The sequence below is a fragment of the Acinonyx jubatus genome, chromosome A3, assembly GCF_027475565.1.
Source record: "Acinonyx jubatus isolate Ajub_Pintada_27869175 chromosome A3, VMU_Ajub_asm_v1.0, whole genome shotgun sequence".
Taxonomy (NCBI): Eukaryota; Metazoa; Chordata; class Mammalia; order Carnivora; family Felidae; genus Acinonyx; species Acinonyx jubatus.
This window is the reverse complement of record NC_069388.1, coordinates 104,722,081-104,866,259: the sequence shown is the minus strand read 5'-3', so window position 1 is coordinate 104,866,259 and position 144,179 is coordinate 104,722,081.

The following is a 144,179-nucleotide window of genomic DNA, read 5'->3' as shown; positions in this document are numbered from 1 at the left end:
ACTTAAACCTAATTGAAAAAGCTATATGTGTTTTATTCATCTTCTGTTCTTTAAAAAGGAAAGATGGTTAGAAACTATATCAAGAAAACATTTTTATCTTCACAAATACATCTGAAAAATATGAGGATTGAAAACTGGTTTACCATAAGTGGGGGAAAAAAAACAGATTTTCCTGTTTTCCACTGACACAATTACCTCAAATTACCACTGCATTGCAGTAAGTCTTTGTGGAGATCAGGGAGTATATTTAAACAGAACAAAGAAGCTTTAGTCCAGAGTTAAATATAGGATGTGCAGCACTTACAACGAGGCTGTGCAAATCACACCAGCACAAATGTTTAGTCCAAAGAGAAGAACAAAAAAATCTTTCAAAATCAGTTCTTTAAAGCTCAGTGCAGTTTTACACTTCAACTGGTTGTGCGGACATTAGATTTCCTATACCCTAAGAGCAGCACATGTAATGAGGGACTATCGGAAGAACCATTCCCTTTCCTTGAAACGTGGTTAGTATTCTAAGATCATGCTTCATTTTAGGACTCATGGACCTAAAATGACTGGGGTCAGACATTCCACTATTCAACTTATTAGAAAAACAAAACAATGTGGACACAGTGGCATGATGTTAAACTTCCCTAATATATTGAGCATATAACCTAGCTTGTTCCTAACCTGGATATCTGTTATTTTATATTTGCATACACTGTTATCTATATATATTCTATGGCTGCCCATGCTCATTAATTGGGAGTAAATATTAAAGATTTGGAAGTCAGATAGCTGAGATCTAGAGTCACTCTGAATTTAAGAAAGAAAACAGTTTCCTGATGACTTACTTGTACTTTTGGTCATGTTTTTTTTTTTTTCTCTTAGAAATGGGAATACAATTGATCTACCTCCTTCAGCTATTTAAAGAAATCAGACAGTAGAAAAGAATTTAAAGTATGTCATAAACTGTAAATACCATATATATCCATGGTAGTGTTGTTATTATTATTATTATTATTATTAATTATTTGTTCCAGAGAAGGTATGGTAAGACAGAACTAGAGAAAACTTCTTAGATGAACAGACAGAGGTCTCAGGGAATGAATAAGGTATTTGCTTGTGATTAGGTAGATAGCTCTGTGTGATGCCGTTACTATAACAAGAGAATTCCAGAAAGATCTAGCCTAAACTGGACTTGCCTTGACATTGCATGATACTGCCTTGTTTCTGTCACTGCACACCTACATATATTGTCTATCCTGAAACCTTCTCATTTTGTAGGCATTCAAGACCCTTAATCTGCAATTATTTGGCTCTCGGTGATATATGGCTGGGGAAAAGCCCAGAAACGATAAAGAAAATGAGAGGGCTGCTTTCGTAACATAGTCTCTTCACTGAGTGGAAATTTCCTAAGGCCACAGTTAAGGAATGTCTGAAATGCAGTATGCAGTTTGCAAAGCTCTAAGATCTGAGCCTGTTTAGAAGCCCAATCACAGATTATGACTCCTTCTCATCATTGTAATCCCGGCAGCCATTACTGGGAGTTGGCAGGCAAACAAAACCCATTTATCATTCCTGTCCTCGGCTGAAGGTGAAAGCTGCAACCTGAGCATGGCGTGCCTTCACAGGCAGTTATAACTTTTTTTTTTCATTAGAAGAGAAATACTGCCATCATCATCTCTAGATCTTATATATACTGTAAAATATTGAAGTTCAACCTCTGATCATTAACTTTGGGATGAGAACTTTTAACAGCCATCCACCATACACCACTGATTTGAGAATTCAAATGAAATAGATTGCACCTATCTATCGTTGTCTCTTTGGAATGTTTTTTGCTTAGTTCTTAATGCCTATCGACATGCATCAGATCTCTTCTCCTGGAAGCCACTGTGAAGTTTCCTTTTGCTGTTACATCATACCATTCTCAATGTCTTAGCAATCTTTGAAAATGGCTGACAAGGGTCACTGGGAGATGAGCCACATAAACTAGAGGCAATTCGGTTACAGAAACACAGCCACGTGCCGTTCAGTAGTCAAAGAAATTCAGGATGTGTTCTCGGGCAGTCAGTTACAGAATAGGTAATGTGCAAGCCATACTAGCAAAACTTTAGACTCAGAAGAGAAGGGCTCAAGTTCAGTTCTGCCAGTTACTAATCTCTGGGTTTTAGAGAAAGCCTTCAGCTTCTTTCCACTTTTAATTTAACAGCGAAATAACCATGTGGATACTCTACTGCACTATCAAGGATTGAGTGAGGAAATAACTGCAGGTGCTTTGTAAACCACAAAGCAGAATAATGGTATCGTGTAAGTTTGTGGTTCACTACCCAGACAAAAGTGGATGACATATAAGGACATTTAAGCACATAAAACAGACTGAAGTAAAAATAAGGAAGTGGCTGGCCTTCAGCCCCAGCAACATATATAGTACAGTCATTGCCTGAGTAAGTCAAATGTTTGTGATAAATCAATGTTTGTGATTTATATGATTTTGTCTTTGTTGTCATTTTCTCTTTGTTTATTAAAAATAGACATATATAATTTACATGTCACACAATCATTAATTTCAGTTTCAGTTCTGTGAGCTTTGACAACTGTATACACCTCTGTACCACGACCCAAACCAAGAGTTATAACTAACGTTCCCACTACTCCTGAATGTTTCTTTCTGTATTGTAGTCAAAGGCAATCCATGTTAGCAAAGGCAATCATTTCTTTTAAGTGTTTATTTATTTTGAGAAAGAGAGAGAGAGCACGAGCAGGCAAGGGGCAAAAAGAGCATCCCAAGCAGGTTCTGCACCATCAGCCCAGAGCCTCATGCAGGGCTCAATTCCAGGACCTGTGAGATCATAAACTGGGCAGAAACCAAGAGTTGGCGCCTGGCTGGCTCAGTCGGTTAAGCGTCCGACTGGTTCAGGTCATGAGCTCGCAGTTCACAGGTTCGAGCCCCACATTGGGTGCCTGAAGCCGGCTTCAGATTGTGTTTCCTTCTCCTTCTGCCCCCCCCCACCTCTCAAAAATAAATAAACATTTAAAAAAATTTTTTAAATACACTATAGTACTGGGGTGCGTGGGCGGTTCAGTCGGTAAGCTCCAATTTCCGTCCAGGTCATGATCTCGCAGTTTGTGAATTTGAGCCCCACATCAGCTCTGTGCCGACAGCTCAGAGCCTGGAGCCTGCTTCGGATTCTGTGTCTCCCCCTCTCTCTCTGCCCCTACCCCACTCACGTTCTGTCTCTCTCTCTCAACAACAAATAAAGTTAAGAAAAAAAAAAAAGAAAAACAAGAAAGAAACCAAGAGTCAGACACTCAACCGACTGAGCCGCCCAGCTGCCCCAAGGGGCAATCATTTCTATCACCATACATTTAGTTTGTTCCTGCATTTTGGGTTTTGTAGTATTCTTTTGCCTCTAGTCTCTTGTTCAGTAAAATGTTGGAGCCTCATCGGTGTTGGAGGATATCAGTAATTTGTATGTTCCCTATATTGCTTAGTATTCCACTGCACGAATATGTGAACATTTTTACCTTTTTTTTTTCTGTTGAAGGCTTTTTGTCTGTCTCTCTCTCTCCTTCTGTCTCAAATTAAAAAAAAAAAAAAAAGAAAATTTACAAGTTGTGCTCTAATATGTTTGTACAAATTGTATACTGTTACCGATACTGTATGATTTCTAGTCACTGTACATCCTAACCAACTGTGTCTGAGTTGGTAATTCATTCATCTTCCTTCACTTGGCATCGTCAGGGTTTTTATTTGTTTTTGTTTTCTAATTTCTTCCATGTTAGTTTCACGTATTAGTACTTCATTCTTTTTAATTGTCAAGTGGTATTTTATTATAACAAATAACTGAATTTATTTATCTACTTCTCTTGTTGATAGACAGTTGAGCTGTTTCCAGATTTTGACTGTTGTGGATAAAGCTGTTATAAGACACCAGCATACACATCTAATAGGCCAATATTTTGATTTCTCAATTTAAGAGGGGGATTTCAATGAATTGCTTAGATCAAGGATTAGCAAACTTGAGAGACAGAGAGAGAGGGAGACACAGAATCCGAAGCAGGCTCCAGGCTCTGAGCTGTCAGCACAGAGCCCGAAGTGGGGCTCGAACCCACGAACTGCGAGATCATGACCTGAGCCGAAGTCGGACGCTCAACCGACTGAGCCACCCAGGCGCCCCTACTTTGTCATTCTCTTAATGGTATCTTTTGATGAACAAGACATTTGTATTTATAGGAGGTCTTATTTGTTACTCCTCATTTGTGAAATGAGGTCTTATCAGAAAAATCTTTGCCTATTCCAAGGCAGCAAAAATACTCTGCTTAATTTTTTAAGTATTTTTAAAATAATTTTTTACAAGTACATTCCATCTCATATTAATTGTTGTGTCTGGAATGGGATAAGAAGCAAAATTTATTTTCCTTCCATGTGGATATCCAGATGTTAAGGCACTCCACCCCCCCCCCCCCTTTTAACTGATTTGGAACCTTGTTCAAAAATCAAATGGTCATATATGTTTGAGTTTACTTCTGGATTGTATACTCCACCCATCTATTTGTCTATCCTCACACAAACACCATACTGTCTTTACCACTGCAGCTTTATATGATATTGAAATCAGTTAGTATAAATTCTCCAAATTTTTCCATCATTTTAAAATACTGTTTTAGTTTTTTAAGTTTTTGCATTTCAGTGCATATTTTAGAATAACAGTGCCAATATCTTTAAAAGAACACCTGGGGTTTCAACTGAGATTGTACTGAATCCATACATTGACTAGGGGATAACAGAAATCTTTTTTTTTAAGTTTATTTTTTATTTTTTGAGAGAGATAGAGACAGACAGACAGGGAGGGTCAGAGAGAGAAGGGGACAAAGGATCTGAAGCAGACTCCATGCTGACAGAAGAGAGCCCAATGTGGGGCTCGAACCCAAGAACTGAACTGCAAGATAAATGACCTGAGCCAAAGTCAGATGCTTAACCGACTGAGTCACCCAGGCACCCAGGGATAATGGATATCTTAACAACACTGAGTCAGTCACAATAATCTATGGACAATCCACAAGCCATATATTTAGGTCTATTTTAATTTATCTTGGCATTTTTCTATTTTTTTTATATTTCTATTTTCTATTGATCTTATAGATATTTTGCATATATTTCATATTTTATATCTAGGCACTTTAAGTTTTACATGTAAAATATTCAATTCCCATCATTTACTTCTCATGTACAGATATACAGTTTTATACATAACTATTTATCTCTAATTTATATACGTATAATTAGTTTTATTAGCCTGACCAGGCTTCTAATACTAACCTATGCTACAAACACAGACAAGTAAAGTAAGTAATATCACACAGTCAAGGTTTCTCTCTCTTTCTTTCTTTCTTTCTTTCTTTCTTTCTTTCTTTCTTTCTTTCTTTCTTTCTTTCTTTCTTCTCTCTCTCTCTCTCTCTCTGTCTCTCTCTTTCAAGCTCCTTTTGGGTCCCAAATGGACCAAGAAGAAAAGACAGATAGCTAAGGTGTCCACATATCCTGCTGGAAAACTCCAGCGATGAAATGATTATGCAGCAAGGGTTGTTGGTGAGACTTCCAAATCATCATCAAATACAAGTAATTGCCAGACAGACTTCAAGAGTCTATAATAGCGGTTGAGACTAATGTTGGTTGAGTCATACCTCTTGACCCAAATTAAAAATAACCAGGCTATGTTGTATCCTGGCCACATACACCAAAAACCTCACAACCACACAATGGACAGTGCCCATTGATCAAAGAAACAGAGGACATCCTTCATGAGCACCTAATCCCTGTTCCCTGCCTTACAGATAAATGAGCCAAACCCTGATTCCTTCTCTCTACACACTGTGACCCCATCTTAGGGAAAGAAGAAGAGGGAAGAGAGAATTCCCTGAGGCACTGAAAAATGGTAGCAAAGAAACAATATATAATTGAACTGAGGTTAGATCATTTATAGATTCCCTCCCCTTAAATTTATATATTCTCTGTACATAAGAGTTACAGTGTGAACTTTAAAAATCAATATGCATATATTTTATGAAATATAAAAATATATATGATCACATAAATGTTTGTATATATTTCATAATGTATATATCATATAGTTTCTGATATAACTAACACTTCTGAAGTGCTTAATATATGCTTTCTATAGTATAATACAGTAAGTATAACATGAAGGATATAACATATAACATAAGTGTTTTATATGTGTAACTTCATTGAATTACCTGTGAATTCTTATGGGCTAGAAACTCCTATGGACTTCTTTTAGAAATTAAAAAAACTGAAGTCAGGGTATCTGGATGGCTCAGTTGGTTGAGCATCTGACTCTTGGTTTCAGCTTAGGTCATGATCTCCCAGTTCATGAGTTCAAGTCCCATGTCAGGCTCTGAGCTGACAATGTGGAACCTCTCCCTCCCTCTGCCTCTCTCACTGCCACTTCCCTGATCATTCTCTCTCTCTCTCTCTCTCTCTCTCTCTCTCTCTCTCTCTCTCTCAAAACAAATAAATAAACTTTAAAAAAATGAAGTCAGAGGAAGTGGATAGGCAGGGTAGGATGTATCAGGCAAGGTCCTCGATACATACTCCTATCTACTCACAGAGTGAAGTAATTACCACCTCGCAAAGAAATCAGCTATAGAACAGTAAAAGTGTCTACATGTAAAAACTGTGATATTTGAAAAAAGGAGTAGGACTTATTCCAAATTCTAGCTCAGATACTTCCTAACTGAATGGTTTTTGTCAATTCATTTTACCTTCCTGATTTTTAATAAAATTAACCACCCATGCACATACTGAAAATTCAAGGAGATAATGTATACAAAAGTACATGGTGGGCAGTAATTTTTTTTCCTCAAATAGCCAATAAATCTGGGTAGAATATTAGCGATTAAATAGAAAATACAGTGTTCGACTCCTATTTGTACCATAGACTTCTTTAAAATATTCTAAATGTTTGTTAAATATGTTTCCTACTTCTCTGGTACCAATTCTGAAGTAAAAACTATATAAAGGCAGATCTTCATGGAAATTTCAAATGCATTTGTTGGCTAAGATTTAATAAGTCTATTTCTATTTCACACTTAATCTCTTTCAGTGAAAAACAATCTTTTCTGCTTCAAGATGAAGTGTTTTGAAAACGACTAAAAGAATATGTAACACATTATTACATGGGCTTCTATGTGTAATACATTGTTGATCCATGCACTTTGGGTACAATGTAACTGATTCGTGAAATGGAAATAATTGCTTACATTTCCCTCTCAGGATAAAGTCATACATAATAACTCTCACAATGAATGGAGACCCCTGACTATAGTAAAACATTGGCACAAGTCTCTGGAAAATTTATAAGCTCAACTTCTTGGGAGGTTGGTTTCTGCTTCAAATCTGCGTTTCCTTAAAACTATGGAACAGGGTAAGATCTCGCATTTCTCGTAGGGGCATTGTTTTCCACCCTTCAACATTTCTATAGCAATTGTCACTTTAGTTCTCCCAGCTCTGTCAGTAGTCTCCCATTCAAGCTAACTTACAAGATGTTAATGGTACCTGTAAAACAGTGATTTCCAAAAGCTCTTTATAAAGTGAATCAGGGCACCTGTGTGGCTCAGTCAGTTAAGTGCTGGACTCTTGATTTCGGCTCAGGTCACGGTCTCACGGTTCATGGGTTTGTACCCCGTGCTGGGCTCTGAGCCGACAGGGCGGAGCCTGCTTGGCATTCTCTTTCTCCCTCTCTTTCTGCCCCTCCCCCCTCTCCAAATAAAATAAACTTAAAAAAAAAAAATAAAGTGAATCAGATGGCATGGAAAGAATCAATGTACCTGAAACAGAAAAACAAAAACAAAAACAAAAAACAAACATTCATTTAAAATTTTAAAAGAGTGTAAAAGCTGGCAACCTCTCCCTAACTTCTCCACAGGGCTGACTCCCATCCTTTCATTTTGAATCTATTTTTCTTTCTTCTCTTCTGTTCAGAGTCTTCCTCCTTGGCGGATTGTCAATGATACTACCATTCATGTGATGGAACCCAGGGTACAAAAAATTAACAACAGTTAACCTCAAATTATCTTAGATGAAGGATGAAAGCTGTGTAGTGCCTTTCAGTAAAAAGCAAAACAACAAAAAATACTTCCACTCTCAAAAACCGTAGAGCTGAACTTCTCCTGAGAGTTCAAATGTGAAAGCTTTGTAATCAACCTCTCCTCACCCTTGTTGAGAAGATAAAACAGCAGTATTAATTATGGAATATATTGAGGTGATTATAATGACAATGTATACTCTCTTCTCTTCCCAGTTGGGAATCACCGAACGTACTCCCACCCTGGCCTCAAGAGACAGAAACACAGAAACTCCCCCCTCTTCTCCCAGAGGGTCCCAAAGGGATCTTAAGTTGAAGGTGGGGGATTCAGTGAGGCATCCTCATTGGATAGCCAAATCACGTGGTGTCCAAAGCCTGAAGACAGACCCAGAGTATTTCTTCCACTTGCACAAGATTGCACAACTTCCAGACAGAAAAGACTGACCTCAGGCAAGCCGGTGTCCCCTCCATTGTGACTGGATAACAGAAGACAAAGGCAGTTCTCACACTGCCCTAAGGCCTTTTGTCTCAGAAGAAGTGCTTCGACTGCTTCTCAGATCCAGCACCATTCTTTAGAAATTTCCATGGATCTAGCAGTTTTTCCATACATGCCTTCAGGCACTACCTGGGTGGTGGACCCACTGTGGAACCTCCCTCAGAGAATACAAGTCCCACCACGCCCTTCCTGTTTGTACGACCTTCTGGGTGTGTAGCTAGCTGTTAGTTCCCATAGCTAAAAGAATCCAGCTCTCCCCTTTCCCTCCAGACAATTCAGCTTCAATGGCTTCACGAGCACGGACACAAAAAGTTTTAGAACTTCCTATTAACCGTCAGTGGCTCCTTTACAACCCAGAAACATAAAAATGGTAGTTAATTCTCTTGAGGAGAGACAAATTTACTCCTTATGAATAAGACTTGACTACCTTACCAGAGGTGGGATGGAGAGTGCTTATTATCGGGCCAGGGGTGGGGGTTTGTCTATGACGGTGAAAAACAAGAGGCAATTTCATTTATCAACAGGTTATGTGGCTCCATCCAGTTAATGGGCTACCCCAATTTCTAACCAGATCTAAAATTTACTGAACACCGGTGGTGTTACAGGAATGATTAAAATTAATGTTAAAACACAACCATGAGCTGCGTACCTTGTTATAACCGAGGAGAGTGAGGCTTCGTGAGGTTACATGTCCAAGGTCACACACTTAATAAACAACATGGCCAGAATTCACACTTCAGTCGTCTAATTTGAGACCCTCCACTAGGGGCGCCTGGGTGGCGCAGTCGGTTAAGCGTCCGACTTCAGCCAGGCCACGATCGCGCGGTCCGTGAGTTCGAGCCCCGCGTCAGGCTCTGGACTGATGGCTCGGAGCCTGGAGCCTGTTTCCGATTCTGTGTCTCCCTCTCTCTCTGCCCCTCCCCCGTTCATGCTCTGTCTCTCTCTGTCCCAAAAATAAATAAACGTTGAAAAAAAAATTAAAAAAAAAAAAAAAAAAAAAAGACCCTCCACTAGCCCACTCCACCCCACTACTTCTAAATTGGTCCGGATTTCTGAAAGTTGACTATTTCATAACAGCAATCTCATGAGTCATCCCATCATTTGTGCCTCAACTGTTTGACATAAGCCTATGTACAAACATAATACATCAGATTTGCCAAAATTTACTTTTAAGAAGAAAGGAACCCAGGGTGCCTGGGTGGCTCAGTCAGTTAAGCATCAGGCTCTTGGTTTCGGCTCAGGTCATGATCTCACGGTTCCTGGGTTTGGGGCTGCAATGGGCTCTGCCCTGCCTGGGCTCTTCTCTGGTGTGCTAGAGCCTGCTTGGGATGCTCTCTCTCTTCCTCTCTCTGCCCCTCCCTCATTTATATGTGCACTCTCAAAATAAATAAATATAGGAAAACCTTGGATTGTGAGTAACTTGTTCTGAGAGTGTTCCACAAGACGAGCAAATGTTTCTAACAAATTTTAACTTGATAAATGAGTGATGTCTTGCAATACAAGTAGTACATGATGCCGAATGTCATGTGATTACAACTGAGCCAATGGTTCTCTCTCTCTCTCTCTCTCTCTCTCTCTCTGTCTCTCTTGCTGCAGGATTGTGGGTGATTGTCTCCAATGCTTGGGATGCTCAGTTTCAGGCATGGTGTTTGGCAGAAATCAGGGATTTTTCAGAACATTGGAAGATGCCCACAACTGACACCAGTGTATTTTTTGTCACTTCAAAGCACCTAAGGACAGTCCTTTGCTTTTCCATCCAAGAGTAAGCTCAGCAATGCCATGCTTCATTCTAGGTCAGGCCGCCTGCAGATATAGACCCTTTCCTCTGCTGCCTTATTGCCAGTTACATTAAATACAGTATATGACAAGAGTTTATTAATACTGTACTGTAGTCAACATTCATTAGTGATGAGTCCTCCTACACAATAACCCTCCTCTCTCTTATCTCCCCCACATCCGCTATGAATGTTTTCAAAGGTAAACACAGGTTAACTTGTCTATTTTTCTTTATATTTAGTATCTTCTGTATTATATTACAGTATTGAAATCATTTTTATATGAATATTTTTGGGTTGTAGAATGAATCATCTGAATTTCCATTATTTTTCATGGGGACATCCGCTTTGATATATAAGTACTTTGGATTACAAGTATGTTTCCAGAATAAATTATGCTTGTAAACCAAGGTTTTACTGTAAACTTAAAAAAAAAAAAAAAGAAAAAAAATCCTCCCTCCCCTTATGTGGCAGGCCTATCATTAAAAATCAAAAGAAAAAAATTTGCATGGCTGTGATTATTAATTCAATAGATTAATTTCCTTTTTCAAACGTGTGTTTCTGAGCTGGATAGGTATCATTAGCTCAGAAAGCCTCCTCTGCAAGCCTGTATCCTTGATTATCAATCCACATTTAACTTTAAAGCTATGGTTAAAAGAGGTCTGGAGTGCTCAGTCTCTGATTCATTTCAGAAGAACAGCTGGAGTCAAGAACTTGTGGCTATTTTTTTTTTCTTCCAGAATTACTTCTGTAATTATTGGTATATACTGTGGGCTGTGAAATATGTCTTTTTACTCAGAATTATAGGAGAATTTGCACAAGGTCACCATGAAAGTAATTTAGGGAGTAATTACTAACTTCATTTTCTTCCTTTGTCAGTATTCCTTAAGAAAATGTGTTCAGATAAAGTAACATGGTTGGTTTTACCAGAATCAGTCTGGTTTCTCAGCCATATTTTATGCTCAGATTTTATACATTTGAATTCTTTTAAATTTCACACATTGGCAAAAGGAGAAAAAGAAATATGGACTATTTAATTAGTGAAGTCTAGCTCCCTATCCTAGTATCCAGAGCCATTAAGATATTGTAACTACAAAATGTCCTATCTGGAATAAGACCATGTATTCAAATTTGAAAAGGATTGTCGTGAAAAAATATTTGGCTGTCTTGTTTCCACTGTAAATCTCTCACTGAATAGAACTAAACATTATTAAACTATGCTCCTCAAATTTACTTTTACACTTTGGAGTATGACCGATCCCCTCAAGCCTCAGTACTTCTCCTTCACTAAATAAAAGCATGAACAGATCAGAAACAGTGAGTATTTCTGCTCCAATATTATAAACACACTTCTGAAAAACCTCACTTTGGAAAAATCAGAGTTTATGGAGAAAACAGTATTCAGGAAGACTACTCAAAACCTATGGAACTTTGTAACCAGAATCTTAACAAAAATGATGATAATCTTAATAAAAAGTACTAGGGGCACGTGAGTGGCTCAGTCGGTTAAACGGCCGACTTCGGCTCAGGTCATGATCTCACGGTCCGTGAGTTCGAGCCCCGCATCGGGCTCTGTGCTGACAGCTCAGAGCCTGGAGCCTGTTTCGGATTCTGTGTCTCCCTCTCTCTGACCCTCCCCCATTCATGCTCTGTCTCTCTCTGTCTCAAAAATAAATAAACGTTAAAAAAAATTAAAAAATAAAATTAAATAAAAAGTACTAGCACAGTTATTTTTTTTAAGTTTTTTTTTTTTTTAATTTAATTTGAGAGAGAGAGAGAGAGAAAGAGAGACAGAGAGCAGGGGAAGGGCAGAGAGAGAAGGAGAGAATCCTAAGCCGGCTCCGCACTGTCAATGCAGAGCCTCATGTGGGGCTTGAACCCACAAACTGTGAGATCATGACCTGAGCTGAAACCAAGATTAGGTTCCTTAACCAACTGAGCCACCCAGATGTCCAAGTACTGGCACAGTTATATGCAATTTTTTATATCTCAATTCATACTTTTCTTTAAGATAACACAAAGTAAAATAAGCAAACAAACAATAAAAAACCAACTGTGACTTGCATATCATATCAGTCCTCAGACACATAAAACTAACATGTAAGGGAAAAATAAATGGAAACTAAGGTAACTGATTTGGAATATTTAATAATGTAATAATCATCCAATGAGACTGTTTTGAGTCTAGGGTTCTGATTCCATTAAAAGTGAAACTGGAAATTAATTAGGGAACTGTGAAAAACCTGTTTCACATTAAGAGAAAGTAAGAACAATCTGAGGGGATTTTATAATCTAACAAGTTTGTATAAATGATGGCAAATACAATCTTGAACATGCATCAATTTCCCCCACACAATTCAAAAATACGTGTGTAATTGTGTATAATATTAATGCCATATTAGATACTTCCTACTCTCCCAAATCCTACAACTTAGTTTTTAGAAAATCTCAAATAATTTTAAATAATCACTTGAATACAAGTTTTAGAGTTATATACAAGATTAAAATGATCAGGTAAGTGGATTTTTGTTTCTGTGAAGATAGTGACTAAGGAGGAAAATCAAGAGTACCTAAAGATAATTGCGTGGCCATCTTTCTGTTGCCGAGAAAGACCAGAGAAAGCTTTTTCTTGGACTGTGTGAAGCCACATATAAATCCTAGCACTGAATATAGTGCTCTGTGACCTGCTGGTGCATACTAAATGCTTGTTCTATTGCATGAATTTAGTAGCCTGCAAATAAGCTACCGATTCATGCCTTTAATAGCATTGCCTCTTGATATTCAAGGTAGGTTGTATGCGTTTACGAATTTAAAATCAACAGTTGGATAACAAATTATATATTAAAAAAACTGTAGAATTATAGAGTTAAAACAGACCAAAGTCTTAGTTGTTTTGAATCACATGCTAACTCTCATTTCGTTTTACTTGAAATCTTTGTATGGAGTCACGTGCTAATAGATTCCCATTCTTCTCCAGCCAGTTAGTTACCCCTAGTTATAACCCTTGACAGGCGATTGGCCCAGTAAATTTATTCTGCATTCTACAATACACATCTACGTAATCACACACAGTGGTGATAGAAGAAACGAGTCCTACTATTTGACCAAAGAAACTAGAAGAATATAGAGTCTAAACCTTGTTCAATTGCTTATTATCTTTAAAAAGTAGTTTTTCTATTGATAGCAATCATTTATATCTATATCACATAAAACAAATGCATTCCTACTATTCATGGTGTTGGAAACCATAAATCCTAGACCATTTAACCAAAAAAAAAAAACCAAAAAAACAAGTTTGAAACACTTCACTCTACTTTCCTGGAACTAATCACAGGATAATACTGAGCTTATAAAGGTTGGCTATGGATGTACCTGGCACATTCTAGAACTATCTCCAATACAGAAGTTAGTGATTTACCACCATTGCAATCAACTGTTTAACAGGAGCACCATGTGCAAAGAAATTGGCTATTTTAACAACAATAAAATTTTTCTAAGTTCCCTTCATTAAAAAAAAAGTTTTCATCCTGAAATGGGAAAAAGTGAGGCAAGCATATCCAAAGCACAGTACTAGTAAATAACTGAGTAAAGACACCCGAGTAATACAGAACTTAGTCAAATGCCCAAAGTACACAGCATTGGTTTCAGTTTCAAATGATCTTGAATGCGATTTTTCAAGTGAAAAATTTTAAATCATAGCATTGTTCTCTAACAAGCAACATTTTAATTCAAAAAAAGTTTACAGGAGAGGAAGATTTTATCGATTTTATTTCTTAAACTAGAGAACAGAAGGAGTCATGCTACTTAAATTTGCACCTTTTCTAATGCTACAGATAATACGTTTTTTTATTCCCGTCAGAAAATTTTGTCAACAATTTTAGGACATGTCTTCTTTTACATAGCTTTGCTGAATGCTGTGTACAAAGGAGCCAATACAGCTAACAGTAATAAAATGACATTTTTATTTTTATTTTATTTTAGTTTAGTTTAGTTTAGTTTAGTTTATTTATTTTGAGAGAGCAAGCACATGAGCAGGGGAGGGCCAGAGAGAGAGGGAGAGGATCTCAAGCAGGCTCTGCATTGTCAGTGCAGAATCCAACGTGGGGTGCAATTCAAGGAACCATGAGATCATGACCTGAGCCGAAATCAAGAGTCAGACACTTAACCAACTGAGCCCCCCCGCCCCAGGCACACCATACAATGACATTTTAAAGTAGAAAACTCAAAAGTTTCAAAATTCAGATTTAAAGAACTTTTATATAAGTATTTCCGAACCTTTATCCAACCTAAGTTTCTGAGCATACTGCTCCCCTTAATTGGTAATGTACTTCAAAACAGTATCTTTGAGGGACCAAAAGAGATTAAACAAGATCTATATGTTTAAATGTAAGGTGAGTGCTATGTGGGTTTCTTACTCTTAAAATAACATTGCTTATTATTTTAGTCAATACGTTAACAATATTTGCAGAGCAGTTTAAACATTTCAGGGCACATGTACAAATCTTGGATGTGAGCCCTGGAAATAACGTTATCTCTAATTAAATGGGGAAAATTAGAATGAATTGTAATGACTTTTCTTAACTACCTCTGCAAATTAGAAGGTCCTGAATTCAAGATCTCCTACGTCTCAATATTTATGCTTTTCCTTGTGCTTTTCATAACCAAAAATATTTTTGAGGTCTCTCAGCCCCAAACACCACTTTGTTTTAAGAAAAGTTTCTGTTGTATAATTAGGTCAAAAAAGCTAATGAAGCTCCCTTGTGAGATTTTCCACTCAGACAATGAATTATAGAAATGCTCTCTGGAGCTGTGGATGGACCAAAAAGCGATGGCTATATTCAAGACAGCACTTTAATCTTCATTGTTAGAAAACATGGGCAGAGTGATCCCCGTTCAGAGATTATCGTGTTATCCAGTGACTAGATTGTTTTCCACTTTAATTGACAGGTCTTAAAAGAGCTTTTTAAAGAATGCCCACATTGCTAGTGACATTATATAAATATAGAAAAATTTACACTGTCTAAACAGCCAAGTAAAGATGGATAAATGAGGAGCTGGCCTGTGGATCTTAATAATAATATTTTGGTAGGAAAGACAGGTGGTTTTCAAATAAATGGCTAAAAACTGCTCCTTTAGGTGTGAACTACTACCAGAGTTCCTTAAGGACATTCTCTTGCAATCTGTTCTGCATCACATACCTAGAACAATGTAGTGCCACATGGGTTGGTTGAGTACCTCCCTTCTTTCTCAAAAGTAAACAAGGGAGAGATAGCAAAGGAAAGGGAAAGTATATGGGTTTATGTTTAAGGTAAACATTCCCCAAACTGACCATTTATTTGCTACCTGATCTTGTGGAAGTTATTTAATTAATTTTCCTTGCCTTACCTGAAATTTCCTGAATATGTCTCATGTTCTACCACCTCAATCTTTTGCTGGTACATTTGTCTTTCTGAAATCCCCCCTCCTTTATTTCTGTTTACTCAAAACCACCCAGTCTTCAAGACTCAATTCAAATATCTCCTCCCCTGGAGCAACTGAAATAAAAGATATTTCTTCCTATTCTGGTCTTTAATACTTTCAAACTTGTTCTTGTTATACAGTCTTTAAATCATACTATTTAAGCTATATATACTTTTTTCTAGTAAAGTATCATAAACGCAGCAGGAACTCAGCAATGCTCTGACGGCTACAAAATGTTCATAGCATCAATGACTGTATAGTTAGAAATATTAGTAGCTGATTAACCAAAAGACCAACTGATGGCATATTGAAATGTAAAACCAAAAGAAAATCCCATATGGAGATGTAAAGCCCTTTCACAGTCAATATTTTTATAACCTTGAACAAGGACATCAATAGAATGCTCTTTAAATCTACCAGTAACATCACATGAAAAATAATATGTAACACACTGGAAGACAAAATCAGTACTCTACTCAATGGCTAGACTTTCAGACTCATATGCAAATCCAATTAGACTCTTTTTTAAAGAATGTTTCCCACACAACCACTCAGCTATTTAACATAAGTTCCACGTATTCTATTGCCTCTATAATCAATTCTTAGAACACTGACAAATTCTTACCAAAAAAAAAAAAAAAAAAGCTATATAGAAGGAAGAAGCCAAGAAAAGTTATTCTTTACAACCTTTTTCTCCTTCAGATTAACACCCTCTATCTTTTATCTTCAGAATAATTATATGACTCTTCATCATTTCCACCAAAAGTAAGGCTGCAAGACTATTACCTCCTTTCTTCTCATCTTTTTCTCTTTGGCATGCTCTCTCTCGCTCTCTCTCTCTCTCTCTCTCTCTCAACTGGTACAGCAGGCCAGAAGAGAAGTTAACTGATTTAGGACAGGAAGGGACTCTCCCCCACTACCTTAAATCATAACACTTAGATGGCAATACTCTGATTTCCCATGAGGCTTCCCTGCAGTCACATTTTTGTTTTTTTAAATAACATTCATCACGAGAACAAATACTAGAGGCTGGGCTATCTAGTACTAAAAAGTTCTCCAACTAGACTTTTCTGTTTTCTTGGAATTGACTTCTGTCCATTTGCCTTTTCTTATTTTCCTACTCTCAAACACAATGTAACAGATCTTTTAAAATTATAACCAAGCTAAAAAACATTAACATAACATTCAATGATGTATCTCTGATTTATACAAAAATAGTTACATAATAAAACATTTTGTTTTATAAACATAATTTATTCCATGCTAGCTTCCAAAGAACAGTAATTCGAGAAGGCAAACAAAACATAAACAAAAATAACAAAATAAGTAAAGGGAATGTGTAAATTAAACTACAGTAAGAGAACCTTAAAGTCATATGGAATTGATCCTTTTTATTTTATATAAAATACTCAAATTATTGAATACAAGTATTAAAAAACCCATAACCTTTAACCCATGATACAAGCACAACTCCTGCTAATATTTTGCTAATTCCTTATAGTTCTTTTCTAAGTATCTTTTTTAGTCCTAATTATGTTGTATATATAATGACACATTTTTTTCACTTCGCACAACCATATGAATTTTAAAAACAAAATCCTACAATGAACTCAAAATAACCGTTACTGCACTGAAGTGTTCTGCTTAGTTATGAGTTTGCCATAAGAAAAAAAAAGCACAAAACAAAAACAAAAAATAAGCAATCGGGCAGTCTCGAATTTTATCCTTGTCTGATAAAAGATATCTTATGGTGTCAATAGGGGCAGTAGAGTTTTCCTAGTGCTAATTTTTAATGGAAAGTCACATGGTGTCTTACAGGAGACCAAATAAGAGCATACAATGAGGAGTCTTGCTGATTCTGTGTTGTCATTTCTCATGACATCAAAGAAAAGAAAGAACTGTATAGCTTACCCTTACCACGGTCCCATTGTTGACTAGACTAAGTCACCTTCCTTTTGGGATAAACTACAACTGTTGCAGTAGCTTTTTCACTTGAAGGGAGATCAGATGTGGCCCAACTGACCATGAGTCTCCTGACAGACTGTCACTGCCATAGGGAAAACACCAGTGCCACTCTTCACCTTACACAACTGCACACAGGACCACCTATAAATATAGCAAATCTAAGAAGCCAATCAAGTCGCAGAAATCTAATAATGCTGTCTATTTGGAGGAGCCTTTCTATGGCCCTGTATTCTTTCTTGGCAGGGCTTTCAGAAGTGACTAAACAGAGACAGAACAATAGGCAAAGATGGCCGTCAGTGAGACTCTCTGTCTTCAAGCAAGACCATTGTCTTTCACGATTTAAGTCCTCCAGGACTAATCATATCTAATATTAGGTACTTATTCTTGTAACAATATTAATGAGTTATTATTGTCCCTATTTCTCAGGTAGGAAACTGCAGCCCAAACAAGTTAATTGAATGGTCAAACATATGGCTATTAAAATAGAATCAAGGTTCAATCTCAAAACTGTTTAATTCCATCTCATTTCTTTGTATAGCTTCAACAGATGCTTTTCTTCCAACCTTCTATTAGCTGTTCAACCCTCTCCTTTCCTTCAGTGCTTTCATTGTGACATCGAATTTTTATCTCTACATTTCCTATCAAAGAGCTCCTTGAACTCCTTGGAGTTTGCCTTCTGACCATCATCATGCCAATACTCCTCTTTTGTAGGTTAGTAGGTGAATTCAGTGGCTTTCTCATAAACCTGAATTCTTCCCAGTCTCTTTCATAAATGCAATGTTGAACACCCAATCTTCAAATTTTGCATTACCTGTATTAAAAAGACATTGCTATTTCTTTACTCCTTTCCAGAACTACAATTAGTTTTTTTTTTAATTCCCTTTCTTAGATTTTGCTAGAGTGTATTATTGGTTAAGTAATTATCTAAAGTAGAACCAGATTCACGTCTCCACTATATATTGCCTGTGATCTTGTCCAAATGTCCTAATATCTCCGTGTCTCAGCCACATCACTTATAAAAGGTGGTTTATAGAGATAAGGGAAAAGTTGCTTATAAAGCACACAGTGCACAATGGACACTCAAGACATGCAGACTCACAAACATAAAGGTAGCACAGAAAAGCATTTCAAATGAATTAACTGTTGTTTACAATAGTTATGTTGTATGTGCCGTATCACCACAGAAGGTCCCTAAAAGGAGGGCATCTTGCTAAAGAATAGTTCCTCTTGGTGCACAGCACCATGAAATTGCAAAATAGATATTAAAATTACAAAAACAATATTAAAAAGGCACTTCAAACAAAAGATAAACCCACTTATTCTGTTATTTAATTCTTGTTGATTATCCTGATAAATTAAGAAATAATAATAAGCAATATATTTTGGTGCCAAAGAACTATAACCCAGAAATAGGGAATCACATATGAAATAGAATATCTAATCCAAAATTCCTAAATTAAGTCAAAGTATGTGAGCATTAGAGAAAATTCAAGTATGAGGCTTGTCTCTGGAAACCATATCAGGAATGTTCCCTTGACTGATGATTATAGTAAGCAGAATGATTATTCCTTCTATCCCCCAAAATGTCCATGTCCTAATCCCTGGAACCTCTGAATATATTATATTACATGTCAAGGAGGAATTATGTTTACAGATGGAAGTAAAGTTGCCAATTAGCTGACTTTGACATGGGGGGGTTACCATGGGTAGATCTAGATTACCTGGGTAGATCCTTTGTAATCACAAGGGTCCTCGTAAGTGAAAGAGGGAGGGGAAAAAAGTGAGGGTTAGACTCAAAGATATGACAAGATGCTGGCTGTGTAGACGGAAGAAGGGGCTTTGAGCCAAGGAACGCATGCCCTTCTACAGTTTGGAAAAGGCAAGGAAACAGACTCTTCTCTACAGCCTGTTGAGAGGAACACAGCTTTGTACACACCTGATTTTAGTCTTTGGATTTCTAATCTCCAGAACTGTAAGAGGATACATCTGTATTGGTTACATCATTAAGTTTGTAGTGATTTTTTTTAATGACAGAAATAATAATGTAACTATTACATAAAACTATTTTAAACTATTACTTAAAGTTTCCCTGTAGCAACTCTTTCTGGGTAAAAGAAATAAACAGAAAAGGTTAGCAGTTGAATTTTCTCCAGGGAAGAATGGTGGTCCTTGAGAGTGCCACCCCTAAAAAAGTATTTTAAATGTTAGGTTTTTCAAAGAACTAGAATCAGGTTTGAGTGGGTATGTTCCTGAGAAATAACTGTCTTTAAGAAAGAACCACCAAACACACACACATACACACATACTCAGTCACACACAATTCTAAACAGGTCCTGATGATCATGGAATGTTTTAGATAATAATTCCTTCTGAGTCTGACATGAGCAGGTAATTCAGGCTTCTTTGACTTTGTTCCTGACGGTCAATCCATATGCCAGAGAGAGAAAATCTTACAAAACAAAGCTACTTCCTAAAAGAATACATCACACTAGCTTACCTTATAATTTTGACAATGTCTGTGCTTTTATGATGCTATGCCCATAGATAAAAACAAAAAATAGTAAATTGATTATACACAGTGATAGCAGTTAGAATATTTCTTAAAAAACAGGTTACTACACTTGCTAACTTAAATAGGTCATACCTTTAACCCTGGCTTCTCTACAGCTTAGTTCATTTGGAAATAAAGGACAATATAAACATTCCATGAAGTGGAATCTAGTTGCATACTCGTCATAAGCAGGAGATATATATGAGACTAAGTCACTTGATTTGAATGTCTCTAATGAAATAAATTAGAGTCTTAGCCAGGTCTTAATTAGACCACTCCTTAACTGAAGGTTGTGACAAACAACTATTCAAGTGGTGCTTCCTTAGCCAGACAGCAAGTTGCTATGATTTAAGAATTATTTTCATTTTGTGGTTCCAGGAAGCTACATCACTTTACTCCTATGGGATTCAAAGTTTAAGTGAGAAAAGTATGATTTATACATCCAAACATCCATCTTTGGGAACAGTCTCCAAAATCAAATGTTATTCTTTTTGTAGTTAGAGCTGCTATAAACAATTAACTAGAAGGCCACATGAGAACGTTAGAAAAGGAAATGTGTGCGCCATCTGAACATCTGGGGTTGTTTTTTCTCCTGGCTTGAGGAAAGCTCCATGTTAAAACCTCAAGCAGTATTTTACTATCATTCTTCATCCAGCCTCAATTAAATAGGACGTGGTTTTATACCTTTGGTGGTTTTGAGGTTTTGGCATGGCTTACACATTTGGGGTTGGATCTTTTTCTAATTTTACATCTGTTTTCAATAGAGACATTGAAAACTAGAGGAAATGTACTAACTTTACTGCTTTACTGAGTGTTGTTGATTTTTTTTACTTTCCTAGCACTTGCTTTAGGTGACCTGTTCTAGATTAATCCAAAATCACTCTTTTGATACACTGAGTTTCCTGTCAAAACAGATATAATTTGCCTGTGCATTAGTAGTCTCTTTACTGATGCAAAAATACATTTGAATCTTCAGCTACAGATGAGTAACTTTGGTCATGACAACCATAAAAGAAATAGAATGACAGATTTTAGTAGGTCTTTCAAAAATGGTAATGAGAGCTACATCTACAACGTATACAGTATCAAACTAGCAAGTTCTGATCTCTCACCTCCCCCCGCCTCATCTGTAGTATTGTAAGACTTTTGTTGTTGTTGTTGTTGTTGTTTGGAAAAATCACTAGTCACAGTCACAACTGGTCATAAGTCACCAATTTCAAGACATTTAGATTATTTTTTAAACCTTAAGATATAATATCCCGTACTGGGATTTAAGTAAAGCCCAAAGAATAGAGACAGCAACGATGGTGATAGTAACTGAATAAAGTGATATAATTTTTTATTAAAATTTCAAAGCCCTTTTATGCCTGGTACTTACTTTGTCATCTGTGAAGCAGGCTGTGTAGGATTATTAAACATTTTGGAAAACAAGAAAAATGAAGTCCAAGGAAATTAAATGTCTTGTGTGAGATGACACTTTCATGAAGTGGAAAATCCAGGTTTCTTGGATTTAGCCCTGCAGTCTTTACTGTCAGCAATTTTCTTTACTAGTTTCTCTTGTGACTAGAAGAATGATCTGGACACCTTTCTACCAAACCTTTCTGGAAAATACATTAATGAATTTGTAAGGAATTTCTGAACATAGTGTTATTCAGGGACCCAGTTAGCGTGTGGTATTTTGTGGTTCCTGTCATCTAAAGAGCAAAACTATCCTTGGCAAAAGGACCTAATATTATGCACTCATCATTATAAAAACTCATCTTGAATTTGGTCCTACTAGTCTGTGCATGCATAATCTGAAAAAACATGACACAAGTATTGTGGAGGTACAATGGGGACAATTGTTTAGGGGTAAGACGTATCCCAAGGATTTAGTGCATCCAAGTTTCCCAGAACTTTTTTATTTCTTCAAGACAAGAACTACTAACTACGACTAATTATTCACTCACTTTATAAATAGCAATGGACTATGGAATAACTAAAAAAAAATGCTAGCAAAAAGCTCTGCAATTACAGATTTTAGTAAAATGCCAACGTATAATTCTTTATTTTTCAGAGCACTGCTACAACTAAGGAGGGTAATAAAAATACCATAGTGCTTTACATATTTTTGTTCATTGAATGTCTAGCCAAAACTGAGATTAATCTAATACATGTGTTCCATAAGAATCTCTCAGGTGAAATTAGTTGTGTCCAACTAGTCTTTATTTGAACAATTAAAACATCAGTGTTAACGTAACACAATGTAAAGGGGAAGTTGTGGTTGATGTACCATGAAGGTAGATACCACATTCCAATGAGAGGGGAAAGGATGTAATTCCAGAAGTGTCTTTCAACCAGTTATGACTTTTAAACCTTCATCCCTATTAAGGAGATGAAAGGGCTTGAGGTGGTTAGAGGTGGTGCTATTTTGGCAGAAAGATAATTGGTAGATTGCCTATCACAACATCTATTGAAAAGGGCCAGAGGAGGGCTTCTCCCTCACCTCAAGCATAAGAAAAGGAATTTAAAACTGGGAGCCACCGGAGCATCCTATATGGTTCCATTTTAATTTGTGAGACAGAAGGAACTGGTGTTTCACACACAACAAAGAAATCTAAAGGTACACTGAGTGACTAACCAATTGCTTTGATGGTGGAGAAAAGGAACACGTTTCATTGTGTAACAATTGGCCTGAATTCACAAATTTTTCAGGATTTCGTGGTAGTGAAAGCATGTATGCATGGAGAGAGAGGGAGGGAGCGAAAGGAAAGAAAAGGCACGCACACAGCCACATTGGGTATTTTTTAACATATCCAAGCTCTCGGTAAAAAGAAGTTGAACATGATGACAGTTGCCTAGGATATGTGAAAGAAGTCACAAGGGAAAAGTTAGACTAGAGAGGAGTTCACCACTGCTTAGGGAACCCCAGTTGAGTGGATAAAGTGATGGGAAGTTTTCTAGAAAGGCTGAGCTTAAACTTCTGTCAAGTTTAGAGCAGTAGATCTCCAAGTGACACCAATCATTAGAAACTTTCTTGCTACCATTTCCTCTTTTCCCTCCCACTCCTCCAATCACAATGGGGGCCCAACACTATAATTAGACAGAGAACAAGGAATAGAGGTATTCTGCAGAAATGGGAGGGGAATACATACTCCTTTCTCCATCTTCTCATTTATAATAAGCAAGTTGGAGAAGTTTTAACTTAAAAGCAAGAGGGAAACAATCACTATTATTCAGACCTGAACAGTAGATTAATAAATTGAAACTATGCTATGTGAATTGAAGAGATTGGAGGATAGTTTTTACTACCTAACATTAACCAGAAAAGCTGTTTAGACCTGCCTTATAAGTCAATCAGGGAGCAGGGGAAAGCGTAGGCCCTCAGAGTAAATGTAAAGGGACTGTAGGAGGCAAATTGTTATCTGATAATATTCCATTTAGTCCTATGTGTTCAATATTATGTAGACTGTTGTAAAACCAGTAACAATAATCACTAAGAATATAGGAAAGTTCCTTGAATGGTTCACAATGTAATTCATGATTTTTTATTTTCCTTCTAACTAAAGTTCCAATGCATGTTTTTAGATTCAGAACATTTCTTTTGATATCTATTATCTCCTTCTGTTCTCAAGTTTCCATTGTGTTTCTAAAAATATTCTAATGTAAAGCAAGAGCCTCTTTTTCCTACCCAGCTGAGAACATTTTGCACCAGGTTACAGAAAAATAGTATTCTAAACAGTTTTTAAACTACAGCACTAAATATCGGCATTTCCCTCTTTGTATGAAAGAGCAGGTAGTGATAGAACAAGCCATGGGAAATAAGTATTAGAATGGTAGCTGGCTAGTTTAGACATGTTCCTCTCTACTTGTGTGTTCAAGTTAATGATGCAAGCCCAACAGTATTATGCGGTAATGGCATTCTCCCTATTGTTTTTCAGAAGCGCACTCATTACACCACAGCCTTCTTACGCTCCTTTAATAATCAGCTATATAGTTAGTAGCAATATAAAAGCACTCCCATATTTTATAGTAACCAAAAATCCCTGCTATCTATAATTACAGTCAGGACTTGGACCACGGGGGAAAGACTAATTTTCTTAATGTTTTCATGCATGGAAAAACAATCAAGTTTTCCTTTTTATTTGTAATTGCATTGACTGGCCCTAGCTGGGTTTACTTTTCCGTATTATAAGCAAAGCCAGGCTATCGAGGTGTTAAAGTCTTTAAACATCTAGCTGTTATCTTATTTTCTATAGTCCTAACGGCAGTGATAGGAATCTTTCCAAGTCACATTTATCTTTCGCTCTTACTCCCTCAAGGGTTAGACTGACTCTATTCATTGACCTTAAATCGTGATTAAGTTTTGGCTGGAAACTAATAAAGCTGAAAACCGGAAAATGGAATAGTCCATTATTGGTGGAATTTTGCCTTAAGAAGCAGTGGGTGAAGCAATAATAAATGTTCTTTTATTAAAGACTGTGCTAAGCTAAAAAGGGTCTGATTCTGTCAAGTTACTAACAGATTCAGGGTAGTTGAGTACACAGTGCTCACAGAGTGAAAAAGAGAATGGAAAGAATGAAGGAGGTGAGGTCTCAAAAATTTTACTTTCAGTCCTTGTTCATTTTATTGATGGATACACAGCTATTCTAAACTTGGCCCTGATGTCAACTTTGTGTCATATCTAATGTGTGATAATGCTGAATTTTCACTCTTTTACACTATAACCACAAATAGAAGAAGATACTGTATTCTGTTATGTAATAAAATAATTTCTTTTTCATAGACCTTAGTTATTGCATAAGAAATTTTTGAGGGAACTCTTTTCATTAGTAATATTCATTTTCTTATGTTTTATGTTCATATTATATCGATTTTTCCATCTTGTTCTATAAAATATTAACTCTGGTTCAAATCTCCCCTGTAATTGCAGTTTATTATTTCTTCTCATAGATCCGTTATTTTTTGCTTTCTACATTTTGTGGTCATGTTTTGTGTATATATAAATTTTAAATGACTCTAACTTCCTGGTACATATTTATCATTTGGAATTCCGCTACTTACTGCTAATATTTTTTTCTTCACTGAAGCCTAGTTCATCTGATGTTAACATAGCTGAAAAATCTTTCTTTTGGATATAGTTCATAAAGTGTTTCTTTTCTCTCAACTTACTTCTTTTAGTTTTGTATCAATATATGTGCCTTTTGTAAATAACTCATAGTTATATTTTAAAACTTTAAATGCAGTGTGAGGGGCGCCTGGGTGGCTCAGTCAGTTGAGCATCCAACTTTGGCTCAGGTCATGATCTCAGGCTTGTGGGTTCAAGCCTCGCATAGGGCTCGGTGCTGACAGCTCAGAGCCTGGAGCCTGCTTCAGATTCTGTGTCCCGCTTCCTCTCTGCCCCTCTCCTGCTCTTGCTCTCTCTCCTTCTCAAATAAATATTTAAAAAATTTTTGAAAATAAATAACAATAAATGCCGTGTAAAAATATTTGTATTTCAAATGGTACATTTAGAACAATCACATTTTATATAATTATCAGAATATTTGGGCTTATATAGGTTTGTAACTGCCAGTTTATTTTATGCTATTTAGCCTCCCTCTCCTGTCATTTTTACCCAACTTTTTTGATTTGTCTTAGATTGTGTGTATATTTTTATCATTGCATTTTCTCTTCAATAATTGACTTCTATTAGCAACTTCTATGTATGAGGAAACTAAGTCATAGAAAAGGTCAGCCAATAGGAAAGGTCACTCAAGATTTGAAACCCTGTTTAGTGCCTTCAGGGATCATGCTTTTTCTATTATGCCACTGATCCAGAGGTCAAGATGAGATCATCATTAATCCCACCATGTCTGACCCAATGTTAAATCCATAAAACTAGTATCTTTAAACTGAATCCCTTTACTTAAATTCTCTCTCTTTTGGTTTCTATATTGTGATTTGAAACTCCAGGCTCCTAATTCAGCATTAGGAGAGTAAGGCAAGGAAACATAAGTCTAAGGATAGATTATATATAGTCAACTCTACGAATTCCAGATCATCCTTGCAGATCCACATTTTCAAGAGATACATTTAGAAAGCCATAGTAATGCATTAAACTATCTTTCAAACTGTGTACAACCTTGAAGACAACATAAAGATTAAGTATCACTAATTCTCAATGAATTTATGTTTTGCTCTGTGCATGAAACCAAGCAGATGAGGAATCAGAAAGCTGTTTGCATGTTGCCATGTATCTTTCAATTAAGATATTTTAAAAGACAATTTCAAGGGTTCTTTCAATTTCCCAGTTTTATTAAGCATTCCCAATTGAGTTGCTTAGTTTGGATGTATTTGTTTATGGTGATAAGAGGGGGATTAGAAGTTAGCAAAGCAGTATTAAAGAAGATGGTCATGTAGAATTTTATTTGGTTGCCATAAAAAATTGATAATGAAAATACTTTACTTTCATGAAGTGCATATTTTATAATACTTCTGAATTAAAACAGATCACCCAATTATAATGCAATATCAGAATGATGTGGCTGAATTACTGTTCTAATATTTATAGCTCATATTTCACTGGCATTTTCATTTTCATTTGGCAAGGCTAATTTTTCTTAACTTTTGAAGTTATTATTTATGAAGAGCAATACAATTTGCTTTAGAGACTTTTGTTTCCCGTACAAAATTGTAAACAGAGCACTGAGGGAAACTCTTCAGAATCAAAGACTGACATTTTCACAATAACTTGCACATAAAGTCAAATATAGTTTAGACAATCTAAAAAGCGTGTATGTGTGTATGTGTTTGTGTATATCTGTATGTGCGTGTGTGTGTGTGTGTGTGTGTGTGGCTGGTACTGTTACTGTTGTTTTCCTCAATGGGGAAGCCTTAAATTGAAGTAGATTCAATCTTAGGATGGTCTTGATTGCTTTTTATTTGTTTGTGTTTGTTTTCTTCTTACATTAGTAAATTCAGTAGACTTAACACAGACTAAATAAAAGTATTGAAAGGAAAGCCTTCCAAAGCAAACTCATTCAAATAATTCCCTTTGTGCAAAACATTTGCAACATGACAAAACTTTTTAGCTCTTTGGATTCCTTCCTGGCAGTTGTGTATATTATAAACTCAGATCGGTTTGGATTTTTTACTCACGAAGTACCAACATTATTCCATTGGTTCAATTTCATCAGAACACATTTTTCTGGTAGAGTTGGCTTTGTGCTTCTTATTTTAAAATCTGGGAGTAACTCCAATGCTATTAAATGAGGTCTCAGGAAGATGAAAGAGGGAGAAGGGACATGGCAGGGCCTACAAACAACTAATAAAAGCGACTCTCATATCTTGTATATCAAAGTGAGAAATAATTTATTATTTAAGGTGTTTCTACTCTTCAAAAAAAATTTTGACATACCATTTTTGGTGTTGCTAAAAATTAATTTTCAAAGTATGAAAGAATATTAACCTTATCACTTTATAATCTCATATAATTTTTAGCCAAATACAATATTAGGCATACCGATCACCCATTCTTTCTGTCAGACCAAGTTCTTTTTGCCATTTATTTCTTTTTTGAAAGCAAGTCTTCCTTCAAATTAGAGAAGGTACACTGCAAAGAATAGTCAAACTTCAAAAGTTAAAGGTTTGTATTTCTTTTTTTTTTTAACGTTTATTTATTATTGAGAGACAGAGCATGAGCAGGGGAGGAGCAGAGAGAGGAGCAGACATAGAATCTGAAGCGGGCTGCAGACTCTGAGCTGTCAGCACAAAGCTCGACGCGGGGCTGCAACTTACAAACCGTGAGATCATGACCTGAGCTGAAGTTGGACGCTTAACTGAGTGAGCCACCCAGGTGCCCCAAGGTTTGTTTTTCTATTCTTGGTCAACATGTAGCAGTGCTGACAGTACTGACTCCATGTTTGGCCCTCCACCTTGTTAATGTTTGCTCAGTGACCTCTCTTGGGGCTATGGGTTCTGGGCTCCTCAGAGATTAATATAAATGTCTTAGGGAAAAAAGGAGAGAAGAAGAAGAAGAAGAAGAAGAAGAAGAAGAAGAAGAAGAAGAAGAAGAAGGAGGAGGAGGAGGAGGAGGAGGAGGAGGAGGAGGAGGAGGAGGGGGAGGGAGGGAGGGGGAGGGGGGAGGGGGAGGAGAAATGCCTGCCAGGACCAGGATGGGGGGAAGCATGAAGCATGTTTTGGACTTCCATGAATCCATTAGAGATAACATAGTCTTTCCTCTTTCTGACGCACAGGTGGTGTCACAAGATCTAACTGAAGGGTAGGTGTCAATTAGGTGCATGCAGGCTCTTTGAGGTATGTGACAACCCCTTGATCTCACAACAGCGCTCTCCTGCATGCCCCTTCATTCTATAAAATCTGTGGACTAAGGTCCAGATTTTGCGGAGAATAACTATGCAGCTGCCGTGATTCATCCTTCACCCCATCCACTCTGGCAGTAAGTTACCCTGAATAAAACTCTGTGTAAACTGTTATGGAGTGCCTGCTTTGTTCTCCGGTCTCAAAGTGTCACCTCAGTTTGGGGGATACTTTACTGTGTCTCTTCCGCCTTCTAGCACAACAACAGTGCCTAGAAGCCTGCGTGTAATCTAGTAGGCGATCTACGATTCAGAAATATTCACTTAACTGAATTTAAAGAACACAGGTCATCTGCATGGCTCAGTCAGTTAAGCACCAATATCACTCAGGTTATGATTTCATGGTTCCTTGGGGAGTTCTGACAGTGCAGATCCTGCTTCGGATCCTCTGTCGCCCCTCTCTGCCTCTCCCTTGCTTGTTCTCACTTCTCAAAAATAGATAAACATTAAAAAAAATTAAAACAAATAACTACAGATTCCAAGTTAATCTTTTTTTAATTATTTTTTTAACATTTATTTATTTTTGAGACAGAGCATGAACGGGGGACAGGCAGAGAGAGAGGGAGACACAGAATCCGAAGCAAGCTCCAGGCTCTGAGCCATCAGCCCAGAGCCCAACGTAGGGCTTGAACTCACAGACCGCGAGATCGTGACCTGAGTTGAAGTCGGACGCTTAACCGACTGAGCCATCCCAGCGCCCCCCAAGTTAATCTTTTTAAATGGGTTCAAACTGGTACTAATTTGTGACAGTATGAGTGGGTATATCTTAATTTTGACCTAAGATTTGGTATTTCTAGCCTAGACTGCTCAGGGTGGGTTATACAGCTCTCCTCTGGGATGCCAGGGTACTCTGGATGCCTTGCTTTCACAGCCTGCTTCACACTGCAATTCCATGGTCTACTCTCTATCTCAAAGATACAGACTATAACCTCCTTGGTTGTGGAGACTGTGTTCCATTACACTGTGTCCTTAGTACCTTTTACAGTTATTGCAACAAAGCAGACACTCAGTACTTGTTATATGAAAGCATTGTATGCTTTTAAGACAAATAGAGAAGTTAATGAGTTTCTGAGAAGGATGCTGACCCATTCAGTTGAGTCTTTGGACTTGCTACATCAATAAGCCTGTGCACAGGACAGTACTGCTCCAAACAATAAAGCTGAAGTCCTCTGAGATGCTGAGGTGTTGTAAGGACAATTATTCAAAATAATATGCTCAAAGGGAATATTTATTATAATATCTGGAACATAGTGGTGGTAAATGACAGGAACACAAGCATATGTGCAATATCTGCACAACATATGCACTTTTTTTATTAAAAAAATTGTTAATGTTTATTCATTTTTGAAAGACAGAGAGACAGAGCGTGAGCAGGGGTGGGGCAGAGAGAGAGGGGGACACAGAATCCGAAGCAGGCTCCAGGCTCTGAGCTGTCAGCACAGAGCCCAATGCGGGGCTCGAACTCACGAACTGCGAGATCATGATGAGAGCTGAAGTCGGATGCTTAACCGACTGAGCCACCCAGGTGCCCCTATGCTTTGTATATGTATGGAAATGAATCATAAAACTGGGTAGCTCCTTTCCATTATTCACCTACAAACTGGTTGTAATGATACTGGTATGTAATGACATAATTAAATGCAAGTAGAAATTATCGAAATAATACCGCTTTAAAATTTTACAAAAAAAGCACCTCACAAAGTACAAAATATATATTTTACGATTCAAAGAGCTAGTAATTCCTTAGAGGTATACCAACTACCTTAAACTTGCAGTTGATGCAAAAGGGAAAGTATGTCACACTCTGAAAGTGTTTATGATCTTAGAAGCTTTACCTAAAACCAATAAACAAGAGTTAAACATTAAACGGTGATTATAAACATTAAAGGCATCCTGAAAGAAAGGATATGAATGTGGTTTGGAGAATCCAGAAATGGGATCCACGTAGAAAACAGAGTTTGATTTCAGCAGAAAAGAAAGGCCGGGATTCAGATATTCCTAAATAAGTGAGATGGGATTCCTGACTGAGGAGAAGGGTTGAGCTCAGATACGGGTCTGAGGATAGGTATATAACATGCTAAAGACGAAGTTGTGGAAGTCTGAAATTTTAAATGGTAGTATGGAGCTAGCAGTGGGAGGGGGGGCAGAAGAGGGAAATTTTATGAAGCTTGTGTAGGATACCGAATCACAGAGATATTCTGAGATCTGGAAGAATCTGAGGAAACTAGTGTGCCTTACAACGGTTGTTCTGGAAATGGTCCGCAGGATATTCGTGCAGATGAGGACACTGTTTCAGTTATGAGATATTTGCTGCAGCCACCTTGTGTTTCAGTATCGAAGCCTAGGGCCAGGATGAAGGGACTAAAATCAAATTGGACTAAATCAAAGAATCAAATTGGACTAAGATTTTTAACTGAAAAAATAAAAACACTTACTATAAATATCCAAGCTGAAAACCACAGAGATAAGAAATGGGACTTCAATATTTTGGGCCGGAAAACTGATAAAATGGCTATTATTCTGGAGACAAAAATTTCTTGCAGTTTAGTTTCTTTTTACTTCAGCTTAAATAAAATGGATTATCTTTTATTATTTGCATGCTTCATTTCCAAATGCCATTTCCCAATCAGAAATCAGAAGCCTGGCTTCATTTTTCAAACAATTTAATATGACCCATATTCAAGACTTTTAATACATAATGTCCAGTTCCACATGGAATTTCCTTAAGGTAAACAACAACAAAATTACCATATTTAATAAGCCACTTGCATGGATAATCAGATTAATTATATACATTTTCTCAAAGTTTGAGTTCTACCTCAAATGATAAGGCCAGATAAGATTAACTTGATAAGCCTCTCGGAACACTGAAACAAAAAATAGCATATGGCTATTCATGAATATTGAGCTATTAATACCCAAACAAAGACAGTGTTAGAATGAAGTGTTCTTATTTCCTAGTTCTCAATTGTGCAAGGCTGAAAATCAACTCCAGTGAGGATGGGGCTTGCAGAAAGAAAAGGAAAGAACTGTGAGATACAAATTTGACATGAATTGCTTCAAAATTGATTTTAACATAGATATTAAACTACCAGTATTGGTAAGATAAAAATGGGTTATAAAGAATGTGGATCCTGGAATCAGATTGTCTGATTTTGAATTGTGGTCTTGTAACTCAGTAGGTCTGTGACCCTGGGCAACCCACATAGCTTTTCCAACCTGTTTTCCTTTGTATGAAATGAACATAATAATTTTACTTTCAAGATATACATGTCGTAGGTATAAAGGAATTTCCTCCATATAATGCCCTTGATACAAAAGGCCTAACACCTAGTACAGGCTTAATTTTGAAACATTTTTAAAAGAGGGAATTGCTGGATTGTCTGGTATTTCTATTTTTAATTTTTTGAAGAACCTCCATATTGTTTTCCACAGTACTTGAACCAAATTGCATTCCCACCATGAGGTGGGAGCGTGAGGGTTCCTTTTTCTCTACATCCTTACCAATGCTTGTTATTTCTCTTTGGTAACAGCCATTCTGACTAGTGTGACGTGATACTCATTGTGGTTTCGATTTGCATTTCCCTGATAATTAGTGACCTTGTGTATTTTTTTCATGTGTCTGTTGGATACCTGTATGCCTTCTTTGGAAAAATGTCTATTTAGGTCCCCTGCTCATTTTCTAATCAGACAATTCGGGGGGTCTTTGGTGTTGAGTTATTTAAATTCTTTATATATTTTGGGTATTACCCCTTATCAGATATATCAACTGCAAATATCTTCTCCCATTCAGTAGGTTGCTTTTTTGTTTTTTTGATTGGTTCTTTTGCGTGCAAAAGCTTTTTATTTTGGTGTAGTCCTAATACTTCAGTTTTTGCCTTTGTTTCCCTTGCCTGAAGAAACGTATCCATAAATATGTTGCTAAGTCTTTAATCCATTTTGAGTTTATTCTTGTGTAGGGTGTAAGACAGTGAACCAGTTACGAGTATCCACATGTTACGTGTTTACCACTTCCATTTTTCTTTATTTCTTTGTATAAATCCATATTTCCATCTGGCATCATTTCCTTCTTCCTAAAAGACTTCCTTTAAAATTTCCTGTACAGCAGGCCTACTGGTGGATAAATTCTTTTAGCATTTACATGTCTGAAAAAAAATTTACATTGCCTTTATTTTTAAAATATATTTTTGCTTGGTACAGATTCCAAGAGATTTTCCTTTTTATCTTTAAATATGTTGCTTCACTGTTATCGAAGTTGTACTGTTTTCAAAATAAGTCTGTTGTCATTGTTTTCTTTATTCCTCTGTATGTACTACATCTTTCTTCTCTTGTTGTTTGTAACATCTTCTGCTTACCATTAATTTAAGCCATTTGGTTATGATACGCTTTAGTGAAATTTTCTTCATGTTTCTTGTACTTAGTATGTACTAAATTTTCTTGATCTTTTGAATTTTCAGTTTTCATTAAATTTGGAACATTTTAGTCTTATTTCTTCAAATATTGTTTTCTGTATCCTTCAGGAAATTCACACACATATTTGGCCACTTTAAGTTGTCTCACAGCTTACTGGTGCTCTATTTATTATTAATCACTACTACTCTTTTTATTAGTCTTTGTGTTTCATTTGGCATAATTTCTTCTGCTATGTCTTCCAGTTTACTAGTCATTTTTTCTGCAGTGTCTAATTGTGTGTTAATCTATCCAGTGTCTTTTTCATATTAAACGCCAGTTTTCTTAATATTTACAAATCCAGTTTTAGTCTTTATCATATGTTGTATATGTCACCTTAATAGAGTCATACTTTTCTCTACATTCTTAAATATATCTAATACAGCTACAATAATATTTAATGTCCTTGCATATTATGTTATCATCTATTTCCTGTTTCTATTGATTTTTTTTTCAATATGGCTTGTATTTTCTTGCTTCTTTACATGCCTGATAATTTTTGTTTGGTTGTCAGGTATTGTTCATTTTATTTTGTTAGATGCTGGATACTTTTAATCCTTTTAAATATTTTTTATCTTTGTTCTGAAATGCACTGTTGATTTCTGTTGAAACTGTTTTATCCTTTGGAGATTTGCTGTTAGGCTTTATTAGGTAGACTCATAGCAACTTCTGATCTATGGATAATTTTTTGATCTGGTACTGAAGCATGACTATTCCTTGGGTTTTTCTAATCTGTTTTTTGGCAAATGCCACTGAAGTGAAGACCATATTGTACAGACTACTAAGTTTTGCTGGCACCCAGAAATGTTATGAATTACTGTAGTAATAGAAGCCAATGTGGCATATGGTACATGGCAAATTTTTAAATGTTACACATTTTAATTTTGGGCAAAAGTTCACTGCAGTGCCTGTTTCTTCATTCCTTTTTTTTTTTCCTTCTTCTTCTTGAAGACAGACCCTCTCTCAGTAGCTGAAGAAGGCCAATTGTAAGATGTCAATACAATGTTACGTCAATTGGCATCCTTTATAAAACATCTCAGTTTAGTTAACAGAGCTACCGTATACATAAGAGTTATAAAATAATAGGATACTGTGAATATGTTTGTTATACAAATACACATACCAAACACACATACACAGAAACGTACATGTCGATGCTTCAAGGTGTTGCATGTGTGTTCCTAGTGATAGAACACTAGCTCTTATGTCAGTTATCTCTGGATGCATTATAAAAATAACACAATTTAACGATTAAAGACAAAAAAAAGTTATCATTGCCTATGAGTCTATGGGTAAGCTGGATGGCTTATGGTTTATCTGATTTATGCCAGCTTGTCTGATATTTATGGTGAACAGGAGTCTCAGCTGGGGTTGGATGGCTTAGGATGGTCTCACTCACACATCTGTTGCTGGCAGACTGATTAATCTAGGGAGTCTCAGCTGTGATGGCTCATTTCTGGTCCATATGATCTCTTATCCTCCAATAGGCTGTCCTGAACTTCTTCACATTGTGGTCTTTGGATCCAAAAGAGCAGCAAGAAAGGACAAGCCCTAATTCTGAAGAATATTTCTGCCTCTGCTAGCATCACTTTTATCAATGTGCTATTATCAGAGCAAAACGCATGGCCAACGCTTGATTCAAGAGGTGAAGGAAGGGATTCCACTTCTTGAATGTGGAGGAGTTGCCAAATATTCTGACAATTTTGCAATCTACCACAGCTGTGAACTTTGAGAGACTACTCATTTTTTTTTATAGATCTATAATGTTAATCCTACTCTCCTTGCATATGAATATAGAGGTATCATGAAAATAACATTTTTGTTTGTTTCCATTTTGGAAAGGGATTATACTTTATTCATCTTTGTTGTTTTCGCACAAGGTCCAATGTTTGGGACTTGGTTGTTATTTTGGGTATTTGATGAATAAATAAATATGTAAACAAAATGAAGATATGCATGCACAGAAATAATATTTAACTATAATTAAATAACAACAGAGTATAATAAAAGATGCAACATATCTCAGATACTTGAGGTCAAATTTATAGCGTTTACATTACTTTCAAAAGTACCAAACAGGAGTGCCTGGGTGGCTCAGACAGTTAAGTGTCTGACTCTTGGTCATGGCTCAGTTCATGGAGTTGAGCCCTGCATCCAGTTCTGCACTGACAGTGTGGAGCCTCCTTGGGATCCTCTCTCTCCCTCTCTCTACCCACTTCCTGCCCTCTCTCTCTCTCTCTCTCAAAATAAATAAATGAACATTTTTTTTAAAGTATGAAATAAACTTATGATAGTCTATCTCAGGAGTCAGCAAGCATGTGGCAGGCTGCCTGTTTTTATAAAGGAGTTTTTATTGGACCTTAATGAACAGCCACATCCACTCTACTCTCCATACCTGCTTTTGTACTATAATGGCAGATTTGAGTAGTTGGTGCCAGAGACTGGTCAGCCAAGTAAAAAGAACGATTTAATATCTGACCTTTCAAGAAACTATTTGCTTACTATTGTAGTATTTGTATATTTGAAACCATTAATTGATATAGCATTTTCATTGTTATATTTAGTAGAATATCCTACTGAATATACATATTTATATATGAACCCTGAGGTCATGACCTGAGCCAAAGTCAGGCACCCAAATGACTGACCCACTCAGGTCCCCCATGAGTGGGGATTTCTAAAGAAATATAGAAGAAGTGATGAAAGTGAGAAGAAGATAGTACCTATAAAATTAGATCAAGACTTTCTTTCTCTCAATACAGAAGTATTACATTCCTAGAACTGTGATCAACTGTATTGACTCAAGTATTGAGTGTCCAATTCTCAGTGTTGGCAAAAGTCTTCCTATAGTCTTTCCTGAGTCTCCTGGCATTTCAAGTGAGGAGGGAAGGATGTCTGGGAGGACTTCTTGCTTATTCAATGAAATTAACAAATGTGTAAAGATTGATCTTCCCCAGAGTAATTTTTAGTAAGTCTTAGTAATTGAATCCCCTTCTTTAAGCAACCATGCCAGTTGAGGAAATGAAAACATAAATCTCCTCAAAACAGAATGAAAGAGAAAGAGAAGAGACACAGATTAAGTGGTTACAAAACCAGGAAAACAGGGATAAATGGAAAGATAATTTGAGTGTCAAATGGCCTTAAATAATCCATGCAACCTTGTACTATTCCTGTGTCGATTTTATAGCTACTTAGAAATAAGCATAGGATGGTTGAAAGCACATGAAGGTGAAATGATTATAAAGGTAAGATTTTGCCTTGAGCACAATCATTTCATTAAAAGAACCCCCCAAAATGAACTGATTTAATTGTATCTTTGGACAATAAATTATCATATAACATATACCACCCATGGCATACATAGCTGTTAATTGAAAATCATGGAGTTTTTATATGGATATATGTCAGGCAAATTTACTTTTCTATGCCTTGCTTAGTGTGATTTTTTTTTACAATACATATTCATGGGATAATGCAAGATAAAAGAATGAAAAGCTGCCATACTTTATAAATATAAGATGGTATATTATCTGTTTTATATCATTTTTAATATTATAATCCCACCAGTAAATAAAGTAATAGTGTCATTTATTTAATGTTTATTAGCTGTCATGCACAGTGTTAAATGTTCTAAGTGCATTAGTTTATTAAGTCACAAGACAACAATGATACTATTCCTGTTTTATAGTTAACTAATAAGAGTTTAGATAAATGACCCACAGTAGCTCACGCAGCTCTTAGAGGTCAGGAAATTAGCCCAGGTCTTTCTGAGTCCAAATCACCCTAGATACATATTTAACATCTTTGATTTAAAAGAATTTTGTTTTATTTTGTCCTAAAAATCACACCTGAGATATAAAAAGATGAGTTCTATAACACTAGGCATAAACATCATCTAACTTAGTTCCCAATTGTTCTTTTGTGTTTGTTTTGTGTTCCCTAACCAGTTGACTACCTCAGTATCTTTGATTCTTTGAGCTTCTTTGTTCCTGTGATCCCCCACAGATACTACCTAACCTCAGCACGTAGCATATAGCTTTGGGCATAAAATTTGTGTTCAACTAACATTTTTCTTTTCTTTTTAAATTTTTTTTAATGTTTATTTATTATTGAGAGACAGAGAGACACAGAGCATGTGCAGGCGAGGGGCAGAGCGAGAGGCAGACACAGAATCCGAGGCAGGCTCCAGGCTCCGAGCTGTCAGTACAGAGCCCGACGTGCGGTTCGAACTCACGAACCGTGAGATAGTGACCTGAGCCGAAGTCAGATGCCCAACCGACTGAGCCACACAGGCGCCCCTCAACTAGTACTTTTCAACTAATTAAAAAGAGCAGATATTGCTATACTGACTTCAAAGGCAGTAAACTGGCTTACCTATATCCATACTGTTATTAGTCAAAGTAGTATTAAAGTCCATCCATATCCTAACCTCTATTTCTCTTTCAGCTAGGCAAAGTTGTTTCCAAGATTTGAGATTTACTGTATTTCTTAACAGCATATCCCTCTACAGTTTTGTTTAGCAGAATATTTACTTTACATTTGGTGCCATTCCCTTCTTACTGCATTTTTGACTCATCCTCAGTGAGAATCATATTTATCTGGTAACAGATTTATATTCATATTATTTCCAGGTAAACGTTAATTATGACCTCATGCTGCTCTAAACTCATCTGTAATTTTCATCCCTTATCCCATTTATCTGTCATTGCTGGATTAATCTTGCCTATCACCCCTAGGGCCCTGCATCACTGATCCAACCATTCCTACCCTAATTCACCTCTTTCAATCTTAGTCATTCTTCCAGTGCTATAGTCAGTTTAGAGCATAAGATTTACTTAGTTTCCACCTTAACCCTAGCATCAGAAAGAAAGGAAGAAAGAAAGAAAGAAAGAAAGAAAGAAAGAAAGAAAGAAAGAAAGAAAGAGAGAGAAAGGAAGCCACTCGAATTTAGAAAATCAACTACTTCAAAGTCTTGTTAGATCCCTGTCATATCTGAAATTTGATTTCTCTGAGTTCTCCCATCCATTTTCTTTTCAAAACCAGCATATATTAAAGCTTGATCCTGTGATTTCTGTTGTTATTGGTTCTGTATTAACTGTTAGGAATTTCTACCTGCCAAATAGGTTGCTCAGTCAACACGAAGAGTGTGTCACATTTGAAGAATATTCTGCTACACTTTACAACCTAATGGGACTGAGCCGTTTCACCCTACTTCCTGGGCTTTGCTAGAGAATGATGTTTATTATGTTCTGATAACAAAAATTCCCACATATCCTGTTGCTAACAGCTGTTCTGTGAATGGAGCAGTGAGTAGGAGGAAATGGCAATTCTTGTAAAATCAAGCCCTTTTCCCAATCCAAGAACAAACTGCACTTGGTTTCATAGGCCTCATGAGAGCCAAAGGAAATACTGGAGTACTCTTTCTTTGCTTGAGCCGTAGAAATAAATTGAAATTTAAATAAATAGCATACCCTGAAAACCTTCTGTTTCTGACACAAGCCATTTAATTTATACAACAATTTGTCAAGATGGTAAGTTTGTTTCAGCTTTTTTTTTGTATACAAGTTAGCACCTGAAGTTAAGATCTACTAACAAGGTCAACAGCTGAATTTGAATTTTCTCTGAATCACTTACCTCAAAATAGTTAAACTTAAGGGGACTGCATTGATGGCTCAGTGTCAGGACAATGGAAAGAAGTTGTTATAACAGTGCTGGAGCTCTCTGCTCTGAAGCACAGTCTTTCTTAGTATATGTTATAATAAACAGTTCAGACGATATAAAAGCTGTACCAATCAAAGCTCCAGACGACATAAAGTTTCAGTTGTGTTAGGTAGATCTAGGTACCTTAGAAGGTTTAATTATGTTGCATACCTCTAAATTACACCTATCAGGTTGACAGAGTGATCCCATATCATCTGCCAGTTTAGCAAATGACATATTAGCACTGCTTGATTCTATATTTAAGTCATACTCATTAATGTCTTCTGTCAGTGTACCATTGAAAGCTTGCCTTAAAGTTATTTTGATTAGGAGTGTCTGGGGCAATTGGGGTTGATACATTTTATTACATTATATCATCAAGCATAAAATTTGGTTACCATATCGGGGAAACTGATAAACTGGAAAATAAAAGGTTAGAATTAACATTGTATATCTAATATCACAGGATGACTCCAACTACAAAATAGAGACTAACTTATTTTTGAGAACTTATTAGGTATTTTGTTTTATCTATATATTATTTAATATAAGGGAGTAAATTATCTGAGTTTTAGTGACACTATCTATGGCTGTGTGTTGGTTCATCCCCTTGAAGTAATTCCTCAGGATTCATGGAATTGAATTTTTCTGGAGTTCCAGCCCATGTTAATATTTTTCTCTTGCACAAATAAAGTTAGCCAAATCATAAAGAAATGATTCTTTCTCAAATCTCTAAAGTCTAGGTAAAAATAAAGGTACTTTTAGTAGACTAACAGCATTTATTAAATTGAATTAGGTATAATGAAATAATGAAATAATCCAGCAATGAATTTAACAATATCCATTAAAAATGTAAAGCAACTAGCATTTCAGAGGCTTACTAAGTGCCGTATAATATACCAGATGTTATGAATGTTACTTCTAATTCTCACAACCCCCTTCCTTCTAGTTTAAAATTATCATACTTATTTAGCTATATAGGGACTGAAAAACTAAAGAGGTGGATTGGCTTTACCAATTTATTAGCTGAGACATTCAAACCCCACGTTTCTGGCTCCAAGTCCCCCCTCCTTACCACTACAAATATTCATTGAGCACCTGCCAGATGCAAGATAGCTGTAGGTCCTACCAGGAATTATGCCCTCAGATGGGCAACACACACATCTGATATCAAAGATACCAAAACAAAACAAAGCAAAGCAAAACAAAACAAAACAAAACAAAACAAAACAAAACAAAACAAAACAAAAAATAGAAGGTTCAGTCATTGTCCTTGGAAGAACTCTTGGCAATGCATGTTTCTAAGACTTCTCTCCAGTGGTAATGAATACGGCAAAGGGTGGGTTTAGATTGACACTCTGTTGTTGCAAAAGTGTAGTCAAAATGTACGACTTTACAGACTGCCTTCCTGAGTTCCCAACTTTTGTGATTACTCACCAGGTGTGGTTAATTATCAATAAAATTTCCCAAAGAAAAGTCATAGGGGATGTAACTCAGTTTGAAAGGAAGAGAGTAATGATGAATACACGGATGTAATTGGACCCATAGTAAGTAATATCCTCCAGAAAAGTTGTTATTTTTATATTTATTTTTTATCTACTTACTCTCAATATCTAAGAAGAACCCATGGAGTTGATACTGCTGGTGGAGAAGTTGGCTTTTAGGATCTCCTCTTCCCATTGCAGAATGTGATCTGTTTTTGTTAGTTTTTTAATTTGGAATTTTGTATAAGAGTTCAGGTTTATGGACTGGGAGAATAAATATTATAATGTCCGAGCTACCCAAAGCAATCTACAGATTGAATGCAATCCCTATCAAAATATAAGCAGCATTTTTCATAGAACTAGAACAAAGAATACTAAAATTTATATGGAACCACAAAGGACCTTGAATAGCCAAAGAAATCTTGAAAAAGAAGAACAAAACTGGAGGTATCACAATCCCAGATTTCAAGATATACTACAAAGCTCTAGTAATCAAAATAGTATGTTGCTGGCACAAAAACAGACACATAGCTCAACAGAATACAATAGAAAACCCAGACATAAGCCCACAATTATATGGTCAACTAATCATCCACAAAGGAGGCAAGAATATGCATTGGGGGGAAGAAAACAATCTCTTCAACAAATGGTGGGAAAATTAGACAACTACATGCAAAAAGGTGAAACTGGATCACCTTCTTACTACACCATACACAAAAATAAATTTAAAATGGATTAAAGACTTAAATGTGAGACCTTAAACCATAATAACTCTAAAAGAGAGCACAGGTAGTGATTTCTCTGACATCAGCCATAGCAATATTTTTTTAGATATGTCTCCTGAGTCAAGGGAAGCAAATGCAAAGATAAAGTATTGGGTCTACATCAAAATAAAAAGCTTCTGCACAGCAAAGGAAACAATCAACAAAACTAAAAAACAACCTCCCAAATAGGAGAAGATATTTGTAAATGACATATCCTGTAAAGGGTTAGTATCCAAAATATATAAAGAACTGAAGAATTCAACACCCAAAAAACAAATAATCCAATTAAAAATAGGCAGAAGACATGAACAGACATTACTCCCCAAAAGACTTACAGATGGGCAATACACACATGAAAAGATGCTCAACATCACTCATCAGGGAAATACAAAACAAAACCACAATGAGATATCACCTCACACCTGTCAGAATGACTAAAATAAAAAACATAAGAAACAAGTGTTGGCAGGGATGTGAAGAAAAAGGAACTCTCGTGCACTTGAAAGGGTTGCAAATTGGTGCAACCACTGTTGAAAACACTATAGAAGTTCCTAAAAAAACTTAGAATTATCAGTAATTCCACTCTGGGTATTTACCCAAAGAATACAAAACACTAATTCAAAAAAATATATGCACCCCTATGTTTACTGCAGCATTATTTACAATAGCCAAATTATGAAAGCTGCCCAAGTGATCATCAATAGATGATAGGATAAAGAAGATGTGGTTATATTGATTGTCACTTGGGCAGCTTTCATAATTTGGCTATTGTAAATGCTGCAATAAACATAGGGGTGCATATATCTTTTATATCTTATATAAAATGTTACTCAGCCATTAAACAGGAATGAAAGCTTGTCATTTGCTACAACACGGATGGATCTAGAGGATATTATGCTAAGTGAAGTAAGTCAGAGAAAGATCATATGATTTTATTCAAAAGTGGAATTTTGATTTTATTCAAAAGCCGCCTGGGTGGCTCAGTCGGTTAAGCGTCCGACTTCAGCTCAGGTCACGATCTCACGGTCCGCGAGTTCGAGCCCCGCATCGGGCTCTGGGCTGATGGCTCACAGCCTGGAGCCTGCTTCCGATTCTGTGTCTCCCTCTCTCTCTGCCCCTCCCCCGTTCATGCTGTGTCTCTCTCTGTCTCAAAAATAAATAAACGTTAAAAAAAATTTTAAAAAAAGTGGAATTTAAGAAACAAAACAAGTGAACAAAGAAAAAGTCTAAATACAGACTCTTAACTCTAGAGTACAAACTGATGGTTACCAGAGGGTAGGTGGGTGGTGGGGATGGGTGAAATAGGTGAGGGGGATTAAGGGTACACTTATTGTGATAAGCACTGGATAATGTATAGAATTGTGGAATCACTATATTATACATCTGAAACTAATAGAACACTGTATGTTAATTAAAAACAATTTTAATAATGGAAAAGTTTACGTTGAAAAAAAATAATGTGAACTACTTCTAAAAATTTAAATTTAAATGATGACTTTCCTAGGACTTAAGTGTTCAGAAGCTTTTCCATTTGGTTTTTCAAAGTTTTCCTCAACTAAAATCACTAGAAATGGATGACAATGACTAGTTCATGGCTATTGATTTTCAAGGGTCTCCATGAATCAACAGAGGAATGTCTGACAATAATTCTCTGTCTCTCGGGGCTTCCATTGGCATCACTCTGAGCCACCTGTTGGGTGTGATCTGTCATCAGTATACATTGCTTTTTGTTGGATCCATTTGCAGAAGTCTGTTTCTTATAAATCTACTTAGAGACAGACACTCCTTCATACTGAAGCATATCAGATTTGAGAATTTTTCCAACACTCACAGGAAACTAACACAAATCTTATTCTGTTATCAAGGTACATGCATTGTTAATTGAATTTCTGTTCCAACAGTCCAGATTTCTTATTGATATAAATTAGAATAGAATCACACTAATCCAAAGCCTGCAACAACTCCAAAATGATTTTTATTCTTTAATAAATTAAACTTTTATAGGAAAGGGAAAAATCATTCTATTTTTCCCCTATCAATATCTTCACATAATGCATTTAAAATAATGCACTGCGGGGCACCTGGGTGGCTCAGTTGGTTGAGCGTCCGACCTCGGCTCAGGTCATAATCTCATGGTTTGTGAGTTTGAGCCCCGCATCGGGCTTTGTGCTGACAGCTCAGAGCCTGGAGCCTATTTTGGATTCTGTGTCTCCCTCTCTCTCTGCTCCTCCCCCACCCATGCTCTGTCTCTCTCTCTCTCCTTCAAAAATAAATAAAAACATAAAAAATTAAAATAAATAAATAAATGCACTGTATGTGTAGAAATGGAAGAGGGGTTTCTGAAGAATACTTTGATGATTAGCCTCCCCCCCTTTTTTTTGTTTACACATACATTAGCAAAATAATGTGAAGAAATTATTTTTCCCGTTATTTTGGATCTGGTTTTTACCATAGGATAAAAGATTTGAATAATTTCTAGAAAACTTGGGTCTGTAAAAGAGATACTGTCCAAAAGGGGGAAGAGAAAAATCACCAGTTCTATCAGATCAAAAAGGGAGTAGCAAGACTCATAAAGGAACTCACATCACCAGGCTCTCGAGGACTGGTCAATATAAGATAGAGCTACAGGCATGAGGGTCCCTTTGACCCTGGGCAGAGACTAGTAAATCTGTGGAGATCATCTTTGTACACCCCCTGGGGCAACACTGACTCACAGGTAGCAGAGGAACAGAACTTAGACTTGTGGAGTTTTACAAGAAGTTTTACAAAAGTTTGTTCTTGAATTGGGCTCAATGTTTTTGAAGCTATTTTATAGTGTTCTGACCTTTTAAGATAGCTTGGGCATCATCCGTACTTCTGGCAGATGACATGTGTCCTCTGGGTGGATTATGGTTCATCTTGATAAGAATATTTCGTTCTTTCTGGGTTTGTTGAAAGCTAATTCCTCAGGGCTCAAGAGTCTCTTCTTTATCTACCTAGTTTCACCCATCTGGCTCTCCACTAGTAGGTAATAAATGGGACCCTGTAGATCTTATAGATATGTCATGGTGAGAATTTTTTATTTAAACACTGCATTCTCAGACCAATAAAGATGACAGAAAAGCATCATAGTATTTTATTCTCTTGGCTCTTTTCTCAACCCCATGTGCCTTTTATCATCTGTATTATAGTTACTCTTTGCATGATGCTAAATAGAATGCATTCTTAAAGAGATAGCAGTTGGCACTAAAGAACATAGGGGATGCTTAATAATGCTTCTATTATTATTTATGGGTTTAAGTATCTATGTTTATGAATATTAGAATCAAAGATGTTAACTCTAGTTGCATTAAGAATAGTTAATTTTACTAGCACATATGAACAATAGAAGTATGGTTTTCAGAAGTGGACTTTTTAGTTTGATGTATGAGACGACTAACATTTAAAACTGATCTTAATCTTACTAAGAAGAAATGAGTGATACATAAGTGATATTATAATTTTTGCATTACCCATGGCTAACGTAATTAAATGTCATTCAAAAATGTATATGTGCTGCATATTGTATCCTGAAGTATGGAACAGTTCTCTATCTTCTTTGTGATGGTAGTTATATGAATCTATGCATTATAAAATTGCATGGAAATACACACACACATACACACACACGTGTATGTAAAACATACATGTAGAATCTAAATAAGCCTTGTAGGTTGTCAAAGTCATTTTCCAGGTGTCAATATTGTCCTGTAGTTATGCAAGTTGTTACCACTGGAAAAAATTGGGTGAAAAAAAAAAACACAGGACCTGCCTGTATATATTTTTTGCAACTTCTGATGAATCTATAATTATTTCAAAGGAAAAAGGAAGAAGATTTAAAAAAGAATAAAAAAAGGTTAAGAAAGTGAAAAAGTAAGCCAGAAACTGGGAAAAAAATATGTATAATACATATATCTAACAAAGGATTTGTATCTAGAATATATAAAGAACTCAATGATAAAAAGGTAGTCCTCTTTGTTAAAAAAAAAGTTGCTTAAAGTCTTGAAGAGATATCTTCAGGAGATATCTGAGGCAACAACTACCATATGAAAAGGTGATCAAAATTATTAGTCACTAGGGTTATTAAAAATAAAACCACAATAAGATAGTACTCCATACTCACCAATATGGCCAAAATTAAAAGACTGATCATGTCAAGTGTTGACAAAAACACAGAGTCACTTGAACTCTAATATATTACTCATGGGAATATAAAGTAATAAACAACTTTGGGAAACTGGGAATTTCCAATAAATTTAAACACACACTGCCAGATAACTTATGAATCCTAAACTTAGGTAAATATCTTACTAAAATTACATAAAGATATATGTCTATAAAATATTTGTGTAAGAATACCCAAAGCTGCTCTACCCTTAATAATAAAAAATAGGAAATAATCGAAATGTCATAAGCAAGAAAATAGATTAAAAAATTATGGTATAGTACAAAAACATAATACTAATCAGAAGTAAAAATAAACTACTTATATATGCAACAAAAATACTGTTGAGTCTCAAAAATACTGTTGAATAAAGAAGCCATAGGCAACAGAGTATACATTGTATGATTTCATTTGTGTAAGATTTAAGAATAGAAAAAATATTTATTTAAATTTTTAATGTTTATTTATCTTTGAGAGAGAGAGAGAGAGAGAGAGAGAGAGAATGAGTGGAGGAAGGGGCAGAGAGAGAGGGAAACACAATCCAAAGCAGGCTCCAGGCTCTGAGCTGTCAGCACAGAGCCCAATGCAGGACTCAAACCCACGAACCATAAGATCATGACCTGAGCCGAAGTTGGAAGCTTAACTGACTGAGCCACCCAGGCGCCCTGACAATGGAAAAACTATTATATAACAGTAGAAAAAAAATTTAAATGTATTATATCTGGTTGGGGTGGGTTCAGGATTAACTAGGAAGAGCCATAAAGGAACTTTCCAAGGTTATGAAAATGTTTTTTAAAAACTTCAGCATTGGGGCACCTGGGTGACTCAGTCAGTTGAACATCAGATTCTTGATCTCAGCTCAGGTCTTGATCTCAGGATCATGAGTTTGGGCCCTATATTGGGCTCTGTACTAGGTGTGGAGCCTACTTTAAAAAAAAAAAACAAAAAACAAAAAACAAATCAAACCAAAAAACCCAAAACTTCAGTATTAAGCAATATAATTAAAAGAAAAAAAACAAAAAAACAAACAAAAAAAACCCCTGAACAGCCTATCAGTAAAGACATTAAAAGGATAGTTATACAAGACAGAAATCATCTGGTAGTTATGTGAAAAGTACGTCTGCTCAGGAAATTACAAATCATTGTGGAGAAAAAAACAAAGAAGACCTAAATAAATGGAATTGTAAACCATGTACATGTTGGAAACTTCACTAGAGTAATATCAGTCCCCTCAAACTGATCTATATATGTAAACAAAGCCCAATCAGGATCCCAGAAGTTTTCCTTTTGTGGAGGTTAGCAATTTAATTCTGAGGATATGTAAATATAAACTTTCAAAGATAGACCAATGGAACAGAACAGACCTACACATAAATGATCACCCGATTAATGGCAATAGTGTTATACAATACAGTGGGGGAGAGGAGGGTTTTTAAATCAAAGGTGCTGACTTAATTAAATATTCACACCGGGGAAAAATCTGGATCATTACCACACGATCCAAGAAATTCTCCAGTGGACTATAGAGTTGGACAGATTGTAACAATTTTCCTTGCCTTTCTTCATACTTTCCCCATCTATCCTGTTTCCATCAGATTTCATTTTGTTCCTGAAACTTGGTTCTACATCTCAGCTACAATCCTATTCCTGGCTACACTTGACATTTTCTGTTTCTCTGTCTTTTTGCTGGTTATTGGCTCCATCTAAAGGACTTTAGCCTGGATTTCTGCTATTAGTGTTCTTTACCTCTGTATTTGACTTAAAGCTCACATTACTGGCCTTTCACAAGCAGCCTTTATTAACAATAGATACGTTAAAAAAAAAAAACAACAGCATGACTAAAAGCTATTTCTTTTGGTTACATCTAACCTCTCAAGGCAGACTGAAATTTAAAACCTAAACTAAACAGTTATTATACATAGTATGTAATAAATATAACATTATAATTTAGATGATATCCAGTAAATTAGTATAACAGCCATCGGAAAAAGGTGAAGAAAGGTATGCAGACATCTAACAATGTGGAGAAAATAGTTAATTTCTGTTGTCACAGGATTTTAAGATATAAAGAAATTGATAATACACGATAGAATAACATAAAACACTGGAATGTTTTCTTCTGTCATAAATGCTACAATTTTAAAAAGCTTAGAGCTGCTTGGAAGGCTTTCTGGTAAAGGTAGGACTTAAACTAATCTTCCAAGATTGAGTGGGATTTGGAAATGTGGCATTCAGGATAACAAAACTAAGAAAACAGCATGAGTAGAGCCTTTTGGGATCTGAGTTTATTTATGACACTTCCATGTCAGCTATAAATACATCCAATATTTCTAATATTTTATAAGTATCACTTTTATATTTCACCTTGAAATATAAAACTGTTTTCTGTTAGATTTAGAGAATTATGATGACCTATTAATGACCTTCTCTTCAAAGGCGCATGCCAGTGGGTCAAATGTACACTATTTGTTTTTCAGAAAGCCGATCTCATACTTCAGTGTCTGTTCTAGACTCCCCCACTTTCTTTTTCACGGGTCTTTCTGCACTCGAATTCTGTACAATACTTTCCCTCCTCTAGCTTATGTGTTCTTTGTTTTACGAGACAGAGGGAGAGAGAGAGGTAAAATGAAAGCTGGAAAGAAAATTCAAGTTCTTTCAAGATGGGATAACAGAAGCCACATTTACCATTCCACTGGAAACAATCAGAAAAAAAAAAGAACAAAATATGTGAAAGCTGGCTTGCAAGCATTGTACATCAGGTAACAAAGGTCATCAATGCTAAGAAATGGGAAGCAAACATATTAAACCCTATTATTGCCACAGGCTCATGCCTCAGTGCTTTAGGAATGATGGTCTGAGAGGAAGGCTGAAGTTCTCAAGTCTTTGCAGAGTCTTCAGCTGTCAAATCTTCAGGTCGCTCTCTTGTAAAGTGCTCTCGCTCTCCTCCCTGGCACTCTGTCCTGAGAACTTTAGTCGTCTTAATCACAAGTATCATTTACAAAATAGATAGCTGCACAAAACATGCAACGAAGTAAAAAAGGTAATTTTAAAAAGACATCAATTAATGTTCTCTTTCTTGATTTGATGCTGGTTACACAAATATGTTCTGTTAAAACTCACTCAGCTACACCCTTTTGATATGAATATTTTTTTTGTATATCAATAATTTTCTAATAAAAGGCTATTTAAAAATAGGCACTATTTACAATAATAAAAAGCAAGAACTAAAAAAAAGTGGGAACATTCTGACAAAAGGTATAGAAAACCAATATTTAAAAAATCTTACTAAAATTTAGTAAGAAAGACAAAAGGAAAGAGGTCCTGTGTTTATCAATGAAATTATAGTTGTAGAAATAGCAATACTCCCTAAATGCTATAGATTCAATGATACTGTAATAAAAATTTATTACCAGATTTTTCACTAAGTATGACACAGGATTTTCATTTCACACTTATATGGAAAGGTACATGGCCATAAAATCTCAAGATTTAGTGAAACCTTGGATCGCGAGTAACTTGTTCTGCATGTATTCTGCAATATGAGCAAACACTTCTAATAAATTTTAATTTGATAAATGAGCAATGTCTTGCAATACAAGTAGTACTTGATGCTGGATGTCACGTGATCACAACTGAGCCAATGGTTCTTCTCTTTCTCCCCACCCCCCAGCCTTTTGCTGAGGGATTATGGGTGATCATCTCCTATGCTGGGATGCTCAGTCTCAGGTCGTGGTGTTTGGCAGAAATCGGTGATTTTTCAGAACACTGGAAGGTGCCCACAACTGGTACTGGCGTATTTTTGTCATTTCAAAGCACCTATGGACAGGCCTTTGCTTTTCCATACAAGAGTGAGCTTAGGAAGGCTTTGCTTCATTCTAGGTCATTACATAGGTTCCTTGTTAAAGTTGCACTAAAAGAGAAAGACTCCATTGAGCCAATAGATAGCAATGACTCTGTTAGTGAAAGTCATCCTATGCAATAACCCTCCTCTCTCTTTTCTCCCTCACACAAGCCACAAAATTTTTCAAAGGTAAGTGCAGGTTAATTTGCTTATTTTTCTTTATATTTTGTATTTTATTCTTTGTTTTGTATTTATATTACAGTATTGTGATCATTTTTATATGAATATTTTGGGTTGTGAAACGAATCATCTGAGTTTCCATTATTTCCTATGGGGAAATTCACTTTGGTATACAAGTGCTTTGGATTACAAGCATGTTTCCGGAATGAATTATGCTTGCAAACCAAGGGTTTTGCTGTACTTTTTAAAAAATTTTTTTAACATTTATTGAGAGACAGAGAGAGACAGAGCACGACCAGGGGAGAGGCAGAGACAGAGGGAGACACAGAATCCAAAGCAGAGTCCAGGCTCTGAGCTGTCAGCACAGAGCCCAATGTGGGGCTCGAACTCATGAACTGCGAGATCATGACCTGAACCAAAGTTGGACACTCAACTGACTGAGCCCCTGCTGTACTTCTGAAAGGAAAAATAAATACAGGGAAGCAGATTACCATATCAGATATTAGCACTAATTATAAAGCCCTAGAAGTGAAGGCCATTTTGGCATTTGGATAGTAGACTGATCCATCAAAATAAATAGATAATGGAGAAGCATATCTACAAATTTATGGAAGTTTGATAAATGACAAGTGTATTGTTACAGATCATAGAGATAAGTTATCCTATAGAAGAAAAAGGAAGTTGGATTCTAGCATACACAATAATTAACCCCAAGTGAGCTAAGAACTTGCATACATAAAGCAAAAATTTTTAAAGGAAATATAAACATCCTTCATATGCCTGATAAACATAACTACAAAAATCCTCAACAAAATATTAGCAAACTGAGCTCAGGAACACATTAAAAGCATCAGACACCATGATCAGGTGGGATTTATTCCAGGGATGCAAAGATGATTCAATACCCACAATCATTCAATATGGTACACCACATTTACAAAATGAATGGTAAAAATCATTTGATCATCTCGATAGATGGAGAAAAAGCATTTGACAAAATTCAACATCCATTTATGATAAAACCTCTCAACAAAGTGGGTACAAAGGGAACATACCTCAACCTACTAAAGGCCGTATATGAGGCCGCACCTCAATGGTGAAAAGTTTAATACTTTTCCTCTAAGATCAGGAACAGGCAAGAGTGTCCACTCTTACCGCTTTTATTCAACACAGTATTGGAAGTCCTAGCCATAACAATCAGGTAAGAAAAAGAAATAAAAGGCATCTAAATCAGCAAAGAAGTAAAACTGTCACCATATGCAGATGACATAAAAGCACACATAAAAAACCCTGAAGACTACACACACACACACACACACACACACACACACACACACACTATTAGAACTAATAAATGAACTCAGTAAAGTTGCAGGATACAAAACTAATATACAGAAATTTGTTGTATTACTATACACTCATAAGCTATCAGAAACAGAAATTAAAAAAACAATCCCATTTACAATTGCATAAAAAAGGATAAGTTACCTGGGCATAAATTTAAGGAGGTGAAAGACTTCTACTATGAAAACTATAAGACACTAATGAAAGAAACTAAAGATGACACACATAAAGGGAAAGATACACCATGCTCATGAATTGAAAGAATATTGTTAAAATGCCCATACTACCCAAACCAGTATACAGACTCAAAGCAACCCCTATCAAAATTTCAATGGAATTTTTCACATAGCTAGAACAAACAACCCCAAAATTTGTATGCTATTGCAAAAGACCCCAAATAGCCAAAGCTATCTTGAGAAATAAGAACACAGCTGTAGGTATCACAATCCCAGATTTCAAACTCTACTACAAAGCAATTGCAATCAAAACAGTATGATAGCGGCACAAAAAGAGACACAAGGTCAACAGAACAGAAATACACCCAGGCTTACATGCTCAATTAATCTATGACAAAGGAGGGAACAATATGCAATGGGGAAAAGTCAGTCTCCTCAATAAATGGTTTTGGGAAAACTGAACAGCTGAAGAATGAAACTGAGTTACTTTCTTACACCATATACAAAAATAAACACAAAACAGATCAAAGACCTAAATGTAAGACTGGAAACCATAAAACTCCTAAAAAATGTAGATAGTAATCTCTTGATCATTGATCTTAGCAATAGTTTTTTGGATCTGTCTCCTCAGGTAAGGACAAAAAAAGCAAACAAGACAAAACAAAATTGGGACTACATTAAACAAAAAAAAATATACAGCAAACATCAGCCAAAAACAAAAAAACCCAAAAAACCAGTCTACTGAATGGGAGAAGGTATTTGCAGATTATACATATGATAAGGAGTTAATATCCAAAGTATATAAATAATTCATACAACTGAACACTAAAACCCCCAAAGAATCTGATTAAAAAATTAACAGAGGGGGTGCCTAGGGGGCTCAGTCAGTTGAGCATCTGACTTCAGCTCAGGTCATGATCTCATGGTTCATGGGTTCAAGCCCCTCACTGGGCTCTATGATGACAGCTCCTAGCCTGGAGCCTGCTTCAGATTCTGTGTCTCCCTCTCTCCTTGCCCCTCCCATTTGTGTGCACACACACTCTCTCTCAAAAATAAATAAACATTAAAAAAAAAAGAAAGAGGGCCTGAATAGACATTTTTCCAAAGACAAATAAATGGCCAACAGACATACGAAGAGATGTTCAATGTCACTAATCATCAGAGAATTGCAAATCAAAACCACAATAAGGGCGGTGTCACACCTATTAGGATGGCTATTACCAAAAAGACAAGAAATGATGAGGGTTAGAGAAGATGTGGAGAAAAGGCAATCCTCATGCACTGTTGGGGGTAATTTATTTGTTGCAGCCACTATGGAAAACAGTATGGAACTTCCTCAAAAAATTAAAAATAGCAATACCATAAAATCTAGTAATTAATTCCACTTCTGGGTATTTATCTGAAGAAAACAAAAGCACTAATTCAAAAAGATATATGCACCCCTATGTTTACTGCAGCATTATTTACAATAGCCAAGATATGGAAGCAACCTAAGTGTCCATTAATAGATGAATAAATAAAGAAGATGTGTGGGGCGCCTGGGTGGCTCAGTCGGTTGAGCATCCGACTTCGGCTTAGGTCATGATCTCACGGCTCGTGAGTTCAAGCCCCGCATCGGGCTGTGTGCTGACAGCTCAGAGCCTGGAGCCTGTTTCAGATTCTGTGTCTCGCTCTCTCTCTCTGACCCTCCCCCATTCATGCTCTGTCTCTCTCTGTCTCGAAAGTAAATAAACGTTAAAAAAATTATTAAAAAAAAAAGAAGATGTGTTATATATTATAATGGAGTATTACTCAGCCATAAAAAAGAATGGGATCTTGCCATTTGTGACAACATGGATGAATCTCTATGGTATTACACGAAGTGAAATAAGTCAGACAGAGAAAGATGAATACTGCAAAATTTCATATTCATGTAACATCTAAAAAACAAAACAAAGAAAAACAGACTCACAAGTACAGAACAAAATGGTGGTTGCCAGAAGGGAGGGGCATGACAGAATGGGTGAAATAGGTGAAAGGAATTAAGAGGTACAAACGTCCAGTTATAAAATAAATAAATCACAGGGTGTAAAGTACGGCATAGGGAAGATAGTAATAACTTTGTACGGTGACAGATGGTAACTAGACTTACTGTGGTGATCATTTTGTAATGTAAATACATGTTGAATCACTATGTTGTTACACCGAAACTAATATTGTATGCCAACTATACTTCAATATAATATCAACAATAACATAAATCTTTCTTACCATGTAGACAAGGGTTTATTAAGCAAGAAACAACCCATTAAATATCAGCAATTATGAAGTTAACAACCTTAAAATTAAAAAGTCCTAATCATCCAATTCCACCTTAAAGAGCGAGGACAAGTTATAAACTGTGAAAAAACATCTCAAAAAAACATACCCAAAATGTACAAAGAACTCCTAAAAATGAATGAAAAAGGAAAAAAATATATATATTAAATTGGTGAAAGACACAAACTAGCAGTTCTTGAAAGGCAAAATGCATGTGTCTAATAAATACACAAAAATAAATATCAAAATCATTACTATTTGGGAAATGTAAATCAGAAGTGATGTAATAATACTCGCATTTAGTTGGCCAATTTTAATGTCTAACCAAACCAAATTTAGAGAGTAGGAACTTTGCTATTAAATAATTGCATATTTTATGACAATACAAATTGCTAGAATCATCTTGAAAACAATATGCTTATATATTTTAAAACAAATATTTGTATACACAGAGAGCAATTCCATTCTTGCATATGCCCCCCAAATACCCTCACTTATGTACAGAAGGAGACAAAGTTCATAGCAATTCTTCCTAAAAGACCCAAGCTGAAACAAACAAAAAGAAACAGTGATCAACAGAAACATGGATAACTTATGGTAGATTCACAAAATGGAATATAATGCACAAATGAAAATGAATATTAGTACATTAGTACTGATGCTAAGTGAATAAAGAACATTACAGAAGAGTATCTAAAATATCACTGTTTACTAAATTCAAAAATAACCATATGGTATTTGTCTTTCTCTGACCAACCTAACTTCACTTAGCATAATACTCTCTAGCTCCATCCATGCAGATGCAAATGGCAAAAGCTCATTCTTTTTTATGGCTGGGTAATATTCCATTCTGTATGTTCACCACATCTTCTTTCTCCATTCAGTGGAGACTTGGGCTCTTTCCATAATTTGGCTACTGTAGATAATGCTGCTATAAAAACATCAGGGTGTGTGAATCCCTCTGAATTAGTATTTTGCATTGTTTGGGCAAATAGGGTACTTCTATTTTTAACTTTGAGAGGAACCTCCAAACTATTTTCCAGAGTGGCTATACCAGTTTGCAGGCCAACCAAGAGTGCAAGGCGCTTCCCCTTTCTCTATATCCTTGCCAACACTTGTTGTTTCCTGTGTTGCTGATTTTTGCCATTCTGAGAGGTCTGAGGTGATATCTCATTTTAGTTTTGATTTGCATTTCACTGCTGATGAGTGACGCTGAACATCTTTTCGTGTGTCTTTAGACCATCTGTGTATCTTCTTTGGTTAAATGTCTATTCATGCCTTCTGCCCAATTTTTATTGGATTATTCATTTTTGGGGTGTTGAGTTTTATAAATTCTCATATGTAGAATTTAAGAAACAAAACAAATGAGCAAAGGGAAAAAAAAGAGAGAAGGAGGCAAACCAAGAAACATTTTTTTAATGTTTTAATTTAATTTTGAGAGAGAGGGGGGGCACAAGTTGGGGAGGGGGAGACACAGAATCTGAAGCAGGCTCCAGGCTCTGAGCTGTCAGTGTAGATCCCACTATGGTGCTCAAACCCATGAACCAAGAGATCATGACCTGAGCCAAAGTTGGTCGCTAAACCAACGGAGTCACCCAGGCACCCCAAGAAACAGACTCTTAACTACAGAGAAGTGATGGTTGCCAGAGGGGAGGTTGGTGGGGGGATGGGTAAAATAGGGAATGGGAATTAAGGAGTGAGTGCACTTGTGATGAGCACCAGCTGGCATATGTAAGTGATGAATCACTAGATTCTACTCCTGAAGCTAATATTACACTGTATATGAACTAACTGGAATTTAAATAAAAACTAAAAACAAAAGAGTAACAACATATACGTTGATAATAAAGATATGTGATAAAACCATTAAAAAGAGCAAGTATATTAAAATGGAATTTAGTGGAAGAGAAGGTTTTAGGATCAGAGAGAAGTGGTTGTTAATTTTCTAGTTCCAGGGTTCAGTAATGTGGTCACAGTATGCATTATATCATTAGAATAAATAAAGCAAAAGACCCATGCATCCGATAATTATGGCAACACATCATAAATTACAGATTATATTAAAAATGGTTGTTGGCATCCAGGAATCAATATAAAGAAGAGGAAGAAAAGGAGGAGGATAAATAAGGAAGACTTGCAGAGGCTGTCAAAATGGAAATGAGGGAAATTAACATAAATAACATTTTTGTAAGTGAAATGTACATGAATTATTGAAGAACTAAATATATGGTATGAAGTAGAGGTCAAAATTAAATCTATTTTCTCATGTACATAGGAGTGTAAAATGGGTAATTCAGATGTAAAAAGGATAAGGACATTCAGAGGTCATTTTGCTCATATTGAGTTAGAGAGGTTTACTCTCTGTACAGGTGGTGATAATAAAAGACAATTTGGAAGTCAAGCCTGGAATTTCTAAGGAGAACACGGCTGGTGATTTAGATCTGGGAGTTTCCTACATATTAATTAATAGGTAAGATGACCTAAGGAGAGAAAGAATTCATTTTACTCGGTGTAAGAATTCCATTTCTAATAATCAGGGCTGTCAGATACTGACATGTATTGCCTTGAAAGGTACTGAGCATTCAGTTAGCTGATGTATTAATAGTCATCTGACATGTGTATTTTAAGAAACCCCTAGACTGAGTCAGATATTCATCACTATGTGAATCTTAGGGTTAAGGCTAAGATTTTATGGCTTATGATTTTTGCTGTTGGCATTTACTGCTTCATGTTCTGCCACATTCTGTTTATAAACCCACGTACAAATTTAATAATTTTACATAAATAAACATATGCAAACAAGCTTTTTACTTTAGAATAGTTTTAATTGACAGAAAAGGTACAAAGAGGGGTGCCTGGGTGGCTCAGTTGGTTGAGCAGCCAATTCTTGATTTCAGCTCAGCTCATGATCTCATAGTTCATGAGATTGAGCCCCACATCAGGCTCTGTGCTGACAGTGCAGAGCCTGCTTGGGGTTCACTCTCTTCCTTTCTCTCTGTCCCTCCCCTGCTCAAGCTTGCTCTCTCGCGCGTTCTCTCTCTCTCTCAAAATAAATAAATGGACATAAAAAAAGAAAAGTTACAAAGATAGTATAGAGTTCTCATACACTTTACATTGAACTTCCTCGATTATTCACATGTTTCTATGCTACATCTGTTACAACTATTTATTATAGAGGCCTATTCTTAATGCACAAAAAATTGCATAGCCAGTCTAGATTCACAGACAATTGTTTTGTCAATGAGAATTGAGGTGCTCCCATCTACATTGGTATGAGCCAATTATTTGTAGCTGAATTATACCAAATCCATTTTAACTGATTCTCTTAATCATATGAGAAATTCTCAGGGGAAATGTAGGCAATTAGGTTGATCATTAAGTCTGAAAATTATAGCTGCTTTTCAAAACAATCTTATGATTTTATCTTGAACTTTTGACTGCCAGCACTTTCCCATTTTAAGGGGAATAAATATGTATATCAGTGAAAGACAGAAGGTAGCAATTTGAGTTTTAGGAAAATGTCCCAGAAAAAAACAAAGAAAAATTTGGTTACGGTAAATATAGTTAACTCTAGTAAATATAGTTATATACAGTAAATATAAATATAGTTATATAGTTCACATAGCAAATACAGTAAATACATAAAAACATTTCTAAGTAATCAGATGAAATAGGAAAGCTCAACACTGCTTCTCTTAAAGTACTCTCATTACAGAACGTTTAATTATTATGTTGTGTTAGATTATTTTCTAGAGGGAAAGAGAACTTAGCAAATTTCATCCCATGTAAGTTTTCAAAATCTTGTCTGTTTTATATTAACAAATTTGCTACTTAAGTGCTTACTATTTAAATAGGGCAAAGGAGATAATATTGGGATTGAGCAGACAGAACCCATAAAAGAGAAAATAGGTACGATACTACCTCAAAGAGAATCTTAGAAAAGCACCAGACCATATTTTGGTGTCTGGTAAAAAACACCTAAGAAATACTTTTTATCTTTTCCGTATTGAATCCTGGATTTAAGAAACTCCAAAAACCCTCTTCTCTTTGTTAATGGATGAAAACACAGAAATTATGGTTTACGTGTATGCTTAGAGTTTAGGGAATAACAGAGATAAACCCAGAATAAAACTAAGAAAAAAAATCCACCAATCGTCTCCTAATATTATTATTATCTCAGCATATATGGATTTCTGGATTTATTCTGTTCCTCCTTTTTTTCATATTACAGGTTGGTATTAGTATGTGGGAAGTGTAAAAAGTATATTTCACATATATCGTATGTAACATAGTATATAGTCTTTGACCATTCACAGCAATGTGAGTATATATTATCCTTATATTGCTGCCTAGGTTCTGATGTAAATGTTAGAATAGGGATCCACCTGGAAGGTTGACCACTGGGTCCTTGGTTTCTCCCTCTTGTTTCGTAAGTGACAGTGCCACAAAGCAGATTCACTGTATCATCTTCAATGCAGAGAAGACACTTACACCTCAGTTGGCTTCAGCAAGACAGTTGAGCAAGATAGTTCAGCAATGGAGAATAACTGGCAATAATGTAAAGCATCACTATCTTAGTGCTATGTCAAGAGCCACCAACAGGCAACAGACTGGCTTGGGAAATCAGGAAGGTCAGTGAACTATCTATAATTAAACTGAAGCAACCTTCAAGTATTCTATTCTGGGCATGACTCTTTAACATACCCATACTTTCTGCTTAAGCCATCAAAAATTTGGCTGAATTTAGTTAGTGACCATTTTGCCAGAACTTCCTCCCACACACCATGCTTCTTCTCAGAAATAGTGTTTTTGTGGTATTTATACAAGGTTCTTCTCTAGCATAAATCACCCTATTCTGAATATGGTAAAACTATTTGAAGTGAAAGGAAGTATAGTTAATTCTCTCTTATGAGGAAAGGACTGAATTCTCTTCCCAATTACCTTTTCCTTGCAAAATCGCCCACTGCGCTAAATGCGTCCTGTTTCATGAATTATTGCATAAAATCAAACAGGCTTGGGACCCAAAAGCTCTTCTATGACAACAGATTTCTTTAAAGTTAGTTATAATTTCCCCATTCTTTCCAGGGGTGATATAAAATATCACCAACTTTAAATTTATCAAACATTTAAGTGACTGCTTTTTTGCCAGGCACTGTGGAGCTACAAAGTAAAAATAATAATAATAATAATAATAATAATAATAATAATAATACAAAAATTAAAAAAAAATAAATGAGAGAGAGAGAGGGAGGGAGAGAGAGAGAGATTTAGATCCTACTCTTAAGAACTCAGTGTTTAGTGTGTATTAGAGCTATGCATTGGAATTAGATTAGGTGTCATTTAAATATACTCTTTTAAACAAATAATTATTGAGTTTCTAGGAAAGCTCTACCTGCTGGGGGGTGCACTAAATATCCTCTGTCTCACGATCTTAAATTCTGAGAAAGAAAGATGAGGAATAGTATCACAAAGAAAAATAACAAATCAGGAAAAGGATATAGAATTTGCAATTTTATGAAGGGTGCCTGGGGAATGTTGTGCTGAGAAGATTGCATCTAAATAATATCCCGAAGAAGACGAAGGAGTAACTCAGTTGGGTGCCTTGGAACAAAGTGTTCCAGGAAAACAGAAGTGGAAAGACTCTAAGATGGGAGCATGGCTGTCATGTTGAAGACATGTCATGTCAAGACAGCAAGAAGAGGGGTGCCTGGGTGGCTCAGTCGGTTAAGCGGCCGACTTCGGCTCAGGTCATGATCTCACGGTCTGTGAGTTTGAGCCCCGCGTCGGGCTCTGTGCTGACAGCTCAGAGCCTGGAGCCTGTGTCAGATTCTGTGTCTCCCTCTCTCTGCCCCTCCCCCGTTCATGCTCTGTCTCTCTCTGTCTCAAAAATAAATAAACGTTAAAAAAAATTTAATAATAATAAAAAAAGACAGCAAGAAGAAACCTATCAGAGTGGAACAGGTAAGGCACAACAGGAAAAGATGAAGTCATAGAGAAAATAGGAGCTTTGCACCATTAAAATAGGATTTGTCAAATTGTTAGTTTGAAGTCCTCTCTTAGAGGGATACATCATATTACAGATGACTCTCAACATTTCCTCTTTTCCCTGTGTTCTCAAATAAGTGGACTGAGATGTGAGGGCTTAGGACCAGAAAAGGAACTGTGTTCACAGAGTACCTTCTGATTGGAATACAGCAGTCATTATCATCAACTTGGCGAAGGTTTTTATTGACTTAGTGGAATCGTTGTTTACAAATTATTTTTTATGATTCTCGTGCTCAAAGGAATTTTCAAACCAGTGGGGATAATTGGCTAGCTCTCATGTTTTCTCTGACTATGGAAAAAAACCAACATAATAAAAATTCATTGGGAGTAGGGGCACTCTAAGTTATTAGAACTCACAGTAATTAAAGTGAAAATGCACTGATTTCCTCCTTCTGCCCCTTCTATCCAAATTCACATAGTGTCTTGCCCCTAGAAAGCCCTTACTGATACCAATGTGAGTATATATACCTGTGTCTGTGCTTGTATTGCTGTCTAGATTCTAATGTAGATGTTAGAATAGGGATCCATATGGCAGGTTGGTTTCTCCCTCTTGTTGCATAAGTGACAGAGCCATAAAGTAGGTTCATTGCATCATATTCAATGCAGAGAAGTCACCCTCAACTCAAGTGGCTTCCACAACTCTAAACCATCTTTAGTCTTTGCCTTCTTTGAGGGTTAATGTGGAACAGAGAGAAAGGGCCTGACATTGTTCTAGGTTCTGGGATTTGGGGGTGGATAGCACTGAACACCTAGTCCAAAAACAACAAAATCTCTGCCTTGGGAATTTAACTTTCTAGTGGGTAAAAACAAATCCTAAAACAAACAAACAAACAAACAAACAACCCTATATTATTGATGACAATAAGGGAGTTTAGAAACAAGATAGAAAAAAGACCAGGACGGGGCAGTGAGGATTACAATCCTGAAAATATTACCTATTAGGCAAATCAGAGATTTGAACACAGATTTATCTGTATAATGAGATTAAAAATAATGCCTACATCATGCATTGTGATGAGAAATAAATGAGAAGATAATGTGTGAGGAAAAAATATTCATTGAATTTTATGTTCATAAAATTTAAGAAACATGGGGTGCCTGAGTGGCTCAGTTAGTTGAGAGTCCAACTCTTGATTTCAGTTCAAGTCATGATCCCAGGGTTGTGGGATTGAGCCCCCCTGTCTTTGGACTCCGCACTGAGTGTGGAGCCTGCTTACATTTCTCTCTTCCTCTCTCTCTCTCTCTTTGTCCCACTGCCCCTCTTCCTTGCTCATACATGGTCTCTCAAAATTTTTTTTCCATAAACACATTAGTTTGATTGAAACTTCTTACCAATAGCAGCAGCAGAGAGATCGTTATTTAAAAGTCAGTGATTCCAAACACCAGAAGTTTCTCTGTGGTTTCTATAAGGTCTAGTAAATTTCCAGTTAGGAAAGGAGTTGAAAACACACACACACACACACACAACTAAACAACCAGCAAGTTTCTTTTAAATAAAGTTGTATCTGAAGTGATTAACAATATCTTACCTATGGATGGCAGGCAAAATAATGGCCTCCCTCCCAAAGACGTCTATGTCCTTTTTGTGTGTGTGTGCATTTTTTATTCTTTTTTAATTTTTAAAAAAGTTTTAAATATAATTTATTGTCAAATTGGTTTCCATACAACACCCAGTGCTCATCCCAACAGACGCCCTCCTCAAATGCCCATCACCCACTTTCCCCTAAGATGTCTATGTCCTAATCACCAGAATCTGTGAACATGGCAAAAGGGAATTATGGTTAAAAATGTAATGGTGGTTGCTAATCAGATGGCCTTGAGATGGGGAAATTATCTTAGATTAACCAGATGGATCCAATATAATCACCAGTCCTAAAAAAGTGTGAACTTTCCCACCTGTGATCAGAGGGGGACTCACACTGGAAGAGAGGCATGTTGCCAGTTGATGGAAGAAGGGGGCCACCATCTAAGGAATGTATATGGTCTCTAGAAGCTGCAAAAAAAAAAAAAAGCAAGGAGAGGGATGTTCCCATGGGGCCCCCAGAGGAACCAGCTTTACCAACACCAGCCATGGCACTTACTGCCTACCGAACTGTAGGATAATAAAGTTGTGTTGTTTTTAACCACAAATCACCACAAAATTTGTCATGTAGAAAACATGATTTTGACTTTCCACAATTTCCTGCAACAAACCTCCTGATCATTGATATCTGTGTTAATACTATGTTTACATCTCTAGCTGGATGGAGGCAAGCTCGGAAATAAAAAATTTGGCAGCAAGAGTTTCCTTCTCTTTGCAAAAACGAAAACAAACAACAAAACAAAAAGAAAAACAGAGAATGAGAAGAAACCTATTAATTTTGAAAGAGATGGAAACATGAGCAAAATTATTCCTGAAACTTCTGTCCCAAACTAAGTCATAAAAAAAGATCCTTAATGGTATAAACTTCCAGTTATAAAATTAACAAGTTCTGGGGATCCAATGTGCAGCACGGTGATTGCAGCTAATAGTATTGTATTATTTACTTAAAACTTGTTAAGAGGTCTTACATGTTCTCACCACAAAAAAAGAAATGGTAATCATGTGACATGGTGAAAGGATTAGCTAAGGATGACAATCATTTGGCAATATGTAAGTGCATCAAATCAACATATTGTATACTTTAAACTTGCACAATGTTATATATCAGTCATATCTCAATAAAGCTGGGGAAAAGAAGGTATCCTTACTTATTTCCATGGTTCATAAATATTTTCTATCATTTAGCTTTTCTTATCAGTCAAGGAAGACATTTACATAGTATCTGAACATTTGAAAAGCATTTTCAGGTCAAAGGTCATTACTTCCTTTTAACTAAATGTTGATTTCTTTTTTATTTCTTTTTATTAAAAATTTGTTTTAATGTTTATTTATTTCTGAGAGAGAGAGAGAGAGACAGAGCGTGCGTGGGGTGGGGGCAGAGAGAGAGGGAGACACAGAATCCAAAGCAGGCTCCAGGCTCTGAGCCATCAGCACAGAGCCCGACACAGGGCTCGAACTCACAAACTGCGAGATCATGACCTGAGCCGAAGTCAGACACTTACTTAACCAAGTGAGCCACCCAGGCGCCCCAAATGTTGCTTTCTTTTTAGAGAGAAACTCATATTTCCAATTTTGTGATTTTCTTTCTCAGATAGGATTCTTCTATTAATTACTGTTTTTGCATCTTATAAAGCATCTCACTGTATGTGCTTCATCAAACATGCACAGTATATGTTATTTTCTTCTTCTTTTCTAATTTTTTTTTAACTCCAGCTCTTATATTAGGGCATTCTTTAAGGCTGGTCCTTGGCTTTTTATCTATCATTTATATACTCTCTTTGTGATTTTGTCCACTACTGATAAATATTAAATTTACACAGATAGTTTAACCACAATATTTTTCATGGTATTTTTCACATAATAATAATAATAATAATAATAATAATAAAGCACATTCCCAGTATCTCCTATGTGTCAAATACTGATAATAAAATTAAAAATGTCTTCTTGGATTTTCCAGTCACCAAAACCCATTAGATGATCCTTCCTTCTAAACCAGGTTTTCCTCCTAGTTTCTAATTTCTGTCAAAGGCAGGATTATCTTCCTAGAAATGTCTCAGAAGAAATATGGCATTATCTTGAAATCATCTTTTGCAAACTTCATTTTAAATCATTCACAATGTTTCTTTACTGTTACATAGTAATAGCTTCTTAATCACCATGTTGTCTTCCTAGCTTATAGCTGTCTTTTCAACTCTTCCATCAGCCATGTGACCGATCTCCAGATTAAACAGAACAGAATAATGAGCAGCATCTGTCTTCCCCATTATTTTGTCCAATGGATCTTTCTCTAGAATTCAGTCTTTTAAAAAAGTTCACCTGCAAACGCCGCATCTTCACAAAATGAAGACACGTTTTTTTTTTTCATTTTCTCGTTATAAAACCAATGTACGCTTACAGAATTTCCAAACAATACGTAAAGTAGGAAGCAAAAAGAAAGAGAACTTTGAATTAAAAAACAAACACCAGGGGCGCCTGGGTGGCTCAGTCGGTTAAGCGGCTGACTTCGGCTCAGGTCACGATCTCGCGGTCCATGGGTTCGAGCCCCGCGTCGAGCTCTGGGCTGACGGCTCGGAGCCTGGAGCCTGCTTCCGATTCTGTGTCTCCCTCTCTCTCTGCCCCTCCCCCGTTCATGCTCTGTCTCTCTCTGTCTCAAAAATAAATAAACGCTAAAAAAAAAAATTAAAAAAATAAAAAAAAATAAAAAGCAAACACCCTGTGGGAGAGACAAGAAGAACTCAACAACAATGGCCAGGTCCCTAAGGGCTCAGCCCCAACTGAAATAATGATTGGAGAGCTGGTATAAAGATGGAGAAACTACAAGGCGTAAAAGTGGGCACTGGCAACAGATGAGGGAAGACCTCAAAGGAACCCTTTTATTTCACAGTTGTCTTCAGAGTGTTTGTTCCCTGTGGGCTACTGAATAAAATGTGCCCTGGTCAGATGCCAGGCCACTTGTCTCTGCTCTTTGACCTTTACTCAGAAAAAGAAATGTCATCACAGAGACACATCAAAGATCTGTGATGGACCCGCACAATATGACTGTTTGTGATCACCACAAAGGAAACAGATTTAAAACATAAGTATCTCAGGGCACCTGGGTGGTTCAGTCGGTTAAACATGGGACTTTGGCTCAGGTCACGGTCTTATGGTTTGTGGGTTCAAGCCCCGTGTCGGGCTCTGGGTTGACAGTTCAGAGTCTGTAGCCTGCTTTGGATTCTGTGTCTCCCTCTCTGTCTGCCTCTTCCCCCACTAATACTCTCTCTCTCTCTCTCTCTGTCTCAGAAATAAACATTAAATTAAAAAAATAATAAAACATCAATATCTTTAAATATCTCTTACTGTGAGAAAACTTATTCCTACTCAGCATGGAGAAAATGTGAACCTTTTAAAAATTGTCTCAAAAATGTCCTTAATTTCCCACAGAGAATGAACAACAACAAAAAAGGTTTTAATCACCATCAAGAAAGACAAGACAAAAACGATTTCATCAACTAGAAAATGGAATGTTTGCCAGGCACTGTACCATGCAGAATTTAATTGGATTGAAATTCCATCCACATACCTTTTTAATAAATTACGTGATAATTCAGTTGTAGTAATGTAGACATTTGGTCATCATTTCCACTGATCACACAACAGATAAACATGAATTTTCTGTTTGAAGTAGTCCTTAATTTGAGATTATCCTACTTACTGATTTCTATTTCTTAGTGTAATGTGTATGTTGAAAGGACTGAAAACTCGAAAAATTTTAAAACAAAACCTTTAAAAATCACGATACTCTTTTTTTTCCCCCTCTTTCTTTGACAAGAATCTTTTTCAGACATTTTTTTTCTAACAAGACATAGATACACATACCATGCCTCAGGTTATAAAAGCTAAACATTTCAACCAAAGTTTGAAGTTTTTAATCCAGCCCTCGACTTTGCGGAGACCTGAGGCCAGGGGAAGAACTGAGATGGACACATGTGATGGGCACAGTGCTTTGGAATGAGATTTGGACGTGGAATCTAGAGACCTGGACCGTGCCCAAAATCCAATGTGTTCTTGGCTGTTAATTCACAAAAGTCATTTACAAGGGTTTAGCCTCACTTTCCCATCCCCTTAAGTGACTCTGATGAAATAGCCTATCTGACTGACCCAATAGGAAATGTCATTTGAATCAACAAGGACTAGTCTCTAGCAGCTAAGAGCAAAGAATGTAGTCAGGAAAAGGAATAAAGATCTTTGTAAGTGTCTAAGCGCTACGTCAGCGTGAGTTATCACGAGGATGCGGTAGCACTTTGCAGCACATTGACCAAGCAGGCTTGAGTTGATACCAGAGGAAAGGGACATAGCTACACTCAGACCTTCAAAATGCCACTGCTCTTCAAGCCCCCTGCTTTGTCACTGACCAAATATGAATATATACATCTCCTAGTACACTGTAATTTTTTTGTTTTCTGAAAGCCACGTGGCTACGAACGTGGAGAAGTTTATGGTTAGCCTGACACAGAGAAGGAGTGGGAGAGAAAGATCTTGTTCTCTCAGTTATAAGTAACACAAGGTGCTTTGTGGTCTGTCCCTTTCTTTTCCTTTCTAGTCTCTGTCTCATCCCTCGTTTTCCTTCCCTGTCCAGCCATACTGCACTTCACTTCCTCAAACACTCCAGACATCTTCTGCTGCTGGGCCTCATAATATGGTCTTCACTCTGTCTGGGGTGATCGCTCCACATTCTCATTTTCTCTGCTAATGTGACTCAAACTCATATCCAAGTTCGGGGATCGCTTCCCCTAGGAAGTCATACACTGGATGCTGAGTTATATGACTGCCATGTGCTACTGAGCATTTTCTGCTTTTATTATTACAGAACCTATAACATTTATTGTAATTACTGGAGGAAAGCTCTTTTTCTCCAATAGTATTTAAGCTCTTTGAAGGCAAAGTTTAAGTCTGTTAGGCCAGGGGTGCCACTGTATTTCTAGCCCTAGCATAGTTCTTGGCATATGGAAAATATTGAACACATAATTGCTGAATTTATGATTGAATGGGGAAGTAAATGACTGACTGTCTCTACATTTCTTTTTATGTGGTCTTCATAGCTCAGTACTACTATTCCAGAGGACTACAGAAACCCACTCCATGGTTAACATGGCCAGGTTCTGTGATTGCCTCTCTGCTTGCTGCCTTGTGAAGTGGGTCATGAAGCCATACTCTGTCTGCAACCCAGTTCTGCATGAGAAATTTAAGGGGGTAAAGTAGCTATAGCTAAACCACTAGACAACGTCATAAGCTAAGTAGGGTGAAGAAACAGATGGGTATAAGGAATATAAATGTATACTTCCATATGTCACAAGCTAGGAGAAAACATAGACGAAGTTTAGGCAACTGTTTATGGGCTGGCAGACTCAACAATTATCACAAGATATAAACAAAGGGGCATCATATCTTCAAGTAAAAGGTTTCTTTTTGCTTATTTTTATTGGTAGTTCAAAGCAAAACACTTTATCTGTTGGAACCACAGAAACTCATTGCCAATTCCTTTTACTAAGTTGCATCACCTAGAATCAGAGCCTGATGTGAGAATTCTCATGCAAGTAACTTAGTGAGAGCACTCAACGAAAACTTGTAAGGAATGGAGGAAATGAGATATGAGGAACCTGGGCAAAAATGAGGATTCACCTGAAGCCCGCAGTCAGTCTGACCCCAGGTGAGCTCTGGAGCACGAATAATAACACAATGTCCTGCATGGACAAGGAGTGACCTTTTGTATTCCAGTATAAGTCAGTCATCAGCTAAGATGACCCATTGTGGAGACAGAGTCAATTCCCAGGCCAAGTGGCAATTCTCAGGTGACAGGTGACTTTGAGCTGTTAGCAGCCAGTACTCAATAGGGGCCAGGACACTGTTGTACCAGCAAGGGAAGGGGAACTGAGCAAGGCATCAAGCATGCCTACACTTTTCAACCCCTAAAACAAAAGTGTTTCAGGGCTATGCCAACTATTCCAGAAAATGATTTAACCCTTCTCATATCAGTATAATAACTAAATAGGGTCCATTCTTTTGACTGTGCCATTTCTTACATCTGAAACTTCTGAAAATAGATCAAACTAATTTAATGTTGCTTGAAGAAAATGTGCACTTTTTTCTATCTCTAGATTCCCACTAAAATTAAGTTATATAAATGTCAGCTCTATAGAATTTTTCTTGAACTACTCCAAGAAGAATATGAGAGAAAAGGCTCAAACTACAGAAAGTGAGATTGAGTTTGGACATTTGGAAGACAAAGTGTATTACTGAACTCCAGGGCTTACTCACTCTGATAAGAACTGTTATGAAGTAGGGGCACCTGAGTGGCTCAGTCATTAAGCATCTGACTGGCTCAGGTCACGATCTCTTGGCTCATGGGTTTGAGTCCCACGTTGGGCTCTGTGCTGATAGCTCAGAGTCTGGACCCTGCTTCAGATTCTTTGTCTCCCTCTCTTTCTGCCCCTTCTGCTCTTGCTCTCTGTCTCTGTCTCTCTCTAATATAAATAAATCAACATTAAAAAAAAGAATTGTTATGAAGTTACATTTATTGGAGTTTTTTGAAAATAAGAAACATGTATAAAGATTATAAGCTTAATTACCTTTTAATTCCATTATCTATTTATGTCTCTTTGGATGAGAATGTTAAGGAATTAAATTTAAGCTTCACAGAAGGCTCTACGTGTATTTAACTCTCTTAAAGAAAGCATAACATAGTAGAACAAATACTGAATTGGATACCCATGTTATGGCTCTCTATTAAATTAATTGGTGTTAAAAATTTTTTTTTAATATTTATTTTTGAGAGACAGAACATGAGCAGAGGAGGGGCAGAGAGAAAGGGAGACACAGAATCCAAAGCAGATTCCAGGCTCCGAGCTGTCAGCACAGAGCCTGACACAGAGCTTGAACTCATGAACTATCAGATCATGACCCGAGCCCATAACCTGAGCCAAAGTCAGATGCGTAACCAACTGAGCCACTCAGGCTCCTAACTGGCCTTTTAACAGAAAGCCCCTGATTGGCCTTAACCTCTCTAAAATCAGTTTGCTTCTACTGTAAGGTGATGATGGTGAACGATGCAATCTTTCTGGTTCTTTCAATAGTCTATGCTTTTATTTATTTGCTAAAAATAAAATATTTGTAAAATGCATGCATTGGAGTCAGTTGCTTCTCATACAACACAGATTTGATTTTTTTCCCAGGTTACTAATGTATTAGACTATCAATATGTAGTGAATAACTCATCTTTTCCTCGCTCATTTGAAATGTCATGATAATTATATAATATATATTTATAATTGTATCAACTTCTGGCTTTTACTATTCACCAATGAATCCATTCATTTACTGAAGAACTATTTTTTTTTAATTTTTTAACGTTTTATTTATTTTTGAGACAGAGAGAGACAGAGCATGAACGGGTGAGGGGCAGAGAGAGAGGGAGACACAGAATTGGAAGCAGACTCCAGGCTCTGAGCCATCAGCCCAGAGCCCGATGCGGGGCTCAAACTGACAGACCGCAAGATCGTGACCTGAGCTGAAGTCGGACGCTTAACCGACTGAGCCACCCAGGCGCCCCTGAAGAACTATTTTTCAAGCACCTACTATGCATCAGTCACTGCACTAAGTACTGATGTAACCATCAGTGATTATAGCAGTATCACAGTGGTTTAACTGCTGTATGGCACATTTCAATGGAAAGACAAATTCTCCTTTATTTTAGCTCATTTTCAATATTTTTACTGGCTCATCTCATCTATTTGTTACTCCAAATCAAGAACCATTTTGTCAAGTTTCAAAATTCCATTTGAAATTCTATTTGGATTTCAAGTAGTGTTCTTAATTTCCTAAAAGATTCGAACAAATTACTCGTTCTCTTCCCTTCAAAGTAGGGACGACTTGTGGTCATTTTAGAATATATTGTCACTTTTTGCTTACATTGGGAAGGTGTATATCATATCTGGAGTCCTTTTTCCAATATTTTCAAAACTGTATGGTGTTTAACTATATAACGTTTGTATGAGATGGTAACAATTCTTGAGTTACAGTTTAAAATGAGCCTCATTCCTTGTAATTGGTTCATTTGTTTTCATTTCAAGATGACTGAGTAAGGTGTAGGTAATTATATATTTACTTGACCATCTTTCCTGGGAGTTCGTTTGCATTCTCAGACAGGTACTTATATCACAGGCTCTGGTAGTTTATCAAAACTCCATTTTCCCTTCTTCCTGGGCCCCATCTAGACTACCTTTCCCAGCCTCCCTTGCAAGTAACTGAGTCAGGCCAGTGGAATGTGAACAGAAATGATGTACGCAATTTTTAGGCTACAGCACTTTAGGAGTATTATCCACTTTCTACTCCTTTTTCCATTCTGCTGTCCCTAGGATGTAGGTTATGACAACACCCTAGGTAAGCTGGCCTATGAAAGGAACACCGAATCACCACAAGACCCACTTACCTACTCTTTCATGGGAAGAAAACAAACTTCTATAGTATGTGAGTCTTTATGTACCAGGCTAGTTTTCTTTTTAAATCACAGACCGGCCTGTCTTAACACCACTTTCTAATTCTCTTACCTAGGTTAATTCGTGGCACCGTGGTTTTTATTACAAATAAAGCTTATTTAAAAATTTGCAGATAGGGGCACCTGGGTGGCTCAGTCCATTAAGCACCTACTTCAGCCCAGGTCATGATCTCATGGTTTGTGAGTCTGAGCCCCGCATCGGGCTCTGTGCTGACAGCTCAGAGCCTGGAGCCTGCTTCGGATTCTGTGTCTCTTTCTCTGTCTGTCCCTCCCCTACTTGTGCTCTGTGTCTCAAAAATAAATGTAAAAAATTTTTTTCATAAAAAAAATATAAATCATCATTCAAAACTCCACAAACAGTGTTCTTTCTACAGTGAGAATTAGAATATGATGTAGTGTCTTAGATTGGGTTGCCTGGAATCAGATTCTGAGATAGGGAGTTGTGTACAGAGGGTTTATTGGGCAGTAACACCTGTAAGGAAGTGAGAAAAGCAGGGCTGGGTAGAGAGAGAAGCCAACTCACAATGTGGCACTAACCACCTACTCAGTCGAAGTCCGACAACGACTGCTGGAGCTCGGGGGTGGCCCTTTGGCGTTATCCCAAATTGAGTCACGGGAGCCAGGCCTTTCTATTTCTACATGAGCTGGTAGCCATGAGCAGCTGCCTGGAGAGGGTTATAACCTTGGGGGAAACAGTTTTGTGTGGCCTGGGACATGTCCCAGTGAGGGAGAAAGCTAAGATCTCTCAGTATCTGCTATTCCTAGCAGTTAGTGTATTGACACTTGAAAACAGGATGGGTGGGGAAAGGAGAAATCCAGGACAGCAGGCACTAGATCCCACAGGATCCAGTAGATGTAGCTATGTAGGTAGTAATTTATTGCAGGATTCTTTTTAAGAATCCAATTGGGTAATTTAATAAAAAGAAATGAAGGGCCCCAGGTTGGCTCAGTCAGAAGAGCATGCAACCCTTGCTCTTGGGGTCATCAGTTTGAGCCCCACACTGGGTATAGAGATTACTTAAAAGAATAATTAATTAGTACCTGAGTAAATAAAGCTTTCCTGCTAGAGGGGGTTTGATTACGTCAATGGTCTCCAATGTATGGTGTATGTACTGCAGGATATGAGCGATAGCCATGGGTCATTCTCAAAGAAAACATGAATGTGTGCACATAAGATACTTTTATACAGATATTACATAACTAATTGATAAAGACTACTAAAACAGCTAATATAGACAGGTAGTACATGCATATCATTTATAAATATCTGACCTACCCTAATACCTCATATTTCGTATAGACTCTAAGATGAAGCCAGTCATAACATTACCATTTTATGTAACATTAGTTAAGAAAAATACGCTGTTGGAAAAAATCCTAAGACACGTGCTTTTTAAAAAGAGTCCAGAATAGCACATAAATTGGTCACAATAAAAGCTTGTCACTTTGGAACTTCTTTAATCTATTCTAAGGTACTCATATCTTTTCAGCTGTCATCAGTTGCATTACCTGGTTTTGGTAAGAATTTTAAAAGATAATAACACAGCTTTATCTGCTTGGGAATATCTTGCTTCCTTAGGATATGTAATATATTTTGTTGCTCTGTAAGAAAATATGGAATTGAAGTCATTGCTTCACTTTATCGTATTTGTGCTATGCCACCATGCTTTCAGGCCTTGCTGATTGCACAGTGTCTTTTTATTTCAATGTCCAATTGCAGGATAATCATGTTGAAGACTTTTAAATGACAATTAACCTCAACATGCACAGAACCATCAAGGCACATAAGTTGAAAACATTAAACTATGAGTAGCTATCTCACTGTAATTGTGAAATGCAGTTTGATTTTGGAAATGTTAAAAAAGTGAAAAAAAAGCTCATTTTAGAATTGATGAAATATGTAGTGTATTATAGTTGTATATTAATTTTTTATTAACTAATGAATTTACACAATAAAATTTTTGTAGAACTGTGGCTTATATTGAGAGAGGGTTATTTTGAAAATGTTTAATAAATGGTTTTGTTAAATAACAAATATCTCCAATCATTTAAAGGATTTTTAAAATAAGAACCTGAATGTGATATAAAATAAGGCAGACTTAACTAATATGGATTCCTGAAGTTATTAAATACCATTTTCCAGAGAATTCCATATATCTTCTTGACTTTGAATAATTTTGACAGACTGCCTTCTTTATTGCTTGGTTTCATAAGCTTCTGTGTCCATTTAAGTTTATTAATTTATTTTTGAAGGAGAGAGAGCATGAGCATGAGTGGGGAAGGGGCAGAGAGGGAGAGAGAGAGAATCCCAAGCAGGCTTAGCACAGAGCCTGATGCAGGACTTGAACGCATGAGCCATGAGATCGTGACCTGAGCTGAAATCAAAAGTTGAACGCTTAACCAACTAAGCCACACAAGCACCCCTACCCATTTTTTAATAAAACTTTCAAGTCAAAACATATCCATTGTCTAGTTTCCTACTTTTAAAAAATTTGTTCTGTCCCTCACAGATTCTTGATAGCAAATCGTATATAAATAAAAAAATATTTTGCCCATTTTAAAATATCACTATTATAGAAGACTTAGAACCTAGTAGCCAAACTTCATTTGTGTCAATATTTCCCTTTACTTGAGTTATATTTTTTTCTTTTGTCACTGGCTTAATTTTAAAAATGAAGCACAAACACTGAAAGAAAAATGTACAAATAAGAGGAAATTCTTAGGTTTCAATATCTGTAAATTCATGAAACAAATAACATTTTTGGTTAAAAAAAATAGTAGCCTTGACCTGAAAAACAACTTTTGATTGTGCTTATTATTAAATATGTTACACCAAAGTATAAATAACTGTAACATAAGTTTCTTAGAGAAGATATAAATTATTCTTGAACTCAAAATTCATTAAAAGAAAATATTTTACATAACCATCAAACAGGGAAACTTTCTTCCTTCCAATGTTTAAATTGGTTCCAAAGCTTGTTAGGAACTCTTTCCCATCATACTCTCACCCTGACAATGAAATAAACAACATTGCTTTTCAGCTCGACTGGCACCTTCAAGCACTGGGCTCAGAAATTGTAATTAGAAACAATTTAAAAGACTGACTTCACAGTTTATTCATGGGAAGAAGCACATCTTGTTCCAATTCCATTCCTAAAAAAGCCTCCCACACTATTACTGAGAAATTTTTGAAGGTCATGATGAAAGTAAGCTCCTACCTCGTTTTGTGTGTGGTTCTATATGACCGACTCATCAACCATATTCCTAAACTATATCACCAGCCCCATTTCCCAGAGACAGGCTCATGTCAGCTTCTGAACTCCAGGGGAGATTTTGGACTCTATCTCTTTGAAAACCTCTGCCAATATTAAAGAGAAATAAATACAGACTCTTAACATGAGTACATGGTTTGGCAATCTAATCTTCCAGCTGCATAGCTATTAATCTCATCCAAACATACGTCACTTGCTATTCTGATGCTATCAATAATAATATAATGGTTTTAACCCTGGTGTGGAGTAAAAGCATACAAGAGTTAAACAGCAACTTCAAGAGAAATAGACTAGGTGGAGATGGACTGATTGTCTTTTAAAAATGAAAAAAAAATAATACCGAACAGAAAAGGCACAAACAGCCAGATTAAAATATGTATTACCACAATTCTAAAAATCAGTAAACAGAGGCAACTACTGCATATATAAAAACTGTATGGACTTGACTGCACAAAATGTTAATGTCCTAATTTTCCTTTATGTGTTTTTTTAGCTTTCCTGAGGCAGAATTGACAAATGAAATTGTAAAAAAGTATATGCCATGATAATTTGATATACATCATACATTGTGAAAGGATACTGACCACTGAGTTAATGAACACATCTATCAACTCATATACTTATCTTTTTTTTTCTTTTTGGTGAAAAAAATTTAATTTCTACTCTCTTAGCAAGTTTCAATGATACATTTCAGCATTATAAACTATACTCACTGTACTATACTTGTTTTAGTTATTTTTTAAGATCCCAGCTCTAAGTGATACCACGCAGTGTTTGTCTTTCTTTGTCTGGCTTATTTCACTTAGCACAATGCCCTCCAGGTTCATTTATGTTGTCACAAATGGTAGGATTGCCTTCATTTTTAAGGCCAAATAACATTCAATTATGTATATATATATACATACATTATATATATTTGTCCAATCATTTACTGACAGACAGTCATGTTGGTTTCAGACCTTGGCTATTGAGAATAATGATGCTGTGAACAATGAGAGCACAGAGACCTCTCTGAGATAGTAATTCAGTTTCTTTTGAATATACACCCAGAAGTGGGATTGCTGGATCATACAGTAGTTCTATTCTAATTTCTTGGGTAACTTTCCTATAATATTTCATAGTGACTATGCCAGTTTACCTTCCCACCAACAGTGTACAAGGGTTCCCTTTTCTCCATATCCTCAAAAGCACTCATCTCTTGCCTTTCTGCTAACAGACATCCTAAAGGTGGTAGGTGGTGACACATTGTGGTTTTAACTTGCATTTCCCTAATTAGTGATGCTGAGCATCTTTTCAGGTACCTGTTGGCCATTTGTATGTCTTCTTTAGTTGTGTGAGTTCCTCGTGTATTTTGGGTATCAACCCCTTATCAGATATACGGTTTGCAAATATTTTCTCCCATTCCATAAAACATCTGGACATTTTGTTGATGGTTTCCTTTGCTGTGAAGAAAGTTTTTAGCTTGATGTAGTTCCATTTGTTGATTTTTATTTTTGTTGCCTTTGCACTTGGTGTCAATCCAAATAATCATTGCCAAGACCAATATCACAGAACTTACCCCCTATGTTTTCTTCTATGAGTTTTATGGTTTCAGATCTTACATTCAAGTCTTTAATTTATTTTTAGTTGATAATATTTGTATATGGGGTAAAATAGGAGTCTAGTTTTGTTCTTTTACATGTGGATATCCAGTTTCCCAACATCATTTTTTGAAGAGGTTATCATTTCTCCATTGTATATCATCTTGGATCCTTGGTCAAAAATCAGTTGACAATATATGCATGGGTTTACATCTGGGCTCTTGATTCTCTTCCTTTGTGAATCTATGGCATGTTTTTGCTTTGTAATTACTATAATGCTTGGATAAAATATCTTATAATTACAGCAGTTTATTTCAGGATCTAAATATAGCTCTTTTAAGAGTCATCTTTTTTATATTCTTTTGGTTTCCTGGATCTAGATGTCTGTTTCTTTACCCAATTAGGAAGATTTTCAGCCATTATTTCTTTCATTAAGCTTTCTTCCTCTCTAGCTCTCTTCTCTCCTCTTGTGACCTTTACGGTGCATATATTGACCTGCTGATAGTGTCCCATAAGTCCCTTATGCTATCTACACTTTTTTTCATCATTTTTGTTTTTGCTTCTCTGACTGGATGAATGCCACTACCCTGGTCTTTGAGTTTGCTGATCTCATCTTCTTCTTGATCTAGTCTGCTGTTGAATGCTTGTATTGATTGTTTTAATCTGGTTATACTCTTTCACTCTGTAATTTCTTTTGGTGCTTTTAAAATATGTTATATCTCTTTGTTGAAATTCCTACTTTGTTTATGCATTGCTCTCCTGACCTTGGTGAGCATCTATATGACCATTATTTTGAACCCTCTATCAGATAAGATCTGTTTCATTAAGATCAGTTTCTGTAGATTTATCTTGTTCTTTTGTTGGGAACATGCTCATTCATTTTTTATTCTCTCTATAAAAGGAACAGCTGTTTCAGGGTCCGGATAAAGCTTTACCAGTAGTCCAGCCACCTTCTTTACTTCAGGCTGATGACTCATGTGCATACTAACCAACAAAACTCAATAGATTGATTGGAAATGAATTTCCCTTATAATAATTTCTTAAAAATGGAACAATTAAAAGCTTACAAATGGGAAGGCTTACAGGAGGCTCTCTATGGTTTATTCGTGGGTAAATATCTCAAGGAAAAAAGGTGTTAGTAGATCCATCCTATATAATCAGCTAAACTGATCCAAAAGATAGATACATTAAAAGAAACATTTCTTCCTTCAGTCCATGATGCTTCTTTCAGTCCAATATATCACAATACTACCTGCACAAATAGTATCTTTGTTATTGGAAAAGTTCATGTATTTAGTTACTCCCTCAAGTACTTTGAGTACAAGAAATAAAATCCATAGGCGGAAAGGCTGCAACACAACTATTCAACTTCAGCCTAATAACAAGTGCTATTTTTTTTTTTTTTTTGGCATTTGATTTGCCAACTGCTGCATTAGGTACCTTATATCATTAACTCACTTAATCACCATATATATTCTATTACTATTTTTGTTTTCCAGATGAGGAGACAAAGCCTCTGGTAGACAAAGTAATCTGTCTAGTGTCATACAGCCAGTAAATGGGATGTAATTTTAAACCCTTATTTTGTATGGTTCCAAAACTTGTGCTCTGTATTGTTACATTACACTTTTTGATCTCAAATTGTTCAGAAGGTAAGCATTGTGTGATAGGTCCATAGAAATAATAAGACCAGGAATTGCTAAGACTGGTTTTAAAATTTATAAGCAGCTAGGTTCAATGTGACACTTTGTGCGTGTCAGAATACGTCCACCTTTGTAGATATAAAGAAGAAATTATAGACCAGTTTACTAGCATTATATCCAACTACTTATGAGGACTTTCCAAATGTATTCAAATAGCTCCTAGTCTCTCAGCTGTCAAACAAATACAAATGGAATTATTATCAACTTTCTATAGCAATGTAAGTATCTTTGTGTGTGTTTATTACTTTATATTTGCTCCCACCGTGCATTCTGGTTCAATCTGCTGGCTGTCACTCTGAACCTCTTTCATGGAGTATTTCTCTAATCCTGGAAGCAAGTAAAGGAGGCTGAGACATAAGCAATATAATTATTTTTTTTCTATTTAATGTCTCTATATTAACCTCTAAACAGGTCAACATCTATCCTGGACAGAAAATGTTTCTGTGCCATTTTGTGCAGCTGTGAAAGTAGAATAGAAATTAATTTGACTACAGAATTAGCTCTGTTTCAAAAAGGCCCCTAAGCCCATGGGGCATGCCGTAATGTTGAAGCACATGAGGAGATTTTGAAGGCCTAATGGAGTTTCTTCTTACCTTTTAATTCTGTTTCTAGACATATCAGGAAACAATAGTGAAATACCTCTTCCATGTTGAGTTCAGGAAGTCCATAGGGTTGTATGATTGATATAATCAAATGTTAGGATTAAAATACAAATAGGGGCGCCTGGGTGGCTCAGTCGGTTAAGCGTCCAACTTCAGCTCAGGTCATGATCTCATGGTTTGTGGGTTCGAGCCCCGTGTCGGGTTCTGTACCCTCGGTTCAGAGCCTGAAGCCTGCTTCGGATTCTATGTCTCCCTCTCTCTCTGCCCCTCCCCCGTTCACGGTCTGTCTCTCTCTCTCTCAAAAAATGAATAAACGTTAAAAAAAAATTAAAAAAAATACAAATAGAGACGCTTAAATATGGAGAACAGAGGGTTACTGGAGGGGTTGTGGGAGAGGGGATGGGCTAAATGGGTAAGGGGCATTAATCCTGAAATCATTGTTGCACTATATGCTAATTAACTTGCATGTAAATTAAAAAAAAATAAACATGGTTAAAATTTTTAAAAATACTAAAAAAAAGGAAAATAATTAGATGTTTAAATAAAAAAAAATTAAGGAAAACTGCATTCTTCTATGTAAGATTTTGTTGAGGGAGTAAATGTTTCCAGAACAGGTCGATTCATCACAACTGATGTGTACCGTGGCATAAATGCATAAAGGGGAAAAAAAAAGATAATCAGAATTAAAATGCAATGGGATATACAATAGGCTCCAAACTAAGCAGCTATCATATATTTAATCCCATTTTCTTTCTTAAATCATCATGTAGATATGAGAAAATCATTTCACCTTAGTTTCTCCCTTATGGGAGAATACAAGTGCATGAGAAAAATGAGGGGAGGTATGACTCGTGGAAATAGTCACAAAGCGTTTGGACAGCTAAATAACTCTAATATGAAAAAAATCATGATAAATCTACATTTGGGTAGATTAGAAACCTTTTAAATAATTTGCTTCAGATGAGAACAAAAAGTAGGTTCAAATCAATACAAAGAAAAAACTGTCTTGGTAATGACGGTGACGTTAGAAAAGCCTCTATTCCCTGGTGGCCAAAGTGGTAAGAATTATAAAATGAAAATGCATGTATGCATGAAACTACAGCCACATCAAACCACTTGCATTTTTCTGATTACAAATGTTCCCTTTCCACTGAGGATCCTTTGTTGTTTTCTACTTCTTTAGCCTACGACTCTGGTATCATCTTCTCAGCCAAGTTTCACAGGATACCCTGAGGAGAGCTGGGATGTTCTCTTTAGTGTTTCTGGAACTCTCTCCGTGCCGTCTCTTGTAACTTATCCTACTCTAAACAGAAAACTTTTCATTTTGTTTCTCTCTTCCCTTCATCAGACTGAGAGTTCCTTGGGGTTCGAATTTTTGCTCTGATTATTTTCAGTCCCAGCACCTAGCACAAATCTTAATGCATGACAGGTAGTGATGAAAAAAGAGATGGAAAGAAGGAGAGAGGGGGGAGGGAAGGGAAGAGGAAATTAAATGGAAGAAATAAACATCTCAAAAATGTCTCTAAAGAGTGACAAAGAGTAACCTTAATCTCACATTTTTTTTTTAAATAGGACTGTAGTCCCTCTTTTAAAATAAAAGGAGAGAATTGTCTAATGGAAACCTCCTTCTTTAGGTTTTGCTTCAAGCAGAAAATGTAAAGCATACACAAAGGGAATATAGTGATTCTATTGTAAAATTATTGAGTCCTGTATGTAAAAATGCCCAATCTTCCAACAAGCATGTGGTAGATCAGCTTATCCCTTAAGAATAATACAGAAGATGTATGTAACACATGTGTTACATATTATGTAATACTTTTTGTAGCACTTTTCATTTAAAGTATCTAGATTAAATATCCAAGGCTAAGAAATAAAAATATAATGGAAAAATAATATATGCATACACAGACATTTGATATATCCACGCTCATATGAATGTACATATGGATTAGTATAGTATATATTTGAATGACAGGTTTGGTATTAAGCATGAGGTTTTAGTCTACGTGTGTATACAGGTATACACACATTTCTATGATATGATAATATAGATGGGGGAACACATATTTTTGTTGAAGCAAAAACTGTAAAATAATAGCACTATACTATCATCCTAGTTTTACATTTAAAGAACTTGAGACAATTCTTGTTTATCATAGAGTAGTAACCAATATCAAACAACTCTTCCCTGTTTTTGTAACTCAAAAACAGAGAAAATAATTACAATCAATTATTGCTTAAGAGGAAATAAAGCCCATCTCAAGCTAACTGTTGGAAAGAAGAAACAAAGTCATAAATGTGCTGCTTAATTATAGGTTTTGACACTTTTTGGCTGAACTTCAGTTTTCTGAGGACATCACTGAGATATCTGTGCCAAAAATTTGATTCTCCCTTTTGAGGGATCAAAATGGTGAACCAGATGCTTTTTTGTAATTACAAATTGTTCTCCAAAAGAGTTCCATTAACTTATTGTACCATAAAGCAGAAAATTTTGAAATAATATATATTTATGGCTGTAACTCTTAAGTTTACATTTTTGACCCATTTTGAGTTAATATTTATGTATGATGTAAACTTCACTCTTTTGCATCTGGATATCCATTTGTCCCAACACAAAAGATGATTCCTTCCCATTGAATGGTATTGGTACCTTTACTGAAGATCGGTTGATCTTAGAAAAGGAGCTTTTACTTTTTGTCTAAGTTAGATTATATATTGCTAACTACTTGTGTTATAGGAGAATAGTTTCAAGGAAAAATTCTAATAAACATTCTAAGTAACAACTGGTGACAGACTATTACCAACAGAAAATTCTGTCCCAAAAGTGTTTTAAAAAAAAAACACAGCTCTAACTATTTTATTTTGGTGACTTATTCTAGGAGAATTTACTTTGGTGACTTATTCTAGAAGTTAATTCTGTAAGAGCAGTAGACAATTAGGTATGGACAAAATGCAGACCTGTGCTCTTGACCAAAAGATTATATATATATATATATATATATATATATATGTTTTTTTCTTTAAAATTAAAAGTGAATGTGTCTGTAAACTAACAGTAATGTGGTCATATTCAAAATTTTGACCCTCAAGCAAGGGATGTCTTCCCTCAGAGTACATAAGCAACTCATGTGTAATTTTTACTGACAGTAAAATTACAACAGCGCAGATCTCTGTCAACAATGTCATGACTGCTTTAAATGTGAAGGTCATAACACAAAATACAAGGTGACAAATTAAATGAAACCATCTTGATAAATATGTTCCACCATACTTCACTAAAATCTGAACACTCACCAAACTGCTGCCATATTTAAATTAGAACCAATAAGCAAAATTTGAATCTGTTTCCTCAAAAGAATTCCTGGAACTATTCTTTATGAATTAATCAATTTAATTTGTGTGAATTTGCTTTTCTTTTTATATTCTAGATTCTCCAACTGCAGTTAACATCAAAGTGAAATGAAACTTCTATTCTCCTTAATCAGAGAACTAGGGAAGTAACCTTAACTACTCTCTGGAATAATGATGGGTGTGTGTGTGTGTGTGTGTGTGTGTGTGTGTGTGTGTGTGTTGTGTTTTAATTGTTATCACTATTGGCGAGTAATCAAGACTGGTTTAATAAGGAAAATAGAGAATTGTATTTGTTTGTATGTGTTTATATGCATGAGGCCATATACCAAGAAAAACTCAGTAACAGGTGATTAGGTTGGAAACTGCAGCTCCTAATGGAGATTCAAATATTTATTAAGAAAACAGAGGATTTTAAAACTAGTATATATTATTTAGGCGTAACATGGACACATTCGTTATCTTAAGTGCTTCTAATCAGCATTAATGAATGTTTTCACTGAACACCTACAGAAATAATACCTCTTACCGATTTGCTTGGATGAAGTAACTATTTCATTAGTCAAAAATTAATGCTCTCTCACTGGTATGTAGAATTGGTAGTTAATAACGTAAAAAAAGCAACACTGCCACCAAAATGCCTTTCCATATGGAATCTGGCAACTCAAATTGCTATCTAGATCCTGAGATACTTTGAAGAGAAAAATCACAGGTGTTTGCTTTTCTCAAGTTACTTTTTTCTATTTTATTCTGAGAGAGAACTTAGTGATACAATTCTTAGCAAGAACTGGGTAAGCGGAAGTCAAAACATCTACTCAATTGTTTAAAAGTCTGAAGTTCTTAAATATTCTGGCACTTTTAAGAGGAAAATGTCATTTCTTCTATCCCACGTTTGAAGTGATCCTTCACTTAACCTAACCCCTAAGCCTGTGGTTTCTGATGTGAATATCAACAATCTTAACACTGAATTTAAGCTTTGTGACTTGAACTTGCCTTCTTTTTTTAAAAAAAAAAAGTTTATTTATTTATTTTGAGTGAGTGAGAGAGAAAGAAAGAAAGGGAGAGAATGTGAGTGGGGGAGGGGCAGAGAGATTGGGAGACAAGAGGATCCGAAGCAGGCTCTGCCCTGACAGCAGAGACCCCGATGCAGGGCTGGAACTCACAAACAGTGAGATCATGACCCGAGTCAAAGTCAGGCACCCCTGAACTTGCCTTCTTAGTTTCATTCCAGATATTAGAGTTTAGGAACAAAGCAAGTTGGGGCGAGGTGACTAGGAGAGAGAAATTGGGTGATAGACTAGGCTGACCAATGTAGTCCCCGTTGTTCTTCCTTGCAGGCAGTGGCAGCCGTATGCTCAAGATGTGGACAATGAAATGTTAAAGAAAATTTCTGGGGGTGAGGGGTTTCTGGGAAAGCTTTATAAAAGGGATGAACTCAGCTGCAAGGAACTTTGGATTTTTCTCTTTGATCTCTGTCTACTCATTTTTAGTGGAGTAGGCATAATGCCTGTAGAAGCAGCAATCTTCTTGTGATCATGACAGCATATACTAAAAAAAAAAAAAAAAAAAAGTGGCTACACAGGAAATAAGAAACTAAGTCCTTGGGCATTTGCAATCATTTTGGAGTTCAACTCCAATCATCTTGTTACTTAATCTTGTTAATCTCTCAGTTTAAGCAACTAGAGTAGAGCTTTATGTTTCTAGAGCTAAATATAATTCTAAATTATACAAGAGATCAAGTGCCTGTCCCCAATATATTTAAAGAATTTATTACAAAGCTTTTCAGAGTAACTCCAACTTTCATCTCTTTTCCGGCACGAAGGTAAAAAATTGCTTTATTTCTTGGTCTTGCCCAGTTGAGACCCACAAAACTCTTCTTGTACTTACTACTCAGTAAAGGCCTCAATTTAGGGAATAAAACAACTGTGAGGAGGCAGTAGAAAGAAGCAAAGTAGAATATGGCAAAGTAGGAGTTCCCACAGCATCCAGCTTTGAAGATAGCAGGACTTAAATCTGGGAGAACTAGAGGGGGACAGGAAACTGAGTCCTTGCCCTTAAAGAGCCAGCACACTAAATGACTCAGCCCTAGACACAGTATGGGAGCAATATCTTGAAAACCATTTGGGATATACATGAAGGAGATATATTCACTAACCTTAAAATGTGTACTAAAGGGGCAGGGATGTGCAGGAGATTTCCCCAAGAACAAAAGTGCTGGCAGGTGCCATTTTTCTTACTCTCCCCCAGCCTAGGTAGCTGGGTGTTTGTTGGAGCCAATTTTAACAGCTTCCATCTACCTTGCTAGCACCATCTGACCCACCCCACACACATGCCCACCTCAGCAGACATCCCTCCACAGTGGCTCCTGCACCCCCCACACCTGGGGGGGTAGCCCCAGCCGGTGCCACTCCAAAGTGACTCCTGCCCTGGGGAGCGGGAAAGATAGCCCCGCATATCAGCACACGTGCAGTTGCTGTAGCCAGGCCTATTAGCTGGCCGTGCAGGTTGCAAGCCCTGTCCTTTGGTATGCCTGCATCTGTGGCAGAAGATAACTACAGACAGCTAGACTGAGTGCCAGCACCACCCACCAGTAAGCCCATGACAGCTGCAGCCAGGCCTCTCAATGGTGTGGGGAGCAAACTCTGCCCAGCGCGTTCACAGTAGGCAAGGCAGATCATTGTAGCTGGTTGGGCTGAAGGCCAGCCCCACCTACCAGTATGCCTACAGCAATTGCAGCTCAGCCACCACAGGAGGGTACACAGAACCCACACAGGGGACATTCTTGGAGCACCAGTTTTGGTGGTGGTGGGAATGGATGCACACTATAGGCACACAGGCCGCTACTTTCAAGACAGAAGACACAGCTGACCTACCTAATAATACATAGAAACAAACACAGAGTGAGACAAAATGAGGAGATAAGTATGCCTCAAATGAAAGCACAAGACAAAACCAAAGGAAAATAGCTAAATGAAATGGAGGTAAGTAACATGCCTGATACACAGTTAAAAGTAATGGTCATAAAGATGTTCACTGGACTAAAGAGTGGATTAACTCAGTGAGAACTTCAATAAAGAGACAAAAAGTATAAAAAAGAACCAGTCAGAGCTGAAGAATACAATCACTAAAATGAAAAGTACACTAGAGGGAATCAACAGCAGATTAGAGGATGCAGAAGAACAGATTAGTTATCTGGAAGACAGGGTAATGGAAAGCAACCAAGTGGAACAGCAAAAAAAAAAAAAAAAGAAGAATAAAAGAATGAGAATAGGTTAAGGGAACTCTATGACATCATCAAGCATGATAACATTCACATTATAGGAATTCCAGAAGGATAAAACAAAGACAAATACTTTATGATTTTATTTATGTGTAGTACTTAGAAAACAAACAAACAAACAAACAAACAAACAAAGCAAACAGACTCTTAAATGTAAAGAACAAAGTTGGGTTTTCATGGAAAGCTCTATCACTTCCATATTACATTATTTCTCCAGATATGGGGAGAAACATTTTTGGTCCACTCTTCTGAGATCCATGTTAATATGATAGTAAAATGAAGATGAAAAGGGATCTGTAACTTCAGGTTATGTTCCTTTCTCTCTCTCTTCATCCCACTCCCCACCTTTACTTTCAGTTCCACTATCTCTAGACTGTTTCTATTTTCTATCTCCTCTTTTTCCTCCCTACGCCAATTCTAAAATTATATCAAAGATCAATGTAGAATTTAGACCTGGCCTGATTGGCAATGCTGGAGGGTCTTTACCAAGAGCTTCTAAGTTAATGGGGAGAACAAAATATCAATAATGTGTGAAACAAGCACATAGGTGAGCTACAAACTAACATGACTTCTTATAGCATCACAATAATACCACAGCTTCCAATGTTAGCCATCCATTTGTAGCTTCCTGTCTGAATTTCTGAAGCCTAATTCTTCCAAGTTGTACAACTGATGGAAGGAAACAAACAGAATCATGATTTCGACCATAATTGAACATTACAATTGCCTGGGGGTGTGTCTTTAAAAAAATGATGCCTGAGCCCCCAGTCTATACCAATTTTTTTCTGGTTAAAAGCATTTTATTGATTATAATATCAATTTACAGCGACATTTCACAGAGATATGGTACAAATAAAGGAATGAATCAGTGTGCAAGAAAGATCCAAGAATGCTGTTAAATCATGGTACCAGTCCATAGTTTGGCTTAAAGCTTTTATAATAAGAGTTTTAATCTACTATGTTCACCTTTCCCATAGTCATACTGCTGACATTCAGAGCCAATTGGCTACAAGTTTGTAGAAACTACTGTAGGTGAAAAAAAATTAATCAGCTTTAAAAGCCTACTTATATGGGGATGCCTTTGGATAAGAATATGCAAGCGCATGTGTTCAGATGCTTCTTTGAAAACAAGAGAACAGAGCACAATTGTGTAAAAGACAGAAAAGGCTTCAAATACAGTATTTATTTAACTATACCAACTTTTATATGCTTTTTCAGATGGTTTCCATAAGCAGATAAGGTTGAGAACCACTGAGATAGAAAGAAGCTAGAAAGGCAGTTACTGGAATTCTTGGCATTGGGCTAAAGTTATAAGTACAGATAATTATGGCTTTCGGAGTGTTAGACCACGTACCTATTAAGTGTTTCCTGTCATGGTCTGCTTAAAAGTCATCCATTACTTCTAAGATGATAAAATTTCTAAGAATAATTTTCCAGTCTCTTTATTCTCCCATAGGGAATTTATGATGCAGCCATTCCACACTGTTTCTTGTCTTATCTGCCTTCCCCATACACTGTTAGCTCCTGGAGAGCATACCCAGTACCTTCTTATCTCTGTAGACCTGCTATACACCAATGCCAGGCACAACGCAGGAACTTAAAAATAAATCCAGAACTGTGTGGGTTTCTAGGATCATTTCAGTTAGTCAGTAAGCCAATCTGAAATGAGGCTTATATAATACATTTTTGTGGACAACTCTCAACTTAAAGACATGGATAGATAGATAAATAGATTTACTCATTCAACATTTATTATGAAACTTCCAAAAAGCAGGTATTGTGCTAAGACCTGAGGACACACTATAAAGAGGATATTAGCTGACTCTGGGAAACTCATATTTTAGTGCATGTCACTTATACATATTGGAAAGCATGCAAAGAGGTGTGAAAAACATGCTTTGTTCAGCATAAGAAATGTTAAATATAGACACTAGATTAACTGTTTCTTAATTATCATGCAGCATAATAATACAGATATTGTCAGACATATGTTAGATTAACTATGCTGTAAGTCCAATGTGATTAGAACACACACCTCTGCTAATATGTTTTTAGTGTTTTATTTCCCATATAGCATGGCTGTCTGCCAACAAATTGATTCAACTATTTATTCCTGGGACTCTTCCTTAATTCATACAGGGAATTTTACCCCTTACTTAAGAAAGGATATTTTAGAGAGGTTAAATAAATAAGAAAGATGAATTAAATGAAGTATCCCAGGGAGAAAGGTATGGAATTTGATGATGGTTACATAATGTGGTTATAAAAAACATGGATTTGGAAAAATTAGGCATACAGGACAGGAATTTTGCTCATGGACACTAAATGCCAATTATTTAAAGGGACACCATGTACTATTTTTAAAAAGGAATATTAGGGGCACCTGGGTGGCTCAGTCAGTTGAGCATCTGACTTCAACTCAGGTCATGATCTCGCAATTCATGGGTTCAAGCCCCACGTCGGGCTCTATGCTGATAGCTCAGAGCCTGGAGCCTGCTTCAGATTCTCTGTCTCCATCTCTGTCTCTGCCCCTATCCTACTCATTTCTGTCTCTCCCGCTCTGTCAAAAATAAACAATAAATAAAATTTTTAAAAAGGAATATTAAAGGAAAAATATTTTCCTCCCATCATGAATTATTCCTTTTTCCCTCTTTTTAGCCAGTATGCTATAATCAGAGCTTACAATGATGATGGTTCTGACTTAGTTATGGAAAAAGTGAAGGGGTAGCTAAAAGAAATATTGAAATAGTAAAGTAGATTTAACAAATGCAGCTAAATATCAGATTGTCTTTGGCAATAAAATAGTTTAAATTTTTTTTTCAACGTTTATTTATTTTTGGGACAGAGAGAGACAGAGCATGAACGGGGGAGGGGCAGAGAGAGAGGGGGACACAGAATCCGAAACAGGCTCCAGGCTCTGAGCCATCAGCCCAGAGCCTGACGCGGGGCTCGAACTCACGGACCGCGAGATCGTGACCTGGTTGAAGTCGGACGCTTAACCGACTGCGCCACCCAGGCGCCCCAAGCAATAAAATAGTTTATAGCTACCCAGAGTCATACTATGTGTAATAGTTTGATAAATGTGGACAGAATCATCTGAGGAAAAAAAATAAATAAAAATTCTCTAATATTCCATGACTAGAAATGTATCTCTTGGATAAAATACTGTGTGTTTTAGTTTTCAAAGTTGTGGCAATTTCCACAACTTTTTGGATTTGCATCTCACAGAATCAAAGCTCTGGATCAATGGAAGCGTGTAGGGGCAGAAGGGACCCCGGGCACCACAGCAGTAGAGGACAATCCAAAGACAAATGTGCTTCTCTGGGCAAAGATCAGATCTCTCCCTAAAGGGAAAGCTGACCTCCCACACTAAGACCTGCAGCTATATTAGCTGCTTGCTGCACGTTTACAGATCAAAATCATGAACCAAACACTCTAAAATGAACCAACCCAAGCTGCCACTCTGTGCCCTCCCAGGGCTGCTTTTGATTGAAATGAACTTCTTTAAAAAACAAACAAACAACAACAAAAACACTACATAACGTAAATGTCTTTGTCACTAGTGTTGACAGTACAGCTCTAAAATGTGGGCTTGCTCTGGGTCTGGCATCTTTCGAGACATATACAAAAGGATACAAGAGTGAACACGCGGGGTCCAGTTTCACTCTGAGCAATATAATTTACTCTGTGGGAATCATGAAAGCAAAATTAGAAAGAGATGAAGGTTTGGGATAGCCTGAGAGGCCTGCCTATCCTTCTGTTGATTAGTTTGCTTTGCATTTTCTGAAATACAACCTAGGGCCTTATAACCAACTTGCTATTGCTTCAGTTGAAATATGCTCTTGTCACTAGGAAATGTATTTCCAATTCCCAAACAGAATTTGCTGGACAGTAGGACAATTACATTCTGAAGCAACCTATACATTTGACATGTCACAAGTTAAAAGAGACATGTTTTTTTTTTCCCTCTTGTGTTAAAACAGAATTGAAGCAAAATATGACCAAAGGCTTATAGATAATAACGAGGAAGTACCTGGTCAAACTCTTGTTCTTCCCACAAAATCCATTTTAGGGAAAATAAATCAAAAATTACTTTCTTTCACAATAGAGATCTGTTGCTTTGTGGAATTGATTCCTAAGACAACAATGGAGCCCCAAATAGATTCTGTAATACACATGTAATGGATATAGATTTCCTGACCAAGGAGGTAGACTCAACAAACATCATCAAGTGACATGGGCTCAGGTTGTAGTTTGCTAGTCGCTAAGAAACCAGCTTCTAAGTGTGAAGTTTTTGGAGAAACTGGACAAACTTTTCAGTCAGCTGCTCAAGTTTTACATCGGCAGTTAATAAGTCATATTGATAGTATGTTCCTTTGATATGACCTGATAAGAACAGCGCTTTACTTCTGCGGTCTTCTTCCCCCAAACCCATAACCTCAGTCTAAAACTCAGGCAATTCCCAACTGAGGGATATTCTACAAAGTACCTGACCATACTCCTCAATTATCAAGGTCAGGAAAACAAGCAAAATCTGAAAAACTGTCACAGCCAGGAGGAGCCTCAGAGTTCATGAGGCTAAATGAAATGTAGTGTCCCAGATGGGTTTGGCTCCTTCAACAGCAAAGGGCACTGGGTAATAACTCAGGAAATCTGAATAATCATGGACTTTGGTTAATAATAACAACACATTAATATTGGTTAATTAATTGTGACCAATATATCTACCATATTAATGTCAGATGTTAATAATAGGGGAAAGTGGATACAGGGTATATGGGGAATTTCTATCTTTGCAAGTTTTCTACAAGTCTAAATCTATTCTAAAATCAAAGGTTTGTTAAATGTGAGTCTTTTAATTTTTTCCTATACTAATACTGTATTGGTTTGCAAAATTCATTTTACAGATGAGAAAATTGAGTCATAGAATTTAAATGGTTTTAGACATAGAACTGCATCTGTATAGAGAAGAATAAAAAGCTGGAATCAAGTTTGTTCATTTCCAAGGGCAAAATTCTTTTGACCATGTTTAATGGCCAAGCTTACAACAGTTTGGAAATAGACTTTGACTGGCAACTAACAACAGTTTGGCTCATTAACTCACTTCCTTCAAGTATTTGCTCAAACCTCACCTCCCCCAGTGAATCTATTCTGACCACTGTATTTAATATGGCATGAAACTCCCATTCCCCTTAACTTGTTCTGCTATCTTTTCCCATAAAGCTTTCCATCCTCTAACATATCATAAAATTTACTTATTACCATGCTTGTTGCTTATTATGTGTTTTCTCCCACTAGAATATAAGCCACAGAAGATGCCAGGTCTTTATCATATATAAAGATCACTAATTATATATATGTTATATGTATTGGTGTTATATATCACTAATTATATATATGTTATATATATATATAACATATATATAATGTATACAAAGATCACTATATTGTTATATATATAATGTATATAAAGATCACTATATTATTATATATAATTATTCACTAATATATAAAGATTCACTAATATAACCAGAGCACATAAAACAGTGCTTAGCACACCTAAGATTCTTAACAAATGTCTGTTGAATGACTGAATCACCAATCTTAGCCCAGTCAGAATTTCTGGGGAAATACCTTCTGCTCTTTGAGTAAGGACTTGGCATAATCTCAATTCACATGATTCATTCTACAGAGGTAGGAAATTACTTCATTTTTTCCAGCCTCTTCATTTGAACTTATCTGATTTAGATTTTAACATGTGCCCTGACCATCTTTCCCAGATCTCAGTCATTTTCTGTTTTTGACATTTCATTCCTCTGAGTCTTGCTCCTGAACTGGCAGAGCTAAAACTAACTACACAAAAAAGACAAGAAATAACAAGTGTTGGTAAGGGTGGGGAGAAAAAGGAACCCTTGTACACTGTTGGTGGGAATGTACATTGATATAGTCATTATGGAAAACAGTATGGAGGTTCCTCAAAAATTTAAAACTACAACTAGAAATCCTACTTCTGGGTATGTATCCAAAAGGAACTGAAATCACTATCCTGAATAGACATCTGCCCTGTCAAGTTCACTGCAACATTTATGAGAGCCAAAATATGGAAACAACTTAAATGTCTGTCAATGGATGAATGGATAAAGAAAATGTGGTCAGGATACAGAATGGGATATTATTCGGCCTTAAAAAAGCAGGAAAACCTGTCTTTTGCAACAATGTGAATGAACTTGGAAGACATTATTCCAAGTGAAAAACCAGACAGAGAAAGACAAATACTGTACGATCTCACTTATATGTGGAATCTAAAAAAGTAGAAATCACAAAAGCACAGAGTAGAATCGTGGTTGTCAAGGGCTAGGAAAGGAAGGAAATGAGATGTTAGTCAAAGGGTATGAACTTCCAATTATAAGATTATTAAGTTCTGGGGATCTAATGTATAGCATTATGATTATAGCTAAAAATTTACTATATACTTGAAATTTGCTAAGAAAGTAGATCTTAAGTATTCTTACCGCTCACACACACAGAAAGGTTAACTATGTAAGGTGACAGATATGTTATGAGCTTGATTGTGACAATCATTCCAAATGTATACATATATCAATCACCAAATTACATACCATAAATATATATAATTTTTAATTGTAAATTACACCTAAATAAAATAAAGCTTTAAAATAGAAATAAATCTAACATCAGTATCAGTAATAACTGGTGCTCAACTGTATTAGCTAAACTCTTGTTATTCTGAAATACACTTTTATAATATCAAATATCTTTAACTTTTCATATAGCCCGCAAATTAAGAAACCAGATCTCATTTTTTCTATATAGTCCTTAAATATCTGTCTGCAGGGATTGATATTAGCACAGTATTACTTGAGGAAGTCTAAAAGGATCTCCAGTCTTTTCTTTCATTCATATTGCATTGTCTTTATTCTGCTGTTGAAATTAAAGAACGTTTTCCAGCAACATGTCAGCCATTGTTATGCCCCTTTTTCCCTGATGCACACACATCAGAAAACCATAAATCAGTGTGGCCAAATATGTTGTAAAATGTGTATGTCTAAAGGGATTAGCCAATATTTATGCTATGTATTATCTATCTATTTCTGCAGTTGAAAAGAAGCAATTTGGGTTTAGAGGGAGGAAAGAACCGTGTCACCTCACATTGCTTGATCACAGAAACTTTATGGAGGCTGTTGCATTTACATACAACTTTAACAATACTTTAGGAACTAAATTTGCATCTGAGGTTTGTCTCCTGTGTAGTCCAGGGTAGTCAGCTCCCTGTGGGTGTGTGTATTATCAAAGCCCCTCCATTAACTGTGTAGAATCTAAAATTAGACTATTTTGAGTATAGGGCAAGGCTAAAATATAAGACTCCCCAGACTGCCCATGGAAACTAATGATGTATAAGATCTTTTTCAACTGTAATATTCATTTTCATGCATTTAGCAAGTGGTTATTGAGAAACTACTATACAAAAGATTGTGAAAAGCACTATGGGAGATACGCAGATAAAACAACGAGAACATTGCCTCCAGGTAGCATACATGGCAAATCTTCACAAATAAAGCAAGGTAGAAAGTCATGCACCACAAATAGGACCAAAAATGTACCATGTAAAGTATCTCAGGAGGGAGAGGAGGAAGTGAGGGACACCTACTGGAGGAGTTTGAATAAGACCCTGAAATATAGCATGAAATCAGGGAGACTGTGGTATGGAAAGACTAGAGAAGCATCCTCATGCCAGAGATACTTATTAGACATGAATGCTTGGGAGAAAGTGAAGCCATGTGAGTATATGTTTAACACAGCAAGGAAGCCTATGTAGATGAAGAGGAGAATGGGTATTGAGAGCTCCATGAAAAATATCACATTTAAAAGAACAATAAAGGAGTGGACCCAGTGACTAGGCCAAAATAGAAGGCAAATCAGAAAAGATTCATTTCCTGTGCATCAAAGGAGGAGAGAGTCCAAAGAATGAGATCAGCAGTGTTACATGCTCAAAAGGGGTCTATTTAGTGAGCAATGAAATGAGCCATTGGATGAATGATTTTTAGTTCACTGGGGATCTTACCAAGGTTGATTTCAAAATTAATGACAAATTTAAATTGAAATGAATCGAAAAACAGAAGCTAAAGAAGTGAAAAATAATTAGAGGCTTAGCTTAAGTAATGTGTCAGTGAAGGAAAAGAATAACAACAGATGGTGGTGGCTTGGGTGCAGGATAAGGTTACAACGAGCTTTTAAAGGATGAAGGCAGTTTGAACAACCTATAGACAAAAAGAATGGAATCACAGAGAAGTAAGAAGACACAAGATTAAAGAAAATGTCTGAATCAAGGGTTTGGGGAAACTGAGAGGGATGACTGATTACAGAGGTGGAGTTAGCAATTTGGGGAGGAGAAGCTACATGGTTTCCTCTGAAATAAGAATGTAATGTATGTACTTTTAGGGGAGGGGAGGGACAGGGTCCCTGCAGATTACAGAGTCCCATGCAGATTACATCCATTTTCTTTCTGAAGAAAAGGAGAAGTCTTTTTTCTTTTCAAACAAGGGATTTAAAGGAAGACAGAAGGGTATACAAATATGATAAAGTTTTGTACTAACCCCTGGGGAAAAGGCAGAGACAAAGCTACAGCATGTCTAAACTTCCTTTATGATCAACACTCAGAACCTCTCTTTGGGAAGAGTATTTCTCAGTATGATGTGCTATGAATTGGCTAGACTTAAAATGAAGGGTCATAGACAAGTTAGAAAACGATTGCACAGTACATACAAAATGCAATGAGTGTTTTATTTGGCAGTATTAGTTAGTAATAATAAGTTAAAAGGAGTAGGAATAAAACATGCAGTATTTGGTAATGATTTTCTTATGCAAAATTGTACACCTGATATTTCATTTATTTTCACTTGTCAATCTGAGAAGTTGATAGAAAAAATTTTGTATAACCCATCCTACAATAAAAAAACAAAATAACTTTCTAAGAAAATACGAAATCAATTGTAAACCAGAACTAGGACAAACTTGCCCTTACTGCTTATCCATAAATTCTATCATTAAACTACATTAAAGTCAATGTCTATCTTTTAAAAGTCATTTTCCCATCTCTGAAACAGAGGTTTTGATTTTATATGGCACTCATTTTGCAGTAACTAGAGGCAAAAAATTCAAAATTAGCCCTAGCCTGTTTCCCAAATTTAGACATTGTGACATTCGTCTGGATTTTTTAAAATATAAATTTGATCTTTGACATATATTCCTCTTTAGTAGAATACAAGCTGGGTTTTTTTTCTTTAAACACAAGCAAAAGTGGTAGAATAGTTACCATTTCAAACAGTTGAGGAAACACCAAAATCACCCCAGTCCAGCAGAAAAGCAGTGATCATCTATAACAAACAACCACACATCATAAGCCAACTACACTTAGCAAAAAATAGTTCAAATTTTACCTTTCCTCTTGGCCAATTCACACACAAAAAAAATCTCAGTAAAGTCTTCTGTGTCTTGTGAGATATAAGGAGCCAAAACAAATCAGGATTGCAAAAATAAACAGCCAAATTATTAATCCTTATCAACCTTACCAACAAATCATGCATCTACTTAATCTCCACATACCTGAACATATTTTGTCCCAAGCACATTATACTGAGCTCAGTGAGCTCTAGAATGGACATACTACCTGTTTTGCTTGTTTATAATATCACCAATTGTGGAGTTTGATAACCTCAGTGGTACTGTTTCCAGTCTGCCTGGTATTTCCGGGAATTTTCTGGAAGCAAACTCTGCCCTGAGAAGGGGTTGGCAAGGACCTAAGATTTCTTCTCCACAGATTTTCTACCTGGAGCTTATAAGGAAGCTCCCTTCCTCTTTCATCTGAAAATGTAAATTCAAAATACTAGGAACATGATCTCCACTTAAGAAACATATAAGACAGGGGCGCCTGGGTGCCTCAGTTGATTAAGCGGTTGACTACTGATTTCAGCTCAGGTCATGATCTCATGGTTTGTGGGTTTGAGCCCCACATCAGGCTCTGCACTAACAGCACTGGAGCTTACTTGGGATTCTCTCTTCCTCTCTCTTTGCCCCTCCTCCACTCTTTCTCTCAAAATAAAATTTAAAAAAATTAATTAAAAAAAGAAACACATAAGATAAAGCCCAAATAGGGAAGCAAATATTAAAGGACAGACACAGAGAATCTGACTGACACTCACTTCTTAGTTCCAGTTGTTTCCAAACCTAACTTCACCCATTATTTTCCCATAGCTTCATGGATCAGTCTTTCAGTGGATATCTAAGACCAAAAACTACCAAATAAACCTTCCCATTTGGACTCACTGATTAGGAATAGTAGTGGTAAATCTGCTGAAATTTGAGGGGAATTTACTATAACTCACCATTATATTGCATAGAGCTCAAGAGCACAATCTCCATAGGTGCGCAGACAATTTGAATCTGAACTCTATCTTCCATTATTTCTTTAGTTTGGCAAAAATTATTTAACATCTTTAGTCCCCACTTTCTCACTTGTAAGAGAGGGGTCATGATACCAGTACCTATCTTGTATGCTAATTAATGAGATAGTGATTTGGAATTCTTATTAGCATGTTTTACATATAATAAGTATTTAATAAAATGTAGCTATGATTTTCTATTATTATTTACATTGGTTGTCATTAGTGTTATTATTACCAAGTGAGAAGAAAACCAGTTATTTAGGAACTAACATTGACATTGCTGCAATAAAGATGGTGCAGCTTTGGGTTAGGAATTATAACAAAGAGGACCCTTCTTGCATCAGTCATGTTTTACAAAAAAGACATATGATTGAAAATTTTAGTCTCTCCTTATGTTAAATATTTTTAGATCTAAGTGTAAAGTAAAAAAGACAATAAATTTAGCCAGCTACACCTTTACATATCCCTTTTTAGTAACGTGCATAAAGTTTGCCCATTAAAAAAAATGAGTTGGCTGAATTCATTGTGAAAGTTCTTTATTTATATTTAATGTAAGTACTTTTTAAAGATATGTACGGGAAATATATCTTCCCACTCCACTCTGTGGTTTGTGTTTTTACTATCTTAATGGTGTCTTTTGATGAAGGGAAGTTCTTAATTTTACTGATTGCAATTCATTAGTCTTTTCCTTTAATGTTATTGCTTTTGAGTACTATCTACAAAATCTTACCTACCATAAATATAAGAAGAATTATAGTTGCTACTCTATAGAAGTTTTGTTTTTTTAATCTTTTTTCTACCATCCATCTGCAACTGATATTTTTTTCTGTGTGATGTACAAAATAGAGTTAAAAGTTCATCTTTTTTTTCTATATTGATCCCAGATTGATTTCCATTAGATTTCTTGGTTATTCTTGGTTCCTTCAATTTCCATATAAATTTTAGAGAGAGCTTTTTAATTTCCATAGGGGGAAGTGTTTCATGATTCTGAATAATATTGCAATGAATCTACTAGCAACTTGTGAGATTGTTGTTCTATAATATTTGTTTGTCCAATCCATGAACCTAGTATGTCTTCCATTTATTTAGGTCTTCTTTAATTAATCTCAATAGTGATGTAGTATTCAGTTAAATTTCGTGCATAACTTGGTTCAGTTTATTCCTTCATATTTGATTTTATTGATGTTGCTATAATATAGTACATTTGTTAAATTTACTTTTGTAAATTGTCTGTTGCTGGTATTTTTAAGGGCATTTAATTTTTTATTTTGACCTTATATATAGAAAACTTGTAAACTCATTTGTGAGTATAAATAATATATATGTAGATTCTTAGTGGGAAAAAAAGGCCTTTATTAATTTACCAGATAGTGAATCTAAAAGGCATCAGAGACTTCAGACACTTCAAATCCATTTTCTATTTCTCTTTTACTCTTTTTTCCTTGGAAATAGCAGCATCTCCAATCCAGAAACATAGTAGTCATCTATGACTAAAGGATCTATAGATTCCTTTTCTTCATATGACCCCAAATTATCCTTTCCATATCTTCCCCCACACTCTTGCTTTACTTAGTTTACATCGTGTCCTGCCAGGATACTTAAAAGAAGCATCAAAATAATTCCTCTTCTTCCATTGCATCCTTTCCATGAAACTCTTGTCATGTTTGTTGAAGAAACATCAAAATTCGGCTTTTATTTATACATTTTTTTGCATTGATCTGAATGCATATTCTTAGATGATAGTTTGTTTCCTGAATTAGAACACCATTTCCCATAAGACTTTGTTCAGAGGATATTGACTAATGCTCATATCCATATTTATGTTAATTAAAAAGCCTTATATAGCAAAGTATAAAATTTAGGCAGAGACATATGCAAAAGAGCCAATGCTTTTGATTAATTTGTACTTTTGTTCATAACCCTATTTGATGATCAGTTAAGGGTAGATTTCCTTTTAAAATTATGAAACTTTCATTATTTGGGTTTTTTTTTCTTTTGATGTAATTGGTCTTCATGACCCCTGCAGTGCAGAGAGAAGATACATGAAGTTATCAATAAACTTTAAACAATATTCCATTAACTCTGTTGTAGTTAGCAAGAAATACCTGGTCCACTGATTGAATAATGTAAAGATTTTGAATAAGCACATTGATTGAACTGCTTGAAGCCTTACACTGAACTCGTGTTTATCCTAGAGTGTAGAGGCCTGACATTTAATTCCAAAAGTCTCAGTGACCTTAGAGTGCTAAGCCAATAAACAGCTCAATCTGTTCCTTGCATTAACAGTAATATTACCAATATCTTTGGTATTTACAGGGAGAAGGAATGTTGAAAATATGTCTATATATTTTTAAATGGAGTGTTTCTCTTCAGTGAATACATTTCTAATTTGTACTGTCTGGAGTATCACCTGAGGCAATTTTATCTTCTATAGATCTGAAATATGTCCATTAATAACACTGCTGACTAATAACTAAATGAAAAATACTTTATGGTCCTCGGCACAATACATTAACGTGACTCAAATAAAGTAATCTTGATCGTCAGTGCTGTATTTGTGGAAATGTTTATGGCTTTTCTCTTTATGACCTTTGCTAGCATATTTGAGTAACAAAATTGACAAAGATTAAAACAATAATAATTTTTCCAATTGGTAGAATTTCTGGAATTGGCGGAAGCAAAATCAGCATATTAATGGAACATTAATTTTCATTGCTTCACTTCCTCTTAATTGATTAAAATTCCTGAGATGACACATTAAAAAACCCCCCATTCTATTCTAGCTGCAGGCATTTCTGCTAAATTAGTCCTACCTTACTCTTCCTCCAAGAACAATAAGTTCATCAGATCATAGCTAAAGGCACTGGAGAAAACCAGTGCTGCAAATAGAAAAATCTCATTCACCATTTCTTTGATCACAGTCTTTAAATTGAAAGCAGAAGTCTCCTATGCTTCTGTCAAATCAGTTGGAACTGGTTTGAAAGCCCAAATTGAAGTTCATATACTCAACAAATCAAAGGCTAAATGAACTGTCTGGAAGTCTAACAGAGTGTAATGAAGAGCAGTGTAATTTTTCATGTGAGTCAGTCAAGTTACCCCTGCATGGTATGCTACAACTGCTATAGTGCTTTATATTATCCTCCCACGCTTACTTGGTGACTATAAAGTGTTTTATGGCACTCTTAGTAATAGTAGAACTTCTAGAAATAGCAAATTCCTGGCTTGCATAAACATCTATGCTTATCAATATATCCCACAATATTTTCACAGTTAGAAACCACAATTATGCATCCATTAAAAATTTGAGGGAGTTCAATTTTCTTAGTGTGATAGCCCTATGAAGTTTTGTTTGTATTGTTATTTTGCTTACACCAAAAGTACTTCCTATCGCTCTTAAGAGTCATTAAGAGCTTCTATCCATCCAGTAAGCTAGCATTAGTTCAAATCTTATATATTCCTCTAACTACCTGGATTTAGAGATATCTATTTGTAAGACAAGGTAGGCTACTGTTCCACGTATTTTCCAAACAGAAGTTTGGAACAATTTCCATAACAACTCCTTTAGGAACAACAATAAATAGATAAGCAAGGAAAGTGCTCAAGACCCTATTGTCCTAATCATACTCCATAAGAATCCCCCTTGTTCATAGTTCTTTAGGGGCCACAAACTAGGCACAGTACTCCCGATGTGATCGGACCTGAGGAATAAAACAAAACTATTATCCTTTTGGTCTAACGCTTGCAAAGCAGCCTAGGTTGTTTTATTATATTATTTTATTAGCAGCTTAATAGAATTCTTCACTCATATACACCAAAATCTTCTTTTAGAAAGGAGTATTTTTAACTCAGGTTACCTTCTTCCACAGAGGTGATCTGTGATCACATCTTCAATGTCTAAATCTCTAGCAGAATTTCAGTTCACTGAGGCCTAGAGATTTAAATTAACTCAGCAGAGCTATCACTCACCTTCATTTTTCTCCTCAAACTCTACTTATGCTGCCCGCACACCTTCAGTCATATTACACCTAGCTCCGTCATCATTCTTATTTTACCTGTCTTGCAACTCATTGAAGAATGTCATAACAATTTTAGGGCACAAAGATTTCTTACAATTTAGAACTACTTCTGGATTATCTGTTCATTCCACTCCCTCCGCATTAATAATACCATTTATAATATCGTACATTAACTTTCTAGGTCTTTTATTTACTTTTTTAGTACCCAATGTGTCTTAAGCACAATCTATGATAAATGAAAACTGTTAAACACAGTGTGTATTGAAATACTATTATAGTATGAATCAGATAATTGAGCTCTGGTCCTTTGAAGATCAAGGAAGAGCCACATAACATCGCTAGGCCTCTGTTTCCTGACCTATAAACGGCTGAAATTTGACAACATGCACTTTAAAAATCGCTTCAAACTCTAAATGCTCTGACTAGTGTAATCGCCTATCAGCTCCATAAAGGAGGAGGTATATGTATCCCTGGGTGTTTAATATAGTCAAAAAGCATATATTCATTCATCCAATCAATGAAATTTCATGGTTGTATAAGCTACTTTTCAAGGAACTTGGGCTAAAGAAATAAATCCCTTTCTTCTTGTATTGTCTAGTGAGGGGAGAAAGATAAAGTGTATAATGTTAGAAGTTTATTAGCCGTAAATACAGCAGGGAAAGATGATCAGAAGTGTCAAGGTTTGATTTCCAATTTTCAATATAGTGGCCAGCGTAGGCCTCTCTGTGAAGGTCACATTTGAACAAAGATTGGAAAGATATAGGGGTGAGCCATACAAACACATGGAGAAAGAGTGTCCTTTGAAGCACGAACAGCCAGGGCAATTCCTGATGTCATAGTTGACTAAACAAGAGGGGACCAGAGATATTAGAGCTCTTCTCTGAAGGAGGCAGAAAAGTAGCAAGGAGCCAGTAGGTCATGTAGGGCCTTGTAGGTCATTGTGAAGAGGCTGACCTTGACTCTCTGTAAGATGAGAAGCCCTTGGACAGTTCTGAACTAAGAGGTGGCATGATCTGATTTATATTCAAAAGATAGCACTAGCTTCCAGGTTGAGATTAGACTGTCGAGGAACAAGGAGAGAAGCGAGACTACAATTTAGAGATGATGGTGGTTCTGACAAACAGAGAAAGTAGTGGGAAGGGCTGGCATTACGGATATATTTTGAAAGTATAGACAACAGGAGTTTTTAAATGAAAGAAAAATCAAAGATATTTTTGGCCTCACCAACTGTAAGGATGGAGTCACTATTAATTGAGATATAGTACAGCAAGTCTGTGGGGGATGACCAGGAATTTAGCTGGAATATATTTGGTTTGTGATGTCAATTAGGCATCAATAATTACTCAATAAATGTGTGTTGACTGATTATATTTAACATGTATAACATATATTCTTTTATTTATATCATATATAATTAAAAAATATGTTATATCGGGGCGCCTGGGTGGCTCAGTCGGTTAAGCGTCCGACTTCGGCTCAGGTCACGATCTCGCGGTCCGTGAGTTCGAGCCCCACGTCGGGCTCTGTGCTGACAGCTCAGAGCCTGGAGCCTGTTTCAGATTCTGTGTCTCCCTCTCTCTCTGACCCTCCCCCGTTCATGCTCTGTCTCTCTCTGTCTCAAAAATAAATAAACGTTGAAAAAAATTCTTAAAAAAAATACAAGTTATAAAGCTGGCTTTCAAACCCTTTCTTCATTCTAGATTTTTTCCCTCCCATTTTATACATATTGCCTTTCTTCGTGCAATGAGGACAGAGGAAAACAGATTAGAGGAATAGATAATTTGATATGTGCTGATTAAACATGTTATTACCCCAATATGCAAAGGGAAGGTAAATTTCCATTATATTCTTCATTTTATAGATCAGCTTCTATTTGAGATGAATATCCATTAGAATACACAGTCTGCATATATTTTTTATTTAGAAATACAATGGGTGAAAAAGTTGCTGTTAGTGAAAAATTTTGAGAACTTCTTTGGGTATTTGGAAACATTAGAATATCATACAAAGGTAAAAAGTACTGTTGCAGATAGTAAAAAACATTATTGGACCCTTATCATACTCCATATAAAAAAACAACTCAAAACAGATTAAAGACTTAAATATAAGACCTGAAACCATAAAACTACTAGAGGAAAACAGAAAAAAAGCATCATGACATTGGTCTTAGCAATGATTTTTTGGATATGATCCATAAAGCACAGGCAACAAAAGCAAAAATACACAAATTGGATTGCATCAAACTGAAAAAGATTCTGCATAGCAAGGAAACAATGAACAGAGTGAAAAGACAGCCTAGAAATAGTAGAAAATATTTGCAAACCAGAGACCTCCTAAGGCTTTAATATCAAAAATATAAAAGAAACCCAACTCAATGGCAAGAAAACACATGGCATGATTTAAAAACTAGGTAAAGGACATGAATGGACATTTCTCAAAAGAAGACATACCAATGGCCAATAGATATATGGAAACATGTTCAACATTACTAATCATCAGGGAAATGCAAATCAAAATCACAATGAGCTATCACATCACACCCGTTACGATGGCTGTTATCAAAAGACAAGTTATAACAAAAGTTGGCAAAGATACCGAGAAAAGGGAATCCTTGTTCACTGTTGGTGGGAATGCAAATTGGTACAGCCACTATAGAAAAGAGTTAATAATACAAAACAGTTAATAATACAACTACCATATGATCCAGTAATCTGACATCTGTGTATATAGCCAAAGGAAATTAAATCAGGATCTCAAAGAGATATCTGCACTTCTATGTTCCCTGCAGCATTATTCACAATAGCCAGGGTCTGGAACCAGCCCAAATATCTGTTGAATGAATGGATAAGGAAGATATGGTATGTATACATATATATGTATGTGTACACACACATATGTACACACACACACACACACACACACACATATATACACCAACTTAGCCACCCAGGTACTCCTAGTGATCCTCTTTTTTAAATCAGTTTATGTAAATTCTTCACTTAAGCCATCTAGAAGAGAAAGATCATTATATCGAGAAAAATGTTTAAACTTATTTTTATCTGCAAATCAAAGGTTCTTTTTAATGTGATCTTTAATCATTTTTGATCATTTTAATATCTTCTTTAAAAATGTTTCTCCATCACAAAGGCAGTAAAACTCATGGTTTTTAATGTTTATTTTATTTTTGAGAAACCAAGAGACAGAGCACCAGCAGGCGAGGGGCAGAGAGAGGGAGACACAGAATCCAAAGCAGGCTCCGGGCTCTGAGCTGTCAGCACAGAGCCTGACGCAAGGCTCCAACCCACAAACCAGGAGATCATAACCTGAGCTGAAGTTGGTCGCTTAACCGACTGAGCCACCCAGGCACCCCAGCAGTAAAAATAAAAAGAGAAATAGGTTTCCATTGTACCCATTATCACCATTAACAACCCAAAATTACATTATTGATGTTATCCTAGCCCAAGTATCTTTACCTAATTAGTAGGGATCAATACGGTTCAATTCATGAAGGGCCTTTAAGTTTGTGAAGTAAAGATTTCTTTGCACCTCTCCAGGTACTGTGTATATTCTTCTCCCTGTACCAAGGTGCCCACTCCAACTAGCTAGCCATTCAGAGATCCTTAAGAAGTGTCTCATTTAAGTTAGCAGTTCATTTATCAGGACTTCCTACCCTGGATTCCAGATCAAAATACACCTGATCAAAATATACTTGTCCTGTATTATTACAAATCCATTCAGCATATTAAAGGACTTTAATAGCATAGTGGGTTTTTCTTCTTAAGAAATACATATTTATGTCATCAGCATCACCTGGGAGACTGTTAGAAATGCACAATCTTAGGGGCAGAGAGATGGAGACAGAATCTGAAACAGGTTTCAGTCTCTGAGCTGTCAGCACAGAGCCCAATGTGGGGCTCGAACTCATGAACCGTGAGATCATGACTTGAGCCAAAGTTGGACGCTTAACCAACTGACCCACCCAGGTGCCCCTTTCTTTTCAAATTTTTATTTAAATTCTAGTTAGTTAGCATACAGTGCAATATTGGTTTCAGGCAGCATTATCAACAACAGCCAAACTATGGAAAAAACTCAAATGTCCACTGACCAATGGATAATCCATTCATCAGTTGGTGGGCTCCTTCCATAGTTTGGCTGTTTTTGATAATATATATGTATATACATGAATACAATGGAATATTACTCAGCAAACAAAAAGAATGATATCTTGCCATTTGCAATCAATCACAAGCATTAAAAGCCTTGGTCCTAAAACTGTGTTTTCAAATAATATGTCTACTGTATCTAAGTTTTATAATTTTTTTGGCATTGCTGTACTCTTTATTACCATTTTAACATATGAAGTCTCTGTCATAACATTTTTTCATTCAAGATATTGGCGTTTTGCATTTTCTTACTAGTTTCTCTCTCTTCTCTCCTTTTAACTTTGATCAGTTTTTCTAAGAGTTTACTGATCTTTTTGGGAACGAGCTTTTCATTTAAAAACTTTTCTCTGTGGGGCACCTGGGTGGTTCAGTCGGCTGAGCCGCCAACTTCAGCTCAGGTCACGATCTCGCAGTTCATGGGTTGGAGGCTGCGTTGGTCTCTGTGCTGACAGCTCAGAGCCTGGAGCCTGCTTTGGATTCTGTGTCTTCCTCTCTGTCTCTACCCCTCCCCTGCTCATGCTCTGTCTCTCTCCATCTCTCAAAAATAAATGAACATTAAAAAAATTGTTTTTTAAGTTTTCTCTGTTGTTTTTCATTTTCTATGCCATTGATTTCTCATCTTATATTTATTTTTTCCTTTTTCTAGCTAATTATTTTATTTTATTTTGAGAGAGAGAGAGAGAGGGAAAGTGTGAGTGAGGGGGGAAGGGGGCTGAGAGTGAGAATCCTAAGCAGGAACCATATTCAGCATGATGTGGGGCTCGATCTCACCACGCTGAGATCATGACCTGTGCCCAAATGAAGAGTTGGACGCTTAATTGAATGAGCCAGGAGCCCCACTAGCTAATTTTTAAAATCACTCTTCTTCTCCTATTTTACGGTATTAGATCATCAACATTCTACTGTTTTTTTTTGTTTTGTTTTGTTTTTACTAATTGAGGGATTTAAATCTGAAATTTCACTGTAACCATTTTAGCATAATCCAGTAAAGACTAATTTCCCCCTAGATTTCTTCTCTGAACAGGTCATTCCAGTTACTTGAGGGATACTTTTTCCTACCAATTCCTAAATTAAATATTTCTATGATCAGATAATATATTTTGTATTATTTTGATCCTCTGACATTGAGTTTTGTTTAACGACTCAGCATTTTCTCTATCTTGGTGAATGTTTCATATGCACTTGAAAATAATGATACTACTATTACCACTGGTTTCTATTTGACAGGGTACTGTTAAAATTTCCAAAGTTGCTTATGAATTTTTCTATTTTTCCTTTAAGTGTGTCAGTTTTGTTTTGTATTTTGAAATTCTGTTATTAGGTGCGTATGGATTTATCTTTGGTAATATTTCATTCCTGAAGTACAACATGCTTTGTCTGATATTAATTAACCCACACCCGCTTTCTTACGCTTAGCATTCTTAAGGTGTACCTTGAGCACTCTGTGTCCTTGTATTTAATACTCCTGGTAACGGCACATAGGCAGGCCTTGCTCTTTTATTCGGTATTATAATCAAGACCTTTTAACTGGAGTTATTTACTCCCTTTCTATTTATTGTAAGTATGGGTGTACTTTGATATTTGTATTGATATACTGATATACCAAATACTGATGCAATCTTTGTTCCTCAGTGTTTTATCTTATTTTTTGGATAAGTAATATTTTTTTTCTAGTATTTGATTTATACTGCCTGTGCTGAGTTTTGAGATATGCCTCTTTCTATTATTTTTTATTGTCCTACAGATTACAATATGTATCTTTATCACAGCCTACATTTAAACAATATAGAAAATGTACAAGATTATAATTCCAGTTAACATTTCCTAGCTCAAATTCAAACACAAACACAATTGCATTCTTCTTGTTATATTCTTCCAAATATCTACATTTCTGTTATACTCTTCTAAATATCTACAAATGCTGCCATATAATATCGGTACTTTTTTTGCTTTAAACAATTACCTTTTAGAGAAATGTAAAGTTATTTTTTAAAGTTTTACCATACATGTGTTTATGTGTGTAAAATCTGGCCATTTTACATTCAGCCTAGTGTCCTTCCAGAAATTTCATGCATATTAAAAGGTAAATTTGCATACTACCTTCATTGTTCTGTGCCTTTATACTTTTGATTTTATATATGATCAAAATTTTTCATTTAGATGTGTTACATTTTACAAGAGGTTCACGGTTTTCCGTTGTATGGATATGCAATAGCTGCCTGAAGCAGGTCCCAGGTGAATACTGCCTGATGCTAAAATAATCTGCTTATATATTTATGGACACGTAAATATTTCTATAGGATAAATATCTAAATGTAGAATTACATACTCAAAAAAATGTTTATTTTACTATCATAGATGTCTCTAATGTGCCCTCCAAAAAAGGATGTCCAATTTACAGTTCCATCTACAGTATGTAAGAATGCCTAATTCTAGGATTTCTTTTCTAATAGTTATGGCGGTATAATTTATATACAACAAAATTCACTTAAGTTAGAAGTACATTTTGATGAATTCACTAGTGTATAAAGTTGCATGGCTTTTGTCACAATCAAAATCTAGAACTGTTCACCACCCTCAAAAGTTCCCTCGCAATTAAATCCAGATCCCTTCTCCTGGTATCCAGGCAACCATTGCTCCGCTGTCACTATCAGTTTGCCTTTTCTAGAATTTCATATAAATAGAATCATACGTGGATAGTCTTTTGTTTTTAATTATTTCACATAGCAAAATGATTTTTAGTTACATCCATGCTGTTCTTTGTCATTGCTGGCTGGTACGTCATAGCGTGGTTATAATTTCTTTATTCATTCACCACTTGATGGACAATTTGGGCTGTTTCCAGATTTTGATTATTATGAATAACGTTGTTATGAAAATTTATGTATAAGTGTGTGTACTTATTTCCATTTCATTTTACTTTGTGTGTGGCCGTATACAAAAATGGGATTGCTGAGTCATATGATGTGTTATTTAGCTTTATAAGATACTGCTTTCAATTTCCCAAATTAGTTGTGCCATTTTGCAATCTTATCAACAATGTATGAGAGTTCCATTTGCTCCACATTTTTTCTGGTACTTGGTACTGTTAGCTCTTTTTTAAAATTTAAATACTGCGTTTAACCATTACAGTGGCTTTAATTGCCTGGCCTGTATGACTGATGATGTTGAACATCTTGTAGGTGTTTATGATAAGGTCATTTATACACTTTCTTTGTGAAATATCTGTTCTAATGTTTGGCCCACTTATTTGGTCATTTGTCTTCTTATAATTTTCAAGCTACTGACACATATGACGAAAGAGATATGAGAAAATGGAAGCAGAAAAGAAAGCAGGGCTTGTATCTGACTGTTAATACACAGACATAGGAGAGACTCATTAAAAGATTTCAAGCTTTCCTTTCAACAGTAGTTCTGAAACCTGACTATGTGTTAGAATCTTTCCCCAGGAAAGATGAGAAATCTACCAAAGCCTGCGTCTCACCAAAATCAAATTAAATCAGAATGGGTAGTAGTGAGTGAACCTCATATTTTTTAAATCTCCCCCAAATGATTCTATTATACAGTCGGAATTGACTATAACCTTTTTTATAAATTTTTGACAGTGGTAGAATTTCCAAAAGGATCAAAGCCAAGTCGGCTTTAGATTCAATTATGGATGTTTAACTGAACGTTAAGAAAATGTTAGATTTTGGTTAGAATACAGGATGGAATATGCTCCTCTTGAATAAGATTGGCAATTAGAGCAGATTGTTAAAAACAGTGATGAGTGAGAAGATAAAGAGTATTCAGATGTTTATTTCTTTAGTCTTAATCTGAATATATATCCTCTTTTAAATGTGGTGTGTGTTAAGTTAGTAAGCCTTGATATTTTAATAGAGAACATTATCTGTTTAAAAAAAAGTATAATCAAATGGAACATGTACCTATCTCTCTACCCACAAATATAAATTCAGTTGTTTGGATCATGAAACTCAAAATAAATTGATATTTTCATTATTGACTGATATTAAATAAGTGTATGCCTAATAATGGGAATTAAAGTGAGACTGATTTTAGCTCATTGTAAAATGGGAAAAACATCCTAAAGATATGCTCTTGCAACATCTCATATGATATCTAGTGTATCTCTTCCTAGAATTGTGCTTGTAGCATACAAAATAATCACGAATTACTTTGTCAAGTAAATACATGGACACTTTAGGAGGAAACAGAGTCCCACCACTATAGGTTATTTAAGCACAAATTAGACTCATCTGCTAGAGATACTGTTGAACAGATTCTTAAGGGAGTAGAAACGTGGTGAAGGTGAGTTTTAAAGTCCCCTTGACTTCTAAAATTTTTTGATTGTACACCTTCATTATATTGACATCTGAACTTTACAATACCTTGCTGATTTTCACCTGCTGTGGGAGAATGATGCGGTTTTAACAGAGTAGCTTTCTGACCCAATTCTTCTTTCATATTTGAAGAATTCTTATTAATTTTTTCTTAGGATAGGCAGAAGTGTGTGGGGACATGCAGGCTTTGAAAATTGAATTGGCGACACTTAATAGGAAGTAAAATTGGCTTCATTGCAAAAATTCAACAAAGAAAGGGGTAACCAAATGAGCGCGCTGTCCCAAACAAGCCTGAGACATTCTGAAAATGGCACATCTCATCCTCGTTTTGTTAAATCAGATCCTCCTTCCTCACCTCTGATGTTGCGTGAGTTGGAGTTGTTTATTCCTATTGCCTCAAGACTAACTTTATTAGCCTTCCATTATCCCAGTAAAAAGGAGTCCAGTCTAAACATGACATTACTCTGCTCACGTTTTATCATGCTGGCAGCTTGACTTATTATATTACCCTTTGTATGTATGGCATGTTCCACCCTTTACTGTAAAAATAAGACAACAACATTCCAGACAATTGTTATTAAATTTTACAACTACATATTTGTTTTCAAAGGATTGAAATGATAATGTTTATTTTTTGTTTATGAAAAAGTATCTATTTCCTTTCGTTCAGAACAAAAGAAAAATTTGTGGATCATAAACAAAATTTTCCCATTTTTCCTGTCCTACCATTCCCCTTCCTTCTTTTCATGGACCTTCCTACTCCCTCCCTCAAGTTACCTTTAAGCCATTATGTTCTAAGGTTACATTTTCTACTCATGATAAACTTGACAATACTTTGCCTTCAAGACCCTGATACATAGAATTTGCTTCATACCACAAGGTTTTGGTAGGAGTGTTTAGGTATATATTCAATATTTAACGAGTACTCACTGTAAGAAAGATACTGGGATAGATGGGAAAGATACAAAAATCATGCAGTCATTTGTTTACAGTTTTGAGGTAGAAAGAGAGAGAACACCAATTCTTGGTGAATAGTTACACAGAGTAAAGAGAAAGAGAACAGAGAACAGATTAAATACAATTCTGGCATTTAAGGAAACACATCCACTCTTCTCTCTGCGTCACACGAGATATCAAAACAAAGACTAAACAAAGACTAAACAACAAAAAGGTAATGTTTGAAAGTTTGGTTATTTTGCAAGAGCACCTAGTCTAGCTACGTTACGTCCCTACCTAGAAAAAAATATATTGACAGAGAGAGGTAACTCACTGAGTCTCTGCAAAGGCCAAAGACTTAGAACTAGAGGAATACAGTTACAATCCCCACACCAAGATTACGCAGTGGGCTACTCTAGTGGAAGCCTTGCTGGGGCTGCCTCTCCAACTCGAACCCTGGCACACTTTGCTGCCAGCTCTGATCATGGGATACTCTGACAGCCAGATATCTCTTCATCACACTTGTGTACCTTCCCTAGCCAACTCTGCCCAGCATCCTCTTGCTCACATCACCCTCTCCTTTATCAGACTCTCATGTGCATCTGTCTGATTGACAGAGGCTTGGTCATTGGTCTGAATTTAACTGAAGGCAAGTAGCAAAAGAAACTCAGGCTTCTAGCTTGGGCAGGCTAGACCCCTAATGTACTAAATTTCCCTAATACAGAAAATGTTCCAAAGATGTTCAATACCAACAAGAATACAATAATCACTGGAGTATCAAAACAGACTTAGGAAAATGTCAAGCTCTTATCACAAACTTACTACACAGCAATCATATAGTGAGTAGTTAATGGATGAAAAAGGATTTCTGGTCCAGGAAGAAAATAATACCATCTAAGAAATAAAATAATACCATCTAATAATTCTTTCGGAAGGGACGTGGAGTGCCAGCAGGGCATAGGTACAGAAACTTTTTAAAAATGTATTTTATTTTGCCACAGAAATATTAACACGCTATTGAACTGGTTTACAACCCCTTCTTGGTTAGATCCTGGAAAACTTGATTTTACTTCCGTAATGGAATTCTATGGGAAGAAGTTATTCACCCGACAGGCATTTGCTTTACAGTGCATACATTTTGGAATTTGAGATATGCCTCAAAACACAAGGTATTTCAGCACACATCCAGGTGTGCCACACAGCTCTTTACTACCTGCCAACAGCTTTACATAAAGGAAGCTGAGCTAAGGGTCCTTTTAACCACTGCTGCAAGCTGACAAGGCACTGGATGTGCACCATTCAGCTGCAGGAAATAAAAACCCTGTCAAAATCACGCTGTTCTGGAGACGGGCTGGGAAGACACCACAGCATCAACAAAAGCTGCACCATGAGGGCAGCTGATCCACTGTGCTTAAGGAAGCATGATCCGTCTGACCTGGTGGCCATCACATAGGCCGATCATCTCCTGTTGATCACTGGGCAAATTGGCATGGCATGCTTCTCTCTCCATGGCACTTACACAGCATCGCCATTCATCAGACGGGGCCCAAGTAGGCACTCTGCTGGAATACTCTTTTTTAACATTTATTTATTTTTAATTTTTTTAATACGAAATTTATTGTCAAATTGGTTTCCATACAACACCCAGTGCTCATCCCAACAGGTGCCCTCCTCAATGCCCATCACCCACTTTCCCCTCCTTCCCACCCCCCATCAACCCTCAGTTTATTCTGTTTTTAAGAGTCTCTTATGGGTTTGCCTCCCTCCCTCTCTTTCTCTCCCCCCCCCTTCCCCTCCCCTATGGTCTTCTGTTAAGTTTCTCAGGATCCACATAAGAGTGAAAACATATGGTATCTTTTTTCTCTGTATGACTTATTTCACATAGCATAACACTCTCCAGTTCCATCCACGTTGCTACAAAAGGCCATATTTCATTCTTTCTCATTGCCACATAGTACTCCATTGTGTATATAAACCACAATTTCTTTATCCATTCATCAGTTGATGCACATTTAGGCTCTTTCCGTAATTTGGCTATTGTTGAAAGTGCTGCTATAAACATTGGGGTACAAGTGCCCCTGTGGTTTTGAGAGAGAGAGACAGACAGACAGACACAACACGAGTGGGGGAGGGGCAGTGAGAGAGGGAGACAGAATCTGAAGCAGACTCCCAGCTCTGAGCTGTCAGCACAGAGCTCATTGTGGGGCTTGAAGCCATGAACCATGATATCATGACCTGAGCCTAAACCAGATGCCAGCTGCAACCCCCTCTGCTGGGATACTTCTGAAATATTGCAGAAGTCTGACTATGAGAAAAAAACCGTAAGGCTATAGTGCTGACCACAGCAAGGGAACAAAGGAAACGCCCATTTGAATATTTTTGATTTAAACAACAGCCACCACCATCGCAATTTGACTTTGCTACTAATTAGTATTTGCGTATAAGCTTTTATTTTTTCTTTCCCTGTCTCCATTCCACCATTGTTTTTGTTGGTGCCTGATGTTTGCCATGAAAACTTCTCAAAAAGCACTATCAAGGATTTGTTTTAATTTTCAGTTTTTAAACCAGGATTTCACTCATCTTATAATTAATGTGGATGCCAGTAAGCCAGAGCATAATCAGCATGGGCCTCGCTTGGTGAGATAGAAAATATTTTTGTTCTTATTCTGTTTGGGTGTCTGAAGCCAGGAGACTTTGATTTGAAACCCGGCTGTCCTGCTTTTTTGTTCTGTTTTCAGTGTACTTTTCTGAGCCTCGGGATCCTCAGCTATTCAATGGAAACAAACAAAAAACAAAACCAACCAAACACAACGGCAAAAAGAACCTAGTTTACAGGGCTGTCATAGGTACTAAATAAGGAAACAGTTGTAAAAGCATCAACAGCGATGCCTGGAACACTGTAAAGATTCAGCATATATCAGCTAGATCGAGATGTGGTCCATTATGAATTTGCACAGACAGCAAACATAGTATGCATTGAAATTTAAAAACCCAGTAAAATAGCATCCTGCACTTTTCATGTAAACAGAAAGTATATTTAAAAATTTTCAATTCCCATTTGCGTTTTCTATTTGAAAGTCAATGAGACTCCATGGCCATTATCTTTTTGCTACATCTGCTGGGCCTTCACCACAGTTTGCATAGTAGAATTGAATTTAAATAAATTGTGATTTCAATCACATTCAAAAGGGTTTCCATGAAGGAATTAATTTGGATATATACGATAAAAAGCATTCTGAGAACATATACCCTTTTTTAAAAATGAGTGTTCTTATCACGTTTTAAAATTATTTTAAAAATATATGTGATGCAGAGTTATATAACGTGTTTTACTATCTGTTTTACTATCTTCGACCTGGCAATAACAATCAAGATCAATATAAAATTTTATTCATCATATAGCAAAACAATCTTGACTTTTATTAGGGAAGGAAGACATAATGACTTCTGAGAGGTTTCAGTTTGACTTCTGACAATTTGAAGCTTCTTGTAATAACTAGTGATTGCCAGCTGAAGTATTGAATTAACAATTAAGGATGATGCTTGCCAAAGAAATCTAAGTGACAAAAATGAATGGCTTGCTTCTGACCAATTTTCTTCCTTTGCCATATGATATCTGAAAATGTACACTTGAACCCCTGCTCAGATGGAATGAGGGGGGCCACTCCCAGGAAGACAGAGGGGATGTATGCCACTGGCTAAAATCCAGTTAGGTAATTACATTTTTTTCAACATAAAATACTCATGTTATTACAATTAAGTATTGTATTTTTCATTTTCCTGCACTCTTTTTTGCCATCTGTTTTTGCTAACAGTTACTGATTTATTCAGGAAGACTGGCAACATCATTTTAGCTGTAGGAGAAGGGATATTTGTAATGTTTGGTATGAAACATACAAAGACGCCACACAAGGGAAACACTGACTGTTCAAAAGATAAGTAACAATAAGAAGAGGAATTCTGACCAAGAGCATAAGAGCTGGGCTGTTAATTTTTTGTTTTAATCAAAATGGTCTCAGCTGAAGGAAGCCTATGGAACAGCCTAGTCCAGGGGTCTGCACACGTTTCTATAAAGGGCCAAATAATAAATATTTTAGGCTTGTGGGCCATATGGTCTCTTTCACAACTACTCAATTCTGCCTTTGCAGGAGGAAATCAGCCATACATACACAGGCAATACATACACAAATGAATGTGGCTGTGTCCCATTAAAATATTTACAAAACCAGGTGGTGGGCCAGATTTGGCCAGCAAGCCATAGTTTGTGGACTCCTCATCTAATCTAATTTTTTTTTCAGAGAAGAGGAAAATCAGGTTCAGAGATACTAAGTGACATACCTAACCCAAATCTCCAAAATCTTTCTATTAGAGCTCAAGTTGCAGCCAGGGTTCCATTATCCTAACTTGCTATTTCTTTCCACTGCATCGTCGTTATATAAATGAGCACAAAACGGCCTCTGTGTATTGGCTTCTAGCTTGTTTATTTCTTCACTGCAGACTGAGACCCTTTAGCTCCAAAGCCTGCCAGCACCAGACTTGAAGTTTTGCACATCGAATTATTTTAAAAATAACCCACACAAGCACATGTTCAGTCATTTAGAGGCTTCATGCTTTGAATACCCCCACGAAACCTTACCCAAAGCTGTTACCTATTGATCTTATGGGGCTTGCTTTGCAGTTACAAATCCCAAGCTGCTGCTGTCTTTCAGAGTTCTTGGACCCAAAAACTCCCACCAGAAAGCTAAGCAGCATTATCCACATGCTCCCCTCAGGTTCTCTCCTTCCCTGGGAGTTCCATCTCCCTCCCCTTCTGAGTAGCAGACCCGGAAGCCTTTAGACCTCCTTGTGCTGAAAGAGACTTCCCACACATGCAACTCTATAAAGGCATAGCCAGATAAACTTGGTGTGCTGGTGCCTGTCACGGTCATATCTTTTTCCCTGACCAGCCCACAAATCCGTCAACACCTACAATCAGCATTCATACAGCAGAGAGCCAAACAGAAAACAAAAATGTCTGCCATCTTTAGACAGTTTCATTCAACTCACCAAATTGATTATTTTTAGTAAGTAAATTTTTTCTATAAAGTGTATTTCTCAGAAATTCTTTATAAAGTGGTTAAACTGAACTCGGGAAGCTGAAGGAACTCCGTTTTAGAAAGACTCTGTCTCTGCTGTTTTTCCACCAGGCCCCATTTACTCACGCTCTGCATTTTGCCTCTGAATAAGCCAAAGAAGCTACGTTCCCACTCCAAGGGAGAGGCAAGAAAGTTAATCATTCTCTGAGTTTTGTCCTAGGCCCCAAACATCTGATAACACCTAAGAAGAGCCAGAAACCAAACATGTTCCAAGACATTAGCTTCAAACAAACCTTGGCTGACTCTAGCATCAATACTCCTACTTTGGTAATTTATGGAATAACACCCATTGCTCACCTGACACTTGCCTTTGATTGGACCGTACTATAGATTCCTGAAGGAACACGCACCCTAGACCCTTTCCAATATAAACCCTTAGCCCCAAGGAACAACAAGACTCATTTTCTTTTCCTTTCCAAGTCTCCCAGACACTCTGCTATTCTCTACCTGTCACTTACACTATTCAGTAACTCTGTTTCCACTTTTTCTGGTTTGTATTTGATTTCTATCCTGTGTGAAGCCAAAAACTCTCTTGGCTGGTCCTGCAGGACCCTTTCCTGGGTTCTTGGACTCAGCCAGCCTGCATCAAAGCCATTAGGGTTATGTTCATGTGTGCAATCCTATCTCTGTTAATAGAACATACTTCTTTTTCTGTGCAAGATGCCAGAAAATATCAAGGAGGCTGAAAATTAATAAATGTTTGCAGATAATAACCTTTTCTTTATTATTATTATTACTTTATTATTATTTTTTTTAGAGACAGAGTGCATGGAGCCCAATGCTGGACTAGGTCTCATGACCATGAAATCAAGACCTCAGCCAAAATCAAGAGTCAGATGCTTAACTGATTGAGCCACCCAGGTGGCTCACAAACTTTTTCTTTATAGCCTGTGTCCATTATGTGTCATAGGAAGTGGTTACAAATTTTGTAAGAAAGGGTGATAGAAACAGTAAGAGACTTCATTTCTTGTGTATGTGAATATACTTTCAAAAAAGAGTATGTGTCCACAATGTAATTAAAAATATTTATGTGGCACAAATGAAATAGCAAGATTTCTACAGATGCATATAAATGCCTGTTTGAAAATCCAAGGGAAGATTTTCAAATATTCCAATTACCTTCTTCTGTAGACAGGCTATTTTTTAAATGTATCATAATACTAGTTAAGTAGTAAATAAAGATTAGTGTTCAGAAAATATTCACTTACCATGACTACCATCTACATGGGAAGACTATACTTTCCAACATGTTGACTTAGGGACTGGCCACGTGACTTGGTTTGGTCAACAAGATGTTAGCACATGTGCATGAGTAGAGGCTTGAAATATGCTTGAACAGTTGAGCCACATATGAGAAAACATAGAAGGCTGGAAAACAGTGACTCGTATAGTGTGAAATATTTGGTAAAAGTATTGCCTAAAATAATCTAAAGTGGGACATTTCCCCCAAGAAATTGGTGAAATTGGATAACAAGATATTGAAAGAGAATGTTAAAAATGTGAAGTGTGAGCTGACTTCTGCTAGTTGTATTTGTTTCAGTTTTGTAAACTGCATGGTTTACAAAATGTTTTAGAAGGAAAATAAAGATAAATTTCAGGGCCAGCCAGAGTTTTTCACCAAATCAAAGGTGAGCCATTTAAATGCAGGAAGAAGACCAAACACAGCATGCAAACATTAAGAAATATGTTCCAGGTAATGACCAAATCAAGAGTATGACAAACCCATTTGTTAACAGTTTTGAAAATATTTAGACAGTATCTAACGGACCTTTCTCCTAGACCTAAATGGCTCTGGCAAGACTAAATGCCTTGTTACATAGACGTTTGATATACCCAAATTACCTGAAATTAAATATACAGAACGTTATATCTCAAAAATAATTGTGAAGATGCCTTTTGAGAAAAGAATTGATCCATCTTTGAAAAAGAAATACGCTAGTAAAAGCGATGCCAAACAGGCCTTAAAGATTGACATATTTGAGATGCAAAAATACATCAGTTCCTCAATTTTTCTTTCCTGAAAGGTGAACAAGCCATTGGAAAAATCTCCTTGCTTATCAAGAAAGGTGCACTTTCCAATTTTAATTCTGCAGATATGGCCAAAGAGGATAATGGGAAAGAAAAATACATCCAAAATGGAATCAAGTGCAGGTGTGAGCAATGGACTTGGGTGCTATTCTCAGCGCAAAGCTGGGGCTACTCAGTGCCTATCCTGGAGTAGTGGGACCTAGCAACATCTGCCCAGCAGGCTTTCAGAACTCATATGGTTCTCTGACTGCTATATGACTTCCACTTTTCATCTTCTTAGAAATCATGGCTTAAAGAAGGAATAAGTGGAATTAATAAAATATGTAGACCTGAATAAATGTCAAAATCTCTGGGATTACAGATGCAGCTACAGAAGTTAGTCATGAAATTATACCCTTATGTATTTAATAAAATCAAGTAAAATTAAAAATAAATAATCTAAATGTTCAGCATACAAAGCTACCCTTAGAACAAAATGCTTCTCTCATTCAGCTGGTCTGTGAAATCAATCTACATTGTAGTTCCTTCCTTTGTGTTGTTGTGCTTAGTTCCACTGTAGAATTAACTATATTCATCTATAAAGTTTTCTGTTGACAGACATTTGGGTTGCATCTACTTGTTACCTAATGTGAAAAAAGCTGCTATAAAAATTCAGGCACAATTCTTTTGGTTGGACATCTGTTTTTATTTCTCTTGCATTAATACTTTGAAATGACATTACAAGGTCAAATAGTAGGTGTAGTTTTAACTTTAAATGAAACTATCTACTCTTTTGACAAAAGTGCCATTTTATACTCCAGCAGGTATACGTATTTGAAAGGAGATAAATCTACCACTCTTAGTGAGGGATGGGATTGGATGCCAAGAACATAATTAGAAATGTATCTGAAACCAGTAAAAGTTTATAGTTTTAGGTTTAACATTTTAAAAAAGCATTTGTCAATGATTAAAATAATAAAGTTTTTGCACAATGAAGGAAGCCATCAACAACATGACAAGGCAACCTACTGAATGAGAAAATTGTATGTTCAATAAGGGGTTAATATCCCAAATATAGAAATAACTTATACAACTCAACACCAAAAACGCAAACAATCTAGCTAAAAATGAGCAGAGGACCTAAATAGACATTTTTCTAAAGAAGACATACAAATGGCCAACAGACGCATGAAAAGATGCTCAACATCACTCAATATCAGGGAAATGCAAATCAAAACCACAATGAGATATCACCTTACACGTGTCCAAATGGCTAGAATAAAAAAAGAAATAACAAGCATTGGCGAGGAAGTGGAGAAAAAGAAAACCTGTACACTACTGGTTGGGATGTAAAGTGGTGAAGTCACTGTGAACAACAGAATGGAGATTCCTCAAAAAGTTAAAAATAGAATTTCCATATGATCCAGTTATTCCACTACTGGGCATATACCCAAAGAAAACAAAAACACTAATTCAAAAAGATACATGCACCCCTATGTTTACAGCAGTATTATTTACAAAGCCAAGATATAGAAGCAACACAAGTGTCTGTCAATAGATGAAGGAATAAAGATGATGTGGTATATATACACAATGGAATATTACTTGCCCATAACAAAGAATGAGATCTTGCCATTTGCAACAACATGTATAGACCCAGAGGGTAGAATGGTAGGTGAAATAAGTCAGACAGAGAAAGAAAAATGCCATATGATTTCACTCATATGTGGAATTAAAAAATAAAACAAAGTAAAAAAGAGACAAACAAAAGAGCTAGACTCTTAAATACAGAGAACAAATTGGTCATTGCCAAAGGAAAGGTGGGTGAGAAAATGGATGAAACAGATAATGAGTATTAAGAGTACATTTATCATGATGAATGTTGAGTAATGTACAGAATTGTTGGATCGTTATATGTGCCCACCTGAAACTAATAACATTTTACGTTAACTACATGTCAAAAAAGTAATAAAATGAACATAAAATATAAATATATAATGAAAAAAGCATCCCACTACACACATAATTTTAAAAACCTATATATTAAAATATAATTAGGAAAACATTCAACAATACATAAGGACCATAGGAATGAAATCATGAAATTTTAGTGAAGAACATCACAGAAGACATAATTAATGTAAAATGTGCTATAATCCTATTAGTAAAAATATTAGTTCTTCTCAATTAAATTCATGAACATAACAAAATTGCAGTCAAAAGTGCGACAGATACATAAAATAAAATTACAAACTTATATTAAAATTTACACGGAATGGGGTGCCTGGGTGGCTCACTTGGTTAAGTGTCTGACTTCAGCTCAGGTCATAATTTCATGGTTTGTGGGTCCGAGCCCCGCGTTGGGCTCTGTGCTGACAGCTCAGAGCCTGGAGCCTGCTTTGGATTCTGTGTCTCCCTCTCTCTCTGCCCCTCCCCCACTCTCACTTTGTCTCACTCTGTCTTTCAAAAATAAATAAATGTAAAAAAAAATTTTTTTTAATTACATGGAAGATTATGAATTGATTTGAATTTTATGTGACTGCATGTTATATGAAGGAATAGTTATTTTATTTTTTTTAATGTTTGTTTATTTCTTTTGAGAGAGAGAGTGTGTGAGCAGGGGAGGGGCAGAGAGAGAGGGAGAGAGAATCCCAAGCAGCCTCTGCACTGTCAGCACAGAGACTGATGTAGGGCTCAAACTCACAAGCTGTGAGATCACAAGCCGAAGTCCGACGCTTAACTGATTGAGCCACTCGGGTGCCCCAGGAATAGTTGTTTTAGAAAAAAAAGCACAAATCAATGTATGCTTTATTTAAGTAATTAAGGACATTTGAATGAGGGTTTTTAACAGGATGGCATTGATGCAAGAAAACAGATTTATGGGAATAATAAATTTTTTAAAGACTTGCATTAGGGGTGCTTGGATGGCTGAATTGGTTAAGTGTCCAACTCTTGATTTCAGCTCAGGTCATGATCTCACATTCGTGGGTTTGAGCTCCATGTCGGGCTCTGCAATGACAGTGCAGGAGCCTGCTTGGGATTCTCTCTCTCCCTCTCTGCCTCTCTCCTGCTCGTGCTCTCCCTCCTTCTCTCAAAAATCAGGAAATAAACATGAAAAAAAAAGAATTGCATTGGTTACCCATTTATACACACAAAAAAGTTAGAATTTACCTCAAACCAACCACTGTGATAACTTCAGACTGACTGAAGAAAAAGGGAGGAAGGGAGGAAGATATGAATAAAATTTATATTCATTTTGAGGGTCCCCTCATTTTATTCTATCACCCAGTGTTGGAGTAAAAGGACAACTGAGAGATTAACTGGCTCAGTTCTTTTTTTAAATTATATTTCATTTAAAAAATGCACATGTATTTAAAAAATATACATGTATGAAGAAGGGACTTAGGAAGAATAGAGAGTCTAGACGAGAATAAGGGACACCAATGGATCTCTGGAAGGAGAAAGGAAAACTGAGCCAGTGACAGAATTTGAGGTGCATATAAGATGTCATCTTTAAAAGGTCCCACATCACAAGGTGGGTAGCTAGGCATGCTGATCATTGACAGAGAGAGAGAGAGAGAGAGAAAGAGAGAGAGAGAGAGAAGCAGATAGGCTGAACATTTCTGATCTAATATGCAGTTCTGATTTTCCAGTTGCAGACACTCAAAGACTTAAAATGGTTTCTTGTAACCCACCTAGAAATCAGCAGCCACAGAATGGGAGCACATAATTTCTTTTCAAAAGGAAAGGATGTTTTCTGATATGCTACACTGAACGATCAGAGGCTATCGCTTGCCTTGAGTCACCCTCAGTTTCCCTTCCATTTTATTTAGAATCAACACATACACTTGCATTTGACTTATTATATAAGTGGATACTTCTGTGTGTCAGTCTTCTTCATGAAGAGTAAGTATATCTTATTTATATATATAGTATATATATATATATATATAGCATATATATATATTTATAGTAAAAATACACATTGCATTACATAATTACACACACACACACGCACACACACACACACACATACTATAAGAATCAATGAAGTATATATAATGTTTCTTGAAAACCAGGCCCATCTCTTTTTACTCCTTTCTGTGCTATTTTGGAGTGAGAATGCTATCTTGAATTCAAATGAAACTGTGGTTGCTATGAAGTACTTTTGTCATATGACTAGATATTAGAAATGCATGGAGGTTCCTGACTGAATTGGTGTATCATCTGCAAAAGAAAACCGTAAAGAATTCATGCAATTACGTCCTTATCTGTTTGGAAATGTGAAAATCAGTGAAATCGGACTCAATACCCATATATCTTCAGTAATAATATAACATGACCACAAAATTAATACACTTGAAAGTATTCCAAATACAATGCCAGCATTATTCCTCTGGCAATAATAACAAATCTGTCAACAGTAATGACTAGTTTGCCTCTTCATTCAGTAGTTTTATGTAACTTTAGTAGTTTCAAATGAATTCCATATTTTATGAAACAAAGTTTTATCACCCATTTGTATTGTTCTGAGAAAGAGCTGTAGATCTGTATAAAGAACACCCATCACTATGACATTCACTATGAAAATGCACTCTGATTTCCTCAGGGGTTATGATGTGAGATCCTAAAATTATCAAGCAAAAAACCTTAGATCTAGTCACTGGTTGAGAACGTATTAGCAGCGTGCCCTCGGGCAAGTCACTTTTTCCTCGGAACACATTTGCTTCACTGGAAAAAGTGTTGTGAGGAATCAAATGAGAGACCATATAAATCACAAAATACTCCCCAGACTTTGGTTGTTGGTGTTGTTACAACTGTGGGCAATTAGAAGATATACAGGAACATTATTTTTTAAAAAGCTTTTATTTTTATATTTTCCTCACAAGTTCTATATATAATAATGTAATTATTAAGAACAATATTGAAAATGTATGCAATATTTTGGTACAAAATATAAAAGTATATTGTACAAAGTATAAAGTATAAAACGTCACTAGCTTCTAGGTACAAAGTATAAAACGCCACTAGCTCCTAAGGCATGATGATTCTATGAACTTGTTAAATTTTATTCATTAAAAAAAAAGACACTTTATTGAGGCATGACTGGCATATAAAAAGTTGTAAATAATTAATGTATACTACTTGAGGAATCTTCAGAGAAGTATACACCCATGAAACCATCACCATAACCAAGGCCATAAACACATCTATCACCAGAATATTCTCAATGGTACCTTATGATTCACTCTTGACCCTTAAGCCTTTAGAAAAGGATTCTGACACCTATTTCAGAGGTTAGTCCTATCTCAAAAATCATATTTTGAAATGTATCCTTGAGTAGCTGGGGTGGTAGGGAAAATTAATGATGCCAGAATGTGGTTTTGAAACTAAAATACCATGACACTGTGATAACTGTACATCCTCAGACATTTCCCATAAAAAGAAAATGGAAAATAAAAGGCTAAGTGTTGAAAAAAATGTAAAGAATTAGTATGACTGACAACATTTGTGGTTTCCATGAGTTTGTCCAGCATAGGAAGACAAAAGGATTACACCAAGACTTAGAAGAACTTTGTAATATCAGTATCAGATATTGCCCACACCACTCTACCTCTCTGTCCATTGACTTTTCTTATCTGAAAATGTGGATTTTCAGTAGAAAGGCTATATAAGTTTCTTTCACATTCTAAAAGATGGTGGTAGGGATGGGGTAAGGAACAAAGCAGTAAAATATGGCAGAAATTCTACATGTCTATAAGAAGCACTCTGTCAAATTACTTAGGGATTCTGATGTAGTATACTTGTGATTGTTAAACCTTGTGCAAATCAGTATTCTTGGGAAGCTTTTAAAATATGTATATAAATTGCTGGACCCCATCACTTGGAATTTGTGATTTAATAGATTCTCTGTGTTTTTTCCTCATTGGAGGGTGAACTTGTTAGACATCCACTTGTATCCCCAGTACTTAGAATAATTTAGGCTCAGCAAAAGTTTGCAAAAGAAGCGAATAATGAATTCTAAGTTTCATGGGGAGATAGCATGTAAAATATGTAGGGAGAAAGCAAGTCTATGTATGTCAAATGAAACTGTTAACATGACTTTGAGCATTACAGGGAATGGACTACAGCAGAGACTGAGGGATAGGCTACTGCCTTAATATAAAACTGAGACTATTTAGGTCTCTGAGCCATGAAATTCAGAAAACTACAAGTCTGATTTTAGAGCGTGCACGCACAACACAGCATGAGAAATTGATGCTGGAAAGGGAAGCAAGTTAATGAATGGTCTTGAGTGTCATTCTAGACACATTATCTTGTATGCTAAATGCTTTCAACTTTTAAATTAAAAAAAATTTTGATTATGAAATGCTTTTTTTCTATAAACTGTCACAAAGAAGTTTAGCACATGAATCAAATTTTTAAGAGTCGTTATATTTAAGAAAGGCTTAGGTCTCTGGAGCCCTACAGGTGTGGAGAGCCAGCCCAGGCTCTGAGAAATAAACTCAGGGCTCCACAAAAGGCAGAATGAAGCAATGAGATTTAGGTGACAGAGCCGCACTGATGGCAGACTGCTTATCAGTCACTTGGTTGCCAATCACAAGCCAGAAGCAGCTGAAACTGTGAACATGAGAGAGGCTTAAATCTTGCCATGTAAGAACTTATATTATAGTAATATGAGGACCCTGACTCTCCAGAGCTGGAAATCACTCCTGGTTTCATCACTGAATAGCCACCTATTAATTAGTCACCTATAAAATAGTCATCTACAAATTATCGTATGTGCAGCACACATAATGCATATGAAAAACTAGAACATACTTCAACATATACTAATGTTCCTTAGGGTACAGTGAAGCTTTTATCGTGTATAGTAAAGATATAAATGACTTTTGCATAGCATATCCTGCTTCATTAGAAGCCAACCTATACTATAGAGTAGCACACAGCTTTCTCTGGTTGCTGAAGAGTGACAACATGAAATGTGCATTCAAGGCCCCATACAGTAAGCAGACCAGAGTCAAGTCACCAAGCACATGTTGTTATTGTCAAGCAGATATAGAAGCTTTTATAAAATCGAATCCAAACTAAAACGAATGCAAAGGCAGATATTACCGATGCTGTTCCTGTATCAGCTAGGAATGCATTTGGCCCCAAGTAAAAGAAAATCTGTACCAGGTTTCACATGAGTCTACTTAACTCATGCACCAAGAAGTCCCAGGAAGGCTGCTACAGAAGCTTGAAAACATCTTCAGAAAGAAACTCCTTCTATCCTTCTTTTTGCCATGCTTAGTAATGGCTGCTCACTTTTAAGCCCTGACATCTCCTTCCAGACAGAAGGAAAGAGTGAGGAGAAAGGGGGGCTCTGGCAGACCAGCCTTTAAGTTTTGTTGTGTTTACGGCAACTCCTACTTTCAAGAAGGATGAAAACTGGTATTTTAGCTCTGAAACAGTTAGTTAGAAGGGGTTTGGAAATTGAGTTCTACTACCGATTCTTATATAAAGTCTATATACTCAGATTAGAGAGGGCCAATGGAAGAAAAATATATTTAAAAGCCCTCATAGGGGCGCCTGGGTGGCGCAGTCGGTTAAGCGTCCAACTTCAACCAGGTCACGATCTCGCAGTCCGCGAGTTTGAGCCCCGCGTCAGGCTCTGGGCTGATGGCTCGGAGCCTGGAGCCTGTTTCCGATTCTGTGTTTCCCTCTCTCTCTGCCCCTCCCCCATTCATGCTCTGTCTCTCTCTGTCCCAAAAATAAATAAACGTTGAAAAAAAAATAAAAATAAAAAAAAGAAAAAAGAAAAAAGAAATAAATAAATAAAAGCCCTCATAATATACCCTGGTATATCTCCATATGATCTGTATGTCCAAAATGTTTCCATACCATTACTTTTTTATCTTACCAACAGGTGTCGATGGAACATTTTCATACAACTATGTCATGATGGCCACATACCTTATCCAATTTCAGTGTAAAAGCTCAAAATAATGTAATTTATATACCTTTTAAAGTTGGCCACTTCTATATCATTAGTTGGCAACATTTCCAAAATTGTGAACACCAAAATATTACATGGCCATTTTAATACAGTTTTTGAAGTTTATTTATTTATTTTGAGAGAGAGAGAGAGAGAGAGAGAGAGAGAGAGAGAGAGCGCACATGAGCAGGGGAGGGGCGGAGACAGAGAGAGAGAGAAAATCCCCAGCAGGATCCACACCACCAGCACAGAGCCCAACACCAAGACTCCATCCCATGAATTGCGAGATCACGACTTGAGCTAAAATTAAGAGTCAGCCTCCTAACCAATTCAGTCACCCAGGCGCCTCTGTCATTTTAATATGTTTTAACATAGTGGAAAAACAGACAAAAAATTACTTACAATCACAGAGTTTATATTTATGATGTAAAATTCTGAGGCATTAAATAAATGGATTTTCAATCATATGCTAAAAAAGAATTTTATGAGATTAATGTATTGGATTTAATAAAAATCAAATAAGCATCTGTTTTAAAACTGTACTTTTGAAAACTGATTTTGCAAATATATTAAATCAACATTTACTTTAAATGCATGTAAGATGATATAAGACTAATTGAACAAACAGATAGTACTCATGAGATTTCAGACTGGATAATTTACTACAGAGAGGTATGCATTAAAATGTTAAAACTTAAGTTGCTTTATATAAATGTAATGGAGTCCCTGAAGAAGAAAAGGGAAAGGGCAGTAAATATTTCTTTTAAGAAACAATGATGACAGGGGCACCTGCGTGGTTCAGTTAGTTAAGCGTCTGACTCTTGATTTTGGCTCAGGTCATAATCTCACAGTTTGTGGGATTGAGCCCCAAGTCTGGCTCTATGCTGACAGTGTGGAACCTACCTGGGATTCTCTCTCCCTCTCTCTCTGCCCCTCCTCCACATATGCATGCTCTCTCTCTCTCTCTCAAAATAAATAAACATTAAAAAAACAATGATGACAATTTTTCAATTTGATGGAAACTATAAACTCACAGATCCAAGAAACTCAATAAACATCAAGACAAGAAACATGAAGAGAACTACTCCAAGGCACATCATAATCAAATTGCTTAAAACGTATGATAAAACCTTAAAAACAATGAAACAAACAAAGCAGACATGTTGCATAAAAAGCAACAGATACAGGCACAACCACCAATTTCTCACGGGTAAAGGTACAGCACTACAATGCATGGCACACCCAAGCAATGGAATACTTCTTAGCATTAGAAAGAATGAACTATTGAGACATATACAAAAATGGATGAATCTCAAAATATTTACCTGAGTGAAAGAAGTCAGAGTATACACTGTATGTTTTGATTTGTTTTTTCATTGTAGAGTAGTAAAATTAATAGTCACTAAGAAGGTTGTCTGGTAGAGAAGGAGCAGGAATTATAGGGGAATAAAGAAAATTTGGGGGTGATGGACAAGTTCATTTTCTTGATTTTGGTGATGGTTTCAGGTTGAATATATACATCAACCATATTAAATTTAACTCTTTGTAGATGTGCAATGTGTATGTCAATTATACCTCCATAAAGCATTTTTAAATAAAAATTAAATAAAAAGTCTATGAGGTAGTAAAAAATGATAAATTTTGCCATCATTATATTATACACATCCTCTAATTCTACACTGAATCTAGAATAAGAAAAATGTGCAGGAAAATATGATTAAAAACTTTTATGTCAATTGGTTTTCCATTCACTACCAAATGTGATAGAATATAAAGACTCCAATACTTTTTTTTCTTGTGCCAATTTCTTGCCAACATAAACAAGAAGCTATCAAAACTAAAGAGCACGTTTGCTTTGCCCCTTCCCAAAACACTTTGGGTTAGTGTGGAGCTATTATTCAAGAAGAAAAAAAATTCTGATTTAAAAACTTGGATTTCCTATCAAAGGCCTGTCAAAAAATCCTACAAAGATGCTCATCACCTGGTGAAAAAATTAGGAAGGTCATTATGATGGAGCATTGGTGAGGCCAGGTATCATTAAAATTGTTAAGCTAGTTTTCTGTCTGGGAGAAGAAGGAAGCTCAAGCAGCACATCTCAAATATCATCTGTTCTAGAACCACTAATTGCTGATATTTCTTCAATGGTATTTATCTTCAGTCTGAAATGAGATGAAATTTACTTTAGGGCAACCACCTTTGGATGTTCATCTACTTTGGGTTAACTGACACCATTGAAAAATTCATCTGATTTTGTTAGAACCCTTCATATATTATAAAGAATGTTGCCATACAAAAATGACAAGAGATAAAAAAAAATATCATTATTCTTGCTCTGTGGAGCATCTGTAGTGTTTGATAACTTTGCTGCTTTGGTATACATTCATACACAATATATGTATACATTCATACATAAGTCATTGCTTCTACATTGACATATGTTACTTTCAAATACTATTAAGCTCAGATTCAGCTAGTATTACTATTTCTTAGGTTTACTGGCAAACAAGCAAAGCAGCAGGGTAAGGGTTACTCTGGCGATCAAGAATAAAAACGAACAGTTGCAGTGTGTGTGGCTGATCATATGACTCCAACTGTTCTTCCTAGAGGTGTGCCTGAAGGTTGGTGATCAAAGAAGGCATGTGATTAGAAGGCTGCAGATCTGTGGCTTCTGCTTTTTATAAGTTTCCTTAGAGCAAGCCCATCAACACTCAAAAGTCCCCTCTATTGCCACATATGTAAATTGTTGTCTCATAAACTTAATGCATCATCAAGCCAATCTGATGTTCAGTGCAGAAGGTCAGTAGTCTATTGGAATCCAATTCTGGTCACTGATATGGGTGACCATTCCTAATTTCCAAACAATCTCTCATTACCTCAATAAGTATTACTCTTTTAACCTGGCGAAAGTAAATTTTCAAAAAGGCATATATGAAAGGTGATATTAGGATAGGTAGGAGCTAAGATGGTGAAGTAGTAGAAGGACCGGAGGTTTACCTTGTCCCTCGAACACAACTGATAAATATCAAATAATTCTGAATACCAAGAAATCGATCTGAGGACTGACAGAACAAACTGCACAACTAGAGGGAGAAAAGAGCCCACATTGTGGAAGGTAGAAGGTGTGGAGATGTGGCTTGATCGTGAAATGGATTACGGGTGTTGCAGAGGGGAGAGGGTTCTGGTTATGGAAAAATTCCATGCTCATGGATTAGAAGAACAAATATTGTTAAAATGTCTATACTACCCAAAGCAATCTACACATTTAATGCAATCCCAATCAAAATACCCCCAACATTTTTCACAGAGTTAGAACAACAATCTTAAAATGTGCATGGCACCACAAAAGATCCCAAACATCCAAAGCGATATTTAAAAAGCGACGCAAAGCTGGAGGCATAACAATTCCAGTCTTCATGGTATATTACAAAACTGTAGTGTTTAAGACAGTATGGTACTAGCACAGACTCAGAGTAGAAAACCCAGAAATGGACCCAAAACTATATGGTCACTAATCTTCAACAAAGCAGGAAAGAATATCCAATGGAAAAAATCTCTTCAACAAATGGTGCTAGGAGAACTGGACAGCGATATACAGAAGAATGAAATTGGACCACTTTCTTACACCACACACAAAAACAAACTCAAAATGGATGAAAAACCTAAATATGAGACAAGAAACCATCAAAATCCTAGAGGAGAAAACAGGCAGTAACCTCTTTGACATCGACCATATCAACTTCTTACTAGATATGTCTCCAGAGGCAAGGGAAGCGAAAGGAGACATGAACTACTGGGACCTCATCAAGATAAAAAAGCTTCTGCAGAGTGAAGGAAATAATCAACAAAACTGAAAGGTAACCTTCGAGAATGGGAGAAGATATTTGCAAATGATGTATCAGATGATAAAGGGTTAGTATCCAAAATCTATAAAGAATTTCTCAAACTCAATACCAAAACAACAACAACAACGACGACGACGACGACGACGACGACAAAAAAAAAACACAACAAATAATCTAGTTAAGAAATGGGTGGGAGACACGAATAGACATTTTTCCAAAGAAGACATCCAGATGGCTAACAGACACAGATGTGCACCCGTCAGGGAAACACAAATTAAAACTACAGTGACATACCACTTGACACCTGTCAAAGTGGCTAAAATTAACAACACGGGAAACAACAGAAGTTGGTGAGGATGTGGAGGAAAGGGAACCCTCTTACACTGTTGGTGAGAAAACAAACTCAGAGTGCAGACACTCTGGAAAAGAGTATGGAGGTTCTTCAAAAAGCCAAAAATAGAACTGCCCTGTGATCCAGCAATTGCACTACTAGGTATTTACCCAAAGGATACAAAAATACTGACATGAAGGGATACATGCACCCTGATGCTTACAGCAGCATTATCAACAATAGTCAAATTATGGAAAGAGCCCAAATGTCCACTGGCTAATGAATGGATAAAGAAGATGTAATATATATATAATATATACATTACATGTATATATTATATATATATATAATTGTACACATACATATATATACTATGTGTACAATTATTATAATAATTACATATACAATGTGCATAATTGTATATGTAATATAATATATATTCCAATATATATAATGGAATATTACTCGGCCATAAAAAACAATGAAATCTTGCCATTTGCGACCATGTGGATGAAGCTAGAGAGTATTTTGCTAAGCGAAATAAGTCAGAGAAAGACAAATACCATATGATTTCACCGACTTGTGGAACTGAAGAAACAAAACAAATGAACACAGGGGAAAAAGAGAGAGAGGCAAAGAAAGTATAAAACAGACTCTTAGCTATGGAGAACCAACTGAGGGGTGCTGGAGGGGAGGTGGGCAGGGGGGTGGGTTAAATGGGTGATGGGTATTATGGAGGGCACTGGTTGTGATAAACACTGGGTGTCGTCTGTAAGTGATAAATCACTAAATTCTATACCTGAAACTAATATTATACTTCATGTTAACTAACTGGAATGTAAATAAAAACTTTAAACTCCAAAAAACACGGTGTTATTAATTACATCTCCATCTATTCTGACATCTCTGCTCTCTTGCCCGTTGTAAAGTTACTAAACAATGAAAGTTCCAACATAACCCTTGAGGTTGTAGGAATCAGTGTATATCTTTTATCTTACATTGCCCAGGATTTAAATTTGCAGATGTTCATTCCACTGCTACCAAAGACCTCTTCAAGCCTTAAGAGTCAGCTTTCACCCAATGGAACGGACTTTCTTATAGATTCTTATTCTAATGGCATACTAGAAGGCCACTAGGCAAAGTTTAGGATTATGAGGTTGTACAATCAGAAAGCCAATCACTAGGAATAACAGGTACAGGGTTAGGAGGTCCAGGGGTCACTTCCACCCATTTCAACATACTCTGACTTGATTTTTGTGGATAAGAAGCAATAATAGCAATTCTCCCAAACTCTAAGACTAGAGAGTTGTTGAAGACTGGATAATTCTCTATTGTGCTTCTTATTCATTCCCACTGCCACTGTGAGCACGACATTTCCCTTTTATTGACATTAACCTTCACATATTACCTTCCTTATTTAGCTCTTACATTGGGAGTTGTATTTAGGAAAACCCATACCCCTCCACCCGGGATGTAATATTGGCGTGTATTAAGCAGCTTGAATGGTCAGAGCAATCCAGGACTTCAGATGAGCCTATTGCATTAACATAGGACATTTGTTCATGATGAATAAATGGCCCAGCACCAACTACTCCTAACTTTCTATTGTTTTACACCAAGGAAAACATTTTGCCTGGTAAGCAATTATTAGTGCCCGAGTCCCTAAAGCACAAAAACATCTGTTCCCAAACCTATCCCACTTTACTACCATCTTGGCAAAGGGTCTTATGCCTGAATGGAGATATCAGTTGCTATCCCTAGAGCACTTTAGGTGGAAAGATGAAGAAGGTGAACCTTCTGCTTCTTTGCACTTAGCCAGGAGCATCTTTTACCTCCAGAAGGTAGTATTTTAGGCTGTTTTGGTTTCAGGGTTACCTATCTGAACTTGATGCAGAAATTCTGGATTATGATATTTAGTAATGCGGAGATTCTGCTCGTTTGTACCAGCTCTAAAGCAGCTATTAGGTGCCATTTTAGGCAGGCACTACCTTTAGTTTGTGGGTATGCTTTCCACACTGAAATCAAAAACCCAAAGTTTGCACCATTTTATGAAAAATGAAAGGGTGAGTTCTAACCAAGGGATCTTCTCTCCTATAGCAATTATTAATTACTCACAATATTACACAATCCTTTCTGAGATACATTTTTCAGAGCTAGAACAAGACAGAACTCTGTATTCGTTGTCTGACAGCCTTGACAGGCATCAGGTCATCTAAGGTGTCTTTCTTAACTAGTGGTTAGAAGAAAACAATGTGCAACAGTGAAGCACATTAAACTAGCAATAAAATTGTGAGAGTCTTTCTCTTTATTAAAATGAGAGTGAATCAAACTGGGCATAGAATAATAAGCAAAATAAGGTTCTTGTATATGAGTACCTTGGGATAGAGTACTTGCAAGTGAAGCAGCACAGAAAAAAAAACAGATTTAATACTCAAGATTTGTTTCAAACATAAACTGATATTCAAGGACATAGGTGATGCCAGTCTACATCAATACATCGTCTAAATTTTTAATGTCTGCCCACTTAGGAGACACTTCTCCTAAGCCTTTAAATATGCCCATATAGGTGCCTAGGTGTCTTAGTCGGTTGGACATCTGACTTTGGCTCAGGTCATGATCTGATAGTTCATGAGTTCGAGCCCCGCATCGGGCTCTGGGCTGACAGCTGGGAGCCTGGAGCCTGCCTCAGATTCTGTCTTCCTCTCTCTCTGCCCCTCCCCCCACTAGCACTCTCTCTCAAAAATAAACATTTAAAAAAAATTAATGCCCATATTGTTCCCATTTAAAATCAGAGCAAGAACAGCAAGACGAAAGAAGGCGGATGAGAAGGAGGAGAAGGAGGAGGAGAAAAAAAAGGCAAGTTACAAGGAAAAGAAACATCAACAACAAAACAAAAGCTACACACCTCTGTCTAGCGAGTGTATAGTATCTTTCCTTCTGTCTGTGGCATAAACTTTACTTGCCATTATCCATGTTCCCAACTTCCTACATTATATAGTAATATAATCCCCAATTTTACCTGCACACATGAGCTTCCTGGGATGAAGAGTACATTTCCCAGCCTCTTCTGATACTAGGCTTGGCTACATAACTAAGCTCTGATCAAAAGAAACTGAGTTTCCAGAAATCATCACAATGGAAGGGTTCACCCTTCCATCACCCTTTCTCCTTCCTGATGGCTGTAATGCAGTCATGATGGCCTGAGATTCAGCAGATATCTTAGATTATAAAATGGAAGTTGAGGATGGGGAAGCAATAAGATTGAAGGACCTTGGGTTATCCTGATGGTCCCAAAGCCACCTTGAATGTACACACTGTTATATGTCAGTTATATCTCAATCAAGCTGAAAAAAAATAATAGTCATGGTGCTATAATGATGAGATATTTAATTAAAAGCCTTGGTGCAAAGCCTGGTTTTATTTTATAAATGCTTGCTTTAAGCACATTTAAAAATGTGTTTAAGTTGTAGCTGCTATTATGATGATGATAAAGAAATTCTCAGTAACAGCCAGGCATTGTGCTAGGCACTCTGTGTATAAGACAGCCCCTGTCCTCAGTGAGCTTATAGTAGAACAGAGGATGGATGGCATAAAACAACCTATTAAAACGCAAAACAATGTTAAAACATAGGCAGATATTAATAACCTTTTGTTTTATTTTGTTTTATATTTTAGTTAACATACAGTGCAATATTGTTAAGTTTTTATTTTATATTGTACTATATATTTTCTGGGTTTCTTTTTTTTTAAAGGTTTATTTATTTATTTTGAGAGAGAAACAGAGAGAGAGCATGCATGCACACATACAAGTTGGGGAGGGGCAAAGAAAGAGGGGGAGAGAATCCTAAGTAGGCTCCATGCCGTGAGCACAGAGCCTTGACAGGGCTTGATTTCATCAACTGTGAGAGCATGACGTGAGCTGAAATCAAGAGTTAGATGCTTAATTGACTGAGCCACCCAGGCGCCCCTATCTTCCTGGGTTTCTTGAAGCCAGTGTAAAAATCAGTTGAACTCTCACTGTTTAGATACATCTCCAATGCTAACAATAGATAACAGAAGTAAAACTATTAAAAGAAGTAAAAAGAAAAAAATGCTAAGATATTTTATCATATTCTTGTACAAAAGATTTGAACAAATGAAATCCTATTACGCCATTTTAGCACATACCTTCTTAAAAATACAGCCCTTTACTTACAGGAATATAATTTCAATTAGGATATGTATATATGAAATATGGTATATGTGTGCACGTTATTTCACTCAGGTAAAATTGATGGTAAATATAAAGTCTGATTATAATATATGGCAATTAAATATGTTTAAGTAGATTTACAGGAAACTGAGAACTAAAAGTATAACTACTCAGGAAAGAAAATGTAAATAATTGGAGTTCTAAAATAAAAGTCAAATAGCATTATTCACAATTTTATTTTATAGTGAGCATTTAATTAGTGCATATACATCTTAAATATTTTTTACTATTATGACATTTTTCAAAGAATAATAAACATCTCTGGATTAATTTGTTTTTTTAAAGAGAAAGTGACAATTCAGGATTTCGTCTCGGTTTCATTTTAGTGGTACAGATGCTTCAAATAATAGTACTAGATAATTACGTTTTACTAAATTGAAGGTAAATTAATTTTAGTAATAGAATCTGGTTGGCTCATAAAGCCACAAGTTATTTCCTCACATGTATGATATAAAATGGCCCTCAAAATTTTCTTTTAATAGATAAAACTTTGTGAATATTGGTTTCAAACAAGGTTATAGAATACAGAGAATGGGTATCTAATGTGGATCAAATTATATGCAAAACAGAAAAAGCCCTAAACCTTTACTCTCTCAGATTTCCTTCTTCTCAAAGTGGTCCCTGAAAGGATTCTTATAGGCCAATAAAGCATCTGCACTTACCTCAGTCATCTGGGAACCAGAGGAGGAAGCAGCCCACGGATAAAGCTGGACACACAGTGGAAAAATCAGAGAAGAAGAAAAGAACCCAAGTTTATGATGACATTGGTAAGCCACTGAATCAACAAATTCTGGAACCACCCTATGTCTAGACTTGCTGTTTTGTGAGAAAATAAATTTTCTATTTTTTAAGTCAATTTGAGTTTCCTGTTACTCAAAGCTAAAAGCCATTTGATTGTTATAGTCTCTTTCTGCACAACTGGAAAATCACTGCATGTAGACTTGGATTTGAAAAAGACATGGAAGTCATCATGGTACAATATCTTCTCAATTCACCAGTGGAAGTGGTAAAGTATTTTGCAAGGAATATTTCACTAGTATTTAAGTTCTAAAGCTAACAAGTGGTGAACTTTTTAAATAACTTCGTCTCTCCACTGCAATGTTGGAAAGCCATGTGCTCTGTTTTAAGTGAGAGAAAAAATAGTCATTAGCTTCTACTTTAATGCTTCTGATAAATGACTCTACTGACTTTTAAAAAGATGAAAAGCAATCCAAGTATTTAAGAAGTGGGCAGAGTCAAGACCTTCAAGGATTAAAGATAAGTAAGGATTCAAGGTTTTCATTAGAAGAAATCTTCCTGAGTTTGCTGGTCATTGGAACATCAATTATAAGCTATTTTGGCATAAGTCTTTGCTAATGCAACACTGAAGCAGCTCGTTCTACTAATGGCCAGCTCTAATTCATGGAACAGTCTTTCTTATAATAAGCAGAACTCTGCCTTGCCTTAACTTATCAACATTTGTCTTCTGAATGAGGCCTTTTCTTTTACCACATTAGGGCCTTTTAAATAATTAAAAGCAGCTGCTCTTTTCCCCTCTCGGTTCTGTTTTTTGTTTTTTTTTTTTTTTCTTTCTAGTGTATGTGAGTTGCAGGAACGGGGAAAGGGGAGCATTCCTTCACCCAAAGGGTAACATAAGGATAATTTTATATTTATGTTTTCAGGAGACATGAGTACAGGAAACACAATTTTGGGTTCTCTCTCTATTCTCCCCTACCTACTTCCTCTTCCCCCTTCCATGCAGAGAAAGTGCTTAACACAGACAAATCCTTCCTAATATTCATTCCTCTCTGATGGTCATGTCAGAGCTAATATTGCCAAGTTTACCGATCACGTGTGTCTTGGCCGCTTAGCAATTTCTTTCTCAGATGACAAGAATGCCTATAAATAGCAGATATTCTCAAGTTTATCTACATGGCAAGCTGGCCATGAAAGACCTCCACGATCTTCCTAACTATAAGAAATAACTGTTATTGAACTGCTTGGCCTGAATCTGGATGAGCTCAGGGAGATCAACTCCACAAGGAGAGTGTGGAAAGCCTCGGTTCGCCCTTAGGTCCAAGTCATATTTTCACATGCAACGTCAACAGCAAGCTGTGTGCTTTGGACAACAGCACTGATACTGGAGGTATTCCGTCCTTCATCCAAACCCTTGCACTTCATCTCAGTTGGCTCAGAACCTAGAGTGAGTCTGGGTATTATTCATACCTGGCAGCTTTCCCCTAATAATCCCTAGTTCATTCAGTGTTCCTTCTTACATGCTGTCCTTAATCTCCAGAATTATGTTTATCCCTTCATGAATATTCTGTACTTTGTGTAGGCACCTCTTACAATATGGTCTCAGCACCACAGTATATTGGTTTAAAAAAAATGTCCTTTTAATTGAATTCCGTTAGACCTTGGTTAACATCTTGGTTCTACTGTTACCAGATGTGAGTGCTTGGGCAGCTTTTTGATGGCCCCAAGTCTTAGGGTCTCCAACTTAAAGGCTCAGAATACTGACCTCACAGAATTGTTACAGAGTTGGAGATAATTAAGATAGCATTTGTAGTCATTCAGCACAGTGTCTGATATATACACTACGTCCATGAGAAACGTCAGTTTTCCTTTCAGTATCTTCACACAAAACTAAACCTACTTCAATGTCAACAAATGACAATGGCACATACTAAAGACACTTTAAAATTTAATACTTGCTCCATATATTGGACATATATTGAAGAAATTCTGTGGGGCTGATTTCCACATTAATAAATGAAAGACCACCTTTCTATTAAGAAGTTACAGGGGTGCCTGGGTGGCTCAGTCGGTTGAGGGTCCGACTTCGGCTCAGGTCATGATCTCACAGTCTGTGAGTTCGAGCCCCACATTGGGCTCTGTGCTGATGGCTCAGAGCCTGGAGCCTGCTTTGGATTCTGTGTCTCCCTCTCTCTCTGTCCCTCCCCTGCTCATGGTCTGTCTCTCTCTGTCTCAAAAATAAATAAAAACATTAAGAAAACAAATTAAAAAAAAAGAAGTTACACCTGCACAAACACCCGTTCACTGTAATATAAAAATCCGACAAATTTAGCCTCTTTTCTGAATTGCCATTTAAATGTTATCTTCTCCATGAAGGTTTAATGATGTCTCCTCACTCAACCTCATGAGAGTCAAATTGGTGCATTTGATTTAGACACTTCCTATATTATTGATTTCATTGTACATTTTACTGTAATATCTGTTATTTTATAACCCACATTGCACTGTAAACTTCTGCGAAATTAGCCTAACACTATGGTACTGTTCCCATAGCAGCGTGCCAATCTAACATGAGAATCTAGTAGAGGTCAAAGGACAGTGTGAATAAAGGGCTAACACTAGGCCTAGGCTAATTCAGGGCTGCTGGAAAAATGTTCCTTGGAAACTCTACTTAAGACGAATGAAGAATGTTGTTTATATCTCCATGGTGTGTCACTGCAATGGGTCAGGGGACATATGGGTTGGTTTGCAAGCCTTCCACTACAAGGGTTTATAAAGTTGGTGGGTAAAGGGGTTACAGCCTTCTATAGGTCAAAGAGACCTACCCATTCTTTGTTCCTCAACCATGGCAGCCATATACGCTCCATATATATGAGAAGACAAAAAAAGCTGCATTTTGGGTTACCTGTCAGGTCTCTTAATGAGATCAAGATGTTGTACTTTCTGTATTTCCTGCTTTGTATCCTTCTATAAAGCTAATTAAACCGCAGTATTAGATTAATGCCTCTTCATTTATGTCTCCTGAGTCTTGACGCCAAAACTGTAACCATAGCTTTGTTGCTGTAGGGATTCTATTCTAGTTTACACAAATCATGTACAACCAATAGAGCACGTACCAAATGATCTTGGCTCATCAGAATAATAACCCTGGCACTTGTAATTATCGAAAGACCATGGCAAAGGTAGGGGGTCAAAAAAGTTCAGGATGTATTATAATCATTGTGTAGTCAACATGACTACTATGTAAGACGGAAGGAAGAAAAGCCCGTGGCTACTGAGTCTGTGATATATTGCACTGCAGGTGTGCAGTCCTCCCCCCACCTCAGCATTTTACACAATATTTTTACAAATATGCATATGATTGTGTCTGAGATGTTCATATTTTACAGAGATCCTGAACGATAGCCCCATAAAAGGTTAAGAGCTATTAGTTTTACTTCAGTTTAAAGAGTCTGTCTGAATGTACTTTTGAGAGGAATTCAGGCAATTTGTAAGGAAAACTGCTTCTTTGATGCCTTCAGGTTACTACTTTGCAAATTACTCTTAGACTCTACCAAATGGCTTTCATTAGTTAAAACGAAGGTCAGTTTTTTTTCCCTGAAATGTCTTGTTCATCCTTGAAGAATTACTCAAACATTGTTTAAGGGCAAGTGTTTCCAAGAGTCTAGGACAGTGGTCAATCTATTATATTACTTCTAACGAAGGTTACCAGAGCTTCCCTTCTCCTTTCCCTAATACAAACATAGCGTGACATCATTGCAATGGGTTGGAGGATAAAAATGCTCAAACAGGAACAAGGCTGGTGTAAAAACAAAGCATTCATTTTTAATTTTGTTGGCATTAGGAACAAAATAGTTAGGTTGAGCCAAAGTATATGCCTCCACCCATCACCCCGTCTAATAACCTTCTAGGTCCTGTAAGAGTTAAGCATTCAAGAAAGACCAACACCACAGCAGAAGAAAACACAAGTGAAAAGAATTTCAAAATATTCACTAAGAGTGTGGGTGGTTAAGGTAGTATTGATAACCAACAGGCAGTGTTTCTTTTTAACACAGAGATTTTCTACAATGGCTAATGTATCATAGTTAGGAAAGGCTTTGGCTTCAAGTAAGACCAATAACCAAGCAATAAAAGCCTGGTCGCTTCCAACCTTTGAATTTATTCAATTTCTGCATGTATTCATACACATATACACGTACATGTGTGTGTATGCACACATGACAGAGAGAGAGAAGGGGAGAGAGGGTGGGGGAGAGAGAGAGACAAAAGGAAATGAAGGAGAATCTAGTCCAGGCTTTTATTGCTTGACTGTTTAAGAACTTGCCATAAGAAAGATATGTATTGTCAGATTAGCAGTACAAAAATAAAAATAATTCCCCTGTTAAACATACTAAAACTTCAAAACATCAAGTTGAAAAATAAATAAAACTTAAAGCTACTTAAATGTAAAAATACTAGAAATTATGTGAAAGGGACTAAACACAAAATGAATAGCAGACAGTATAATCAACAACTGAAACCATAATCTTGGGAGACGATTTTCCATGGATCGCTTGAGTTTCCATAGTCTTGTAGAGACACTGGCAGTTTTTGTCCTGAGCTAGCTTTTCAAGGACATTTGTGTAGCAAACAACTTTGGAAGACAGAGACAGTATAATCTCCAGAGAAGATGACCATTTGTTCCCTGACCAGGGTAACAGAGGTAACATTTCCCTCCAGGGCAAAGTTCGGGCAGGTTACCAGCTCAAAACCTTTATATAACACTGGGGATTTCCAAATCTTATTGTTCATCTGTGACACAGACCCACTGTGTGCAGAGCAATCACTTGGGTCACTATGCCTAGCTCCTATGGGCTATGAGAGGTTGGACAGAAAAAAACCAATGTGGATACGAATCTCATGGTATCTGTCGTGCAGTGAGTTACCCGACTCCATGCAGGAGTCTTGTGTCTTCCATTAACATTCATAAAACTGCAGCAGGCTAATTGTTAGCTTGCAAAGTGGGTTAAAATCTCAAACTCTTCATAGTTCTTGATACATCCCAGAGATAGATATAATTCAAAAATGAAAGCTCCTTCCCCTAAAAAAGTCCTTGAATGAAGGAAGAAGTTTTCTATTGTACAAAGCGTTAGGACTCCATTACGAACAAACATCACTTAAAAAGAACTTATTCATCAGGAAGAAAAACGAACCAATCTGAAATCATCAGATATCTGCAATACAAAAAGCACATATATGTATAAAAATTATCAGTAATGTTAAGGGACTATGATTTACAAAAATTTTAAGGACTCATTTCTTATTTTTAATAAACAGGGATAAATTCTAGGTGGCCAGAGCAAGATAAGAAAAGATGTACTAGCCCCCAATCAGGCGTGTCTCTAGAGATTACAAAATCAAGTCAGTAAGAAACTGGATCAGGTAGTTGGGTGGAGACAAACTCAAAGGTCATGCTGGTCTGATAATAGGGAATCACTATTTTGGGGACAGAACAAAGTCAATCTGCAAAGGGAAGAAAATGGAGCATATACCCAAAGATAAGTGACTGAGTCCGCTATCCCGGTTTTCTAGTTCACGTGACACTCAACCATTTTTCAGTCCCTGCTCTTTGAGTCTTTGTATCCTTAAAATAAAGCCCAACTTTTATTGCACTAGTTTGAGTGGGCCTCTTTTCCTTAATACCCAAAGAGCCTTGACTAGAATATGCCCCAGACGCTGAGGTCAAAAAGCCAGTTCTGTCTTCTTTTGAGACTGTAGCTAATTTATAATAAATAAAGAATATTTCATAAAACAACTTCCCAGAACCCCACTAAAAAGCAGTTTTTTCTATATTCTATAGAACACGTCAATATGTACTTTCCCACAGTCATTGCCACTTCTTTTTAATTTTAAATGTATTTATTTAAATTCAATTTAGTTAACACACAGGACTGGTTTCAGGAGTAGAACTCAGTGATTCATCACTTACATATAATGCCCAATGCTCATCCCAAAAAGTGCCCTCCTTAATGCCCATCCGCCATTTAGCCCATCCCCCACCCACACCCCTTCCAGCAACCCTCCGTTTGTTCTCTGTATTTAAGAGTCTCTTATGGTTTGCCTCCCTCTCTCTTTTTATCTTATTTTTCCTTCCCTTCCCTTATGTTTATCTGTTGTGTTTCTTAAATTCCACATACGAGTAAAATCATATGATATTTGTCTTTCTCTGCCTGCTTATTTTGCTTAGCATAATACCCTCTAGTTCCATCCATGTTGTTGCAAATGGCAACATTTCATTCTTTTTAATCATCGAGTAATATTCCAGTGTGTGTGTGTGTGTGTGTGTGTGTGTGTAATCTTCTTTATCCATTCACCAGTCAATGGGCATTTGGGCTCTTTCCATAATTTGGCTATTGTTGATAGCGCTGCTATAAACTTAGGGTGCATGTGCCCCTTAAAATCAGCATTTTTGTACATTTTGGATAAATGCCTAGTAGTATAATTGCTGTGTTATAGGGTAGTTCTATTTTTAATTTTTTGAGGAAGCTCCATACTGTTTTCCAGAATGGTTGCACCAGTTTGCATTCCTACTAGCAGTGAAAAAGGGGTCCCCTTGCTCCACATCGTTGCCGTTTTTTCTCCTTTTAATTTCAGCTAACTTCTCTCTGCTGTGCTTGCACTACAAGTTGGTTTCTTCTTACACACAGTTCTTTCCCTCTGTGTATCACTGTTTTAATTTGATTGTTTTTTATTTCCATGTTCCAAGTACAGACAACATACTATCTACCAAGTTTTGATACTTGCAATAGTGTTAAAATGTTTAAGATATTTGTTTATGATATATTGTAGCAAACATATGTAGACATAAATCCATCATTTTCCCTGTCTACATCCTTGTTAATTTCTTTAATTTTTTTTTATGTTTATTTATTTTTGAGAGAGAGGGAGAGACAGAGCATGAGCAGGGGAGAGGCAGAGAGAGGAAGACACAGAATCCAAAGCAGGCTCCAGGCTCCAAGCTGGCAGCACGGAGCCCGACGCGGGGCTCAAACTCACAAACCGCGAGATCATGACCTGAGCCAAACTAGGCCGCTCAGCTGCTCAGCCAACTGAGCCACCCAGGTGCCCCTCCTTATTAATTTCTGCAAAAAAATGACATGGAAACCCTCTAATGGCGGTTACTCTATGTCAGCCTTAGCTATTAGTTGTTTTCTTCTCTTTCCTCCTGAAATTTCAGTTAAACACTTCCAGTGTCCTGCCCAAAAGAGTTTTCTTGTTTTTGCAAGCTGTATGGTACTCCTTGCCCATGAATCTCACACTGTAAACCAAGATTGCAAGTTAGGAAATGCTGACCTTCAATACTGGCTTTCCCTGTATCTTTCTCCTCTGAAAGGATGATCTTTACTGGAAAAAGAATTAGAGGAACTACTTCTGCCCTTGATCCAGATCTTTCTCTAGTCTTCATAATCACAAATGAGGTATTTTTTTATATTGTGATGTATTACCACAAAACTGAGCGAAAGTACATACTCCTATGCAGGGTTGGTGAATTGTAACAGACCCTATATTACATCTCTACCTAGGAAAACAGCATACCTTGTATTAGACATGCCAGTGTCTATGCAGCCAATATCTTGTACCTAACAGGAAATCTCAATTACTATATGCTTCTTTCCTCATAGATAGATGGATGGATGGTGAGACACAGACCTATAGATATAGGAGGAGACTTATTTATAGAAATTGACTCACACATTTATGGAAATCAAGAAGCCCCATTGTCTGCTGCCTGCAAATTCAAGAGCCAGGAAAGCTGGTGATGTAATTTAGTCTGGGTCCTGAGGCCTGAAAAGCAGAAGCACCGAGAGGCAGGCAAAAGAAGATGGATAGCTCAGCTCAAGTGGGAAAAGTGAGTTCACTCTTCTTCCACACTTTTGTTCTATTCAAGCCCTCAGCAGATTGGAGGACCAAGGTGATCCTCACTCAGTCTGCCAACTCAATTGCCAATCTCTTGCAGAGACACCCTCACAGACACACCCAAAAATGGTTTATGAACTACCTGGGCATCCCTTATCCCAGCCAAGTTGACACATAAGATCAATCACCACATGCATCAACAATTTTCCTTGAACTGTTATTGCCTCGATATCCTCCTCATCATTGTGTTAAAACCATTAAATTCTACTGATTCACATAATCCAGATTCAGTACCGAGGTCCTTAATTTCCTAATTCTTTCATATTCATTGGTCTTGCTCTATTTTTGCTATACCATTTATCACCTCTTAATGTTCTATAGTATTATTATTATATTCTTGTTGTTGTTGTTGCTGCTGTTGTTAATTTTCTTCTCATCTTGCTAAGCCTTAACTCCATAAAGACTGATTTTGATCTGTTTTATCCCACTGATGTATTTCAAGCATCTATACCTACTACGTAGTAGTGACTTAATGTCCATTGGTTAAATAAATAAATAAAATAAGTAAATAAAATCTAGTTTAATGTACTCTTATTTAATTTATTGAAAGTTCTTTATCTTTCTCCTCTCTATTCCATTATCCTCTTGGACAAACTCTAGTACTGATTTCTTTTCCATTTTCATCTGACTCCATTTTTTATTTGCAATTAACAAAATATTTTTTCATTTTTCAGAGAAAGAGAGAGAGAGAGCAGAGGTGGGGGGGCAGAGGGAGAGAGGGAGAGAGAGAGAGAGAGAGAGAGAGAGAGAGAGAGAGAGAGAGAGAGAATCTTAAGCAGGCTCTGTGTCCAGCACAAAGCCCGACGAGGGGCTTGATGCTATGCCTCTGAGATCATGACCTGAGCTGAAATTAAGAGTCCAATGCTCAACTGACTGAGCCACCCAGGTGCCCCCTGACTCCATTTTTTAGATGACAAAAGTAACGCCTCCTTATCTAACACATAAACACACCTGTCCTTACTCTCCATACTCTTTCATTTTCCTTTTTATGGATTCCTGACAGATTATCTTCTTCCATTCTCTCAAGTACACACATGTAAGTCAAACTGTCTCAGAAAGCTTTTCTATCTGGAAAGATGAACTCGTATGCATAGACCTACTGATGACCATATCAATGAAGCAGATGCATACATACATATTATGCTAGCCTCAAGAACAGTTTTTTCTCAAAACCTGAACTCTAGCACTTTGTGTTTCCTCTCACCTCCCAACTGGCCACTGTAAATGCTTGTGTTTTTTTGTTTTGTTTTGTTTTGTTTTGTATTTTTGCTTTTTTTTTTGTTTTTTTGTTTTAGTACTGTTCAATGGGAGTGAGGACAATTGTTATACTTGAATCTTTATGGCCATTGTAATGCCTACAGGACTGAAAGAATAAATTATCTCTAGGTTCTTAACTTCCTGCCAGAAAGGGACCTGAGACCAAAGAAAATATAATCTGATACTTGCACAACCTTAAAGACTCAACAACTGAGATAGGATTCCAGACTCCATTGCCTCTGACTCTTTTCATCACACCCTAAACCATGTTTCATGGGTTGATGGAAATTGGAATTAACTTTTATCTATAGAGAAATAATAGTTTTATAGCTGCTCACAATCCTCCCTGTAAAACTGTCGATTTTATAAATGCTGTTGGCAACAGAAACATAAGTAGCACTGCCTCATAATAATGCTAAATGCTACGCAATAAAAACAAACACCCATGCTCTGCTCTTTACAAAGACTATTATTTCTTGATTCACACTGGCATAGTGTTAGTTGCTAATACTTTTATTCTTTAGATTTATGTTCTTCCTTTTATCTGCTTGCCTCCATGCCTCCTATAAAAACATAAGAACATCTACCTTTAAGACCATTAGAGCATTAATGACATTGTCAGTATAATCCCAAGGAGCATCCAGCAGGAGTATCTGCTTCCCTACCTCTTCTCATATTGATTTAATTGCAAATCTTCCAGACACACACACACACACACACACACACACACACACACACACACACACACCTATAAAGAGTGCCCCCCCAGAGAGTAAACACGCTAAGTAAGTATTGTGGTAATACCACCAATCAGTAAGCACTTTCCCTTTTTTTGGAATGCTTTCAAAGGACGTTCATAATAGTGGGCTTAGGGGGTATATTCTTCATGGTAATGCTACTCACAGGGTCATTCCATCCATGTGAACGGATGTGAAACTAAAAATATGGCTATTAGTTACCTAGGCAGATTACCTTCTGGGATACCAGATGAACAGTATAAATAAACTCTGGAGCCAAATTTTTTGGGTTCAAGTCAGAGCTCTGATACTTACTAGCTTTGTGACACTAGGCAGATTTCTTAACCTCAGGGTTTTTTCACCTATGGAAATCAACCAAAAGGAATGGTTGTGATGATTAGACATGGCCTTATCTGTAAAGATCTTAACAGTTCCTGGTGTCATATGAGTGTAAGATGCTGTTATCCATATAGGGCCTCTGAGTGATCTGGTGTTTGAGGAATTAGGTGCTGCTGGTATGCAGTGTCCCTCCAGTTCTTACTCTCCCTTTGTCTTAGGAAACTGCACCTGCCCATGTCCTTATTTCAACCCTAGAGAACTATAAATGCTAAAGGAACCAGCAAAGGCCAGCAAGGAAACAAATTTATTGGTAGTGTTGCCTTATGGAAGCTAAAAGTTTGAGTGTGTAACACTGCAAGTTTTTAAAAGGCCATTTCTAAGACTTGAGAGACAGCATGCATTTTTTCTGTGTTGAAAATAGAGAGAAATGTATTCCTTAACCATTATTTTTACATATGAAAGTCAAGTTGATATTTTATTATTTTTAATTTTTTTAAGTTTTTTTTTTTTGAGAGAGAGAGAGAGAGTGAGAGAGAGAGAGAGAGCAAGCATGACCAAGGAAGGGGCAGAGAGAGTGAGACAGAGGATCCAAAGCAGGCTCCATGCTGTGAGTGCTGAGCCCAATGTGGGGCTCGAAATCATGAATGCATGAGATCATGACCTGAACCAAAATCAAGAGTTGGCCACTTAACTGACTGAGCCACCCAGGTGCCCCAAGTTGATAGTTTTAAAAATAGTAAAGTGGCATGGGCAGAATTTCTCTGTGATTTTATTTGTGCTTAAATCCTCCTTTACACATTTAGGCTGTTACATAGCAAGACGGAGTCCAAGATACTTACAGGACGTTTGCAAGACAACCATTTGCTATATAGATAGATGTGTGATACCAACAGGGTGGAAGATTTGCCAAAAGAGATGATTATAAAAAATTCAAGAAAGATACAAGTTTCAATCATAAAACTACCTGGTTTGCCAACTGTACTGAATATCATTTATACACAAATTATTTCTTTAGATTTTATTCACACACTTTCATCATAATAGTGTATGAATAAGTTCTTCTTTTTTTTTTAATTTTTTTTTCAACGTTTATTTATTTTTGGGACAGAGAGAGACAGAGCATGAACGGGGGAGGGGCAGAGAGAGAGGGAGACACAGAATCGGAAACAGGCTCCAGGCTCTGAGCCATCAGCCCAGAGCCCGACGCGGGGCTCGAACTCACGGACCGCGAGATTGTGACCTGGCTGAAGTTGGACGCTTAACCGACTGCGCCACCCAGGCGCCCCAAGTTCTTCTTTTTTTAAAAAAATGACTTGCTATAAAAATGGTATGTGCTTAATATTAAAAAAAAAAATCAATCACACAGGCCAAGACATCAAAAGAAAGCCTAAAATGAAGCAAACCCACATCACCCTGGAGGAAGTTCTACTGGCATCTGGTGTAGATGGTCTTAGATATGCCAATATGCTAAGGAAAAAGATTGAAACTAGAGAAAAAGAAAGAAAAATACCAGAAAAACAGGATCAGATTACAACATTATTCTGAAAAGAGACCTTTAGCGGCACATGAGTGGCTCAGTCAGTTGAGTGCCTGACTCTTGATTTCTGCTCGGGTCATGATCTCACAGTTTGTGAGTTTGAGCCCCACGTCAGGTTCCTCACTGAGCATGGTGCCTGCCTGAGATTCTCTTTCTCTCCCCCCTCTCTGGCTCTCTCCCCTACTCATGCTCTCTCTGTCTAAAAAAATAAGAAAGGAGATATTTAATTATTTCTCAAATTTGTTGAAGGAAAAACATTAAAGCTAAAATTCTGACTGAATTTCAGACAAAGTTTGAAGACATATTCTTTTCTAAGTCATATTCTTTTCCGAGTCATCTGACATTAACACAAAACTATTGGTGTCATTAAAAAACTGGTTCTACATTTACAGGAGTTAAGCACTCAGACATGCTCTTTTCTCCAGAATAGTTCCTCTGTTCCTGATCATTTTATATAGATTGAGCTCCTTCTTTTTTATGCCCCATTTTGTTATGTGATAGTTTTATTGGTTTTAAGAATGAGTTACACTGACTTCCCACAATTCTGCTTTACTTAAGACTGTCTATTTCCTTTAGAGATGAAAGATGGCTAAGAGAACGTGACCTTCTTGGGCCACCATTAGAGATAATATTTCTAAAATTGTAGTTTACTGTACAGAAGTCTGAATCCAGCTCAATTTCCCGTTCTGTATAACTTTCTCTTCTACTTGATTGCAGATGTTTTATTTCATCATTGAGATTCAGGGAGAAGGGCTTTATAAGGACATTTAACAACAACAACAACAGAAATCTTCCGCACCCCTCTTATCTCTGTAGCTCAGCTTTCACCCTTCTCCTTTGTTTCTATAATTTTATTTTTGTAATGCTTCTCTCCACCCCCACAGAGTCTCCTCCTCTTCACGTTGTTGTTGTTTCTCCTGTTTGAGACATAACAGTGTGTCCAAATGCTGTGCTTTGCACATATATGTGACAATGAGTATTCACTGGACTGTATTTTGTTTCTTTTTTTAAGTTTTTTTTTAACATTTATTAATTTTTGAGAAACAGAGGGAGCCTGAGGATGGGAGGGGTAGAGAGAGAGAAAGACACAGAATCCGAAGCAGGCTCCAGGC